This window comes from Anopheles ziemanni, chromosome 2 (genome assembly GCF_943734765.1).
Source record: "Anopheles ziemanni chromosome 2, idAnoZiCoDA_A2_x.2, whole genome shotgun sequence".
NCBI lineage: Eukaryota > Metazoa > Arthropoda > Insecta > Diptera > Culicidae > Anopheles > Anopheles ziemanni.
Window position 1 is genome coordinate 51,865,487 of NC_080705.1, and position 144,179 is coordinate 52,009,665.

Here is a 144,179-nt window from a genome sequence, read left to right on the forward strand (position 1 = left end):
TTGTGGTTGAAACTATTGTTGTTGCTTTCGTTCCGTTCCGAGTTATTTGATTTGGGAAAACCTTTGCCAACAGCCTAGTCAACCCGTGCCTTAGATGACTCAATCATTCAGGATCGCTGTAGCGTGCAGTCTTGGGGCATAAAGAAAAAGTTTAGTTTACACATGTTTCCGGCACTGGCCCACAGGAACTGCTCTTGTCCGGCAGGCCAAGCTTTACTATAGTTGAGGCGTCTAACATTACACGTCCACTTAAACCCACTGTATTCATTGAGCTTGCAATGTTTAACATATGTTAAATGTTTTATAGTTGTCGATATCGACACCCTGGTCCTCAATCGGCTGCTTTTATATGGAAACATCGAAATACAGTGTATGCTTTGCTTAACTACCATGGAACATCGTTAAAGCAAGAGCTTCCGAATAAAAAAGTGTTCTCCTATGAAGCATGATTCTATAGCCTACTTTATTTTTGTGGAAACGTTAAGTTTTCTAGAAACTTAGAGTTTTAATTTCTATTATTTTTGTAACTTTTTGATCAAACATGTTGTCTAAATTTTTTTATTACCAACAGAACTCAACCTAAACAACTAATTTTATACTACTTTTAATTTCTTCTTTTTTCTATTTCTTCTTCTTCTTCTTTTTCTTCTTCTTGACGTAACGATCTTGTTGGTCACGCCTACCTCGTTAAGGGTTTACGAGACTTTTTACCCTATTTTTTCATTTTTATTTTTTGAAACAATAAATCTTCTAGGATGCAGTAGTAGCGTGAGGAAACACCACACCACAGGTGTGGTATTGAATCTCGTGTCTGGCATCCTCCGGTAATACAACGGTTGATCTATAATATACCGTCTTTCGGTCACAGTAACTCTCTTCAGAGGGAGGACTTGTCCCACTAGAGTGATGTTGTGCCACATAAAGAAAAAACAATCTTCAGAACTTATAATATTCAGACTTCACCGACTTTTGTTATTGATCATGTGTTTGATCCGGCGTCTAGAACATTTCCCAAAATTTAACTAAAATCAAATATTGTCACAGTATTTAACATTGAGTTAATAGGTTTATGAATAATATAAATTTAAAAACTGTACAGTCACCAAGAACCAAAATTATGTTTATTATAACAACTTTAAATCATCTGTTATCTAATTTCAATTAAATCAGTAAAAAATATCTTCAATACTTCAATAATATGTCCAATCTCGTAATATAATTTAAACCCAATGCGCATATATCTTCTATATCGTTTTTTATGCGTAATATTGCTCTATTCCATCAACATGGCCGTCGTATAAAAAATTTGACTTCCATCCAAAATATTGGTAAACGCAATATTTAACAATTGAGAGACATAAATGTTTGAGCCATACTCTGTCCAATCTATCGGCCACAATAATGCCCAAATAATAACAATTAAACAAAACTCTCCCTTTGAAATTAATAAACTCTTTATTAACTGTGCTGACCTCAGAGAGCAATTGATTACTTCTCAACTTGCTCAACGCCTATTATGGAATCACCGTGCTCGATGGAGTTTAAAAAAAGTTCATGTTCAAGCTCTTTCTACGCTCGATGTCGGCTTATCATAATCTGCCACCACTAATCCTTATTAAGGTGATGTTGATTGGATATCACATTTCCATTTCCCGACTCTACTGCGTCGTTGCCCTGGTAAAATAAGCTAACCCAGGGTTACTCCATGTGGTTTACTGTGCGAGTTAATTTTGTTTGACAGTTTTTCCAATTGTGTATTGTATGGTTTGATTCGTCTCTTACCACGTGCTATGTTGAAGAAATACATTTCAATCCTGTTGTTCAGGTTTCTTGTCTTTTCACACCAAAGCACAGCCCATGCCCATGTCGCTAGAAGAAAATTCCCAACCCCTGGGCTTAACCGTTGCATTGGTTGGACACGAGAGGATGCTTGTTATAACCGGATGGTCATGATGCTAACTGTTCGATAAAATCTTTCCCGCAAAAACCAAGAAACCTCGAGTCTCACACACTTCAGCAATTGCCCAAAGGATTATGTCCTCCCCCCACCCCCTCCCCCTCCCCCTCCCCCGTGCATCTCACCGATACTCGTTTTTACTCCGCACCCTAAACCCCTTGTAGGGCGTTGGAAACGAGAAAATGATGCAATAAAACAAACATTCCGACATGGTTGTAGTGCACTCGGCCGGCAATATTGTAACGTTCTGCCTTTTCCACTTTCTTTGTTGCCTTCATATGTGTATTCAGGTTGTTTGAAAATAGATTGTCCGCACCTAATCCATCCATCCGGGCACGAGGTAAATCGGGCAAGTGTGTTTCTAGTCGCATCTGATTGTTAGGCGCTTCGGCGGATCGGTTTACAGCTATCAGCCAGCAATCCTTTGCATGGTGAAGGATCACGGATGAAATTGATGCGAACCGTCAGCCCATTACGAATGTATGTCCATCCCATTACGGGCCGCCAGTGTCGGCGCGATAGCACCGGATAGAACCCCTTCGGTCCCATGGTAGCCCCCGGGGCCCGGATTATTGGATTCGATTCTCTTTTCCGAGAATAGCCGAGAGGGAAGTTTGTAAACATTTGCAAGCTCGTCGGGAAGGGCTGTCTTGGACAAATGGATCTTGGATTCACCTACCGAAAACCACCATCCCACAACCGGCCTTCTGTACCCCCGCCGCTCTATGCACTGGTTCAACACATCGAGTTCGTTCGACGCGCTCTTTGATCTCACGCCGTTTCCAACATGTCAGCTCACTCTGTTCAAACAAATTGGCTTTTCCTCGACGCGAGCCTCACGGCTACTGCTGTGGGTATTGTGATTTTTATCCACGGCAACCTTTTTCCCTCGCTCCCTGTCAAATTGTGTATCACACAGTCGACGTGAGTCAAAACATCATGCTCCAAAACGGTGTTTTTTCTTTTGACTTGTTACACCCTATGCATGGGATTGTCCCGTTTGATCTGAAGTACATCCGCTTCCCTTCCCCCCAGAATGGCCCGGAGCGAGAAACACGAATCAGGGGGCAGGTGCGTGTCGACCTGCCACGTTACAACTACTCCATTTCCGATCGGCCTCTTCTAAATCTCGATAGGCAACAGGAAAAGTTTGGCCATTAGTTCGCGAGTGCGCCCGGAGTTTGACTACTTCCCGCCATCCACCTACCACCAACTAGCATCGTATCGGAATTTCGTGAGTTTCGATGCCTCAATAAACGAACCTTTGATCTGATTCAGGGGTTGGACCGTGTCCTGCGGGCATCTCGCCCTATCGGTTGGAGTAGTGGAGCAAAGTTTGACAATGAGTTTTTCCTCGCTCAGGTTTTGTTGTGTTCGCGAAAGCTGGTGTGTTATTGCTCCCCTGCGCACACTTATCTTCCGCTTCTACCGTGTCTAGATTGACCTTCGGTTGCACGTGTTCATCATCATCATTATCATCACCATCGGGGGAAATTGATTCGTGATCCATTAACGATCGTAAGTGAAAACACCATTCCACTTAAAGAAGCCTGGGACAACATTTTCGAACCAAGTGATGTCTTAAGTTCTCTTCAGGATCTCCTAGGTTTAGGTTAGTAGAACAAAAATTATCAGACATATATCGTTTATAAAAAGTGTGTGGTTTGAAAACAGCAATATTGTTAAACTACCCAGAGTCCAAAATATTCTAATACACTTTTTTTGTCGAGCCATAACCATATTTTCAAAATTTTCTAATATTTCATGAAGAGATGGAAAATGTTTCCGCTGTATGTTGTCGTCTGTGGTGGAAGCATTTGCCTTTAGCAGTCCAGACTATTCCAAAAGACAGATTGACGTCTCATGGGTCCAAGGGTATTTTGTATATCATTAGGATAACTCCATGGCTCAAAAAACCCTGCCCTTGCGATGGTTTAGCTGGAGAGTATATTAAAAATGGCCAAAATTATCTCTTTTTTCCAAAATCGATAAGTTCAACGCTCTACATTACACTGTTTTCAGGGCCAATTCGTCGGCATCAAGCTGCTCTTTGTTGGTAGTATGCAGTCAATTGCACGCGCAAGGTTTTTGTTTGGTTTCGTTAGGAAGCACTTTGGGTTTGTTAAGTTTAACTTTGCCATTATCGGTAGCAACATTGGCGCGACAACAACGCGACATTTTCTCGTCGCGTCAATGTTGCTACCGATAATGGCAAAGTTAAACTTAACAAACCCAAACTGGTTCCTAACGATGCCAAACAAAAACCTTGCGCGTGCAATTGACTGCCTACTACCAACAAAGAGCAGCTTGATGTCGACGAATTGGCCCTGAAAACAGTGTATAAAGGCTTTTTTTGCATCATTTTTAAAAGGCAAACATAGAAAAACTGTAGGTGAAGAATGAAAATATGTTTAAGTGACGAGTGAAGTTAATATGTTTTGAGTGACCAAATATGCTAACAAATATAAACGAGCAAAACGAGCTCATCTCATTTAAATAATTTTAAATTTAAATGTCAAGATTTACTAATACTAAATTAAATTAAAATAATGGTTCGATTGGCTCTGCAAATTCATCCAACAAGCCCAAAACCAATGTAAAATGCAACTTTTTCAAATTAAAATGTGTTCATTTCTTCGATTGGCTTTTCGTGGGTCAGTTTGCCAAGCCAATCGTGAATAACGTTGTCTTCTGCTTCATGATCTTATTGATTCACAGCAGACCGTACCTGACCATTTATTTTTTCTCCCCCACTTTGCAGCGGTTTACACGCTGTTGATAATTTATTCAAAGCAGCTAGCAAAAGCCACCTTTCTTTAGAATGGTCGCAATGATGGCTGTCTCGTAAAAGTAAAGTGTCGCGAACTGGGATAAAAAAAAGCGCAAAGCTTGAAATTTGTTTTAGAATTTATCTCCACAGTTTTGCGTATCGATCCTTAGATCGCGTGGAGCGTTGTGTAGTCTCCGGTCGCGTCGTTATTTTTTACTTAATGTTTCCCGATCCGCTTAACTTCCCACGTTCTTTTCAGGGGTCGGCTAGAAGGTAGACAAAAACAAATAAAAGCAATTCTACTAATAAAAACGTATCGGACAATACGCTGCTCAAACAGCATCAGTATATACCATTTTCTTCCCGCGGTTTATTATGAATTTTGTTTCCAGAAAACCACGTTCAACGTGCTTATGGCTTACACATTTTTGAGGCTGATTAAAGTCTCTTTAATGGTGGTCTATCCGAAAGCCGCTCCATGCCCTGAAGACAATTCAGGTTTGACGCCAAGACATGCGAGCGAACGAGTGCCATCACTGGAGCACGTTGCATAAAGAAGTGATAAGCGAAATTCTTACGAAAGGAAACATTTCTCCCAGTGAACCATCAAACACAAGCGAAATGATGAACCATTACACGAAAGGGGGAACGGTCTCCCCCTTTTTGCGGAGTTATATTTTGCTTGGAACGCTGGTCCACGTCTAGGGTTTTATATTTTTATTTTTGTCATTCATATTTTGCTCCGCGTTACAAACTGACAACGTTCCTACTCTCATAGGAATCCCTATCCAGAACGGCGTAGATCTTCCCGTAATGTAGCACCGTTTTATGTAACAACATCCGCGCTTGGTGTGCTGGTGGAGATGTTTCAAGGATTACTGTAAAGAGTGGCACAAATCATCCTCATTGCGGAAACAATGAGGAAAAAGGGATGACGTAGGGCATGTCTCCGTCGGCATCGAAATCAACGCGAGATATCGCCTCGTTGATGGTACAGGAAAGCTGCCAAGTTACTTTGAAACGCCACGCCACAGGCACCACTCATTCTCGTAAATTCAGGTAAAATACACTATTCTCAACTAAAGCACACCGCATGCAAAGAAGGTCCTCGACTTTCGAGTGTTCAGTCGTTACTGACTCGGCGGAGGGAACACAAACGTAACACAACTTCGGATAAAAGGAACTTTCCCCAACGAGAAGAGAACACCCCAACTTGAAAGGATCTTCCGATGCGGATGCGCATGCTCACCACCCGCTCGCGGGGAGTTTGTTTTTGTTGACGTGTTGTTGAGGCGCAAAGAAGGACTTTCCAAGCCACACTAACCTCAATGTTGCACACTGTGTTTTTTTTTTTTTTTTGGTATCCACGGGCTCCTATGAATGGGGTCGTGAATAAGGTGCAGGAATAGGCGGCATTGTGCCGCCTGTGGCACTCATTGTATGTTTTTCATGCTTTGCGAATTCATGGTTCACCCGCCACCCATCATCGCATCCAGCGGATTAATCTATTCATCACTACTAGGGAAAAAAGGGTTTTAAAAAATGTGTCAATGCTCTAAACGGAAGTGTGTCAAACAATGCACACTCCTGCTCGAGAATGTTAGGTACCGTAATAACTGCTTCGTGTTACAAACGAACCGCCCCACTGTGTATGCGTGTTTTGTGTGGATAATTCTCCTTGGATGGTTGTAAGAGCATATCATTACTTCCCAGTGCGCGAAAGCGTATAAAAAATCAACGCTTCAATAACCTGCATGGTATCATGGTGGGCTGTCGAATTTGGCGGACATTGTTAGCTATGTTAGATCCCTCTTTTAGGAATGAGTAAATTTGTTAGTGCTAGCAGTCACGCAAGTCTCAAAAGTAATGAACACCATTGAATATACCCGGGTCTCTAATCAGGTGCGATTTTTCCACGAATAATTAAGAAAGGCCGTCCTCAAACAGCTTCTTTAATTTGCGTGTTTTGTTCGCTCTTCTCTAATCCTTGTTAGCCTTACGGGTTTTTAACGGGCCGTAAGAAGACTTATTACTTTCAAATTATTTTAGTTAAATCCATTTCTAAATTGCTTACTTGCATAAGTGCATCAAAATAAATGATTCTAATATCCCCATAACATTACCTGTTTATTAAATTCATTTGATGATTTCATAAAATTGTACTGAATCCCCGAGACTTAACATAACACTTTTCTGACTCCGCAATATACAAATCTACGAGATGTACAGAGACAAAATAAAGTTAGCTTGGATTTATTAGCCCAATAAACTAACACACATTAAAGTGTACAACAATATTTTTAATCACAAAAAAATGTAAAACCGATGTTTTTCAACTGCTCCGCAGAAAACCGTTTAGTGCAGGAATTTAATTTGTTTCAGAAAGTTGGAACATCTAGGAATTGATCTGTTATGTTTAAAATATTGCTCTACTATTGCTTTTCAAAGTTGCAAAACATACATGGGTACGTGATTTTAGATAGTAGGGTTAAAAATACAGTTTGGAAGGGTGAAAATTCATTATGAGCCGTTGTTCAAGTGTGACTTGAAACTGCACACAATTCGTAATGAAAAGAACCATATTTACTAAGATTTCTGCTTTGAAAAATGAAATGACAAAACATGGCGTTGAATGTTAAACCATTTAAGTGGATAAAAATGAATTTAAATTGCATTAGTTTGAATCTCGTTTAAATTAATTGAAATAAATGTATGTTAAATTAACATTTCATTGAGATATGTACTATCTCCCCTCGTTTACTCAAATGTTTTTTTTTTATGTGGTACGACATCCCCTAGTGGGACAAGGCCTCTCTCCGAAGAGAGTTTGTGTGACCGAAAGACGGTATATTATAGATCGGTGGTCAGCCGTTCGTAAAACCGGAGGGTGCCAGACTCGAGATTCGATCCCACACCTGTGGTGTGCTGTTTCGCCATGGGCACCCCCCAAATGTTTTTAACAACACGAAAGAGTGTCATATCCATACATTTAGTTAAGAAACACTAAAGAAAACTCTCTAGTGTAGATAGCGGCATTCATTCAAATGTGATACCGCCATTGTAACTAAATTTTACTTCTAGGGCTTCAGTTTTCGTCTCTTATTTAAGAATATTTCTCTAATTTCAAAGTCTCTAGGTGAAAAGCATTGTATAAACAAAATAAGTCATACATTCTAACAAACGGCTGACCACCAAACTGTTCTTTCGCTCACAACAACTCTCTTCGTAGAGAGACGTAGTCCCACTAGGGGATCTTGGGCCACTAAAAAACATGTGTTGGTTTAACATATAAACCACTGTAAATTTTTAAACCAAAAATGTGTTTTATACCAAATGTTCAATTCATATGTTCAATCTTCGTAGCAAACAAATGTTTTTAAGTACAGTTAAATGGATTCTCTTCCATCATAAGTTCGTTACGGAGCAAATTAAGCAACAAAAACTGTTGATTAGATTGTGCGTATTATAATTGTTTTTGTTTCAAATTTTATTCGTATAAAATATATCTTACTTTCACATAATACTTGTTTCCAGTTTTCTACAAACACATTTCTGATAGCTTATACTACAAGTTCATAAATAAATATAGCTATTCGGTAATGGTCTAGTTTTTAAGGTTACACGAAACGTTCTGCGAAAAATCGCATCGCTCCTTGATCGCGTCCCAGAATAGTCCGGGTGCGCACAACTTCTGCACCGCCATACCCGATTGACAGATGAAGTACTCCTCGCAGCTCTCCACGCCGGGCAGATACACGATCTGGTTGGGGTTGTCTTGCTCCGGGCAGCGGGATGAGCTGCAGTTGACCCGCGAGCTCGGATTGCAGACTCTCTGCCGGCCGTCGAACGCGTAACCCTCGATGCACTGGCCAATGGACGAGTATCCCTCGGAGCAAACGATAAACTGATTGCAGTTCTGCGGATGTGCCGACACCTGCACGCCGGTCTGCTGCTGGCAGATGTGGCAGTTCACCCGCTCCGGATAGTCGCACATCTGCGTCAGCTCGTTGAAGTAGAAGTCACCCGGGCAAAGGTTGAGGATGCTCGCACCCTCGTTGCAGTAGTAGTACCCTGCGCAATTGCTCTTATCGCGTACGAAATAGCCATTCCGGACGCCCTGGCACGGTTGGTTGGCCGATGCAGCTCCAATGAACGTTCCGCAGATTAATACCGACAGCCCAATAAGACAAGCAATGGTGTTGGAATGCATCCTGACAGCGATAATTGCTCTTTTTTTACGTTATAGCGCGACACCAAGTGATTTGCGGCTTGCACGACTTCGATTGCTTCGAGTGGCTCGACTGGTTTGTTCAATCCTTCGCTGTGCGCCTTCCTTTTATCCCGAGACCGTCCATTGAGTGGTTGTGTGGTGCTATTTTCGTTCTGCGCCATCATCATCATCATCACCATCCCCAATCGGCGATTGAAGGAAGCCTAATCCACCGCATGTGGCAACCTATTCGCAATTAAAGCCTAATCTTATCGAACACAACTCGGTGGGTGTTTACTCATGCGAGCGGAAAAGAGGAAATGACTTACCGTTTCCGTGATACAGTGCCAGATTTCACAAACAGCTCCTATCACATATTTAGGCATATGACAATAGTAATAAATTGACCATCCAGGCGCCTCATGATTCATCGTGTGATTTAACATGTCAACTAATGTAGGCCAACTTAAGGAATTATTGCAGGATTTGAACATAATCCTACAATTTAAGAAACCCAGTTACGATACCCAGCAACGATAACAATCAAAAACCTTAAAAACCTGTTAGCGACAAACTAAAAGCAATTGTTCTTTCGCATATTGTGAAATGACGAACACCCTCTTCAGAGATATATAACTGGAAAATATATTTTTACATTTTTATTTTACTTGGAATACATAGAACGAAATCAATTAGCTAATTTAACCATGTAGTTGCTGAAAATTGCAATGTGTGCTGTGTTAGTCACAATAAATTGTCAAGTGCCATTTGCGTACGATCTTTTTGCAACGATAGAGAATAGAAAACAGTAACAGAAACATGAGCATGAAGTCTTGCCTGGCACTGTAGTACTTTTTTATTTTTTTTTTTAAACTTTTCGTCGTATATAAAATTATTCAAATCAAATAGAAATCTCCAAAAATTACATATTACTACAATCATTTTTTTAACACGTTGATTGCCATAATTACCATTTTTGATAGGCAGCTGTTCTAAAAAGTTTTTGTCCCATAAGTAAATGAAAATGCCACATAAAAATTATAGCAATTCTTCTAAGGGAAGCTAAGTCTTTGCTTAGCCTCAGAAATCTTTCGGTTATAAACATTGTATAAACGAATTTAATAAAAAAGAGTGTACTAAAAAAGTGTGCTAAAAACGCATGGCGGTCAACGTGTCAACGTTAACTACGCTGGCTGTACATTTAACAACTTTAGACAATTAATTTAATACTAATACACATAGTGACATAGCAAAAATCATATTTTGTCTCGAATCCGTTAGCAGAAAATATGTTCGTGTCCAAATAAGTCAATAGATTTATGTTTGTTAAGTTACAAACATCAGTAATATCGAACAGAACTAAACATTTATGAAAAGGTATTAATGAAAATCGTTACGCTACATTTTGAAAATGGACTTTAAAAACATCCATGTACATATCAGATGTTTACCAGGTCCAAAGGCGTGTGGGAAAATTCAATTGTGTGGATGCAATATTTTTTCAGTTCGAACACCTTACAACTGTAAGCACGTATAAAATCAAACATACAGTGATAGTGCTTTTAAGAAAAAGGAGTATTATGCTATTTTTTTCGAATTCCTAAAAACCAACGAAGAAACAATTGAAGTTAGTACAGTTCTTTGAAGATATTTTGTAAGTGATGGTACTGAAAACTACATCGGCCAAAATGCCGGAGAAATGTACCAAAAAAGTTCAATTTTTTCCTTCATCTAAAAGTTTTTCCAATACAGCAGCCTGACTTCTTTTCAATATTTTTTATTATTCCTATAGATTTACAGACTTTAATTTATGACATACTACATCTTAAAGATAATGTCAATGACACACTTGTTGCCGGATCGTACGGCTCTGCGCTAAATATCCTAACTGGTTTGGCACGCGCCAAATGAGATTTAATCAGCCTTTGCTCAGTTCAGGGCAGGGCACAGCTCACACGTTCCGCCAGGTCACACCGTTCGTTCGTCGAGTCCCAGTGTAGTCCAGGTGCGCAGAAATGCTGCACGGCCGTTCCGGCGCGACAGATAAAGTACTCATCGCACCGGTCCACACTCGGCAGAAACACGACCACGGTCGGGTTATCTTCCGTTGGGCAGAGTTTCTGCACGTTCTCCTCGCAGTTGACACGCGCCTCCGGGTTGCAGGTCTTCATCCTGCGATCGAACGCGTAACCGTCGGTGCACTGGCCGACGTACGACACTCCCTCGGAGCAGGTGATGAACTGGTTGCAGTTCTGCGGATGCGGCAGAAGCTGTACTCCCGTCTGCTCCTGGCAGATGTGGCACGTCACTTTGTTCGGATGATCACAAAGTTGCTGCAGCTCGTTGTAGTAGAACTCGCCCGGGCAGTTGTTGTACGAGCCCATCCCATTGCGGCAATAGTAGTAACCCTGGCAATCGCGCACATCGCGAACGAAGTATCCGTCCGGAACCCCGGCGCAAACACCTGCCTGTCCGATGGCATCGCTAGAAGCTCCAAGGGCCAGGAAGGAGGCAACAGCCGCGACTATCAGCAGTTTGGTTGAACTCATATTTAATTCAATTAGCTTAGTTCGGTCGGATTTGAAGGATTGCAACAATAAACTTATTTGAGCTTCCTGGTGATACTGGTTAACAAAACAAAATGTGGTCCTTTATATTTGGACTTAATCTATCTTCGTGGTGATATCACGAAGTCCTTATCTCACTGTTACTGTTTACTGCCAAAGTATGGCCTCGTAATGCTTCCTACCGACGTCTGAATGAGTCTGCCTACGATTTACTACCATTGCTAATCACCTTATCAATCTCCCTACTGTGGTCTACTCCCATCGTCAGTGGTGTGAGCCAAAGGCATGATTTATAAAAAGCATCTCATCGTGATTAGTTGTAAATTTACACGGCGATGAAGACTTAATCGTTTTATTTTTAAGTCAATTGAAACAGAACTCCAATGCATAAACAATTGCTGTGTCCCACCACCTGGAACACGGACCATCAGTCTGCATAAGCTGTCTGCTCTATTTGTTGCGGAACATACCTGCAATCCAAATTACTAGTACTATGGGTATGATCAAAAATATATGGGTAAATCAAAACTTTGGGTATGTGTGCACGTACCTTGCTGTTTTGAGTTTCATAGGACAACTTGTGTACTCCGGGTTCATGAATTTCAGATTTCTATACCGACCTGCTGGTGCTGACCGTACGACCGTACGTTAAGCAAACTTTTCCCACTTTCCACTCCCAAACACGGTCGGTCAAGTAACTTTTTCCTGCTCCTGGTAGATAAGGCGACGATTACAATGCTGTGCTAGCCCGGATGACATGTTTCTAGGCAGTCTGTCCACACGTACCACCAGACGCGTGCTCGACGTACGCGATCCTGTCGCCGGGGGTGCAAAGAATAGGGTTGAGAGTAATTTTAATAATTGAATAATCCTAGCTAAACTTTCTTCAAGCCCTGGCCCTGTCACCGTCAGCTACTGGTGAGTACACACATTGCACATCGGCATTACACGTTGCGAAACGGCGGCCAGCTGGAACGTTAATTGTTTCTGAAGAAGCGCTACTGGTTCGGGACCCAAGTAACATTTTAAGTTTTATCATGGTTCTAACGATGTTGTTCATGCTCATCATTAAGTCTCATCTTAAGAGTAAAATATCTTAAAGGCTGTGATAAAACCTTCATAAACCCGTTTTAAGTGTAAGAGGGCCCACTCTACAGAACGTTGTCAAAACCATCCCTTAAAACCTTTTCTAGACCAAAAATCACTTATTGGTTTTAAGAGAAGGTTTTAAGAAGGACTTAACAGCGTATTTACAGGCTCTTCAAGTCTACTAAGATTTTAGACTTAATGAGCAGTTTTATAGCTATCCTCAAAAGGTTTTAAGGATGTCAAAATTATTAAAACTATTTTGCCTGCTGAGAAACCTCTATAAAACCAATTGGACTTGGTACACCCATGTTAAAACATTGATAAAACTTGTAGAAGTCTAATAGGTCTTGGAAATGTTACTTGGGGAGTTAGTGCCAGCTCAGGAACGTTTCACCAGACTCGTATATCATTGTGCTTCACGGTTTAACAACGTTCAGTGTTGGACGTTAGTGAAACCCTTTCGTATGAAACCCTGGCGGATGAGTGAGATGATTGTGAGATGTGTATGTTAAAATTATTCTGAATCACTTATCGAACTGACCTTCGCGACCTAATGAGTCGTTTTTCCATGCCTTATCTTGTATTAAAATCAAAACCAAAGCATACAAAGTTGACTTTTCTATCCAACATTTATTTTAAAGCTTAGCATCTGGTAATTTACGTTTTATTGCTTAGTATACAGCACACATATTTAAAAGCTTGTTTAGTAAAATGAAACATTACACAATTAAAGCTTTTTTAAGAACCTGCATGATAATCTACCCAAAGTCTGCCAAATTCACAAACTTAATAGGACAATTTTTTTCCTGTAATTTTGAATTAGTTTATCACTGTCTTCTTGGCGTAACGACCTCTTGGTCATGCCTGCCCGTTAAGGGCTTATGAGACTTGTTTCCCTGTTGTACGTGGATAGTCAGTCCTCTCGTACAGGAGAGGGTCCGGTCTCGGCTGGGATTCGAACCCACGCCGTCCAGGTGGTGAGCCCCGGCGCTCATGGGCCGATTTTCTAACCGGCGCTACCGCTCGGCTGTCGCGGACCCCCATACAGTATATCACTGTAGCAACGTTAGAAATGTTGAAAAGAAAACATAAGATTTGTTTTAATTTTTAAACTCGATTTCTGGTGGAAGAAACAAAATTCAAATATTTACCTTACTAAGAGAAATACGGTTAACCAGATGAAATAGAAAATGTTAATAAATATCGTATTTTTCCTTGTATAACGACCCCCCGTGTATAACGACCAAACAAAAAAAAATTCAATGTTTATGAAACAAATTGAAAGTTGTTTTTTATTTTCATCAGTTGTATCAATGTCATACGTGTTTTAACCTCCACTCTATGATCGATTCGAAAAGTTACTACCCGTCTATAAGGACCCCCTAATCGGACTTTGATCATTTTTGAACTAAAAGGGGGTCGTTATACACGAAAAAATACGTTAATTTCCAACTCACATTATTTCAGCATCTTCAAAATGATAGTTTTTAAAATTATGTACTCCATATGTTGTGTAGTTTTATGTTCGTTCGAAAAATACGGTAATTTCCCACGCACATTATTTCAACATCTTCAAAACGATAGTTTTTAAATTTACGTACTCCATATGTTGTGTAGTTTTATGTTCGTGTAACGCTTATTGTTTTTTATAAGGAGTTGTTCTTAAGTTGTGAAATTAATACTTTCCTAGAATAGCTCAAGCTATAACAAATGTTGAAGTAAAATATCGCAATCAAACATAAATTCATGAAGTACCTCAATATGTTACTTAAGTAATACGTTAATTAACGTATACTGATCGCAATTAGATTGTTAATCCTTGCATTCTGGTTGAGGAAACAAAAATAAAAACATCCTCACCAGGGCTTATGTGGGGCAGAATGAACTGCTCTAAAAATACAATAAAAAATAAAAACACACAAAAAAGTGCAAAGCACACACATCAAGTTTTTCAAATTTATTCAGTACGGCAAAGTCCCCATACAACTCACAAATTATGAATTTAAGATATTTCATATTGGAAAATATACATCATCAAAATTGGAATTAAAAGTTCATTTAACTGAATTTCTTGACATAGTTTACTTTTTTATAGCTTCACAGATTCTCAAAAAGTATAAAATTGCAATAAATAGCTCTTATTAAAAAAATCGTCCAGCCTCACTATCTGAGCCAGCTGGCCCCACAATTAAAAACAAAACTTGAAAAAGAGTGCTTTTAAAAATCGTCGTTTTGATATCAATCTAAGAGTTTTAATGTCGTTTCATTATTTTTAGGTAGCAGAAGAAAGGGTAGAGATTCGATCTGTGAAAATCAAATTATTTTCCTTAAATAATGATAATGATAAGTCCCACTATTTACCCCTACATAGGTCTGAGGGATAATAGACTGCGAGAAATTTATATTTTCCGCTTGAGGTGGATATTAGTTCCTCCCCTTACCTTACAACCTTTAAATCATCTTTACTTTTATATTTGTCTGTTTTAAAACCGTATCACCGTGTTGAGGAGACAATAATGCTTTGTATTGTATACTTTTTTTTCGAATGGACTATAAGTGGAAGCGGGTCTCGAACCCAGGTTTACCAAGAAAGAAGCTGTAGTCTTCCCGAGAATCCAGAATAAGGAAATAAGTTAAAAATTAAAAGAAACTATCTGTAACGAAACGGATTGTCCAGCCGAGCGCGAAGGTAAACTCGACTGAGTGCGTCCTCGTTCTGACGCGAGAATCTTCACCGGATTTGGAGGTCCTTCGATTTCGGTATCAACGTGTTCGGCCCGTGTTGTGACGTGCCAACAACGGTGCAAACAACGTGTGATACTTCGATCTGGAGTTACGGTAAACCGGGAACCCGGTCCGCAGCGTGACTTGCCGCTAACGGAGAGGTGTTCCAACGAGTTATCCTTAACTCTTTTCGGACAAGGAGTGTTGGGAATGCTTGTCAGCGTGACCGGTCCGAGCCGTGACTTGCCGACAACGGAGAGGACCACGCAGAAGCGGGAAACTTATTGAATCTTCTAAAGTTCCGTCCGAGCCGTGACTTGCCGACGTCGGAGAGAAGCCTTCAGAATTTTCTCTAAGTTTTTTAGGAAGGTTCTTACGAGAAGCCGGTCTGCAGCGTGACGTGCCGCTGAACAGAGCAGAATCTAGCGTAAGATTGGAAGGGTTTCGGGGTATTTCGGATTTAGAACTTGAGCAAGAATTTCGGTACTTTACTCGTAGGTGTCCTGGTGAAAATAACTAGTTTATTCAAATTTTCGAGCGCTTATAAACTATTTCGGTTACATTTGATCAATAAGTGTAAACAAGATAGAAGATCTCGCTCTAATTCCAGATTGCCCCCTGCGCATCGTGAGAAAGTTACGCGGTATTCTGTTCCTGTCACGCGTCCTTTTTTCCTAAACGTCTCACTTTCTCCTAATGAGAAAACGAGGGGTCGCAGCGTCGATCGATATCGACCCACTTGACGCTTCGTCGCTCGATCACGTTGATCGCGCTAAGATTTTAACCCTTCATCGCGTGGGGCGTCTGGTTATCGTCACGCTGGCGTGGCTATGCTGGGGTTCGTAAGTTTATCAATCGTGTGAAACATTTTGGTTAATACCCTGGAGGCAGAAAATGTCACGCGACGCGTAAAAATGTTGTAAACCCCGCGCATTTAGCGCGCATTTGCCGCGCATTGTGACAGTGAAATGCGCGGGTCTGAGATACCCTCGTGGGCAATTTGCGCATGCGCATGGGTCAGTAATGGCGGCCCCCGAGTACCCTGTATAGTGATGGTCATCATAAAAACATAAGTCCGCCAGTTCCGTAATATTTATATCATTATATATTTATTTAGGATTATCATACGTTAACGACACTGCTTAAGACTATTTTTAATGATAAATTTCACTGAATATCACTACCCTACACACCACACTTGCACACTAGGGAATATCAATGTCGAAAAGATCTTCTGATGCACATCCGAGCAGCGGGATCGGGATCCAAAACAAACTTCCGACGGAAGATGCCCTAGAAATGAAAATAGAGAGGAATTAAATTATTATTGATGTTGATACGCAATAATTGATGAAATACTTATCTTGTTTTGTTTTCCATCGATGAATTCTGCGAGATCGGATCGGACGCCGCCAGCAGCAGTACCTCTCCATGCGGAAGAGTAGCGATGTAAACAACACTACAACTTCCATTTTTGGGCTGAATATGAGCCGTAAACGAAACACATGCACAATTTCTTCAGTCTTATTTGTAAAGTTCACTAAATAACACTGAAAACATCATTATTTTACGCACTTTTTTATCACTGCGCTCGACGCGCACCAAGCGGTCCCGGCGGCTGCCATCACTGAACGCTCCCCTGACAGCTTGACTGTGAGCGTGGGTTTGAGACTATGGTGGCCAAAAATAAGTGTGATCGTTGAACAAAAATAGCGTCTGACGAATGTGTATCTGTCCTAATTTTTTTTAAATTAGGTAATGTATTTTTGTACGCGGTTGAGGTTTCACCTATTCAACAATTGCATAAAAAATCGGTGAAAAAAATAATTTATCCACCCACAATAAACTTTGTCCATGGGACAACCAAATCCCATAATAGTGTAGGCTGTTTGGCTTTGCATTGTAAATCTGGTCGGAGTGTGAATTTGATTTTCATTGTTATTTTCAAATATATGGACGTAAATCATATTTAAATGATGGAATCAAACGCATAATCTCTTTTCTGTGTTTATTTCCGTTGTAAAATGTGCTGAAATTATTTCAAGTGCATTATGGACATGTTTTTTAACTTTTTTAATCTGTTTAGTCTTACAAATACGTTTAGAATTTGACAAATTGATTGATCATTGATCAAATCGACGTTATTTATTTAAGTTTTGCAAAAATGAAAACGGTTTGAAAAATTGACTAAGTCCCAAAAGAGCGAGTACGAAAATCCGGGGTCGAAGGTGGGAGTAGGATGGCCTGCTGAGTGTATCAACGGTGTTGCACATCGTTTGAAAAGTATGGGCCAATGAGGGGTGGAAACGGGTGGAGACGGGAGAGACGTAGACGTGACACGGAATTTTGAGTTACCGCTGCCAGCAGGGTAATTGACCTTTTTTGGTCTCTCGAGCGCATGCATGCTCGTTCTCTTGCGACATCATGCATTGTCGCTTATTCCTAAAAGATCTCACGTGGCTTCAATGCTCACGATTGTATTCCTACTTGCTATGCACGCATAGTTTTCCATCTGGAAAACATCAAATATTTCGGGTTTTCCTAAATTGCGTCATTCTCGCTCCTTCTTTCTTTGTCCCATCCTTCTTGTTCTAACTTTTCTCGTCTTGTGATGGAAGAATTTTGTCCCATAAAATTTCCCATTTTCTCTACTTTCTTATACTTTGTTTTTCTACTCGCGGTCAGGGGTAAAATTTTTCTATCCGTTGGTATCACGAACAAAACATATCGTCCGTCAGTAACACTATCACTATTGGAACTAGAAATTATTACTAACTAAATGGTGAGAAACGTCTTTTTTGTAGAAAACATATCATTTCGCATAATAAAATATGTTTTTACATGTGTACAGCATTCGTGAGTGACGAAAATCGCCAGAACTACAGATCAATATTCCTCTGTAACCAAACTGAGCCACCACGCTTAAAATAATAATGGGTATAATCTAAATGTCTCACAACATTCAACATGATCACTCCATGATACAGCCGCTACCGGCCAGCTCTGTCGTACGCTCCTCGAACTTTGTCTTGTAAGCCCGATCGTTGGCTTCTGTGCCAATACGTTCAGCTTTCGCTCCGATTCGCTCGTCTTGTTCGTTGCTGAACAAGGTGACTAAACCAAGCTAAACAACTCGCGAAGGTTTATAGAGCATCACAGTCAAGGTGTATAGTTTTGGTGTCAAAAAAATAAAAAAATAATGGCCGTCGTAATGGCAGTAGAATTGATTGAAGTAATAATTTTTATACGCATCATTAATCACTTGAAAAAATCTTTAACAAATACACAATTTGGTCAATTCTACTGCCAATACGACGGTCTTTGATTTTTTATTTGTTTGATACCAAAACTATACACCTTGACTTCGATGCTCTTTAAACCTTCGCCAGTTGTTTAGCTTGGTTTAGTCACCTTGTTCAGCAATGAACAAGACGAGCGAATCGGAGCGAAAGCTGAACGTATTGGCACAGAAGCCAACGATCGGGCTTACAAGACAAAGTTCGAGGAGCGTACGACAGAGCTGGCCGGTAGCGGCTGTAAAGCTGGAAGTGCAAGCAAAAAATCAAACGCGGTTAGTAAAATAACAAAATAAATGCTACTCTTCTCGGATGTGGGTAAAATCGAATAAACCAGCTAGTTTTATTTATTTTTCATGACAGGCAAGAAAAGATTACCGTGAAGAAGCGTGTTATTTGATTATGTTTGATTAAAAAACATTCTAATTTTTCATAGTTGAATCCCTAAACATCTTTGTTATGTACGAAAAATGAGAAAAAAACATTTCAAACTTATCAATTTCTTGTAAAATAAGGTTTTCGTAGGATCTTTTGGTTTTGATTTTGTTGACTATAGTGGGGCAAGATAGCCCGAACGATGCAGAAGGATGCGACGATACATGGGGCAAGACGATCTAAAACAAACAGGAGAAGTACCAAGGTTGCTTGTTGAAAGGCTAGTCTATGCAGCGGTTGAAGTAAACAGTCCGATATTGAACCCGTATAACCCACATTGGTTTGAATTGTGCGGCTCAATTCAGCTAAAAACATATTGGTCCATCTTACCCCTCCGGGGCACCTTGCCCCACTTTCTCCTATACACATGATATGACGGATTGGGGTTCGGATTCGGAGATCCGGATCTCAGTCAGGATTTGAATCGAAAGATGTCAATCCAAGATGATTAAATACTGAATTGATGACTTTTAACCCGTTCACGACCAAGGGACATATTGTTCCCATCTCCAAAACTCGTTACTGTTTGTTCAAAACGATACTTTTGAAACGAAACATCAAAGAAAACATTATGTCAAAGGCGGCAAATGTCTTTCTGAACGAATAAACAAAACAGAAATAGAACTAGGCCAGTGAGGATATTTTGGCCCATGTACACTTTTGCACCGAAAATAAAATTGTTTCACGTACTCAAAAAATTCAAGTAATGTTTGCATAATTCCTAAAATCACTCAAAGCTTAAGAAAAACATTATTTCAGAATTGTTTACGCAGTGGTTGCTTATATCTCAAGGTGGGCGAACTATCTGCTTACAGCATGATTTGTTGAAAAAGCGACAGCTTCGTAGTTTTTACGATTTTCTCGAAAAATATTTATGCAATCGCCCCCAAATTTAGTATATAACTAGAATAGATCGATATTAACACTATAAAAAAGTTAAGGCGCATCATTATTTGAAATCAGTGTAATAATTGATCTCCTTTCTAGTGTGCGAAAATTACATACATGGGCCAAAATGCCTTCACTGAACCTAGTGTGTCTTTAGCTTGGTACAGACAAAATCGCGACACGAACAAAATCTACATTACATAACCTGCACCGCAGAAGTTTGACATTTCGATTCCGACTTTTTCTTTACTGTTCCAGTCGTAAGCTACCGTAATCGCTCTTCAAATTAAGTAAGTAGCATCTCATTATTCCTATTTCTGGATAAATATAGCAATACATATTCATTCCTTTACCTGTTTCAGAATGGCTGGTGGAGGTGATGAAAGCAAATTGACCGGACTTTCCCGTTATTTCAACGGCGAAACCATGCGAGGCCGCGCTAATGTACGTCCATAACAACATCTCGCTCGTCATCTGTTTCGCCTAACTAATCAGTATTATTTCTTCATTCTCTCAGGTAGCCAAAGCTACCTACGCATCCATCGGTCTTCTGATTCTGTATTTCTCACTCAAACCCAGCAAGAAGTAGACGCACATACCAGTCTGAGAAGATGGAAGTCTACTTTTCTTAAGATGTGTGAGCGTTGCTTAAGCATGGCAGTGAAAATGAAAATACATTATGCAACAGTTGAGTAAAATCTAGCACCTCAAGTTTAGTGTCCTATTTCACTGAAAGGAAAGGAATCGACAATCCATAAAACCCTAGAAACACTCAAGAAAAGCCATGAAGTCTTCCAATTACACACCTTTATTCCGCCCAGAACATTGCATCGCAATTGGACTAGGACATTCTTATTCTAAGATCGCTTAAAGTGTAAGGTTGTGGAGATCTAGTTTACGAATGATGTCTTTTGCCTTGTTCAATGTATGTCCTTGCGTGCTGGAGTCCGCCATTTGATGCAAATCCGCCAAATACTGATCAATATTTTCTGTCGTTGCTCCTGGACACTCGCTACCTAAAGGTAATGCCTGCAAGGAGTTGGCTAAAGTAGTTCTCAATTTCAAAAGATACTTTTCTAAGACCGCATTCCGCTCGTCTAGATTTTTCGTCTCACTCTCCAACTTGAGTACTCCATTTTCCATGTTTTCTACGTGCTTTTCTAGAACTGAATTTTGCTGCTCGTAGTCTATATTTGACTTTCGCAGTGTACGTAATTCTGAGTCGACCACTTTGTTATGGTCCAGGAAATCCTCTGTGAAGATGGGAATATCATAATCTCCTCGTCGAATTACCTTTTGCTCTACCTTCCCATTCAGATAGGGTACCGTAGGAGTGGGTGTCTTTGGAGCCAAGTTAGGCTTACTAGCCGCTGTGTCATTCGGTTTAGCATGCGCTTTAGCTTCATTGCTTAATTTATATTCAGAAATTTCCTTGTTGTATCGCTCCTTATCCGCTTCGGCCGCTTCCAAGTAGGGCTTTTTCTTCTCCTCCGAAAGCTTCGACCACTCTTCCGCCAGTATTTTTGTAACTTCGATTGGCGTCAAGTTTGGGTTCTTCTGCCGCACCGACTCTCTGATCTCGTTCATGTAGCGGACGTAGCCTACAATATCAAAGATCATTTTAGCGAAGGTAGATAAATATCACAAATGATACCAGTCAACACTTACCAGTCAAAGGATGTTTTGGCGCATTCACATCTTTAGGCATTTTCTGCCGCTTTCGTTTCTTGGTTACCTTTTTAATGGGTGATTGTTTAGGTTTTGCTCCACTTCCGCTAGCCACTGTCCCGCTGCTATTTTCTGGCACTTCCTCATTCTTCTTATCTTCTGAAGCAAGTGCTACGTCGGTGTTGGATTCGGCCACCACGGATTGTTCCTTCTCCGGCTTTTCCAAATTTTCTTTATCCATTGCTGATCGACCGTACTCTCGTTAATAGAATTATTTAAGTTTTTGATTTACTGCTTGCCGCTAGTTATCCAGAAGTTAAATGTTTGACGCTTGTCGCATTTGTTTACAGTGTGAAGTTGTATTTGTCAGTGGTGTTCATAGTTACGAATGTAGCAGGTTAACTAAGTGATATACATTTTCCTTAACCTTCAGGTCTACGACCAAAAATACCTACGTTAACATACGACCGCCTACCCGGGTAGGCCATACGTTTTGTATGGGGGTTTGCATTTTGCTGTGCTTCAAAGCTAATATCTTTTGTTCTAGATGCCGTAGTGAGTTGAAATTTTCAGTAATGATACTTAAGAATGTTTTCTAACACATCCCATTCAAATAATAATATTAAAAATTCGATAAGTAAGTAATTTTTTCATTCAAATATATTTTATCCCATGGATCTACAATCGCCAACTCTGTAAACCATACATTTTCAATAAGTTATTGTGTTTGTTTATACTTCTTAAGTTTCTGGTGAAGTAACTTCTTGGTGCCTTCAACATTTTTGACTATAAATTGAAATTTCAAAGATGTAGAAATATTTTTCTATTAAATTTTACCTTTTGGAAATGTTCATGTTCCTCAGTAAATACAGTGGCATATCTGGAGGAAATTCTTCATTATACTTTGTTACAACTAATATTTAAGCCTTAACATTTTAAAACTTAGCTCATATACATAAATTCGATCGTTTTGTTTCAAACGATAACAGTTTCTTTTGTATTTAATTCAAGCCGTTGCATCATGATTTTCTTGCAATTAAAAAATAATTATTTTGTGTAGAAAATTATGAAAGTTCACCTAGAATGCTTTCGTTGCCGCTGTGTGGTCCAAAATGTAGCATAATTTGCATATTTGTACATCGTCTTCGAGTTTATCTCATTACTAATTGTTCGAGGAGTTCGAGGAGTAAAACAGTCTTTCAAAGTGTGTCTTAGATAAATTTGGATTGTTTTCAATATAAATATAAAAAGAAAAACCAGAGAGGCACCTCCTTTCACCTACTGGTGGTTGGTCTTGGTACAGAAAAATATAAACTCTCGTACAAAACGTATGACTTACCCGGGTAGGCGGTTGTAGATTTAAGGGGTATAAATAGAAAAATGGTGTAAAAAAATACTTAGAATAAAAATAAAAGGTCGGTTTTCGGCAGAATGATAGAGAACATGTTGCTTGAGGCATTCCAGGAATTTCGAGTCGATATAGCTGTTCAATTCGAAGTAATTGCAAAATAAAAGGGCAAAACTTACCCAGGTAGGCGGTTGTAGATCTGAAGGTTAAATTTAACAATTTGACCCAAAGATAAACTTAAAAAATAAATCTGCAAAAGGCCAATCTCAAGAAATATTATTTATAATTTGTAATAGTCTTAATCTACATCCACTGAATGAGACTTGCGAAATGCGAAATGCGAAAAATCCTGACGTGTTCCAGATTGGTTCACCCCTGACACTGGTGTATGCAACCTACTGCACTATGGCGCCTTGGCACAACCATATGTTTTGGCAACTGTCATTTTAATAATCTGCAAACCCGCAGGTTGCATCACAAGATTTCCTATTCGATCGGCAATGAAATAAACACACTTCTTTTATTCGCCTTATCGTTCACCGTCTCGTTTGTGGTTGTATATCAGTATCGTGAAGACGACCGGTGTAAAATAGTACACCTCCACATGCTTGTTGCGGTATAATTACGTTTAATTCGTTCAATTGCTCATTCATGCCTGACCGCAAGTGTTCAAATGGTTCGTCCCGACAGTGGCAGCCAGTAGCAGTGCAAAAGCAAAATTAAAGTGTAAAACCGAAAGCCACTGAGAGACTGCCGCCTCAAACGCACATCCATCAAGAATCGCCAACGCGAAAATTACAGCATGGCAATGAAACTATTCCCGAACAGTTCACCGGCGCTGCGGAATTTCAATAAATATCTTCGGAAGAATGTGAAAGACCAGTCCGCCAGTATACTTCGCCTCTGGGCAACACAGTGTGAATTCCTGTTTGCACAGCAACTACGGCGAAGCCAGCAGATATTTGCTCACTACGCTAAAATTTGGGAGGAACGGGCGCTCCGTGAATTGCTGAGGCGAGTCCGTGGTCAGGTAAGCCTTCGGGGATACGTTTACATAACAGATCAGACGTCTCAGTTTGGTCCTTCGCCCCGAAAGCAGATAACAGGGTATCGTTAGCCCCATCGCAATCGACGAATTGCGTGTTCATTTTGTTCGCAAAAGATTGTGGTTGATCTTGTTTATTTTTAGAGAGCGATAAAAAAAGCCTTTGCAGACACCCGAGGCATCCCCCACACACATGTTGGTGCTGATTCCCTTCTCTCTCGTCTTTTCGTTGCAACTTTGTTCCCGCAGGTGCAGCGACACGCCAAGGGATTCATTGTTTCATCGGCCGCACTGCTTTCATTCGATTGGGAGCGTGAAAGGATCGAGCTGGATTCGGTGCAGGAACATTTGGACGATTTTCAGTTTCTCGAGCGTCTGCAGACGGAAACGATATTCTGCAAGCAATGTGCAAAGCGGAGGCTTTTCGATAGCAGAGTGGATGGAATAAGCTATTGCAGCTGTCCGAGAAACGTAACGGAAATGCTGTCCGTCGAGCAGAATGCCTACACTGCCTGGGAGCCGTACATTGAGCAGGAACGCATGATAACCTGGCGCCAGGAAATAAAGCCCGGACTTTATGCTTACAAAGGTTCGAAACGCTCAACGGAAAAATTACCGGTTTGCGGTGGGTTGAATGGATCTAATCTGTAACTTTATCAATGGTTTTACTCTTAGTGTATGTCGAGTATCCCGACGTGACGGCCGAAGATTTTCTCCACGTTCAGATCGATGTAGAATATCGAAAAAAGTGGGACAATACGGCAGTCAACCTGGAAGTCATCGATGAGGATTCTGTCAAGGGATCAAACAGCCACGTTATCTACTGGGAAGCTTTATGGCCGGTAAGGAGATATTTCAAAATGAGTCTCTCACTGCTATATAAACAAAAAACATGTGTCTTCAATTTTAGAAGTTATTTGCCAACCGCGACTACGTCTACAATAGACGCTTCTTCGTTGATCGCAACCGTCGAGTTATAATGATCGTCAACAAGAGCGTGGAACATCCAAAGTGTCCTACGAAAGCGCATACCCAGCGTGTGCACGAGTACTGGAGCTACATGGTTATCAAACCTACTACCAGCTTCAACAAACCTGGCGTTTCCTTCGTTCTGACGTACTTTGACAATCCTGGCCTATCGATACCGAAGTACATTACCACCTGGGTGGCCAAGAAGCAAATGCCCGACTTCTTGCAGCAACTACACCAGGCGACGGTGAATTATGCGAAAGCTAAAAAGCAGAACGAAACTCGCATTATTCAGTTTTGGGACAAACACAAGGATCCTGGGTTTGAGTATCCGCCCGACACGCTACTCGGATATAGTGCCGAGGATTTCACGGAGGCACAAAAGCAAGAGGAAGAATCTAGTCTACAGCAAGGTAGTTTACAAAGCTTTGTATACTTTCTTCCATTCATCCATCATTCCCTTCTCCACATGTTTGTATGTTTTTGTTAATAGTATTGTCTGCATCAAATGTGTTCTAGTTCCCCCTTGTTAATCGTACAGTTATTCCGGGATAGCATAGGAACGTTCTTCAAGCTCTTTCGTACTTTTTAAACGTAATTCTATCTTCATGCTTGATCAAGGCTTTAACAAAGAATTGATACCGAGAAGTATATAGAACAAATTTGTTCATTATTTAGGATCAAATAATGGGCTATATCGATGAAGTTCAAAATAATTGATACTATTTAATCAAGAAAGTAACATAAACGCAAAATTATACACTTCCTTTTTTTCTACTTTTTCCTTAATCATCATGTAGCCTACCACGGGCTTATTAGATTTTTACCCCCTTTACCTTTTATTAGAAACCCACGCCATCGAGGGAATACCTCGGTGATCCTCGAGAGATTTTCTAACTGACGACCAACACTTTGATTTACTAATAATATATCAATAATAATAGATTAATTGATAGAAGAAAGGCACTAACTGTTAAAAAAATCAATTTTTTGTGGCTATAGCATTGAGCAGTTATTTCCTGAATATTTATAAAACAAAATTGCTAGCATCAAGCAATACTAGTAATTAATTAAATAAGTTTCCGTCACTATCCAGGTTTAACTGCAGATTGCCATGATACGTATATTTAGTACATTCTAATTTTCTCTCTCCTCATTTCACTCATGATCATTACATGCTCACTGTCTTGGACTTTCGTGCATCATTGGTGCTGGACACTCTTGTAATTGTGCACACGGCATCGGATTTTGCTGTACGTATGTTCCATTTTGATTCGTTATATGCAAATGGCTATTAATTACTAATCTTCACTTCAGTGGTGGAAAAGAAACTGAAGTTTTGGCGCTATGTGCTGTTTAAAATCAAGTAAAACTTAAAATTAGGTCTCGGGTCAGGTCGAATCATGTGAAAAGGTGGTGTAAAATTAATTATAAATGAAAAATCTACTTTCTAGTTTAATCATTGCAAAACAAAGAAGATTTTAATTTTATAGTTTAAATTTATTTTTCTCGAACGTGGTCAGCCCATGACCAATCAGCAGTTGTAGCGTCGCTACTACTATTTTTTTAAAATCTTGCTTGCTTTTTCTACCCAGAAAAAAATATAATCTTTCAAAATTGATGCGGAAGAAATCCAAAAGGTCTCTGTTAAAAAAGATATGATACATTATTTCACGACGATATGTAAAACATGTGTTTCTAACAATTGGAATTCAAAGAATCAGTTAATCTATAGTGTTTTTTCAATATGCCTTGTACATTTAAAAATCACGACAAGCTTATTATGTTTTAGTATTTAATATGTTTTTTATATGAATGCTGCCTTCTATACAGCTACAAAAGGAACTTTTTTAACTTTTTTAATCATATATCTTAATATTAGTATCAAAAATAAATTACTAATCTATTCCCTAAACACTTATTCACAGCCAACAATAATCCTTCGGTTGGATCAACGAATGCAGCTCTCGAAGCAGGAGGAGCAAAGTCCAAATTAAGTCAGCAACTGTTTATCGATACGAAAAGCAAACCAAGCGAGACAACAACGGAACCAAACGACTGTACACCGGAAGAATGTACGCCGAAAAAGAAATCATCTTGGTTGAGCTACCTGTATTCCTACATCTATTTCGTCTGAATTGCGCAATCAAACTCATCGGTATCTTTTGCACTCTATTAGAGTAGGAAGTTAAGTTTAGGCAGCAAAAGTAAAAACCCAAGACACGTCCACATTTTGGTTTGACGGAAGTTTATATAAAACAAACCACCAATCCATCTATCAAACAAGTTTTTCTGCAAACTGTAACTATTCAGCGCACGATTAAACTCGATGAGAAAAGCTACTTGCATAAAAATACTGGAGAAGTTATTTAATTAGGCAAGGGACCCTTGTATGTCCCGTAGAATCGTAAAGTACCTTAGTAGTAAAGTTTTCATACGGTTAAATAAGAGCAGCGTGTCGGTAGCGGCGCCTTGAAGGAGAAAACGAAAGCAATGCAATATTATTTTTATTATAGTTGTTATTTTTACTTCCTTTTAATATCAGTAGACGAATTAAGTTTCGCGTTACGATACTGTTAAATGTGTCTACTATTAACCCGTACTATTGTTAGCGTGGAATACAAATGTGTTTTTTTTTCTTATTTACGTTTGCTTTACTAATATAAATTGTAAATACCGATTATTAAGCTTATCCATGTTACAACTTTCCTAGATGCCGAATGATCACGATCTTTTCCTCCAGATAGTTACAAAAGTTCAATTTGTAAAACAATACATTGAAACATTAAAATTAAAAATTCAATTAAAATTCTAATTGTTTTTTCTTCCGATCGCCTCTTCCCAATAGGATATCTAGCTTATCATGAGTTCACGTCGGAACAATTATCGGAGGTAACAATTTATATCCATTTGTTTGTTCTTAGGTAACTGAATTATTGTTATGGTGATATCTAACATCAAAACAATACCGAAGTGGTTAACCTAAACAAAGAATGAAAGTTAGAACAATCAATCAATGCCATATTTTCCTAGCACGGAAATGGTGTTTGGCTTTTTTCTCCGTGGAAGTACCATAGGAGTAGAATGTGTATTGTTTAAAAGAAAACTAATTCAGTAACACATTAAATTGGGAATTCCCAGACCGAGGACGAGAGCCCACACTGTTGATTCCAATTTGTTGTTGCATTCTAGTATGCTCTATCATAGAAAAGGTTTCCTTACAAAAAATTGAAAATAAAAAAAAGTATTCAAATTGTTATGGATTTTAACCTGGATGATCCATCTCCCAAAAACATGTGCTTATTCTTGGTCTCGAACACAGATTAATCACGAGTGCACACGAATAGAATAGAATAATGGCTTGTGGAAAGTTTACATTGCGATAGCTTATCAGAGGTTAGTGAGCTAGATTGTCGCCATGCGTCAGACAATCATCTGTGCCGTTGTTTGATAGGCCCATCTTATCAGGATACACCAGGTACGGTAGCTAGGCAACAACAGTGACCGCTACCAAAAACACCCGAAACGACCCGCGCGTTGTGCCGAAACCTGGGCAACAGGTAGAGCATAGGCGGTAGAGGTAACAGTCTCTGGCTGGCTGCCTATTGCTCATCAGTATCCGGGATGCTTAGTGCAATTTAAGCCGTTCCGCCAAAATCAATCAACTTATCGGACGGAGCGATAATGTGCGGCAACCCCTTTTTGCAAGAAGCGCGATCCATCACCTATTGCTGAGAACTGATAATGACGGTGGCGCACGAGATTTCAGGGGGCCCGTACTCGCACATTTCAATGTGTGTCGGCAGACTTCTGCAGATGTCTATATATATATATATATATGGAGTGGGAGCGGCCGGTGCCCGACGATTAGTAGCAATCGAGAAGTGAAGCCGTTCGGTTGTATTGTGACTGGAAGCGCTACGCATTCAACCAGAGGCCGATTTGTGACGTACAGTGATCAATTCTTGCAGGAACGTATCTGAAAACACTGAACATCATGTTCCGCCAGGTGGTTCGATCTGAAATGCTCATGAAGCAGTTGGATAAAGTGTTGATGCCACTGTTCTCCACGCAAAGCGCTGCCACTTTCCATCAAAGTGTTCCCTTGCGATCGAATGATCAGCAACTGCTCGTGCGCCGCAGCAATGAATTTGGTAAGTGTTGCCGTTTATTAAAGATCACCTTGTGCCAGTGTTGGTTTTGTGTGTGTGTGTTGTATGAGAAAAATAAAACTTGTTCGATAAACCGGTTTGATTAGACATTAAAAAAAATGATGAAGAACGAGAGAAACATTTCTCCAAACTAACCACCAACTGCTTTAAAAAAAATTAAATATTAAACCGGTGGTAACGCGGGTTTCTTAAATGTGTGTATACTGGGGCAATTGTTTTGACTTTGTTGATGACTGGATGATGTGACAAGTCCTTTTTTAATTTTATGCTGGAGTTTTCATATTTTTATCTACGCCAGCAGCACTTTTTTTTGCTATAGTTGATGCTCTATTTAACCAATTGGTATAACTCACGAAAGAAGCCATGGAATGGGTTAAAGGAAATGGTAGAACGAATTTCAAACGATCAAAAAAAGTTCTTATAAAGATATCCACAAGAAATTCTCATCAAGTAGGTTATTTTTTTTTTAATGTGAAACATGTAAATGTATAATACTGAAATTTTAAAAGAAAACTACTCGATGGCCGACAGGATTTGATACGATAATGATCAAGTACGTTATTTTCTTAAATGAAAAAAATATATATATAAATGTATAATACTGAACTTTAAAAAGAAAACTACTCGATGGCTGACTACTCGTATCAAATATTTCATGTGTAGTGAATTCTTGGTCAAGTAAGAAAATTGATAGGTACTCGTCATTGTGTGAAGTATTTATTTATTTACTATTTTATCAATTGTGTGAAGTAATTAAGTTAACAAATAGGAAATAAGCTAAACTTTCTAGACTTTCTTTTTAAATACTTAAAAATAATCAGAATAATAATAATGTTAGAAACGGGCAAGTTGGCACTGTTACGAGTGTTTTCTAAACTTGAACTCAATTTCTTTGTTTTCCCTAAATAGCATTCGCAGTGCGCAACAATATTTTCCCCTTTCGTAAACAGCCTTGATTAATCTTGCAAGGTTGAGCCGTTATCAACGCAGGACCCCTGCGAATCCATATTCGAATAGCTCTTATCAGTGTTTAAAAAGGCGCTTCAACGATGGTCAATAGACGGGCAGCATACCAGTTCCACTTTATTTTTGCGGCGACTCAATTATACCATCCAGTCCAGACTGCACGCGACATTTTGGTACCGCGGGGTAGAAACAATACGCAAGCAGCAATTTGCTATCACCAAAAATCAGTCTGGCCGTTGACCGCGGCACATGTCGTACGTCGGTGAGGAATTCAGCCCAAACTGCTCCTATCAATCTCGCACTCGAAATCTTTTGCGTAGGAAAGTTCCCAATTCTTTACTGACCCTTTGGTGGACCTTTCCGAACTGGAATGTATGTATATTGGGGTCTACAGACGGAGATATGGTTCTAATCCGTTTGACGTCTTTAGTTATATGATGACGATGTAAAGCACAGATCAGAAAACTTTTCCAGAGGAGTCTAGATTACAGGCTCCGTTTTATTTTAGGTGTTATAAAACAAATGCGTAAATCGATCCTTGAATTTGTTTGACATTAATACCACGTAATATTTTATTACAGTTTATGATGATATTGGAAATGTTCAAATATTTTACCGGCTTCCTGCTCTAAAAGGCGTCATGCGTTCGTTGTCAAATGAATAGTGTTACATATTCTTGCTAACTACTTCTTAGTTTACACCTCGCACCACCTTAGTGTAATGTAAAATGTTATTATTGAATCCAATTCATTACTTCGATTAATATGTACAGGCGTACAGGGACAAATTCTAGAAAACCTTTCCAATCAGATCTAAGAGTTCTTAAAGTCAACGAAGATGAGAAGAAATTAATTTGTTTATCGTATTATTACAATGATCAATAACTGATCTTAATTGTCTGGCCCGAATGGATATCTGCGGGCTGCTCTTATCGGTAGTTGGCAAAAAGTTGTCTGTCTCCACCGGCGGTTTATTTATAACCGTAGTAGATCGACAGATTCACTGAAACCAAGCGACAATAGGAGACAATAGTGCAATATGTACCGCTTTGAGAAAATTGTTGCGAGAAAAAATATGAAATAATTCTGTTATTCAAAATTTTTTGTTTATATTTTGCAGGCATTTTTATCATCTTTTTTTTTCTTAGAGTAACGAACATCTTGGCCATGCCTGCCCATTAATGGGATTGTTTTTATGGTGGAAAGGGGAACTGTACACATTTTAAGTGGTTCTCTTAACACCCTGTCGTCCGGAGTCTCCACAGTAGAGACATAAAAACGTACTCATTGATAAGCAAATCACCATGTTGGAGAGATGACAGCTCTCGCGCTTTTATTGCAAAGTTTACATTTTAATAATTGATGAATAATAATTTTAATACTTTAATAACCCCTTCCCAGTCCTGCCAAGTCGAGAAAATGGCTCAAAAAATTGCCACACTAGTTTTTTACATGTTTGTATAGTTTTTGATCTAGAACCGAAGGAAAAATTATGTTTTCCCAAAAAATTTGGAATATTTTTGATTAAATGATGGTCAGTTGGCGTATATATTATTTGTGATTGTTCCATTTCCCATACGCTTGGGAAAGAAAGAGAGCATGAACAAACAGCACGCGAATTTACAGAACAAAAGATGCGGCATGAGAACGATGATAAATTTGGGAATCCCCCGGGCGATACAATGTTAAAATTGGTTTTTGTCAAGATACGTGTTGCCTTACCTTCCCCTGCTTTCTGTCTGTCTGCCTGTACACACAGCTTCCCAAGGTAGTGCAACGTCAGTGGCCAGAAAAAAAGTGATGCGCAAATTATTCCGCGCATTGTCATTTTGTTCTGTGCTAGACTCAATTGAGAGGCTGTGGTCAACAAATACATTTGCGCATTTTAACGTAACCATAGCGTTTACGCACATTGCCTAAATGCCACTAGCTTAGTACTAGTCGCATGGCAGGCAACAATCTTGTACACTAACTGATTTGCCCTAGGAAGTGCATCGTGTGAAGAAGCGCAGTCTCGTGCTACTAATCATTCGTATCGCGAACTTCGTGCTAAGTAAACGACTTTTAACTTGGTAAAATAATTCCATTTTTAAGAATAGTTGTCACAAACATCCTATTTTTAGTATCATCAATTGAAAATCAGGCAGTTTTGAATAAGTATGAGTGGAAATGAAGTGCTTTAAATATAGAATTACAAAAAAATACAGGTACAAATTGCGGCTAGCTGCAGACATTGAAGTGCCTACGGTTTTGTTTTCTGAGGAGCTTGTTTGTGTGATTATCGCAATTTTACTGAGAAGAATATCGATAGCAGACCGGTTTCAAGTGGAACTTGAAAAGCTTTAGCTACTAGATATTTTTATCAGCCTCAAAAGTATAAAATTCTCTGATGTGAAGAGAGCTAAGAGTAGATGTTTACCAGCAAAATGTAATCTCCCATATTATTTTATAAAAAATACCATTTTATGCACATGTCAAATCTAACGATCAAATCGCGAACGAACGAACGACGTCATCTATTACATGTATTTTCTACTGAATATACTAGTCTAGTAGTGCAACGCGTTTAATGTATTGTGTTGTATTGGATTTGCGTATCGCATTGCAGTATTATAGACTCTTTAAACATGTTTTCAATTTCACAGCTGTTTCTTTGTACTGATCCTTTATTTCCCAATTTATATTAAAGATATAAATTTAACTTTTTTGAGTAATTGTTTTAAATTTCGAAATGTTGTTACATAAATTAATAACGTTTGCATTAAAAGAATAGACAAATTTTCTTCGGCAATACGAAAAAAGTTAACCAAGCAATTGCATGGGGTAAATTTTATTGTAAAGTTACTACACTTTAGTACTTTCAAAAAATATTCCGACGGTCAGTAAGGCGGTCTTACGGTACTTGGCCGAAACTTTAGCCACTCATGACCAAATGCTACTTCGTTTGGGCTTTAAAATGTTGGAATAGGACCTGCCTTTGAGAGTTTTGAATGTTTTTTTTTCTTATTGGTTGTAGTCGAGAGGCATGAGAAGAGTAAGCAGTGCTGAGTATATTAATTACTAGCTTGACGCCCCGGCGTTGCGCGGTGAAGAAGGAATTGAGAAAAGAATTATGGTTTTAACTAATACTTGAAAGATATGTTTGAATTTAATAGTTACAATAACGACATATTTCAAATTTTTGATATTTCATCAATTTCCCCGCGATGTATAAACCTTAGTGTAACTATGGTAGATACACCTTGACATTTGTTTACATGCTTGTTTTGTTTGGGTTAGTAAAACTGAGTTTAAATTGTAAAATTTAGATGATTTTATCAAAAAATAGTGATCAAACAAACCTTCAACAACATCTGCAGTACTTAAACTTAATGTGTGAAAAGTTTCAGAAGCGACGGTTCTATATTGGTCGAGTTTTAGGTGTACATAGAAATCCATACATAAAAAAAAGCTAAAATATGTAGTAGATATTTGACCGGTTCAACTGCTCCTATGATCATTGGGCATGATTTACTGTGGCCAGGTATGTCCAAACCACTGGAACGTACTCTTTATGATTTTTTCTGATAAAGTTGCTAAATTCTGGAAGGCAGGGCAAACTGTATACTTCTCCATACGTCTGAAAACTTGACAGAGAGAACAGTGACTTTGTGCTGATATAGCGTTCTATGAGAGTTTGGTTTAGTACCCAAAAACATTTGAAATATATTGTAATATGCTTCAAAAGCTGTACAAAAGCTGAACATAAGGTATTAGGTTTTTTTACCATTCGTCGCCGTCTAGCTTCAGATAAGCTGCGACATCCATGATGGTCACGTTGTCGCAATTGTCCGAAAACATGTTCGACAGGTGCTTCGTGCCGTTTTGTTGGAGGAATTGAGCTCGATCGACATGTCTGTATAACATAACTGTATCTTTTCGAAGTATAACTTAGCTATAAGGCCAGTTGAAGCGTTTAAGCCATTTTTCCTTCTACTACGTCGTTACGACCTCTGTTGTAATTTGGAGTCCCGCAGCACGCCCCTTGGCCGGACCAAGGCTTCCAAATGGTTTTTAACCTTTCTCCATAGGTGACCAAATAGTCAAGAATTCAAAACAGCTGAGTTCGGCGGACAGGACAATTCACAACATCAAACAAGATCGTTCCACGATAAAGCTAGAAGTTCCAACATATAATCAAATTTAGTTGGTTCAATGTTTTGGCCACTGGGAATTCAATTTCAACTTTTTAATTCATAAAGGAAATGCTACTCTTTATTTTGCTATCAACAGAAAGTTGTTAGCGTTTTCCGTTTTTTGGATTAAAAGTCGTTAAAATTTGTCTAGTTTTTAACACAAACGTTAATGTATTTCTATCTGTTTAAGTTTTTTTTTGAAAAAACCGTTTGTAAGAACATTTTGTAGAAAATTAGAGATTTGAGTAGATGTTAAATCATTTAATGAAAGTGGAATCTGCAACTCGTTTATTGCAAACAAAAATAACTCCACCTAAATAAACTACGATGATACTGACAATGATCATTAAAATTTTGCAATAATAGGCAGCCTCATAATGTTAACCAAAATATACGATTATATACAGATTATATGTGTACTGGAAAAAGAAACTGCAACATAAAGTCACACTTTGTGCATTACTTTTAAACGTGACTTACACTGAAATGTTGCAATATTGTCCTGGTACAATTTTAGAATGTGAAACTAAAAGAAATTAAAAATATTCATTACTAATTAACATGTTCCGATTTGGGCTATTTTTCATTTTTGCAGCGAAAATGAACGATTTGCCACAGAACGGGTTCGGACATGCAGCTCCACAGGTTAAAGCGGAACCCCAATCGCAGGCCGTGTTCGATCGTGAGGACAAATTTGGAGCACACAACTACCACCCACTTCCGGTGGCGCTGGCACGAGGCGAAGGAGTTTACGTGTGGGACGTCGAAGGCAAGCGGTACTACGATTTTCTCAGTGCTTACTCGGCCGTTAACCAGGGCCACTGCCATCCGAAAATTGTCAAGGCATTGGTCGACCAGGCGCAGGTGTTGACACTTACCTCCAGGTACGTTTTGGATGGTGGTGTTTGGTTTAATATTTTTAAATAAACGCTAAGCTGTTTATTCTTGCCTCTGCTAGGGCTTTCTACTCCAATGTTCTTGGTGAGTACGAGGAGTACATTACCGGTCTGTTCGGGTACGATAAAGTTCTTCCGATGAACACGGGTGTCGAGGGTGGCGAAACGGCCTGTAAGCTGGCTCGCAAATGGGGCTACAAGGTGAAGAAGATCCAGGAAAACAAGGCAAAGATCATCTTCGCCGAGGGCAACTTCTGGGGCCGCACGCTGGCTGCCGTCTCGTCGTCGAACGATCCGTCCAGCTACGGTGGCTTCGGCCCGTTCATGCCCGGATTCGAACTTGTCCCATACAACGACACGGTCGCACTGGAGAAAGCGCTGCAGGATCCGAATGTGTGTGCGTTCATGGTGGAACCGATCCAGGGTGAGGCCGGTGTGGTCGTTCCGGACGAGGGTTACCTGAGCGCGGTGCGTGACCTCTGCACCAAGTACAACGTGCTTTTCATCGCGGACGAAGTGCAGACGGGGCTGGCCCGCAGCGGGCGCATGCTCGCCGTTGACCACGAGAACGCTCGACCGGATATTCTGATCCTCGGCAAGGCCCTCTCGGGTGGTGTGTATCCCGTCTCGGCCGTACTGGCAAACGATCCGGTAATGCTGTGCATTCAACCCGGCGAGCATGGCTCTACGTACGGAGGAAATCCGTTGGGCTGCAAGGTGGCCATGGCGGCACTACAGGTTCTCGTAGATGAAAAACTGGCCGAGAACGCGGAGAAAATGGGTCAGCTGCTGAGAAGTTCTCTACGCGAGTTGCCAAAGGACGTCGTGTCGATCGTACGCGGCAAAGGACTGCTCAATGCCATCGTTATCAATCCGAACTTTGACGCCTGGGATGTTTGCGTTCGGTTGAAGGAGAATGGGCTCATTGCGAAACCGACTCACGGAGATATCATACGCTTCGCACCACCCTTAACGATCAATGAGGAGCAGCTCAAGGAATGCCTGCATATCATCAAGTCGACTGTCATGTCCTTCGTGAAGCATTAATAACCGGATCGGGTACGAAGAAGAGTCCTGAAGTATTTCTCATAATGACCCAAAAATGATCGATTTCTGTAATAGGTTTTAAGTTGTAATTGTACAAAATTGGAATAAACTTGGAAGTACTTTTTGACATACATTAGTTTATTTAGCTAGCTAAAGAAATGAATCCAATGGAACACATGACTGAACATTAATTCAAATATCAATAGCGTGAAACTAGTTATGATGAAGCTATTCTACTAGCCAACCTAACATTTACTTTTTTATCGAGAGAGCACGAAGAAATAAATAAATAAAAAGATGAGAAATTTAACCCTCGTGTAAAACACTTTTAATGCTTTTTTATACAAATGTTTGATTATGTTTTACAACGTCTACTTGAAAGGGTCTATTCGCCCCAAGCGAAAGAGTTTAAAAAAGCAAATACCACATTACCAGAAAAAAGTTACACAATTAACTTCATGATTGAAAATTAATGTTTGTAGGAGGGGTGTTTTTGTGTGAATTTCTATTAATATCTGAATATATTTTTAAGCATCAATTAAGATATTCGATATCTGACGAAGTAGATTCAGGCATTCACCGGGATTTTAAACGGGCGTATGTAACAAGTGCCGTTTTTTGTCAATTTCACAAAAATGCCACGGTAAAAGACCTTATTTTTATCATTTAGAAGAAGACAAATGTGAGCAATTAAAATCAGGTAAATAATAACTCTTAATATAACTATTTAAGAAAGCTTAATGAAAAAAAATTAAATATTTTGTGTAATGCCACTTTTTATGTCACTTTTCTATTATGAAAATTGATACTCGATTCAAAAGGGTTTTGTATTATTTTTAAAACATTAAATCATCGTTTAATGCAGGGGTCTTCAAACTTTCTTTAACGCAGGCCGCATTGGGTGGTATAATCGTAGCGTTGGGCCACATGTTCCCAAGGGGAAGAGGGTCTCGCGGGCCTTGTACTCTTTACAGGTAGTGAAGGCAATCTTGAGGGCGATATCATTACCATGCTACAAAATGCACTTTAAAATAAAAACATTTCACGGTGTTACTTTCTACTAGAAAACGTTGTCGAGAATCTTAAAAAACCGTTCGAACGATCTCAACAAATAACAATACTGAAATCAGTTCCGTTTATTGTTCTGTTTCTTTTTCTCGGTTTTTGTTATCGCTTCATAGAATATATTTAGCGTATAAACAATATTTATCCCGCCGTTCCAGTGATTCAACTTGTTTTTGGTCCTCCAAGATGATTCATTTCACGATCCACAACGCTTATTAGAAATAAGCTCTTACCAACTAGAAAACCAGCTGAAGATTACTCAGCATGCGATTTGTCATTTTCATACTGTTTTCAGCTGTCGAGTGGACGAAACATTATTTTCGCTATTTAAAAAAAATAAATAACAGTAATCGAAAGCTGAAAGCCAGTGACTGAAAAAATATGTAAAACTGATTTGAATTGTAGCAAAGATTATTTTAGGATTACAACTTTACGCACGCTTGGCTTTACAAGATGTTGGTAGTTCCAACCTCTAAAAAACAATCGGGTAGTTCCAACCTCTAAAAGAAAATCGAAAATAGATTAAAAAAAAATATTTATCTTACCCGACTTATCTGTAAATTCTCTAGAAATGACGATATCTCTATGCGTTTTGACAAGAGCTGAGGGAATGCTGAGAATGCCAGATTATACCCAAAACCATCTACGTGGACTTATGTCAGGGGTAGACATACAATTCACAAAGAAGGGCTAGATTATGAAAATGTCTGAAGTCTCAGATAAGTTAGCTGAAACGAAGAATATTTTTAATATAAAGTGGTATATAATCATTATTTAACCATTATTTATATCATTTATGTTTTAGTTTAATCAAAGTTATGTGTGATTTAATAAGAGCTGCGGTAAGTTTAATTAATATTACGTAGTAACGTAATAATATTTGGAAATATTTCCGTTCTTTTTATTACTTTCAATTTAGTATTTAAACTTCATAACTTCCTGCTTATTTTTCCCGGACGTTGCCGGCCCCTGCTTTACATAAACATTTGGTTTCCGGAAATTCATCACCTTACACACAATACACGAAGTTTTCCGAACATTCCGATTAGTCGTCAGCCATTGGGAGCCTTTCTTGTGTTGAGTGTAAACAGATACATATAGGGCTTATCATGTTCGAAAGCATGCTACAATCACATTTCCTCAATCATAGCGCCGTAGTCCGAGATAACAAATTGAGTGATCACGACCGTTGACCGTTATGGGTGTAAGTGGTACGAATAATAGGCGTATTCAAGAAAGAGAATGACCACCAAGCAACCAATATCTAAACATTTCCCTGCTCAACTACGCAATGCATCGTTGCATTAATTTTAATAGTAAAAGGTGCCATTTCGTTTTGAAGTGGTCGTAATGGTGATCGCGGTTAGCTGATGAAATGGGGTGGCATTCCAATACAAGCCAATGCCTTGATTTGATCATGATTTACAGATGCAAGTCGTATGTCATCGATCCCCTTCACAATAATTAACAGTTTAACCCAATTTAAACGTTCATTCACCTCCTTGATTGAAAAGTACCTAAATCATTTTGGCTCACAGTGATGCACCACTGAGAAGAATGAGCTGCACTCGAAATGTTTGAGTCTGGAACTGAGAAATACTTTATGATAGTTAGTATTATTGCTCAAAATTTACAGCTTGTCAATGCTAAATCGAAACACTTTTCCTTAAATGAAAACTTAAATAAATTTCAATGGATATCCCTGTACGTCTTTCAGTACTGCGTTAATTGCCAGTAAAAGGGATGGACTGAAACTCAGGATACGTTTCATCAGCGTTGGTCGGTATTTCGGATGCGGGCCACACGTGGCGCAGCGCACCACAGAAGAAAACAGAAAAGCAAAGGGAGAAATACTTGAATTCAGTGGGTAAATAAAAACTAAAAATCATATTACGAGCCAGCCTGGGTACAAGGACGGGTACTTCACTGCTACATTTTTGGTTCAGTTCTGTTTATTCAACAGAAAATCTTGCCTGGATAAGGAACATCCATACGGTACCCGAGCCGAGTATAACTGAAATACATTTCAAATATATCCTTCATTATCTGCTGCTTCATTTACCGCATAGGAAGCAATATGATAGCTATTTTGATAGAAAAACCCAATGAAAAATGTTACAACTACACGACCGATGTGTACGCTGGAAGCTGCGTACAGCCTCAAGAAACTGTCTCTACCTGTGGCTGCTCGCTGATGAACGGCATTCTCCTACGTCATTAACATGATGGAAGTCCGCTATCGTCACTTCATGCGATCTTTGCGCCCTGAGGGGCATCGCTATCACGCATCTTTATTTCTTCCCTTCTTTTCAAGTGTGCCAGCTAGTGTGAAGCTGCACAAGACGATCGGACAAACGAGAGATCACAACTCTCTCACAGGGCAGCCCGTCTTGGCAAAGGGAAGAGGGAAAAACGAAGCGATTAAAGTCTCCGTCTCACTGTTCCTTCATACAGAGCATTGTATGAATTGATAAGTTGCGTTAAACATTCATCGTAAGCGTTGTGCATTTCGAGAGATTCCTTTTATTCACTGTGCAATGTTTGTGAATGGTTGAAATTTGAAATGTTAAAGAAAGGACAATTAAATACATAAACTAGCAAGTGCATCTAGCTTTACCAAAGTGCAATGTCAATAGATAAGATAAAGTTTAAGAAATTTAGGAAAGATGGGATTCGGGCGCTCCCGAATTAGAAAAACTCTTTTAAATCCCCATTTACCACGTTGTAAAATAATCTATTGAAAAGAGGACAGCGAGCTCTGTTCTACTTCCCCGGCAAACTTATCCGTTCATCCCAACATCTGTGGGCAGAAAACACATACCAAAAGTACGCTCTAGCGTCGGCGAGTCAGTCGTCTCGTGAACCGCGATCGAAACGGTTCATCTGGTGTTACCCTCTTCTGATCCTCGCGATCGCCCGTCCCGTTCCACGGTGTGTATGGTGTTTGCAAATCGTTGTACGGGTGAAAAAGCGTGATTTTACAGTCATCGAGATGAACTTTGCATTGCTTTTTGTACTGACGGCAGCGCTGGTGGTGAATGGTAAGTCTACGGCGAGTGTGCGTTGTGTGCTATGAAGCGTTGTTCCGGAAGTTCTGTGATGTGACTACCTCCTGTTGGCCAACGTTCACCCGCAGGTCTGCCTAGCGCACAGAATCCCGTACCGATCGCCAGTCCCGATGACCTGGATGACATGGAGTACGAGCAGGACAACGATGGGGACTCGCATGTCCCGCCGATTGTCGTAAAGCGTCTGAACGAGGCTGGGGAACCGATCCCATTGGTGCAGATTCCGGACAAAGCGGGCGAATTCCAGGTAATGTCGCGTATGGACGTACAGGAGTACAGGAAGAACGCCACAAACTTCGAGGCCACCAAGTATGTGCGGTTCTTCCTCTACCGGGCAAACATGACCGGAGTGCGGTACGAGTTCAGCTTGGACGGAGTGGATACACTCGTCAGTGTTGGCTTCCGGCTGGACCTGCCGACGGCCATCCTCGTGCACGGTTGGCTCGGAAGCTCGGAGTCGGAAGTGATCGGCCCGCTAGCGAAGGCACTGCTCGAGCAGGACAACAAGAATGTGATTGCGGTCGACTGGGAGAAGGGGGCCAGCACGCTGCTCTACCCGGTCGCCCGGTACCGCGTGCCCAAGGTGGCGGACGTCGTGGCCGCACTGATCGACAATCTCGTGTCCGGGTACGGGCTGGACATTAACCGGGTAGGAATCATCGGCCACAGTCTCGGGGCGCACATTGCCGGCATCACTGCCCAACGGGTCCGCAGCGGAAAGATCGCCTACATCGTTGGGCTCGATCCGGCGTCCCCGCTGTTCCGGGTGAAGAAGCCGGACGAGCGGCTGTCGCCCGATGACGCGAAGTACGTGGAGATCATTCACACAAATGGGAAGGCTCTCGGGTTCTACGCGAACATCGGGCAGGCCGACTTCTACCCAAACGGCGGCGTAACTCAGCCGGGATGCGGGATCAGCTTCACCTGCAGTCATGCACGGGCGGTGGACTTCTTCAAGGAGTCGCTGAAGAATCGCAATTACTATGCGGGCCGCTGCGACGATCTAACGAACCTCGGACCTAACTGTTCCACCAGCCGAACAGCCATCGGGGGCCTTGTCTGGCGTTCTTCGAAGCCATCCGGCGTGTACTACATGTCGACGGCCTCGATTGCTCCGTTCCTACGAAGTGGCGCCCTCATGACACGCGATTCTTCTCTATGGCTGATGGTTTTCGTGCCACTCGTCGCTCTTATTCGATGGTGAAGTTAAATTTTTCCAACGGCAACCAAAGACTCGCTACGTGTTACGATTAGACAACGTTTTCCTTTTTTATACCTCGAAAATGTGACATCTACTTTTAGACTTATACACAAAAAGACTCGCAATGCATTTCAATATATCGATCAAAATTTGTAATGTTATCCTCTCTTTTCTATCATGTTCTATATTCAACACATTAAATAAATAAAAAACGTCTTGAAAATTGAGTTGAAAATATATCTTTGACCACTTTGGATTACCGAGAAAACGTATGCCGCATACCTGATTCCATTTGCACGAATTGCGCTCATAACGGACCTGGTGGTTGATCTTGTAGACCTGTGGACGAAAGGTTAAAAAAAAAACGATAAAAGACACCATCAAGTGATAATAATCAACTTAGCAATTATATAATATGATCGTTCTGATAAAAATCATGATAACAGGAACCGTTTGCAACCTCACTGCATAGGAACAGCGATATGTATTTACAAAGTGCATCGTAACTGCATCAGCGTAGTACCTGCCGATTACGCAATAAAAGCGAGGCGATCGTGTACAACATACCCAGCGGTCACAATAAAGTGAGCGTTTGATGAAAAAACTTACACATTTGGGATGGAAACTAACCAACACTCGAAGTCACCCCACACATTTATTTTTAGCGCATAGAAATTGTCATCGCCATAGAGAAATGTGTCCGGCAACCAGTGTTCACCTGCTAGATTCATAATTGCGGGATCACGACCACCAGAATGCTTCTTATCGCATGTGTTTCGCAAAACTTACTACTTCCCACGATATGGTCACGTGATTGTTTTATATGATAGAAAAAGATGAAAATACCCTTTCGTGAAAAGAGCATAGCATTAGGAAACAACATTGAGACTCATTGTCGATTTTATCAGTCTTATCTAGCGAATCCAAATTAAATAGAAATAGAACTTTAACAATAATAAATATATTCGTCGACTTAAATATTTTCGGAACCTTATTTGGGAGTTAGGGCCAACTTTTAGAGAAATATGTTAGATATTCGAAACGGTTCAATATACTAGCGGATACGCAAATGGTAGAATACAATTTATGAAAATGATAGCAGTACAAACGTAAACACAATGAATACAACAATTTCATGTCATTCATTTTTTTTTGTATTTTTTGTATGCTGCATGATATATAACAAAAATTGTTTTTTTCTTATGATTTTCAAATTTTACATAATATATGCATGTATATGTATATATAATAATATTTATATAATATCAATTACACCAAAAATATGCACAATTCTGTTTTTTTTTTGTGTTTTTGTTTCAGTTTTGCTGGATTGCTGTGTCTTAGAACTAAACTGTAGTAGTAGCATCAATCGCTCGCACTTCGTTTACATATCAGACTTTACACGCTTAGCGTATGTTTCCATCCATCCGTTTTTCGATATTAGTGTTTGTTTCTTTTTTCTTAATTCAGCCCCATTCTAACACCCTTTTGCGTACTCCTATCAACTATTTGTCTCAGCTTCTCGTTCTCCGCCAACGGCCACCTGTTACTTGCTTGTTTGCTCTGTTACTACTGGACTTACTGCTACCTCTAGCGTAGATTGTATATTTTCAGTATTTGTTTTAATTTCCACTTTTTTTTTGTTGTCAGTTTCTCCCCATTCGTTTCATTCACAAATCGTTTGCGTTTAAGTTTCACTTATTTTCTACTCACTTCTGCTCGTGTAATGTTTTCTTTCATTCTGTCTCTTAGTCTACACGGATTTACACTTTAAAGAAAAGTTCTATTTGATTTTAATTGAAAACTTATGTTTAGAAGTGGGTTTGTGTGCGCACACAGCGTGTGTGTTGGTGTGTCTGAGTCAATGCCTTCGCCTTTTTTAAATCGAACGTTGCAATTAAAATCGATGCTAGTATGACTGCTTGTTGCTCCGACATTTTCGTGTTTTCCTCGCCATGCTTCCGCCCTGGCAATAGGTTTGGTGAGAAAATCATTGGTTTTGATGCGGTGAGTGGTGGTTCGAGGGAGGAAGAAACGGGACGAGAAGCAGTGAGAAGGAAGAAGGTTTGGAAAACGGTGCAAATCCGATGCACTACCACGTTCCACAAGGCATTCCATGCTATTTGGGGGAAAGAAGCATGTTCCCAAGAAGTGTTCACTCTTGCTATTAACCCTCATCCGTCGAAAATATTCTATCAACTTCCACACATTGCGAACTGATGAGTCGATGATCTATACGATCAATTCTATTGCTTTTTGCTCGATCGCTTGATCCATTTTGAAAGTCACATGGTAGTGGCACATAGAATGGAAAAACGCGATTCCCACATTCAGGCTTCCGCACACATAATGGTTGCAAATCGTTTCGGATCACGGTGCTCACTAACCAAAGAGGATCTATTACAGAATGTTTCCTTCCTGATGGATCTCATTCCCACGAGCACTTTTTGAAAACTTGAAAATTTAATTGAGAATTCAAACATCCATGTTTTAGAGCTTTTACCATATTTTGTGAGGAGTAATAATATAAAATTTATAAGCCGTTAGTATTATTCATAGATAGCTCCTCTATGAAAACAAAATATTGTAGTTTTGATTTTTGGTAAAAACTACATTAAACTTGCAGACAATATAGGGTAGTGTAATGAAATCCTGTGTAGCGAAACAATTTTGAGCAAAAAATCACTCTTCCAGATTTTGCTAAGATTTGTTCCATTGCATCCATTCGTTTATCTGTTTCACAGTTTCCATTTTATTATTAAACCAAATGTGCCACTTTGTTGCTTTCGAAGTACCAATTCGAAAATAATTGTGGTAAATTTATACGCAATGAATTGCATGTTTCAGTTTATTTGCATTCAGTCTGATAACCAAATGCGTTGCAACGCACCCGCAGTCAAAGATAATTATCTATAAGTGATGATATAGATAAGAATTCAAGCTTGTAGAACAACGACCAGTGTTGCTCAACATACGTCCTCTTATAGGGCGTAAAGCCGCCGAAGTTAGCTATTTGAAAGTAATTCCCCCGCTACCTTTACTGTAGCTCATTGCGCCGATCAATATTCTAACAACATTCTCAGCTTAATTTGTTAGGAAGGGCCAAATGAAGCTCTTCAAAAATAACAAATAAGTCAGTCTTATTTTGATCTCTACATCTAGTTTTTTACATTATCCCTACAGTGCAGTAATTACACGCGGCTCCAAAGGTGAAATTATTCACCATTCTACATGCATAAAGTCAGAACTATAAGAATCGTAAGCATAACTCGCTCGGCTCAAATCAGTGACAGACACCGCACAATGAATAAAATGGTAACAAAGCTCATAGGATACACGGTGGATACAAAGGTTTTCTGGTTTCTATTTTAAGATTTTTCCGCAATGTATTCCCACGTTTTTAAATCCCACCGCCTCCTACACTTTGTTTTGCATTTTCGAACTTTTTGTAAATAAACATGCGGACTCACTATCCATCTCATCTACCTCTTTTGACGAATCGTACCGAGTTGCAACCATTTTGCGTTACACGGAAAAGCGTGGTCCATGAGTATTTGTATCCTCTTTTGCCCGGACGTGCCCTGGGCCATCGTTTCTCCGATGCTGTGCACACTTTGCAAATGTACATCATTGTTGCTCATAGCGTATGATCCCCTTTTTGTTCTGCACACATCACATGTCCTGCTTCTACGCCTACTACTTAAATAATAATCGGTGTGCCATAGTTCATTGCTCAAGAGTGGTCATCAAGGAGTTCATGTTCGATCATTCCTTACTCCTCTGCCGCAGTTTCCTACAGTATCGATAGAGCAGACAAATGCATGCTTGTTTTCTTGTATGGTGTATGTCTTTTAAGATGCATTTGGAGTTTGGTCAACACACTAGAAACTTTCGACGAAACGTGTTTTCATCTTCCCATTTTTGCTGTTTTCGCAAGCTGTACTCCCATCGGTTCTATTTATTTTGATATATTGCTACAGCTTGCAATATTGCTGGCGCTGTTCCATGATAACGTTCTTTGCATTTCTGCTTGCACCAGCTAGAGAATATTAACATTTTACATTTTTACATGATCTCGTGGGAAAAATAAACCTCGTTAACAAATATATATCTATATATGTGTATAGTAATATTGATTTTTTTAAATAAATATGTGATTTTTTTACCCTCTCTCTTCTGCTCCACTTGCTTGCTGTTTTGCAGCCACTCATGGGCGCCGTATGTTGTATATTTTGTTTCTTTGCGTTTGACAAATAGTTTTCTTCTGCGTGACACAAATGTATGAAGGAAATAGATTGCCTGCACACGATCGAATGTCTAAATAGTTGCCTCGTTCACTAGCAACAGTCGCAGACCTTTCGTGGAGAGTAAAATTTGATATTTTTATGGCTCTGAAATGTTTTCGTTCCTTCTTTAATGTAGTATGCTTGATTTTTTTCTGATTTGATTTAGTGTATTTTAGTACTGTACGTGTTTATTTTATTTCTTCTACTAGCTTTAGCTGTAAAGTGGCATATATTTTTGAAAGCGCAAGGATTGAGAGATGTATTGCGTGCTTATTGTAGTTAATTTTCCTTTTTATACTTTCAGAAGAAACATTGCTCAAGGTAATACAGAACAGGGGAATGCAATCACCATACGTGTTTTATGCGTACAACGTAGCATCCCGCAGCATTCCTTGCTTTTGATTTACACTGTGCCGTTATCGTTTTCTATTGAACGGACCACCCGGAATTAACTGAAAAGTTCTTCATTACAAAACCTAAAAAACGACCAAAAAGCGTATTAGAAACACCCTTCTCCAAAACACAATCAAATGATGACGTAAATCTCAAACAACACGTTTTTGTTCCAACCCACATGAGAAGTGTTCCTTGGTGTTTTCATGCATAGTTTTCATTCTTTACACATGATCTCTCAATATGTAAATTGATCAAATCGATGTGCAACCTTGTCTACCTTATACTAAAAGTTTGCTAACTTTTCGTTTTGCTGACTATGTAGTGTCATGTTTGACGATTGTTCCACTTCCTCGGATATTACCTAATAGTTTATTGTTCTTCATAATTCAAAATTTACTCAGTTTAAAATTTGCCGCAAAAGTACACTTATGTTGTTTTTTTCTTGCCTTCAGATTATTTCCATTCACAGTTTGCGCAGTATTAACTGTGTATTTGCTTACCAAAAGCAATGCTTGTCACAAACGGTTTTTTGAACCTACTACTATATGGAAAACAATAACAGCACTCCACACCTTATCCTGCTGAATTGCGCATGTTTAATTGTTTTCGTTTTTCTTGTTAATTTAGGGACCATCATAAACCTTAACCTGTTACAAAAACAAAGCAGAAAAAAAAATTTGGTAACCAAATAATGCTAGTTAACCCTATCACACTAACAGAAAACAATTATTTTGAGGCAAGCAGCAGCGAATATTAACAACACTACGCTGGTTTTAATTTAATTACTAATTACAGCAAATGGAATAATAATTTTAACGAAAACGAAACATAAATAATTCCTTCCTGATTGGAACGCACTCTATGGAGGAGCGAAAATCATCAGAGAACCAGCTCGTATGAAATCTAAGACTTTTCCTCGTTAATTTTTTTTCCAACTCAGAATTTTGGTAACTAAAGCCAATTTTTTGGTCCCCTTGATGGCTACAACAAAAGATGATAACAACTCTGATTTAGTGTCACTTTCATCTGCTTTGTGTCAGTTTCAGCGGAACCTAGGCAAAACATTAATTTCCCAACATAGAGCAGCGTATCCTCTGGTGTTGATTCTAGTTTTTTTTTAATCATTAGCGTGGGTCGTTGATGGAGTGGAGAGTTTCCATCGCATGATTGGTGGATAAGATTAGCTATTATTTACAAGTTATATATACGTTAAAGTTTGAAGCAAAGCGGGTTGTTTTTTTAAGCACATCAGTTAAATTAAGATAACTTCTGACCTTGCACGCAAAATTTTACACGAATTACTATTTCGTAATTTTAAAATATACATTTGTTTCTGGAAGAAACACGTTTCATTTTGTATGTGTAATCATGTTTTTTTCATTCGTTCATTTGTTTGTTTGTAGGTGCATTCAAGGCATAAGTGTACACCGTGTAACATGTCTTTTTGATCAATAGGTGACCGCGATTCGATTTATTAAATGAAACTGTTGAAATGTGTAAAATTGAGCTTCTTCACAAAAGTATACCTTATGATCGGCTGTTTGCATTCAACTATTTTTTTCATTTCTTTGTCAGTAGTTTTATTACCAACGCCTAGTATTCACGATTGACAAATGTTTCATTAGTCAACTTAGAATAGTTACAAATAAAAAAAAAACCCTATTATGTATCGTGAGCTCTCAGATTCGCTTAAAAAAATGTGACCATTTTTGTATGTAATAAGTTATGTAAAAAAGCTAAACATGGACACTACCATGGATGGAAAATTGTCTGTGGCACATAATACCAAGTACAATACGCTCAAATGAAAATTGGCTGACAATGGGAACATATCTACAAATTTTAATAAATTCCACACACTTATTACTGGCAGAATGTAAAAAAGCTCAACTGGCACTTATGGGAGGATGGAGTATGTAAGAGAAGTAAAAAAGAATTCAATTGTAACTAATAAAAATGAAACAACAGATAAAAAATACAAACGATTTCACTGATCCTAAGCAAACTCAATTTTTGTAGCCTTAATATCTGCTCAACGTTCTTAATAAAAACGAAGCTGGTCCATTCGTTTATAATTTTCACTTTTCGTCGACTTCAAGGTGCTTGTTCGAACTTTTCTTCATTCTTATGTCCTTGTCTAATCAAAAGCAGGGAAATGAACAAAAATATCCTTGCCTCGTAATATAAGATTTTCGCATCAAAAATATTCATGTTTGTAAAGAACTTTGTCGATGAACTTTATGATCTTTCTTTTCATTGTAGATGCTGCAACATGTTTATGTTCACCGTACTAATACATTTACTATGACCAAACTATTATTTTCTACGGATTGTTTAAATCTTAGCGCCTTCAAATATTAGTGTCTTTTTATAATTGTTTCTGCTCATCATACTAAACTCTTTACTGTAGTCTAATATCGCTATCATTATTTACATAAGTATTTGAGAGATGCAACTCAGCCAAAAATAAAACCTTTTATTATTCCCAATGACGCGATATTGATTTGATGATTAGCATGTGACACACACACACATCGTACTCCGCATAAACTATTATTTCTTTTAAAAAATATTCAACAAAGTTTTAATTTCGAAAGTCTAAAAAACAAAGCAAGTAATCTTGTGCAATTTTGAAGTTACATTGTTTTGTATGCAGGTTGAGATTCTGCAGGATAAAACAGAAAAAAACCGTAGAAATAAGTCCCTTAAACTGTGCAAATGCATTGACTAGTCAGACACAAAGCAACTATGTCGTTTGAAAGCAACTAGAATGCTTATTTATCTTCGGCATTTTCATCGCATTTTTATATTATTTGGTGACTTCATTATCATCAACGGTATTCTTTTTAGTATTATTTAATCCTGTCGTATGAAGAAACAAAAGGTCGCGAATAATCAACGTAAGCAAAATAAAGAACTAATTTACAAGATTTTTTTTTTAATTTTAAATATTTTACCAAACATAGTGCTAACCTTGGACCAAACCATTGCAGTTAACGAATTTATATTTGTTTTCCCTTATGTATACTGATTTCTTAACGAGGCTTATTCTACCAATTTATATTGTGACATCAGTCTGTGTTTTTCGTTTAATAAGACTTGGTGCTAATTTCATGCACGTGATGGATGCTTTACATGTTGGAAGGTATGTTGGGACTTTTCTTGTTTTTCATTTTAATTTATTTTGGACAGAAATTTTATTATCGCTTGAACCGTGTCACATCTTTTCAAACGGGCGGATAGCAGGGAAGGACTGTACATGACAAAATTATGTTTACTCTCTTCACTCAAAATGGAAAACCGTCTCCTTTTGTATCTGACTTCCTGCAGACTCCTTTAAGGCTAATTGCTGTAAGTCATACTTTGTTTTTTATTCTTGTAGAATTATTTTTCTTCTTTTCTTTTTGTTCATAAAATGATGAAATTTAGTAAAATGGCTACCCTTGTTTTGATACTTAAGACATGTCATACTATTCTTTATGCCTTGATTCGGACGCGTTCGGTTTGGTATTACAGTTTTCTATGAATTATAAATTTTCCATATTTTCTAGACTCCTGGGAAGCCGTAGCAATAAAATTTGAATTACAAGCGCAATAAAAAGGAGGGTACAAGAATCCAGGGTTTTTCGAACATGAGTGTTTTACTTTTTGTTTTTTTTATTCCTTAATACATCACGCAACACTGATTTTGTATCAAATATAAGATATACATCCTTTACCAATTTAAGGAAATTATTAAAATCAATCTTCCGATGTCACCAGACTAAATTCGTAATGTTATCGTGATGCATTTGTGTTTGTTTTGGAGGGTTCACAAAAGAGGGTTTCGTTTTCATTTATTGAAACTTGTCTTTTTTTACCAATCATCCGTTGTTCTCCCGTTTTTGTGGTCCAAATAATAACAAGTTTACAAACAAGATTAATTCTGACATTCCCATCATCAATCTCTTATTACTTGCTACTTTTTCCAGCACTATTCAGCCATCATAATGTCGTGAGGGCGTGCTCTTATTTGCTTAAAAAGTTAAAAGCGAAAGAAAGAAACGCAACAAACAAACAAACAAACAAACAAACGATAAAAAACGGTCATATGCAGCACAGAAAGCAAAATAAAAACAATGTTAATCTGTGGGAAAACATCTTGTTCTATATGTTTCTCTGGTTTGATGACTATTTCATTGCACTGTGTAGGGGTGGAGACAGAAAAAGCTTTTTTCAGATGCTATTTGAAAGACTTTGAAATACGTTCCTAAACTGGCACCATCGAGCATATGTAAACAAGTAATCGCATATCGTTACAAGACGATGACAAAAATTACGCGTTTCGGTTGGAGGTAACATAACGTACGGTTTGTTCATGATTATTACAAGACTGCACTTGTTTAAATTTAAATGTTTGTCTTCTGTTTTGCTACCTTTGTAGTATGAACTACAGCCATGGCACATGCTGCCATTTCCCGTTTATAATTTTATCTTAGTAGGCTGGTACTAGGTGCCATCGAGAAAAACAACCATCTCAGTTTATGCAGCAGAGTCGGCATAGATCGCTTCTTTGTCCATAAAACTCAGGATGCGGCATATTGTCGTAAATTTGCATCAAACAAGCAGAAACAAAGTACTTTAACAACTTTTTCCAATGCTGATATATACATTTCAGGGGCTTACGTTGTTTGCGTTGGCTGTTTTTTTCTCCTGTTTGGAGTGGCACTAATATTTCTTTCCTTTCCAATTTCTTCTTATTACCCAATGTGTATCTAATGTACACAGAAAATAAGAAGGAAAAAGAGATGGATGGCGCACGTGCATGTGCTGGGTACAATTTGGCTACTCATCTTTCCAGAGATAATATCTTAACTATTAATACTACACCTATTACTGCTGCTGTTGCTACTGCTACTACTTCAACAATTATCAATGCTACTAATGCAAGTAATCTTAGCTTATCCTTCTCGGATTAGCGTACCACGCGCATTGCAACTCAAGTCCTCATCGATTTGTCTTCGATTGCACACCGTCGTTCTTGGTTAGAAAAAACGTTTTCCAGTGCGTGCGATTATTTATCTTCACGTTTTATTTTGACTGTTGATAGCTTCGTTTATTATTTACTAAAATTCTTAAACACTAAACAATCGATAACCAATTAACTAACGAAACAAACAAAGAAAATGAAAACTACTTAACTAAATACCCATCCCAATCCGTTAGCAAAGATTATTATTTTTTGTCATTGTAATAATGTTTTTAATTCAAAACTCTGTTCACATCGTAATAAAACACATAACGTGTCTTTTTGCTTCCCATATTTGTAATCTTGGCGCGCAAACGTTTCAGTTTGCCTCATGAGTAACACACTCAGAGACAATTTATTCAATTTAACGCACGACAACCATATAAATTAGGTTTGTTTTTGTGTTACGCATTAACGGCAATATGTTGGAACTGGAGAAGATAGAAAACTATATTCGTCTTCATCGTCAGTAAGTGCCCTCTTGTATTGTTTATCATTTATCGTAACGCATCGAATCTTTCACGTCGCACACATCGTCATTAACTAGTGTAACAGTTGTCAAATTAGCCAAATCAGACTGAAATTCGATTTCGGATGGCCAGTCTGTCAAATTTGGCTTTTCCGGCGACCTCGGTTGCTGATATTGACTGCAGACAGATTGATTAGATAGAAATGCCAAGAAATAAATCACAAAACGACAACCAACAAGTAGGATCTCAATGTCTTTTAATAACGACATAAATACACTGCGTTTGGCATTTTGGGCAATCAAAGTGCTTTTTATTACTTTGAGCAAATACCTGCGTACGAAACGTTAAGTTCGTAAAAAATAAATTAAATATTGTTCTTAAAATGGTAATATGCAAGATATTGCGGGTCCATATTTCAAACCAAATCCCAACAAATCCGGTGATTGTCAGTGTCAACCCCACCGATAACCTGAAGCTGGCCAATGCTCTGGATGGCTGGCTTCCCAACAGCAATTGCTTATCATCTCAATGATTTTCAAGGACACGAAAGATAAAGGAAACATTATTTGAACAACAGCTTCACCGAGTTTAGCTAGTTAAATCTGGTAGACTTTTCTGGTTAAAGAACGTGCGCTAGGAGATTTTTACTCTATTTAAATGTCCACCTTCCTGCTTTCAAATATCGCGACTGAGTGATAAATGCAGTATTAACTGACTCAAAAACCAACTTCTTGTGATCTAACGTACTTGTTTTCAGAATAGTCGCGGATTTTTCTTTTGGGTTGTGAACTCCTAGACTACATGTTGGTATTTTTGGAGTGTTTCAAAAACATCCATGTGATATTTAATTGTCGCTCAACAGTTCGGTTTAAAATTAATCGGTTATCAGCGAATACGAGCACCTCCGGAAGAAGATAGGATGCGATTGGGAGATTGACCAAGCTGGAGATTAATAAATAATGTCTTTTTAACACACAAAATGCGAACGCTTCAACAATTGTCAGTAATTCTCCTGCGGCCTGCACAAACCATTGGTTATGGAGGTATCGTAGTCGCGAACCAGCAGTTTGATGTGAGACAGTTTTTTGTGTAGATAGTTAAACCTAAAAACAGCAAAGAAGATAATAATCAGACATGCTATTGAATTCTAATGTTGTGTGCAATGAAATGTACCGTTCTTTATCCTGCTGAAACTTGACGTTTTTAATACTTTTGTCGTATTCTTTTAATATTTTCATTTGGATTTCCTGTTCAAACAAAAAAATAGGAAGCAACGTAACATTCATTAGTGCCGCGATTTTTTATTTCAGTTTTTAAATAAAATAAATACCTTGTATCGTTGTGTGTCCTTCGGTTCGTGCAACAGGTCTTCCTCATACTGCGCAAATTTCCTTGAAGCATTCTCCAAAACCTCATGCAGTCGACGGTATTCCTTATATTCGTTGTCAAATTCAGTCTTGTACCTACGCCGTTGCTCAACTGATGTTATTCTTGTGAACTGCTTACTGTATGGTCGGCAAAGAAGGCGGGAAAACGGAAAAATACATTTAAAATCACCGCAAAAAATACTTTTAATATGATAAATAGCTTTCTGTGAAACAAAACATGCTAAAACTACTAACTAGAGAAGCTGTTTGAATATAAATCTATACTCTACATGTACATGGCGGTCACTTAAACCACCTAGTTAGAAGCTTAAATTTATTATTAATGCTTGGAAATAAGCCACGACAAACCAAAGTTGACTACTCGAAACGCCAAAATTAGTGCAGTACGATAAAAAGAGCTGAATAAATGCGTAAACTTTATATGTTTAGTACATTTCACTCCCACTGCAATATGCTTGGTAGTATTGGTTACTAATGCAAGTTAGCCAGAAGTGTCGAGATATACGGATTTGCGAAAGCGTCGTCACATTTCTTCGAACTTAAAAAAAAAATAAACAAGCATGCGCGCGTTAAGGATAAGATTAGAAATTATACCAAAAATTTATGCAACAAAAAAATCACGACACAAAACACGAAACACGCACTAAACAGAGCTAGTCTCAGACATTACGGGGACAGTTCAACATGACACGACGATGCAAGTAATTAAAAGACGACAAGCCTCTCTTACACAAAATCATCTTCTCCCCCGCCGTTTATCTGCTGCGCACCGTCCAGATGGTAGCCCGTATCGAATGGTTCCCGTTCAGGTTCCGTTTCACACACCGATGGCACTATCCGTTTGGCAACATCGTTCGGTACGAGTGAGTAGCTCAAACTGACACCGTCTTCGGAATCCTGGGCATTTGGCGTTAGGTTAGGTCTATAGACAGTAGTGCATTTTAAAAGAGGGAAACAATAAAAAAAGAGAAACAAAACATACAACATATCAATCCAACCGCTAAACAACGCCTCGGATGTGGATGATTAGCTCGACATTCCGAGATATAAAAATACGCCACCTCGACGGGGCCATATTGTAACATATGCTTAACAAAATGATGAATTTACGAATCCTTGAAATAGCTGATGTTGCTGCACCTGGGGCAAAATTCACAAGATTCAATAAATTAAGCCGTTGCATCCCAAACATTAGAGAACTTCCTAATACAGTGTGTCTAAGCTATTAACTTTGCGAGGAGTTAAGACGAACATAAAAAAAATCCAAAATGTAAAGCAACAAATAGCAAGCTCCATATACCGGCGACGTTTTGCCTGTTCCAACCAAAACCCGATGAAGGCAATAACTCAAATAACAACCTTTGAAAAGTTATACATCCACTTAGGCTCCGTATGTGAGTAAAATTATTCCCATGATGTTTCGATATTAAAAAGAGACACCAAAATAAATAACCAAGAAAGAGCTAATTTAGCCAAAAGTATAATAAATAAAATAGGCACAAAATTTCATCGATAGCCTCAGCGCCACGGAAAGTAAAGGGTACATATATTCCTTTTACACCGCGCGTGCGACCTATAATTACCCGTAATAGTGAGACGAACGGATGGAATGATGAAGATGATGTTGGTGGTGGTGTTGGTGGTTGTGGTGGAGGTTCGGTTCTTCATGTTCCCTCGAACGCGGATTCATATTGCTACTGTCTCTGGAGTCAGTTATGCCGCGTCTACTACTTTTCCGGGCACGGCAAAAACATCAAATGATTTAGAGTAAAATTTTATGGTGTGGTTTTTCACGATTTTCCGATCATCCCGATGTTTAATTCCACCGTGTTGATTAAACCACGAGAAAGATACACGTAAAGATGGACAGACGATAGCAGAGCAGTGGTATGGCGTTGACGAAATCCCGCGCGATTCACATATTTTTTTACAACAATAATAAGCAGAAGAAAGAAGAGAACATTGCAAATGTTGAATATAGAATATAGAATAGGCAACTGATATCGATTTCTCCTCGAAATAAAATAAAAATGCTTATTAAAACCCGGTATGTTAGCTATCACAATACATTTCCGGCAATGTTTGGCAATGCCTTCTTAAAATAAAAATACCACAAATGATGTTCATCATCTTCGCTACCACTCTACGGTCGTAGAATAAACAAATAACATAACGATTACTGCTACGAACGGTTTCGAGCAGGAGTTGCGTTGGTTCCGATTTAACGCTCCTTACCTTATATGATCCGAAAAGTTATCCTTCTTGTAATGACTAATTCGCGGCTTTTTGGCAGTCGGCGCAGAGCCAACTTCTTCACTGCCGGCGACTATAGAGCGTTTATTGCCCGATTGTGGACTGTTACCGTTGTGTGTACTGGACGGACTTTGCCCGGAAGTGGACGAACCACCGTCGGAGCTCAGCGGAGGAGTCAGATTCTGTGGTCGTCTCCTGATGAAAGAAGGAAAAATGCACAAAACGAATGATGGTCAGTTCCCAATGGCCAAAACATGTATGCATGGCCAGATTATTTATACCGCTTGACAGCTTGCCGGTCGTGCTCTGAATAAAACGGCCAGTCGTCCTGCACCTCGTTCCAAATATTCCGATGGAGTATGAGTACCCCATCCCGGGTACTGGAGATGGATTTCAGTATCTGCTGAGTGCACTTCATTTCCTCCTTTCTTACACCATCTGAAACCAACACAAAACTATTATTATGATATCCGTTGATTGAGGGATGCGCTCGTCTTTCAACCATGTTGGCAGTACGCAACCTACCTTGCTGCAATTTAACAAGCAGTTCTGGTCGTTTGTATGGCTTAAGCGCAAGCATATGGATTAACCGTTCTCTGAATGAGCAGAAAATAAAAAAATAAAAATGTTAATATGTATACCAAATACCTGCACACACGTGCCTGCTTGCTCTGCTGCATCCAACAATACTCACTTTATATTGCATTTCATGTAATCGGAATTGCCAGTTTTCCTCCCATTCACTACCCTGTTCTGGACACTAGTGTTTTCCGATTGCTTCAAAGCCGCTTGCTGCTGCTGGTGCTGCTGGTGCGGTGGGTCATGGACCGTATGCTGGTATCCCGGCTTTGGTTGCACCGGGGGCAACGGATTTTGTGATGGCGCCAAGTGTTGGTGGTTATTTTGTTGGTGCGGATGTTGCTGCTGCTGCTGCTGCTGCTGCTGCTGCTGCTGCTGCTGCTGCTGCAATGGCTGTTGCTGCTGCTGCTGTTGCTGCTGCGACGGTATAGACGACTGATGCAGGCCGTTAGTTTTACTTACTTTTGGTGATGTCGCTACGTAACTATTTAGATTATTATTAGACGATAGCTGATTCGCTGATGCGGAGGATGTCTTATTCACAGTATTGTTGTTATATATAGAATCACGTTTGTTTACGACTGCTGGATTACTGCTAGGAATGTTGCGGATGGTTGGATTTTTTAACTTCACCTTACGCCCGATATCTGTTTGATTGGGTTTGATTTCTCTTGTGCTGCAAAGAAGAAAAAACACAGTAGAATAATTAATTAGGAATACGATCGTAACACCAATCATCAGTATAGCAAGCCCTTTTTCTCTGTGACTCACGGAAGTCCCTATGAATCACTAGTTTCATTTAATATTTTTCGTAGAATGGTACAACTGTTATACAACCACAACAATGCAACAACACCATGTACGACACTGAGAGCTATGAAACGTAATCTAGTTAACCTCGATTGAAGAAATTCATCCGGTTGCTGCTACAAACCACCGCCTGTTGCTTGGCGCTAATAAACCTACCCCATAACATTGACCCACTTTGCAGAAACGCTAACTTATTTTTATTTTTGCAGCTTTCCCATCGCCAAATCTTGTACTCAGCCGTGCCGCCAGCACCTGAAGGCCGACCAGTTCTCGAGTTAGGTTTCGCATTATACAAAACGCGCATTTGCCAAGAGAATTCATCAGCGTTCCTTGTGACCTTGCATCAGAATGGAACCCAACCAGCACAACCTGCGAGCCCATTGCGTGCGAACTTTGACGCAAACTTTTGCTTCCGCTTACGATTGAGTAAGAACAGAAGGGCGCTTCGGAGAGCGTACATAGTTTTTTAAAAGTTGATCGCATGGAACAAGTTAAACAGTAACTTGGTAACTTTAATCCAGTTGGTAGAAACTTAAAAAAAACTGGAGCAAAAATTTAAGTTTATGTTTCCCTACATTATATATTGTAGAATCATATAGAATTATGATGATGATGAATAGAAAAAAGATCATTGGTCTCAATGTTCAATAAAATAAATTAATAAGCTTATCCATGTTGGCAAAACCCAGAAAATTGCAACGCATAGGTAAATTTATGATAAATTTAACACAATTCGTTTATAAAAGCAATAGCAATCACAATTTTTCCATTTAAGTTTAAAAAATTTAAGTTTATGTTTCCCTACATTATATATTGTAGAATCATATAGAATTATGATGATGATGAATAGAAAAAAGATTATTGGTCTCAATGTTCAATAAAATAAATTAATAAGCTTATCCATGTTGGCAAAACCCAGAAAATTGCAACGCATAGGTAAATTTATGATAAATTTAACACAATTCGTTTATAAAAGCAATAGCAATCACAATTTTTCCATTTTGCAAAAATATAAATTCCAACATAGAATAAGAAAGCAAATAAGTAATTTCCTTGTATCATTTCGCATAAACGCAACATTAAATGATTGTGACATGTATGTATACATTAATTTAGAGTATTTTCGTTATGATCTTACCACTTATTCTTTTGATTTTCCTCGGCAGCCGCCAACCTATGCCTAGTTGTTTCGTAGACATCATCGTTGGCGTGTATTCGCATCTTATGTGGAATATGGCCCATATTCTGCAGCTGACCCTGGGTCTGCTGGATGCATTCGATCGAGCCAGTATCGATGTCGGTGATAGAGAAGTTGAATTTCTGTACATTGTTGCCACCGGAAGGAAACGACAAAAAACCTTGCCCATTCTGAAGAAACTGTATCGACGGGTTGTGCGAAGTGCCCAATTTTGCCTGTGGAAGAAAGAAAAACACCTTGTTACAATCACAAACAGATGACAGTAAAACTCAAATTCTATGCAAATCTTATATTACTTCCGCATTTAAAAAAATATGTATAACAATTTCTGTTAAATATACATTTTTTATTACATTGGTTATGTGAGTAGCGGTTTGCTACTGATATGGGATGAATACCGCCATTGTTTTCAAATATCGACTGACAAAGTAGTGTCCAGCATGAAAATCTCAAACTACACCAAACAAACATCTCATGCGATAACGTAATCCATATCCGGCTCCACAGCACAACGTTGAAAAGCAAGAAGACGCGATACTTTTCGGATAGAAAGCAAATGAAAGTGATTTGTTTTCCCTGTTTCCTTTCGTCACTTTCGAGAGCTAACATCTCCAACAAACAACATTTAGCAAAGGCATCACGTCGCAGCCCGGTAGTGCATACGCACACTTAGAAAAAGCTGCAAACGACTTTTAAGACGAAGTTCCTACGTGTCGTACAAAAGCCAACCCATATGGCACAGGTTGATTCGCAATGACTATTTGAAAACATGATCAATCATCACTTGCTATACGCAAAGGGGAAATCAATCGCTATCGAAAAATGATCATAAATACCATTATCGGAAAAATAGCCCCAAAAGCTAGTAGTATTGAGTGCTAGTCATATACAACGTTGCAGACACACTGGTCATTGTTGTTGACATTAAGACCCAAAAGTTGTTTAGAATGTATGGAAAAGTTTGTCTATATACATGTTTGTTTCAAACCCAAGAATTTTGAATTCTTTAATCAATATACAAAATAAATATCCAAAAATAAATATACAAAAAAAATGCAATTTGTATACTTCTAGTGTTATTATTGTACAGATAATCTGACCTAAACCGAGTAATACACGAATATACGGTCGTTTGGATGAACGTTAAACGGAGCTAAATGAAATCCGCTTTTTTTTTTATATCCGCTTATAGTTTAGTTAGATTTAAAAAAAAAACAAAATCGTGATTTACGTTCAGAAGCATAGAGGCCTTCGAGAATGATTAAATAACTTTGATTCAAAGTGATTTAACTTGTCTAATGATATTATGATTCAGTGCTTTGTTAGCATACAAATTAGATCCGGTTAAACAACCATAAACTGAGCAGTCTAACATTATCGGATACACAACCTCAAATATTCAAATTAAGAAAAAGAAAATGCCATTTTTGCGGAGCAGAAACGAAATTAATCAAACCAGACTGTCATTGAATGCGGGGTTTGAAGGTTAGTGCGCGTGCGCTGTGTATCCCACACTATGTAGCCGCTTTGCAGTTTCAATATTATCATTTTTTACACCACGGTCCGTTTTTTTTGTGGCACAACGGCACAACCACAAGGGCTACGGTAGCACCATCAAGGCGATGCTCTTTGCGATCATCAGCGGACGGTAACGTCGTCGTTTTGCCACATTTCGTTTGCCACACATACCGACTCTTAGCTGCCCTGCAACACACCAAGGCAACATTCTTTTTAAAACATATACTCATGCTTGTATGTTTATAAAACATTATTTTACAAATAAACATTTTCTGCCCACTCTGCATGGATGTACACGCAAATTGGAAATTTGTTTACCAAAATAAAGTTTCGAATAAAAGGGCACTGACTACTATTATCTGTTTCGACATCTGCTGGATGCACCTATTTGTAAATAAATGCTGCGCTCGCTCGCCAACAGCCAAGTGTGCATATGTTCATCTTATATTTCATTTCAATGTCGCTGAAAAATTGACGCTAAGGTACACTCACAGATAACAGCAAATGTACTTCAATCCTTTTGCTTGACCTTTTTCCCTGTCGTATATCTTATCAACAAACAATGGCAACACCACCGGAAGCCGGGAACATACACTTTGTCCCGCTTTTTTAACCACGAGCGCTGTCATTGAACGCCCATAAGATTAACACGATTTTGCACGAACCAACCCCTAATTTAATAATAGAAGATACGTAATTTAAAAAAAAAAACAAAAAATCAAACAAACAGTCTAAAATATGTAAATGTAATATTATATAAATGATTACTATTGAACCTTCGAACCGTAGTTCGTTATTTAGTTATTTAAAATCAATCATGAAGCATATACCACACGGGCAACGTGAAGGTGAATACGAATTGATGACAATCAACATACATAACTGTATGTATAGGAGCTTCTCTTTAAATAATGTTTTTAAATTTATCACATATTTTATAGACTAAATCTTCTTGAACTCTTTTAATTTTTAATGTTTCATATTGAGATTCTATTTTTCTCAAAACTAGCCATAGCCGTTCTATGCTGTTTGTTGTTTATACAATATGCAATAAATACTGCTATTTTCTGTTCAAACATCACAAGAATTCACATAATCTAAAAAAATGGAAACGGACTAGAAAATTGATTCAAAACCCCATGTTTCCCATCGGGTACTCTACTCCATCCGATAGACCACCTCTAACATAAAGGAAACATCTGTCGATGTATTGTACCTATGCTTTGAATTGTCTTTCCTTTTTTTTGTTATTCGCATCCTTTTCATTCCACTTTACCTTCGCCGTAGTTATGTCGCACTTTCATATATTTATTTTTATTTTTTTATTTGTGACCTTAAGAAATCACACGAACCTTTCAGAGAAGTATCATTCTCGTAACCCATGCTTGTACACCTGGCTGGCGAATATCGCCCTTTCAGCTCTGGAGTTTTCTTCTTTTTTTTGCATCCGCCAACTGCAGCACATTTTTTGCCCCACAAGTGCCATATTCTATATTTTACACTCCGGTAACAATCTGTCTCTTTAATGCGCCTCCGACGCAAGTGCATTGCCATTTAACGAGTGGAGTTAAGTTGTAGCATCACTTGCTGGTTGAGTTAATATGGTTGATGCATAAACCGGAAGATCATTAGTTCTATTAAATTCAAATTTATTTATTTTTTTATACGTGCAAATATTGATTCTATGAGTTTATCGATCAATCAAAGACATTTTACAACAATACGGAACGGGTAGCAGCTCAAATCCACCTATATAAAAACACGTTTAGAAATCACCTTCCATTAACATATGGGACGAAACCGAAAGCTCGACGATAATTGATTCATTTTTCGCACGTGTTACGGCGTGGCAGTTTGGAGCATTCCGGATGGTTTATATGGTTCCCGATTTCCTTATTTTGACTGCTTATTTTTTACTTTCAAAGTTTAAATGGTTGATATTATTATTATTATTATAAAAGTTTTAATGCATTCCGATGTCTGCCTTTTTAATGTTTCTAAAATATCCCTCTGAGTATCGCGATAACGCGAGTATCATCATAATTTTAACAAAAACTAATTTTAGTAATTAATTAGCAATTAGCAAAATTGTTGATGAAAATTTTTCATTTTTGGTTTTTTATAAATCCTTACTTTGCGTTAAAGATATAAAAAAATAATGCAATACAAAAATACACCTACAGATTCCTGTCGCTTTGTGTGAACCATTAGTACAGTTAAATAATATTTACACTGGACTGTAGGTAGCTTCTGGGATTCCCAGTGTCCCCACAAAAACTCATATCAAGCATTTCCGAATGACGTGTAATCAAAGGATAAGGATTAACGCCGACTGCACATTTTACGGGACGTGCGAGCATGGAGCGCATTATGACGCACGCCGAGACCATGTTCAGGATGACAGCGACTTGTTGCTCTCTCCCGAGCTGCGGACTATCTCATTACTTGCCCTTCTCTCACTGCTGTGCCTCTGTCTCGGTAAACATAATCCCTTCCAGTTTCTCTCGGTGGCAGAAACGATAATCGAAAAATGGAAGGCAAAGTGGAAACGAAAACGACTTGTTGAAGAGTGCGCACAGGCCTCGGGAGCCGTGACAGCCATAAGAAACACGTGCATCGCCATGTGCGTTCGTGCGTGCGTGCGTGCGTGCGTGCAAGCAAATGACTCTGGTGCACCACTTGAAACAACCAAACCTTTCTCTCCCTCTCTCACTCGCTGGCCCTTATTTACACAGAGATGGGACGGAACCGGTGACCGTAGATCCGATTGCACTTTATGGGTTTTAGAATGGGCCTGACCAACTCCACACAGCAGCGCCAAGAACGGTAGCTATGCGCTGGCACTTGAGGCTGGCAACTTTATTGCTGCGTTGAAAAGTACAAATGACATCTGGAATCCTTTGACATACTGGTGGTGGCGCATGCTTTGAAGTACTGTTTTCATTCAGTAATTAATCGTTTCACAGCGAGAAAAATAAAATTACATAACCATACAATGAAATGAGTATTGTAACATGAAGCAAATGGGGATGGAAATGTTACGACAATTAGACTGCCTGAACAGGGTGGTAACAGCTCTTCCTTAAGGTATGGACAATTTAAAACACCTGATTTTGGGTAGCCAGATTCACACAATGATTTCAGGGTTTAAATACAATAACTTCCTTACGTCACCGTACGGTGGCGGAAACGAGACACAATGGCTCATCTCTCTCAAATCGATCTCTTTATCTCTCTTTTTTCCCCCTCTACCTCCCTCTCCCTACTAGCAATTGGAACAGTTGTTATAGCATTACAAACGATTCACCCACACACTCTCCTTTTGCCGACCCGCGCCAACCAAATTTCTCCCTTCTTTCCTAGATTCATCACCCAAAAACCCGTTCGATCGAAACCGATAATACGCGAGCCTTTGCGTCTCGACGAACAACACACCATCATCGCCCGCCCAGCCAATGTGTTATGCTTTATGCTGCTGCTGCTGTTGCTACCGTTGATGTGGTTGATGTATTACGCAAACGTTGCTGGCGCTATTGTTGCGATGCAAACAACCCGGCCAACAGTGGCTGGCGTACAGCAGGCACCCACCAAACCTCCCAGAGGCCGGTCATGTTCGTGATCGTTGTTACGGCTCTATGGAGACCCCATTTTCCCCCCTGTCTGCCCGCCTGTGCGGCCCTTCTAGAGCAAGAGGAAAATATAGAAGCAGCAAAAGATATGCTACGAGATGAAAACAAAAAGCGAGTGAAAGATGGAGAGAGCAGCTTAGCGGTCTAAAGCGTAAAGTATTTCGTTGAATCCAAACTGGCCTCTAATTGCAATATTTCCAACGGAAGAGAGTTTATGTTGGAGATCACTATTTTCACCTGAAAAGGTCATCGTTGAACAAGTACATCTTCCACTTACAGAAAACATAAATAAAAATGAAAATACATCGTTTACCACGCACCGGATTGCAGGACATTTTACGAAACGACGTAAATGGTCATGTTTAGTGTTGTGCGAATCAGATTCAGATTCACGAATCTTCATGAATCTTTGAAAAAAATCAATGAATATGAATCTCCATGTTAGAGATCTCCAAGATTAAGGTGTAAATCTGATTAAGATTCATGAATCAGAAAATCCTGAAGACACACCAAGTGAGGAAAACTCAAAACTGGGTTGAGGGCCCCTTTTTTTGTCGCATAATCCATGGTAGTAAATCGTGGAGAATCGTGAATCGTGGAGAATCGTAAATCGTGGAGAATCGTGAATCGTGGAGAATCGTGAATCGTAGAGGTTTTTGAATCGTGGAGATTTTTTCATTCAAGATTCGGTTCGTGAACCGAATCACTCATTGCAGAAGATTCATATGAATTAATCTCATCGAAAGATTCATTAAGCACAACACTAGTTATGTTCATTTTATGATTAGTTTATTACAATCGCCTTTTCAAACAAGTCAGTTTGTTAGGTTTTTTTTAAATTTATATTTTAAATGTTATTTTTCGGTAACCTTGACCTATCAAATATTCATAACCATACAGTCGTTGCCAATATAGTTGCCTCTACCCCATTCATGATTGAAATGGCGCATCAATTTATGTCGCTAATGCATCTCTAACTTATCAGCGTTTGTCTCGTCTTCATTTGGTTTTGTTTCCTGATTTCATTTCAATGTTGTCCCTATCAAAAAAATTGGTTATTCAGAATGAATGTAAATATGCAGATTATTGGTTGTACTAAGTATTATAGAATAACATTACGTTGACATATAATGCATCAATTTTAGCACAGGGTGGGCCAACGAAACTTTGATGATTTGAAAAGTCGTGTGATAGTAATTTTTTCAAACTGAACAAAATTGTAGTTAATGTCATTTTTGAAATTTTACTGTACTCTTATATACCGTGACTTGAGTTGGTTTTCTTCTCTTTTCAGTGTCGGAAGTTTGTCTTTTGATAGATTTGAAATAACCCCGTAAAAAGCGCTTTCCAAGCTTCATCCTTGGTGTAAATGTAGGCTGACGGCGAATGTCCGCTTCCCGTGTGACAAGCGCTTGAAGATATGAGGTTTGTATAATAACAAAATTTTGAAAACCCATCTTTCTAATTAGTGTATTTCCTGTATATTAGTGTTCTAATAAGTGTATCTCATTGAGACTGCGTTTCGCAAATTGACGGCTATTTCAAATCATCCAGTTTCCCTGCCATACCCTGTATGTAAAATATACATTACTTTAATTGATTCATTTTTTGTGTTTGCTTTGCTGCTCTAAAGAAACAACTTTTGTAAACAAGCTCGGTACATACCCTAGTTGCTGCAGTGCTATATTTACGGTGGTTTGCGATAATTTTAACAACAATCTTTACACTAACATTAGACACATTTTAGGTCGGTGTGTAATCAGAAAAACAACCCAAGACGGTTTCAAAGTTTCAATGGACCGTCGCGCGTTTTGAACGCGTGTTGAGTGGAAGTGATCGAGCCACGCAAATCGAAAGCAAATAAACACGCTCCCACCTATCTCTCTCATAGCATAGTAGTGCTTGTATTCCCTATGCTTCCAAAAACCCGTCAAACTGGACCCTGTGGTGTGCGCGGTCACTTTCGAGTTTGAAGCCCCCTCAGTACACAGCTGATAACTCACACCGTCGAAGTTTCGTTCGCCGCAACCACCACCACCATCGAAGGGATGACGATGGGCATCCCGACCGATAGACGGGACGGGACGGGAAGGAACAGGATAGAACAGCACAGGCAAACACGTACGGCGACGGAAAGTCAACCGAATGAACGGACTACTTATTCGATAACCAAAAAAACAACACCTCCCGTCCTGTCGGTTCACCACCTGTGGACCTCCTCCAGCCCTCCTCCAACGCCTTTCTTCTAGGTATGGCTCCCAACGTCCTTCACGCACGCACACACAAACACACACACACACACACACACACACACACACACACACACACACACACACACACACACCAACCAACGGCAACATGGAATATTACTGCGTCGCCCGTTTACTTGTGCCAGCCTCCAAGGTACTGCGTCGTACCGGCCAGTGTGTGTTTGCGAATAGGTTTATGAAAGCCGAACAACTATAGAGCAACACAAACCGGCCCGCGGCGAACCGGGTCTCGTCTGTTGTGTGCTTGCGCCATGGAAAAGACACCAGACGGAGCGAAGGAAAGAACCTGTTTGTAGGCTTTCATTTCAGATGTCACAAAATGAACGTTCCCTGTGCCCCGCACGAAAAGAAGTTTCTTCATTTCCCAACGATCGTACTCTACTCTATCGGGCGGCCGGCAACAAATGGTTAGGAGCTCGGAAAGGAATATCTCGAAAAATGCGCGTCCCGATTTACAAAATACAAATCAAATGAAAAGAAAAGAATCAAACTACAAAGATAACACAGAGCAATATACAATTGAGGATAAGATTCAGTTGTAATGGAATTAGCAACTACCTTAGCTGTCACCTAAATTAAATACCACTACCCAAGAACGACACTAAAATAAAGTTCAAACTAATTGAGACGTTCAAGTAAAAACGTCGTTAAAAATTTGAACTACAAATTTTAAATCGCACAATATTGCCAACAGTTGACCGCCTTCAGAGGGAAGTCAACGAGAGGGTGAAAAGCATGTTCTGAAGAAACGAGGACGACGGATTGTTACATCGAAGATCGTTTCCGATACGATTTTATCCTGCGTCGCCTCATTGCACATCGTTAAACGAAAACAATGCCTTTTTCTCGCCACGGTTCCCTGAAGTCAACTTAAAAAAAAAAGTCAAATACCGGTGGGGGGGGGGGGGAGGGGGGGGGGGGTGGGGAGCGTTCACTTAATTTGGAATCGTTCCTAGTCAAAAAAAAAGAATCACAAACGTGTAAAAGCACAATGAGTAACGAAGGGTGAGTATAGACTATAACATGTACGACACGAAAATCTGGATTTCGCGAAGATTGAAACGAAAAATGTATAAGACCTTATAAATTCTTCTAAGTTAAAAAAAACAATTATCCGAAACAGTGATAACGAAACCAATAATAAGGATCCATTTTTTGTTATCAAGCAATTTTCTTAAAAATTGTGATTATTCTTAAGGAAAGGGGTTTTCAAAATGAAATCATTGGAAAAAAGTACATCGTACATTATTCCTCCTCGTCGATTCGGAATGCAGTCCATTGTGAAATATTTGCAAACCAGATCGATACGCACTATATGATTTGACTTCAGTTTATGCTCCTCCCTACGTATCATAGCATACCCTAAATTGATAATTTCAATTTAACGTTAATGCCGCATATCCGTCATCCCCGCATCCGCTAGGCCGTAATGTAAACCACCGATCAAAATTAAATTTTATCACTTAACCAAACACTGAAAAGTATCGGTGTGTAATGGAAATAATATGATAAATAACGTGATAGAGCTCTTAAACTAAATTAACATTTAAACGTTGTCAAATACGTTGAGAAGACTAGCATATTGAAAATTATTCCTTCATACATGACAACTTCTGTTTAAGTTACACACTATTATTTAGGAGGACAATGTTACTATCCTTATATTACCATCTGACACGAACGCTTCAAAAGCAATTCAATTTTTGTGACCCCCTGCATCTGCTCCGAAATTTGTCAATATTAATTAAATAATAATAAGAACATATTTTTAAGAATAAAATTCGAAATTCTATGCAATGAGCATCATATGCAACTAAATCAGCATAAAAATAAACAATAATTTGACTCCTGATTTGTCTGCAAGCATAGAAAACATTACATGCCGTACACCAATTATTTACAGCGTTCTATCCTCACAGACACACAAACTGCAGCCACGACACGATTTACCCCTAAAATTCCATCGTCCGCCGGTTTAATGAACTCCAACCCAGCGGTGAGGCTAACGTTACTACCAGGAAAGAAAGCAAGGAAACATGCTGCACCATCAGGACACGAGTCGTTGCCCCGACGAAGACGTCGGGACTGAAAATCCACGCAGACAAAGACGCGTATACCCGCGCGGCCGTACCCTCGCCCGGAAAAGCACGTTCCGAGTCAGGAGCGTGCCCATGAGAGCGTTAGGGTGCTGAGGAATCCCTTTTAAATCTCCTTGAACATGTCTCCGGCTGGCGCGGGATGTGATTTAACAACGATAGAAAGAAACCATCATCAGAACGCGGTAGACGCTGCCTCTCCATCCACTAAAAGTGAAACATCATTACCCGTGCGACGGTAGGGGACTGCTGTTTGGGAAATGAATGTCTCCGCCTATTGGCAAGGCACATTACACATTTTCCGAAACTAATGAAAACACTCGTCTGCCGCGAGAAGATGGACAACAATAATCGGGGAACTTGCCGAAAAAGCCAACGTTTTCGGGAGCTGTCTGGCGTGGAATGCATCTACCTTACCGAAGAGTGTTATTCTCTCCGCACAGTTTGCCATTTCTAGAACACGAGCTCCGGAGTGTTGGTTACTTATGTTGACGGATAGAGCTAAATGCCACGACAGAATTTGCTTGCTGGTTGTACAGCAGCCTCATGATGAATTTCACATGATGAGTTTCTTTTGTCATTTTTATCATATAATAGCACCTCCTTCGTACAGCACCAGAAAAAATGGAAATTTATTTATGTACGCATTGAAGAGTTTGAAGAATAGTATATTAATCTCTAATATAAAAGGAGGGAAAACAGAACATCATTTTAAGAATTCAAATGATTTTGAAGCTTAGATATAATAGAGCAGCAAACTATTTCCATCGTCCGTTTTTGATCTTATGCACCGCTGCTAAATTGAACAGCCACCAAACAACAAGCAAACCTCCCACAAAATAACGGAACCTCTTAATTTGTTGATGAAAGCGTGATGTTACAAATTAACAAATCTCCATCGATCGCATTGTAGTAAAGTAAGCAACCGATCGAGTATGCTTTATCAACGGTTTGTCGTGGGTTTAAGAACTACTTCTGCCAATTTTCTTGTTTATTTAGATACACCCTGCCATTATATGCGCAACACTGTAGGACACTGTAATCATACGTATGTTTGTATGGTAAAAAAAACGTAACAGCAGCCAACCGAAAAGAAGGAAGCATTTCGGTAGAGAAAATTATACAACTTTGTGTACATTTTGTGAACCTCAATTTCTGATATACTGACAGAATATGTGAACAGATATGTTTCCATAGGTTCATATCATGCTACATGAGTTTTCGCACCATCAACGAATTGAATCTTACCCAGAAGAGAAATATTAAGTACACACAACAAAATACGCCGCTCGGACCCATCCACTCACTGCCAGTGCCAGTGGATTTCTTTGGTGTGCGTTGGTCAGCCAAACGAAACAAGGTAACTGCCTAACGGTGTCAAATATTTAGGCCACCGGCAATCGAGGGAACGCAAAGCACATACGTCATCGGCCACCACCATCAACCATCCCCGCCTCGAAAGTATCCTCATCTGAGCATTCTCAATTGACGCCGGATGAAATGTGTAGATTGCAGTACGCGAAACTGCATCAAACGAGCAAATAAAATGTCAAAGTGTCCCGCTGGTAAATGATAAAATCAAATCAAATCGGTCCTTCCAGTGGTGATCTATTCGATGAGTTGTAAAGATTGATTTGTAAAATATTCAAATATTTCCTCCGGTGCATTCGGGATAGAAAATTAGATCTTTTTACTTATTTACCTGAGGTAAATTGCGATGGCTTTATGACAACATGTTCCGGCCAGTTCCATAGACGATGGAAAAGAGTGCGGACGAGTAGGATTGTCACATCGAAAGGGCTCCTCACGACCGACAGTTGACACACTTACAAAGAATTAGATGGAGCCTAGTGTGTAACTTTCTAGATTCCTTGTCAAAGACTATTATACAATCCAAATGCAATTTCCTTCGCAGCAAAGTACTCACCACCAAGGAATGCTTTCTACATCAACCAACATTCAAAAGACAAAAAGTTTATTGGAAACGGTTTCAAAAAATAGCCGACACTCTTCCATGACCGCTACGTACTAATCCAATCGAACTGTCCACTACACGCTGGACTGGTGGGCAGTCCCGGCAGTGCTTTCCTGCCGTTGGTTGGTTACGCAACTAAGGCGCCCGTCTATAAATGCATACTATCGCCCCAAGGGCACTTGGCAACACCACCGCATCCATCGCATCCTACACCGAGGGCGAAAGAAAAAAAACAAACCCGGAACCTGTCAGTGGCAAAGCCAAAGTTTTCAATCGGTCGATCCACGAATCGGTTTCTCTGTTCACATTATGCGCCTCCGCGAGGGGTACTTTCATTTTCCTCGCCAACCATCAAACAGCAGCTTCGGTGGTGAATGTCAGATCTCCATTCGAATACTACTACCATGAGCAAAACCACACGCTAACCCTTCGCGGGTTTCATTTTATTTCCCGTAAAATAAAACATCCAACCTGGATTGAAGTACGTTCACCATGAAGGGTATAAACATTTCTACAAATTATATTCAACAGTAAGCTGATCGGTTAGATGAAAATATGTGCCAAACCCCTTTTGAAGTTGATATTTCGATGTAAAGCTCATGTGCGGCATTAATTTTGCATTCTTTTCGAATAAAACTAAACAAATTAAAAGACATTAAGGTTTCGTCATGACTACCGCTTAGGGTAAAAGCAGCCCCAGGGTAGAGGCCACGATCACCAAAGGGTTTAATTGCAGGGTAGAAACTAGTACAAGCACAGGTGGGTCTGGAAGGGCGGTGTGGAGGAAGGAGGCTGTTTGATGTTGTCACACTCCCTGCCACACAACACAAACTGCCAGATTAATGCCAGAAACCCAAGGAGCGAGGTAAAAAACCCAACTCACTATGGCATAATAGAGAACCTGAGACACGCGCAGTAAAAAAAACGATCGAAGAAGCATAAGATAGAGTCGAAAATGTCAAAATACCAAAACTTGTTCGATCGGCAATCACAATGGGGGTGTAATGCTGAGACGGTTCTTCGATCATGATCTTCGTCCCTCTCTCTCTCTCTCCCTTTCACGTGTAAAATCAGCAAGGTTTGGTACTTGTGTGTTAGTAATCGGCTTGATCAAATGCACGACGACGAGTAAGTGCAGTTTGAATTCCAATTTGCTTTATTGCCCATAGTTTGGAGTAACTTTAGTTACGACAGTATCAAGCTGATATTTTGTTTTGTAGAAGAGAGTTTTCGAATCCAACAATCGCATAATCATCAGCTGCTGAGCTAAAAATATAACAATATCGCCCATAAATACGTTTTATTGGTGCACTGCAAACTCCGTTCCTCTTACCCTTACCACTCAACACAATTCGAAAATCGGGAGAAGCAGAGATTGTTCCTTTCCGATAACGTATACTATCCTATGCCCACGCGGTAAGTCCAACCACGTGTACCGTACTTTTTGTTGCTGCAGCAACGGGCAACAACGCGCAACATCGCCCACTCAAAGCAAGGAAAAATCTATTACGCACAGTGGGATTTCCGGCACGTGGGGCTTCCTTCACTTCCACAAGCAAGCCTTTCCACCCCACGAGAGCCCGATATGAGTGTATGCTGCAATCTGGCACACGCTGGCCTAGCATCGCGGCCTTGTGGTAGTGGTGCACGATCCCAAACTGATGCCCCGACTACTAGCGTGCGCTGCTGCTGCTGCATCGGAAGGTGAAGGGGATGATTTCCCTGCAAAACAAGGGTAGAAGACCCTGCAACTAACCTGCGTGCGCTGAAACTCCTCTATGGCTCGCAGCGCCGAATCGGTGAGCTTGACGAAGATCAACTCCTTGTTCTCATCGTTCAGGCTGCCCTGCTGTGACAATCCGTAGTTTCCAGCGCACAAAGCAGCCATCTTGCTGACGCCGTTCGCCCCGTTCGCCGTTCGAGGGTGCCTTTTTGCCACAACTGCTGTTGGCCGGTCGTCTCACGTCTGATAACCAGATTCTGCACAACCCGAGATGATTGGGTTGGATGAAGAGTGAGCGTGGAGGGGGGATCGCAACGTGGTAACACGAGGATTTGGGCAGCTAGTACTCGTGTGTGGCGGGGGGAGGGGGGTACCAGTGAAGGACTAACACACCTTCTTCCTGTTGTATTGCACCTAGAGGTGATCGGGTGTGGTGTCGTTGTGTGTTCGGTACAGGCACCTCAATGCTGAAGCAGGTAGCTATGTTTTTGTGCTTTTTGCTGCTGCTGCTGCTGCTGCTCCTGCCGTTGTTGGCGCAGCAAGCTGTACACCATTTATGTCAACCTGCCGCCGACTACTCCTTCTGCTCCTCCACCTAGACTGTACGCACCACCTTGAGCACAGCAAGGCACCGCAAGGTAAGGTAAGGCAAGCAAGGCAAGGCAGGCCAGTTAGTCGTCAACAACACACCACTAATCGCGATCACCACAGAATAATGACAGCTCACACTACCAACTAGCACAACACAAACGCACAGGTCGCAGTGCTCCTGGTGCTCTGGTATGCGGTTCGAACGACTTGTTATTGTGGTGCTATTACTGGTTCGGATCCCCGTTTCCACTCGCTGGCAGTCGAGATGACAAACGTTGGTGGCGACGTCTCTCTACGGCTACGTGACCACGGGGCTCTTGCCTTGCCCGCACACACTCACAGTAGGCGGAGGACACCACACAGCAACAAAGTGCAGCATACGGCAAGCTCTCTCCGTTGTTGCGTCGTGCCGTTGTGTTGCCAGCCAGGCCCGTTACTTCGCTGGTCACTTCTTTTCACTTTCTGCCCCTACTTAAGCACAGCGGGGAGTGGGACACACAACTGCTGCTGCTCTGGTATCTGGCTCCTGAATGCACCCCCGCCGACCCACCACTTCTGCGGTCAACTGCGGCCAGTGTTCTTCGGTGGCCGCTGTTGTGGACGACGACTAGACGCTATTGTGCGATGGTTAACCGTGTGTTTATCTCGATATGTAATCACGTCGAAGAACGGCACACTCCATTCGTTTTCGTTCGGTGTGTTTTGATACCACGATCCCAGTGATGTATTTTTACTTCCTCCGCGCATAAACACACTCACCCACACACACAAACACACAGATGCACACAGCACACCGCAGCTTCCGTTCGACGACAAAGCAACCACCGCCGCCCGCGAAGGTAAGCGCAGTCGAGCAACCGATTTTTGCCACGTTAAATTTTCAATGAAATATTTCCTCTTTTTTCTATATCTTGCCACACCACTCGACTAGCACCCTCTCACACCCCTAAGACCAGATGTTCGCACTCGCTCGCGCTCTCAGGGTCGTCCCCACGGTGGAGAGCAACAACGGCACGCGCAAAAAAAAAACCACACACGTACGTAACACGCACACACAACTCCACGGCACCACGCGTGCACGAATACACGCACGAAAGCGCGTGCGCGCACTTACTTGCGCTGCCTCTTCCTCCTCCGTCGACACTTCTTCCGACGGACCACTCCTCGTGGCCGCCCGTTCCTTCGAGTCTTCACAGGGCGCCGTCGCGCGGACTCCTTCCTCCTCCTTCTTCGCTCCTTTCAGCACTCACACAACAACACAACACAATCCCGACTGCGGATCACCATAAACACACGGAGCTAGTGCTACCGTGTCACGCACGACGACGGTGTAAATGCCCGCAATCTCTGTCCTAACACACAGCAACCACCGATGGACCGGGTTGTTTTTCGCTCGCGTTTGAACCTTGCAAAATAGACGGCACTCTATTGGGTGACACAGTATATTCTTTCCTCCCGGTGTCGTCCGGCCGTGATTGTGCCAAAATACTGGAAGTGTTTCGGACAGCACCAAGCACCAATGCAGCGCACAATCAAATTCGTTTTGATAAAACAGCCTTCTTGATGGCGCTTGCTCTGAGTATACCGAAGGTTGCTTTACGTCGCTGTACCTGATGTCAAGCAAGTACTTGTTGGGCAAAAGAGCTGTTTTCACACTCGGGAGGACTTTCGACACTTTCTCCGGTCGGTTGTGTTCGTCGTCGTGGGCTTGTGTAACTACGTGTGCCTTCTCTTGCGAAACAGCTGTGTGACTCGTCGTCGTTGCGGTGTTCTATCGTTTCCGATGTTTGAGAATTTTAAAAAGTGGAAGCGTTTCTCTTTTACAACCTTTCTAGCAGTTGACACACAATGGATGGTAAATGATTGTTTTTCGCACCCAAACGCGCCGGGGCAGGAAGGAAGCAGAATTCTGGTCTGAAGCACTCCTGCGTAATGCGGAACAACCCCAGTTGGCTAAGCGAAAAAAGAAAAAGAAAGCAACAACAGAACGTCAATACTATTTAAAATTATATCACTAGTAGTTTAATTCGTATAAACTGAATCTTTATAATCCAAACTTTATTGCAGTCGAAACTTTTATCTATTTTCGCCGTTGCTGTTCTACCTAAATTCCTTCTACTAACACACTGCAGTAAAGCCACTCATACACAATGCATGCAATAACTTGTCTGCACAAATATGCATTCGGTCCAGTGCAATTTGGTGACAGTCATGTAACGAAATGCATAAGAAAATGTGTCATATTGTGGTATTGTGCTTGGCGTATATCGATAGCACAATTTTGTTCGTACGCTAGCGCGCATACACCTTTTACAACTGACACACGTGCAGTGCACACCTTTGTTGTATTGAACAATAGTGGGGATTGACATGCTTAGAAATCCTATTTACACTTCCAAGCCATTAGTGATTGGAGCATAATATTTGTACCATCATTAAAAAAAAACATTTGGCAGAAATGGATCTGAATCTCTTGTTTAACTATGTTTACAGATTCTTTGATAGGATTCCGTATCTTGCCCTGCTATGCGCGTGCCATCTTCATAACATGCTGAATTTTCTTCCGTTAGAATTACAAAAAAAAGTTCACCCACTACCTTTCTCTTATATTCTAACTTCTCACCTTATACGAACGATCAATAAATAGTAAGAAAGTTGAATCTAATAAACGCCAAGAAGTAAAACGGAAAAAAAACGTTAGTTCAGTTCAACAGCAGTACAATATGGAACACATTGTATGATATGTTCAAATCTGGACAAGCTTAAATTACTTAACTAATAGTTTTTCATGTAAACCAATCTAACAAATAAGGTCACTTCGACGAGACATCTTGATGTCTTCTTAAAGTAGAACACATCCTTTCCTTTATTTGGTCAGGTACTTCGAAAAGTAAGTCCCCGTTTTTTTGTTGGCGGACGAAAAACGACCATTGAAGGAATGATGAAACGTACGTTCCGTCGCACCAGAGACCACACATACACATAGGTGAGGCGCATGGGTTTTTCTACACTCGCATTGTTACACGCATGGACCATACGGAGGCACTGCGTTTCTTATTCTTTTATGGCTTTGATTTCGATAAGTTTCCAGTGAAAATCGGAGCCTTCCTCCGATCTTTAGCCCCGACGATGATAAGAAAAGTATCGCGTGTACATCCCCAGGCATGTGTAAAGCGGCACTACCAGTGGTGTGCAGGTACACGTACAAACGCCCGATTATATCGAGTCTAGAGTTGTGTAAATCGGATTCAGATTCATGAATCTGAATGAATCTCTGCCTTATAAGGGATTCATGAATCTTTCGCCGCGAGATTCATGAATCCCAAAGACACACCAAATGATGTGAAGTCACCAACCAAAAGTCGGTTGAGGGACCACCTTTTTTTTTTTTTTTTTTGGTCTCATTGTCCACGCCTATGACAGAATCGGGGAGATTCATGACAGAACCATGAAAGATTCATGAAGATTCATTAAGGTTTCGAAAAATTCATTAAGCTTTGAATATTCGAATCCGCAAAGATTCATGAATCCATCTGAATGAATCTTAGGTAAAAGATTCATATGAATGAATCTCGCCAAAACATTCATTAAGCACAACACTAATCGAGTCCCAGCCGACTTTTCTTCGGTGTGTACGAGATTTTATCTTTATACTGTGATGATTGCACTTTGACCGCAGGGTGGTAGGCAAGAATAGAATCGCATCGAAGGTGCACTGAAAAGAGTGAAAAATACCCTACAGGTCGTCACCGTTGTTCGGTTGGCGATTTCGGTGTTGTCTCCGCCGACACACAACCACACGCTGCGGGCACCGAGTGTTACACCGACGTGAACACGCACATTTGCGCATTGGTAAAAAAAACTGAAGAGAAAAAAAACAGCGAGCCAAACTCTGACTAGACAGTCGACTGCTAAAGAGCTGCCAGGAACGATGATGACGAGGAAGACCGTCAGGAGGGAGCATGGACACACACGCACACGAGGATCAACAGAAGGACAGCAAAAAAAAAAAAGAACCGTACCGAAACATTGTCAGACGGAGCAAGCCGTCGACTGCTGCATGCATTACCTTCGATTACGATAAGGAAATCATTTTTTTCATTTTCATTCAATATTTGATTAGGAACTCTTCCTCTTTGGTGTCTGTACTGAAAAGCTCTTTCTGTTCTGTGGCAGTCGAAAATCCTGCTTACGTCCCAACGTGAACAATTTGCTCTCGCACTCTCGCCCTTTATAGCCCTAGGATTGCTTCGTTTCTATCTACTCTTCTCTGTCGCGCTTACATCACACACCGAGACTCGTACCGTTGTTGGATCATTCCGAATAATTTGCAAAGGCCACAGGCAACCAACCAACCAAACTACCAAAGACGTGCAGGCTCAATGACAAGAATTGATAAGTAAAAGCGTTAATCTGAAAAGTTGGTACCAAGGACCCGCAGCAACCGTGCATCGCTATGGTACTGAAAAACATTCAAAACCCTGTAACAGCCTGTTGCAATGTGGATTCATTTTGCATGCCCTTGTTTCACATTACGCCAGCGGGCTGTTGCCAGGTAACCAACGATACCGGAGTACATGGCGCAGAATGTAAAGTTTTAACGTGAACGGAATGTGTGGACCTTGTATAATGGACTCACAATGGATTCAGAGGCAGGTAGTACTAATTTAACAACCCTTCCTGATGACGTTCTGTGTAGTAGGATTTTCACACTCGCTCCACTGCTTTCGCACTCGAATCTACTACTCTCGATACACAATGAGGCCACAAGGAACACACGCGCGCACGCACACCTTGCCCACGCTCGGTCGGTATATCTGCCTTGTACGATTCCCTCCCCCCTCCTGCTGTTCCCACTGATGACCACAGCTACGACCACGACCGACCACCACGGCGAAGCAGCAACAATTCGCAGTACAGGAGAGAGAGCGAGCGTCACGCAAATCCTTCCACTGTCTTGCACCGCACTCCACTCACTGAAGTCAACGTTCCGTTTTGATTGCTTTGTACCCGGCTGTTCGGGGGTTCGCTCAGACAAACACACTGCTCTGACACTTCGTAGAATGTCAAAACCGCACACACCGGTTTGACAGAAGGTCTAGCGAAGGAATTCACGTACGTCGTCAACGGTCGTTACAGAAATTTCGTGCCTCTGTGTGATTATGCCCCGTAGTGCTATTGATTGCACCACGCATATGATTCGCAATGCCAAAATGAGCCCTTTTCTAACGCCAATTCTTTCTATGCGTAGTGTGGAAGAAACAATCACTTCAATGATTGTAATTCCGATAAGCCACTTTTGTAGGACTCAGACCGATTTTTTTAAACGTGCTTTTTCTAAAATAATTTCCAACCACCCACTAATTGCGCATGTATTAAATGACTACGAATAGCCGTATCAACTAACCACTAACACTATGACGTTTTTGGCACCTTCAACCTTCACCCAGAAATGGCCCCATAAATGGGGCTAAGTCCCAGATTGTAACACGACCGAGCATTTGTTAAATAAACACTGGTTTGAAGAAATTGAAGTGGATATTAAAAATGCTACCCAGTTGTGTGTGGAACTAAAAATAAAGTGTTCCAACCTGATAAGCTCACCCATGCAATCTCAGCAACACACGAATATATCTACACACCTACACATGCACACCAATCTATGACAGTTGGTGCCATTATCCTGCGAAAATATTTTTTGTCCTCGTCCGCTGCCCTTCTGATTTGAAGGTGTTTAACACAACTCTCCAATCCTTAATCTATTGATTAACACTCTCAAATAACGAAAAATACCTTATTTGCCTACGATTCGTAGGACTTTTGTTACATTAGTCGCAAGGTGATTTTTCACTTTTACTTTTGATTTTTGGCGAACGCGGAATTGACTACTTGCCACAGGCGTCGAGCCGCTACTGCAGTAGTAGTTAACCGTGACAAAGCGTGCTTCATGAAAATAAGTTCAGTAGTGTTGGTTTATTGAGTGAAAGCAGTATCGGTGGTGCGTGTTCAGCAGCCTTCCGTTGCTTTGCGTTGAAGGTGTGCAGATCGAGAACTATAGTTTAAAGTTTAAACGAAACCGCAAGTACCATTTAAACTTACATACATCATCGTATGAACATAATTTAAAATCTTTCCTTGCAGAATTGTGGATGCAGTTAACATTTAACGGTGAATTAGCATCATGGCACATTCGACAAAAAATTCCAAGATTTCACCACGAATCAGCTGACGGTTCCTTTCCGATGCCAAACATGCCTAGACAAGCTTTCGAACCAAACCATGTGCAAACTGGAGGTAATACTTCATGCAGGTAAACTGACGGCAGATCGTTTGACAATCCAACGTGTATTTTCAGAAATCAAGACATCCAGAATTGCGTTTTTCTTTATTATTCACATTTTATGAAATGTAGAAAACTGAAAAGTTGTTACATACTCACATACATGATTTAACTTTTTGTTGAAATTGGAGTTTTATTTTAATCTATTAAAAAGCTCATTGTTTATTGGTCTGACGTTTACTTTTGAAAACAACCAAACGAATATGGCGGAGCAAAAATTCTTGGAGTTAATTCTTTTGCTTTGCGGTAAAGGTGTTTTGGTGGAGGCGCCTGTAGGTAATCCCGTGCGGACTTAATTTGGCTATTTTAGCAATGCCTTATTCAACTTATTTATATATTTTATTTATAAAAGTCTGGACAAAATGTGGGCATGACATATCGTGTAGTTGGGAGGCTACAATAATTGATGCGGATCACATACCCATGGTTAAAATTATGTTCTTTCATGTCATCGATTGCAACGTTTTCGGTCATTGATTGATTCTTATATATTCCCCCCACGAGGTTGTTCTGGTAACTAGTTTTAAACAGTGCACATTTTCATATTTTATTTGATGCAAATGCATTGACGATGGTGCTATCTACTACAAATGAAGATGTGACAGAGTAAATCAAACCGTAAAGTAGATTGGAATATTTTTCGTCAGTCGCTTCTATATTGCAAGCACGACTTTGGTTCTATGTTTCATTGCACTTCAATTTTCACGACTAGGTAACTGGAACACGCCATTTCACCCACGAAATGGGAAAAAATATTTACCAGACGCTTCGTGTTCGAGTTGGTGTGCAGTAGCTGCTCGGCAAAGGAATATATTACGTTTTAGCTTTTTTCAGTCGTTGCCTTGCTTGAGCTTTTGTATATCGATTTCGCTGGGGCCGTTGGTCCCCGGGTTGAAATCCTTCTTCTTCTTCTTTGGGCTTTTGAAAATCTTTTAGTAAAAAGTGTATAGTGTCAGATTTGGGTTTTACTCAAACCATAATTATATGTTTTAAAATATAAATGAAACTTACCTTCCAGCAGATCGATTGGTGGGTCAAGTAAACCCTTTCGTTGCAATTTTTTGTAGTATCGAATAAGCTTTGCAACACCGAAACCTATCCCGCCGATCACAAGTACGACGAATGCCATCAAGGATGTATACTAGAACCGTAAATCAGCTCGATGTATTCTATGATTATTACTGTTTTCAATATGAACACTTACTTTGATAGTTGGCTTTTCTGTCAACAGCATGTCGGCCAGTACGATGCACAATCCAACCAAGCACCCGATACCGGTCCCGATCAAAGGTGACCGTTTCTCGTCCCGCCGGTCCGCATTGCTTAGAGCAGCAGCTTTTCGGGCTGCCTGTATAATTCCCATGTCTTGTGGTTGCAGTTGCAAAGCCTTTCCGTACGACAGTAACGCCGTGTCGTACTGTCCTACACCCATGCTCACTTCGGCCTTTCTGAAATATGCTTTAGCCCACGAAGGATTCAGAGCTATCGCTTTGTCGGCGTCCACGTTGGCGTAGTAGTACTGTTGCATCTTACAGAATGCCAGCGAACGGTTGCTGTACAGTATAGCATCCGAGGGACTCAGCTTGATAGCATGGGTGTAGTGAAGGATGGCCTCGGTATAATTGCCAGCCTTGACGCACTTGTTACCTTCCTCCTTAAGCTCATCGGCGGTAAGATTAAGGTTGCTTTTACCACCGTCCTTCTCGGGGGCTGCCGCCTTCCCGTTGGCTGCAGTTGATTGCGTCTATTAGGCAATTTAAAGGGTTTTCAACAGTTTATAAAACTATTGACAAAATCAAACACAAACAACGATTAACACCTACCATTCTATCGGCCAAATGTTCGTCCTATGCTTTTGATATGCTAATGCACTATTTCATACGAGGCTATTGAATTAAACGCTATCTAAAGAGTAAAACGATGAAAGTCATTTACTATCACGATTCGGGAAAGTCATCTGATTTGCTTTGATACTACGGTACTGTTTTTTCCCTACACCAAACTCAATTGAGCAACGATTGACAGAATAGCTTCTTTGTTGATACAGTATTTTTCATCCAAATTCAGTTGTGTGAAGTAAAATTTTAATGTTGACTTTTTCATTCATTCGATCAGAATTGAACAGTCCTTTGCGATACTAGTAGTATCTCAAAGTTTTTTTTTATTAATATCGTTCGCATTAATGTTCTTTCGAAAGGGAACATTACGATAATCTTTTTGTTTACATTAATTTTGATCATTAGCTTCGAACTATTTGATCAACACTCACTAGGCACTAGATTCCAAATGACTTCTCGTAAAATTGATGTCATTCAATGAAGTAATTCCCGTTAATTTTTGTAATCTCATTGCATTCGATTTTTTTTTATAAATATTTTACAAAAAAAAGAAAAAGGAATAACTCTATGATTCAACTTAGCAAGATTGCAGTGGATTTAAAAAAAAATAATTCATAGTAGGCATACAAATAATCAATCTTATATTTTACAGAGATACAGGTGAACGTCGATTATCCGGGGGTGTCGGGACCGGGAGGACCTCCCGGTCCCGACACCCCCGGATAAACGAACATATACGTAAAATACGTTAATACCTGGTTTAAGACTCGGCTAGTTCACTTTTAACCAGTTCCAGTTAGTTGATTAATCATAAAAAATGTTTGAATTATTTTTCTATGGTAATTTTTATTGCTATTTTGATCCGACAAATTTTATTTGACACATTATTGCTAAAACATTTTGTGAACAAACCTGATATTCATGGAAATATTTCAACCCGGTTGTGCAGTTGTCAGTTGCACGACACCCGGATAATCCGCCCCCCGATTAATCCGGCCCCGGATAATCGACGTCCAACTGTACTTACATTGCGTTTTTTACCGTTGAACAAAGTTTTCTTTCAATTATTTATTCTAGAAACACACGTATGTTAAATGTATATTCATCATGCTCCTTATTTATCGAAATATCGATACAATGAGGGTCAATTGCGGGAGAATGCTTAAAAAGTCCTGCGATCTGGCAACTTAAACCTATTAGAAAAAAAGAAAAGATTTTGTGCAAAAACCGCTCTTTAATACCTTAATATTGCCAATACAAAATCGAGAGGCATCTGCTGTTTCTACAAAACGAAACCAAGTTTCGGGCTGTTCTTAAAAGAACATTTTCTTGTGGATTTCGATTATTTATGCAGAAATGAAACCATAAATACCTGAAGGAGGAAAGCATCAAAAGCAAAAGTGATATTAATTTCAGTTAAAAAATAATATAGCAACTCCATATAGGTTAGATACAAGTTCCTATTAACTAAAATACATTTTCGAATGTTTCGATTTTCTGAATGTGTTTTTCCTTACATAAGTGTCTGGCAACGGTACCCCAGATTAACATCCATTACGGTTTCACGGCGATTTCGATCAGTGCGGAATTCTTTCCGGTTCGCTCGATGAAGATGCACCCGTGCTTAGTAACTCAATGTAAACGCAAAACGTGGAAGCTGGGAAAGGTGCACATATATTTATGCTCCTCTTTATAATATGCAACGAATCACTTTTTATGACGCAATCATCATCTATCGTCTCATTCACCGTATATTACGCGTGTTGGAGCGTGCAGTGTTTCACATTTCCACTCCGAGGCGGAGTTAACATGCATGTGGGGTAAAATTATAAGATAAACAACCAAACGTTTGGGGAACTCCTAACGTTGCCTCAACATTGATACGGATGGATGTCCTGTACGATCATTCAATCATCACTCAGCTCAACGTCATCTAAGTTTACATCCTGTAAAGATATTGTTTATTCGAAAAGCGTTAGTTCTATTTCATATAGGTTATTTTTCGAAACGGTTTATTATCTTTCATATTAAGGAATACTAAGTTAATATTTAAATTAATAGACTTCTCCAACAACCAAAAATCGTTAATTGTAGCAAGACGAAAAAGGCACAATATTTTGGTAAAACAAGGGCTGAACTTTGTTCATAACATCGTGATAAGCCAGATTAAGAACAATTTAAAACTCATAGAAACATTAGATGAAAATTTCATTAAAACAATTTTTTTTACTTGTGAAAAAGACTATGTTATTCTAAAGATTTAAGCATTACTTACCGATGTATCGATATTATCATCCAAATTCAGTGCTTCGATTTCCGATTCGAAATCATCCAGCGAGCTTTTCCGTTTCACTTGTGGTGCCGACGGTGCATCGGTACCAGTACTGGTAGCCGTTCCTGCGGGATTCGGTAACATTTGTGGAACGTTCGGCGGAATCTGTTTGAAACTGCTTCCGGCATTGCTGTTCGCGATACTGTTGGATGGTGGCTGATCTGACTGATTGGCAGCCGTCGTTGTTGCCTTTGGAAAAATCAAATGGTTTGAATTATTTCTATTTAAAAATGAGGGTGACAGAGTGTTGGCACTTACCTTTGCGAAATCGCCGTTGGTCAATGACACTGTGGATTTACTTGCGCTGGGATTATAGTCGAATCGACCCTCATTTTCGGCCTCTTTCATCTCCGCAACGGGTGTGCGATCGATGTTCAGTGGTACCTGTTGCAAAAAAAAGGATTCAGTATTTCTCTGCAAAATCCACCTCCTGACTGTTGTCGAGATCTCCCGACTACATACTTTGGTAGCAACGTTCGCTGGCAATAGCGTGCTTCTTTCCGGTAGCAAAAACTGTTGTGTTTTCACCGAATCGTAAAATCCGGGAAATAGATTTTCGTACTGCTGTGGATCGGCTAAGCTTTGACCAGCCTTTTCATTAATTTTCGCCAACTCCGTGCGCCAAATCTCGAGCACATGTGAAATTTTGCTTGGCAAGTACGTTCTGTAAAGAGCAAAACAAAGGCATGATTAGGAAAATTGATCTGTGCTATGGACAACAATCCGTTTGTCAACTCACCTAGCAAAGAATGCAGCCTCCGGTATCCGATTGGTTTGGATGAGAATTTCCAAACACTTCTCCAGATCACCCAGCAGAAACATGGACAGGAATGAGATGTTGAATTTACCCTGTGTGACACCGTTTTCGCCGAGATTTCGAAGCATATCCGAATCGCCTTCAGGGGTGGGAAAAAGAAAATAAAAGTACATTGATGATAGGATTTTTCTCCTTCTCTTCGCATCCAATACTGTAGACTTGTGGCCAGTGATCTGTTTCCCATTAGGCAAACGCAATCGACAGCGGGGAGGGCACAACAATTTCCTCCCCTATTACATTTTATGTCCTGTATATCATTAGCTATCTCGGTCGCAGTACCAGAATTATTTGGTCACTATGGCGTGCAATATGGGTGTGTGCAAATAATAATTTACTGATTCGATTTAGTAGTGGAATGTATAATACAGCGGGTTGATTTATAGGCAACACTTTTACGCTTCTTAGCCTTCGAAGAGACAAATACAATTATTTTGAGAGCACCCATACGTCAATCCGATTTGCAATGATAATACTGCGTGCAAAAACTCCTTTCTGGCCCAGGGGTGGGCTAAACTCACTACTTACCGGTGCTTGTAGCCAGCAGCAGTAAACCACCGTAGTCGTTCGCATTCGTTAGACATTCCTTCACGAGCTCGAACTTGTTCTTGCTCGTCGCGATACCGGCAAGCTGGCTCCACTTTTGCGGGCTGTCCGATTCTCGCGCCAGCGTTAGTGCCGTATCGAGATCGCCGATCTTCAGGGCCAGCTCGAACCGGTGCTCGGGATCGATCGAAACCTGTAGTGCCTGCTGACGGAAACCTTGCATTTCGAGGAAGTGTGCCACCCGGGTTCTGTGCTCTTTCGGGATGGTGGGCAACACCCGGTCCGCCGTTTCAAAGTCGCGCCTCATTACGGCCGTCTGGTATTCCAGCACTGACAGCAGCAGTGCGAAGCTTGTCACGTTCAGTTCCTTATCGCCAAGGTAAAGCCTGGGGAGTAGAATCGAACCAATTATTACGCTATCCCAATCGAACGCTTTTCTTTGCATATTTACATTACCTGTTATCTTTCGGCACGTAGCCCAGCAAATACATTGTCCGGTCCAAATGAGAAACCGTCACAATTTCACCGCCGACGTAATAGTTGATCCGGTTCACGGAGTTCGTGTAGATGAAGCAATCGCCAACCCACAGGCCGGTGCGTACCAATTCATTTACTTCTCCCAAAACCTGATATATAGAAAGGAAAATGCCGAATTACACTTTAACGAATCAGCGACTCTTTTTTAAACAAATTTCCAAACACACTTACGTCAAACGCTTCCTCGATACCGTCCTCGTTCAACTGTTGTTTGGTGGCCAAAGCGTTCTGTATCATGGCAATGTCGACCTTCAGGATGAAGTACGAATCTTCGGTGGCCAGGCAAACCAGCGAGCCGGCTTCGTTCCAGAACACGTGTCTAAATTGTGTGAAAGATTTATCACAATTCGTTAAAAATACGAATACAAAGGATAGGAAAAAAAAATCTCACAAACCTGGGCTGTACTTCGATGCGTCTGATCAGTTCCAGGTTCTCCCAATCGTAGAACGTTAAGCCGGAAGAAGTTTTCACACCAAGCAACTGTCCACCGAAGATACCTGAAGAAAATGGTTACAAAAGATGGAAAACAATTATTTTATTGCGATTAAAGAACGATTCGAAAGGTATGTGTTTACGAAGAATAGATCGTAGCTTATGTCGTGGCACAAATAACTTTACGCTTACGCGCAACAATATTATTACATTAAGTTTTACAAACGTATGTACCTTCTACGGAATGTGGAATACAGTTTTATGTAGCAATTAGTACGGACAAAAGCGTTGGCAGCAATAAGAAAAGGAAAGGAAGGAAGAGAAAGAAACACTTTAGACAAAGCACACGTGTTCGTTACACATTTAAAACCACATAATTTTGGTTCGATTGTTTACTAAGTTAGTTACTCTAGCGCTGAACAGAGTGACCAAGTTGCAAGTAACCTACCTTCGGCACCATAGTCCGGGGTGAAGCTTTTGCGCTCCTTAAAGTTGCGGAACAGTTTCACTGTGCCGCTCGATTCCCGGACTGCATACTCGCTGTTTTCTGAGGCCCACACAAACTCCTGGGCGGACCCAAACGCCTTGTTGCGTAGGGCCATCGATGTGTAGATGATGTACTCTCCATCGCCACACACCACCACGAATCTGCGGAAGGAGGAGGGGGTACATAGTAATGTCGAGGGTCAGCAAAAGGAGGCATGACGAAGGGCACGTTTTCTATACTCTACCTTCCGTTCGGGTTGTGGGCGATTGTCTGTGGGTAAATTTCACACGCACCCATGTCTTTTACGGCCACCGGCAAGCGCTCCCCGTCTTTGATGTCCGTGCCTTAGAAGAAAATTGGGATGAAACAAAATCAATGCAGGTTCATCCGTAATCGATATGCCCCCTTTAGGTTGCCAATAGTCTGTCCAGTTCCGCAGTTGCTAAAGTGCAATTCATTTGGTGTGTTGAATAATTCATTTCGATGAGCATCATCGGAATTCTGAACAGTTGCCTTTTTACGGGCAAAAATACACATTGCTCTGTATTTTGTAATTGCATCTGTCACATATCCTTAATTCTTTGGGCGAGGTCATTGGTTAGAATCATAAACATAAACTAGTAAGTATATCAATGAAAGATAGAGAAGAATTAGAAGACTTCTTACGGAGAAGATGCGTAACGAAATGCATCAAATGTTCTGACTAATTCTATGTCTGGATATTTACTTAGTGGTGACCCAAGCAGATGTAGGGGAAAGTGTGGCATAAGTTCCCGGTGGGATAAATGCACTGGTACTTTTTTATAGCTGAATCTTGCAAATAAAACAAAATGAAACAATAGTGGATATGAGAAGAAACTGGATAAAACAGAGAAAACTGGATAAAACTTGTAATGCCTGATATCATGTAAGATTTCTCCGTTATACCACCGGCTTATGTGGAGCAGAATGTACTGCTGTAAATATTAGGAAACACATTTAGCGTAATTCACTGGCTCGTCGAGCAAATCAAGGGTTTACCTCTGAAAATGATTCTTTTTTTTAAGACATCTTTCAAAAAAGTCCGTTAGCGTTAACAAAACTCTCGCAGAAAACATGGAGAAGCGATTACATGAGCTAGACAAACAAACGGGAAAATGTTTGACGAGAATTTGCAAACCTTAGCCAACAGATGATTTTCTTCGATCTCTATAAAGCTCCAATACTTTTGCTACCACTAGGGGGAGGAACTAACTGTACTTCCAGCATAACTTGGTCATGCTTTAGTGTACGACCCATATGGACATATTCGGATCTAGTCTCAAAGTACCGACCAAAGACGGTATGATTAAGAAGTTGTTTTAATAAGCATTTTGTGCATGAAGTTGTTTTAGGATGGTGTTGCTTTTGTTTGAATGTTTAACTATTTCTTTGGTTCCGATAATTTCTGAGAAACATTTAATCCTATTATAACGTGCACCACCTGGACTGCGTGGGTTCGAATCCCAACCGAGATCGGACCCTCCCCTGTCGTAAGCCCTTAACGGGCAGGCATGACCAACAGGTCGTTATGCCAAGAAGTAGAAGAAGAAGAACGTGCACTGATAATATGACACAAATGTTCGAAAATATGATATGTTATGTCATTATAATAATTGCATGTCGCCGACGAAAGTAAACACTTAACCTGAACTAAGTTACATCACATTAATCACTCACTAATGAGCCGTAAGATGAAAATCGGCATACAATACTAAAAAATGCACATGCCTATCGTATTCTACAAACTTGTCCTAGCCGTACAGATTTCTATGTTTGACAATGTTTATGATGTACAGAAAAGGGCGGAAAAATACCATTGCTTCATGCCATTTGACCTCTCATTCCTTGAAATTCCCTCTTCCCACTCCGATGCATTGGAAGCAACGGCACACAGCCATACGTTTTATTGAAAAGAGTACAGTCGTCTGGATAGGTTTAATCATTCTAATGCCTTTGGGGTAGGAGGTATGGGGAAAGACGAAACGTTTGCGATTGTGCATAATTGTTACTTCCGCCTTTGCAAAGAGGATCCACAAGTGAATGAAGAGCAGAGGGAACAAGAGCCGCCTTGTCTATCTCTTCGGCACCCTTAATCTTGTGCACCGTGCAAATGCGAGGCATAAACACTCAGTGAGGCAAACAATGTCATTTGAGGTGGATTAGGTAGGGGGGGGGGGGGGGGGGGGGGGGGAGGGGGGGGAGGGGGGGGGGCGTCAACTGCATTTTAGGGCTGAGGTTATGATTGCGCTTAGCGCGATGAGCAGCAGGCAAGATAGCAAGTGTTGTGGGACACATTTGGAAAATCAGAATACACCAACGATTCACCTACCTTCAGGGAGCGCTTTTAGGTTGACCTGCTGCATCTCGGAGTGGCGAGCCCATACAATTTTTCCACCGTTCACATCCATCGACATGGCTGGTTCTTCGCGGCCCACCTTGATAATGATGGATCCTTCGTCGTAGCTACACGGGAAGGGTGGGAATACACGGGAAAATAGGGCGAAATACAAAACGATTAGCGTACAGTTGTGAAAGGACGCCGGAAAAAAACAGGCGCCATCGGAAGGAACAGCCTACCCAAGGGCCACGTTGTTTGTGCCACGCATGCAGGCGATGGTCCAGACGCGCTCGAAACCATAGTTTAGCGACGTTTCCAGGCGATAGGTGCCCGAATGCCAGATGCGTATGGTACCGTCCTCCGAGCCGGTTAGCAGGATGGGTAGCTCCGGATGGAAGTAGACGGCCGAAACGTTCTGTGCGTGTCCTTCGAGCGTCTGGACGCACGTTTTGTTCTGGTAGTCCCAGATCTTGACCAGCCGATCGTCGGCACCGGAAATGAGGTACGGCTTGTCGCCACCGTGATAGTAGTCCACACAGTTGACGCCCTTCTCGTGGCCCTCGAGCGTGAAGTTCGGGACGTTAGAGCCCAACTGCCACACCTTGACCGTTCGGTCGAGGGACGCACTGGCGAATGTGTTGTTGTCCTTCGGGTTGAACACGACCTGCATGACGTAGTGCGTGTGTCCCTCGAACACCCGCTGTACCGACCACATCTTTTCCCAGTTCCACAGCTTCACCAGCATATCGTCTGCAAGGAGAAGGAAAATGGAACACAACCGATTGAAGAACATGGCAAGCCATTCCATTAAAATGCCCTTCATGCAAACTAGCTAGCAGCGGATTCGATCGAACACGCCGAAAATTTATACACTTAAAACTTACCACTGCAGGTTAAGATAAGTGGTTGTGTTGGGTGCACCGCAATGCAGCGGACGTAATCGGTGTGAGCCTCGAACGAGTGCACCTTCTCCAGGGTGTTGTAGTTAAAGACGCGCACCTGCATGTCGTCGGATCCCGTCAGGATCCAGTTCTTTCGGGCCACGAAGCGGGCGCAGCGAACGGGCAGATCGCACACCTCGAAGTCCTTTACCAGCTGCTGGTTCTCGTAGTTCATCACGTGCACATGGCCGTTGTAAAGCGCGCACAGCATCCATGGTTCCGTCGGGTGCAGGTCCACCGATTTCACACGGTCCGACCGCGACGTGAGCCGTCTTTTGATGTCCAACCGTAGAGGCTGTGACGAAAAGTTATAAAATAAATAACATAAAATCATATTCGACACCAAATAATATAAAAATAGTTCGACATTAAACATTTAAACTAAGTTACAATGCGTTAAGCGACATTTTTAGCCTAAATGATTTGCCGGCGGCAAATTGGGCTGCGCATTCTTCAAACTGAGAAAAACTTATTTCATTTGCACTACACATAAGCTTGCAGATGTAAATCAGCTGCTGGTATTTCATGTTACCGATGGCACAATTAATTGAACTTATTTAACAAATAAACAAATTATAACTCAGGCGGATACTTCACACAATAGCATGCTCCGGATAATTAGTGTTTTGATTTTCCAAATATTGTCCTCCACTATGTTAATGATGCAATCACATGGTAATGTTTCTGAACTTAACAGTTAATGCCATGAGATACATTTTTTGATCGTTTTTAAACGCGATTATCATATGATTGCAACGTTAGGTACCCAATGTTTTCATTTGGATTTATTTTGCTTCGTTGGCACAGTACTGTTGGTGTTGATATTGTTATTTAGCTTTTTTTCCATGCACACATTAAAGAACCACACGATTGCTTGTTTGCATTATTTTCCTGAGCTGGAAATATAAATCGTGCAGTGTGCCAGCTATTTCCACATCACTTATCACAACCGTCAACAACCACGATTTGCTGGTTCAAGATGTTCCACGGTGGAAAGCGATGACGATGAAGGGTAGTGTCATTTTTCTGTGTGTGGGCTATATGAACTCGCAAGAACTATCGAGAGGTTTTCCTTCGGAAAGCTTTTTAAGCTAGATGCCGAAAGTACTGCCACGAAGAAATTAGGTCTTCACTAACTATCCAACATACAGTAAACCGTATATTACATGTTTGCCCATAAATTGCATCCGAGTATCGACAAACTATCTCCAGTGCTTCACCGGGTTATGACGTATTCTTGAAACCCTTTGTGATGCAGGCTGTTTACCGTATAGCGGAACAAAATTAGCTTAGCCTCAACGCACAACGATTACTAACCATTTTCCGGCGATTGTACTAAGTTCACGAGCAGTTAAACACCAAAATTTAATAAAAATTCAGCACCGACATGAAAACACTTGCGACTTCGGACGACGTGGCTCTATGAACTGAGCTCTTGCTTGTGGAGCTGAACTAGTGTTGGCAGTTCGGGATTCGGATGATCAAAAACTCGTTCCCTTGACAGATTCTTTCGGATTGAATCCGATTTGAAGAATTTGAATCTGAAGCCTGTAGATATTTCGTACAATCGGTTTTAAACGTTTTTGTCTTTCGGATGAGGAAAGCAAGTAATTACCAAATGATAAAAATAATCGAAAAGTTGGATGTGTACGCATCATGTGATAGATGAGGATTCGGATTTGGTGATGCGACTCACAGACCGGATTTGTTTGAAAGATTTTCCCACCACTACCCTAAATTTGACAGCTCGACATTCCCCGTTTGCAAAGCGTGTTTATACTACGGTGTTATAAGTTTGCCTGAGAGTTCAGATAAAAGCTTGTCTGTTGATAACTATTTAGCTTTGAACCGATTTTTATAATTAACCCCTTAAAATAAAAGTTTTTTTCCTTTGTACAGGTTGGTTATTTCTACTATTTCTCATTTTTTCGATAGAATATTCTGAATTTTGAGAGAGTGAAAAGAGAGGGATAGGAACCATTTTTTTCCGATCCGTATGTTCATATACACTTTGCTGAAGCTTTTCTGGTTTAAATTGTTTTCCATTTATAAACGGTCAGTCAATCTGTTTTACTTGAGTCGAACTGGTAATACTCGTTCTAAACCAATGCCGAGCCAGGTATGTTGACATCATGCAAGTATGTATGCACACATTTTTGCAAATTACCTAAAACCATCAACAACCTACCATACATTCATACCTGTGTCATTTCAAAGTTTTTTATTTGCTCGCAAGCGAGATTAAAAAAATTACTTTGTGTTATGCGGGCACGTACAAAAATCGAAGGAAAGCAACAGCAGTGTAAGAAGATGCTGATGCTGTCTAAAGTTCATATCGATTGCCTCGCTGGGTGGTACCGACACCGACGGGTTATACGCTTTTCACTGACATCGAAATTCCCTTTCGTCCAGAGACCTCTAGCTAATAACAAGCCATTACAGGAATGATATTCGATATCCTGCCCGAAGTCCCTCTCGGCCCTTGACTGATGCTGAGATGTTCGTTTACCGGAGGTCCACCGGGACGTGGGAATGCAAATTGAGTAGAAAAAGACGGAGACGATGTTCCCATTTTAATCTTATGGAGTCAGGGTGAGTCTCGTTGGAGGCTGTGTGTCACCGTCGCCGTCGCTGAAGGATAGCTTGTTGACAACCGACAACTACCATTAAGGTAATTTAAAGACTATTTTATTCTTTAATTTTTACCTTTTTTTACTTCATTGCTATTGAGCACACGAAGTATCATTATGTTATTAATTTTTTGCAAACTTCGCCTCTACACATGTTGATGGTCTCCGAAACAGTAATGATTTCTCTTTTTTCTGCTAGAATTGACGCTTTTGAATGCAGTGCGTATTTCGTACACGACACGTGCAATTCGAATTTCGAAGGCAATATCTTCCGCAAATCTCAAATGAATGAAAAAAACCCAAACACCGAACGGACTGTGGAGGCTGCAGTTCTTATGATTCAGGGGAAACGCTCTTTAGCTGATAGCCACCCGTTGATCCACCTGGCACAAAAATGACACGCTGACAGGCAACGTTACCGAAGCCTTTCGCAGACATGTTTTAGCGTTTTCGGTTACTTCTCGGCCTCTGGAGAGAAGGACTGCTGCAACTGCAGTTGTTCTTTGTATTTCCTACTCATGCTGGGGCAGCTTGACCACATGAGGATATAACAGACAGAAAAAAAACCTGTGTAGAAAGCACTGCAACGGTAAAGGCTTCGCGAGAGACGAATGACCGAATAGGTCAAAGCCTCTAAAATTAAATAAAAAAAAAAAAGGTAAAGGCTTCGTTGTTCATAATTCGTTCGAAACCGATAATTTGGCAATAAAACACTGCAGGTGATACCAGTTGATGTGGACGATGTGATTAACTAATTAATATTACGTTCTCTAGAAAAATAATTCCTGTGGCGTCGATTGTTAATGGTGTATAGAAAAATCCACAATAAAAGCAATGGAGAAAGATAGTTGCTAATCATACAACCAATAAATTGAATAATAAATATATATTAAATAATTCAAGGCCACGACACGATTTATTTTTATTTCACAGTATTTAGAATGTTTAACTATTGATTGAATCTTGAACTAAGTGTAGCAAATGCAACTAAACAACAAAGAAAAAAAAACATTTAAAACCCCTGGTATGAATGGAGAATCGAAATTGAAAAAAATGAATATCCAATAATTTATCAACGCTTTGGATAGACACCATTTGAATCCGCAAACGAGGAAAGTGTAATTGGAAAATACACTCATTTTCCCCTTGGTTTTTAGGTACCGTAAATGGCTCAATTGTCTTCCAAATTTTCTTTTTTTTCTTAGTCAGTGGCAGCACTGGAAAGTTTCCGGCCATCGTCCATAATTTAGTGTCACTTTAAAGAAATTTATCGCCATTTTATCGCTAAAGTATCGACCAACGGTGCGCTGTTGCTCGCACTACCGGCAGTTGCATTCGTCCGCCGAAAGTGCGAAAGGCGAAAGACGAAATCTAAGGACCACTGGCAAGAAGGAATCGTAAAAGGTGTGAGAGTGGTTAAGTTAGAACGAAAAAATAAAGAACAAATATGGACGCCTTTCTACCGGAATTTTCGTTGGAACTTTTCCAATTAAGCAGCTTGTTAGAAGCCGCTACAAAGCGACCGGTTCCGGTGTGTCGGGTGCGCGAAAAATTACACCGGAAAAGCGTGCGCGTTAAAGGTGAAGCGCACTTCGGTGACTGCAAGCGACACAATGCCGCGTTTTCCGTTCCTCGGCGAGGGTCCGAGGGTATCCGGTTCTTCCTTTTTCCGCGCAACACTGCACGACACTGCACACACAAGTAGCACTTTCCTCTTCAGGAGATGCTTGGGGCCATTTTTTTCGGTTGGTTCGGGTGCAAAGATTTGCAAACATTTCTGCTACAACACACCCAAACTGAACCCTGGCAGTATAGCCGCCCGTTTTGAGTGCTCTCATTTCTTCGGCAAAATGGCGAAAGACCGGAGAGGTACACAATGGCATTGTTAAATTTGCAAACTGCTTGCCTGATTTGACGGAGCGCCGAAGGTTTTGCTCATGCAACGCGCGAATGCCAACGGGCAACAGTGTTGCTACAGCATAATCGATTTTGCATTGTTCGACAAGGGTCCACAATAGTGTTGGTAGCCCTTTTCGCTACCGGCAAAAATAACCAACGGCAAATGCAGCAGCTTCCTGCCGCAGCAGACCCTTTCGCAACAATGGAGCGTTCTGCGAAACAACAGCGCCCTGCCCTCTGGGCATCAACAAGCTGTCACATTGTTGACAGGTGCAACGGGAGCGACGGTTTCTTCCATTGATAGTGGCTTGGCGCATGGTGTCTTCTCGGTGAAGGTGGCTACGTTTAATAAGAGCCCGAAACAGCAATAAGATTGTTTAATAATGTAATTTGGCCCGGGAAAATGGGAAATGCTCAGAAACAGTTATAGGCTTCTGACGAAGCGAGGCAAGCACTTTACCAACAATGGCGCGAGAGGTGCTTGAGGCTATTTCATGTGCTCGGGATTGACCGGATCACAGAAAGTGTTACGTTTTGTGCCAAAACAACACATCTTTCGGGTTTCAAGATATTTCCTTAAAACAATATTGCGAAATGAATGTGCTATCATAGGATGGTATTGGTTTTCAAAAAGGAAAATCCAGATCAGACTGCTTAAGAATATGATAGTGTAGAATATTTGTTGCAGACATTTGCTTGCTAACTAACGTAATCGGGAAGTTGTAATAAGTGTTGTAATTCCGTATCCAGGTTTAACTGATGGCTTTTTTACGCCCTCCTTCAACCTCAATTTAGGCTTACCACGCCTAGGCTCCCCTGTAGGACTGGGTCGTTTGATTTCAATCGAACATGGGCAGCCCAAAGCCTAGTGACTCAGTAAGTCAGTAAGGTCGTCCTACTCCTCTTAGAGCTCCTCGTCATATCGGCTTCTTCTTGTCCGTGGCTAAAACTCCTTATGACCATCTTCTAAAACAGTGTCAAGAAGGTTCCATCAGAGTCGAACAAATATTAGTATTAGTATGTGAATCATATAGATCTTTAAATGTCCAGATTAGGAGATGCTACTACCAATAATATAAGAAGCTTAAAGTAGAGGGTTTCCAAAGCTTGCGCACCTGATTCATGGATGACCTTTTTTTGCACCGGTTTGTGTCCTTTATTGATAATTTTTATGGTTAATTAATAAAACTTTATTTACACTTTTGGAAATATTAAACTTTATATTTGTTTTAACACAACATCATAAACATTCAAGGATTTGAAATATTTTCAAATTATTTTAAACATAGGAACGAGATACTTTTGAATTGCCAATTTGGCAATCCTAGACATGATAAACTCGACTTGATTAAATTATTTTAATTTTTTTAATGATGCGGAACAGTACACTGTAAAGTAATCAAGATAATGTTCTTGTTATATTCACAACGTCATCCATACAAGCACAATTTGTTTTTGTTAATTTTAGCATGCTAATGTCATTACAATTATTCAATGGAAGTTACAGTGTCCTATTCCTTCCTTTGTGGAATTTAACTGATGACTGATAGTATATTTAGTAAACGATATTTATGCGAAGCGAAGCATCATGCGACATTTTATTACATGTTATATAAAACAAGATTTAAAAAACTCAAACCTAGCAATTCTGGCAAAATAATTACGATAAATTGGTAATTTTCCAATAGAAACTAAAAAGCATGATAACCACATAAAACGTGTTGGTGTCTCGAACACCCTCTAGTATAGTGAGTTGATGGTTGGATTATGCAATGGTTCTGAGTTGAACACATAAGGATCCCACAATAGTGCATATCCGTATTTTATTAGAACGTTGAACGAATCGATCCGCATCGCCGGCGACCAGGTATTCGACGTGGAATGGCATCCCGTTGCCCTAGAAATCTATTCGTTGGCCAGCGGGCCATTCGACGAAAGTACCACCATTTACACGAACGGAGAATGCACAGCACGAGTTTGTCGTCACGCAGGGTGTAGAATCCGGTCGGGTATGTGTTGGGAGGAAAATCTTCGACGTAGCGACCGTCACTTTAAGCTGCCACGGTATGTACCTCAACGAGCAACGTCGGATTCCATGCGCCATTTTGTGTGTGCGTGTGGTTTTTATTCTTATCTATCTGATGAACCGTTACTCTACCCGAATCGGAGTGGATTCCATCTGGGAAACTCCAACAGATTTTTAAAAGACCAACGGATCGGTATGACATCGATGTTGTACACGCTGGATATAGATAGGACTCTGCGACCGAAGACGCGAACGGTTTGCAATGTCCATTCCTTTCACTACCTCAATCTAATTAGGAGCTGTGTGAAACAGAAGAGTCGAAAAGCTCATAAAACCCTGCATGTGGACACCATGGAAACTCAGTTTCACGAGAAATCATAATATTTGGAGCTACAATGTAGGGGCTTTCAATGGCGAGATGGGACAGAAAAGTTTGTAAAAAAAATCCAAAAACTCATTTAATGACGTCAAAAACATCTTCATTCAAAGCTACGCACCAAAGTCTCGCGAACCTTTACTACGTCACCCATCAGTCTCAGGATCAACATCGCTTCGGGGGAAGATGCTAAATCTCTAGAAAGCGATATTCCTAATATATTCCCCAGCTCCTTCCGAACTCAATCTTCCGCTGGGCTTCCTTGGATTCCTGACGAAGGTGTTGATCGTCGGCACGTGACCCCTCGGGTGCCACGTGGTTTTGCTCGTTGTAACCGCCGCTTTTGGATGACTTTTGCGCCCCGAGGGTACATGCCCATGCACATGTTGCGACTTGTGGTGGTTCAAAACGGAACCGCACAGTTTTGGGCACCGGAAGGGCAAATGAGCCACCTTCATTACAAAAGAACAAACTTTTCCAACAAACGCTCGATTGTCCGTCATCGCCAGGGATTCGAAACTATTTCAAACGAAAGGGGCGACCATGCGTTTGCGTTTGTGGCTGGCAACATTTGATCTAGCGAAGATAAACGAACAAATCGTGTGTGCGGCACGCTGCTGCCAGTTTGCTGGTGAATGGTATTTTTTTTGCTTGCCACTTTGGGCGTTTGAAGTTTTCCACCTTCCGGCAAAAGTGGTTCATGTTGGGGTAATGTGAATAAAATTGCCCATTGTCAGCATGCGTTGGTTAAAAACACGCTACAAGCTATAAACCACCTCTTTATTGTATGGCAACAAAAAGGTTACTGTTTCGAAGTGATTCCGTTTAGTAAAGAGCATGATAAGGTTTCTCACATTTGGATGAACAAGGGTAATTTTGACTCATTTGTTTTAAATCGTAGAAGAAAGAATAAGCATCAAAAGACAAATTAGTTTTTACCACCTTCCTTTGAATATTTAATTTTGACGAAATCTGGAAAGAGTAATGACGAATGTTAGTTGCGAAGGTTCGGAATGAATTGAAACCCATTATCTGTAAACTAATTATTATGTGTTTGACATTTGTTCCGGTTGCCAATAGTTTTGGTTGGGTTTTCGATAATCTTTAAATTGATTTCTTCCACATCCAGCCATAACTACATTCCACCCCGCTTTTTCGCCGGAAAAACTCCATTTCCTTATCAGTCCGGCAAGATCATACGATCGTACTTCACCTGTCACGGCTGTTCGGGTGCCCGAAACCAAATGGCCATCAGAACAAACCAGACCCATCCGAATATGCTACTGATAAATCGTATTAGCGTAAATTGATACCACTCCGCCCCTCTCCCGGGCGACTGGTCCCTGTTTTCCGGAACTGCACCACTTCGCGTTCGTTGTTGTTTTCCCCCTGTACTGTCCTGTCAATTGACGGTACAATCGAGATTAGATCGATGCACACATTTATTAGATTGAGCCGTGTATCTTTGGTTTGTGTCCCTTCGGTTCTTGGCGGAAAGGCGGCCTTATCTCCACGGGGACCGAGGTTTTCTCCCTTCTGTTCATTTTCCCCGTATTGTAGGTTGTTTTTTTTTCTCTCCCATTATCTACTTTTTACGCCAGCTCGTTGGGCGGTCTGGTTTTCCTTTTAGCTGCTGTCCATCGCGCAATGTTGGCGTAGTCCTGCTGATGTATCCAGGGAGATTCTCGGACGTCGCGCGGACCGATTTGTACCGCAATGAACAAATCTATCCAGCTCATCTGTAATCAAATTCGAATGGGCAGAGCTTTGTTGGTGATGCGATATGCGTACGAGAACGAGGGCAGGGGGACTTGCCGGCGCGAACCGATGGAGTGTCATTTGAGAAGATTATCACACTGCGAAGTAGAAGGCGTTCTGCGGGAACCCCTCAAACCCGGAACCAGCGGTCGGGTTTTGCAGGTGAAACAAAACAGAAACTTTGGCATACGGTGTCGACTTCTTCGAAGTAATCTCCTTCCCACGATGAGTCCACGCGAAGTTTGAGCACGGTTTAACCCCTCGATTTGCGACCGGAAACCACAGTCTCTGCCCAACAAAAAACACCTACCACCACCAGGAACGGGAAAATCACCTGTGGAAATAGCTATTTTCAATTTGTCGCCGATAAACAAAAGAAACCCGAAAGGTACCGCTCACGCTACCGTGCAGGTTTTTCCTACACCACAAAACCGTTTGCTACGAGAAACCTCAATCGTGCACCGAAAGTGGAAGTGGAAATCTGCCCCTTCGGAGGTGTAGACGGCAGTAAGTGCCGTCGCTATAGCGCAACCTGTTCCCTTTTTCCGGCAACCATTTCCCCAGGCAAAATGGTACGTGCCAAACCCACCACACTGCGGGGTTGCTCGAGTCCCGGAGGGCGGGGAAAAATGTGTAGCACTCTAATGCGAGAGGACGATCTTAATCGTATCCTCAGTGTGGTGGCAACCGGCTCAGCAGCCGTCGTGTAATGCGATAACTTAGCACAATAAAAACAAATGATTTAATTTGGGTGTTTGGGTGTTCCGTTTCAGTGTGGGTGGACAGGACTCGCAAACGGTAGTACGAATGTACGATTGTAATGGAGGATAAGTTAATGAAAGGACGATTGAAAATAATTTCAGAAACATTCGTAATTGGTAGGTAATGATCACCACCGAATAGTAGGGTTTGTGAATTAAATCTGTAGGCGATATGAAACAATGAAGCAATGTTTGTCACGTCTTTCCAGTTTTTATTTTATTACCTCTTAAATGTAATAAATAAATCACATACTATCAATACCCATACATTAAACCTCGTTTCAGACTTACCTATTATGAAAATCATGCATAAATTAAAAAAAAGTCGTGGTTTAAGTTTTGGATGCCTAACAAATTGTTGAATTGCGTTAAATATTAGTGTGCTATCAAAAATTGTTTTATTCACTGGGCGTAAGGAGCCAGGTTTCAATGGCAAAAAAAAAATTAAGAATGTTTATACGATATTTTGGTACGATATGTAAAATAATTCATTCGAGTTTTACTCATTCATTCATTCATCATTTCATCATCACGATGGAATCATTTGGCCATTTTACCATGTTCTATCATAAAAATACGCTTTGAACGACTAGCATTCATCCATAAGCAACTTGAGATTGACGAGTAATATAATTAAGAGCCGTAAAAATGTATAATTGAAAAGTTATAAATTGTAACACTAGAATCCAAAGAGCGATCATTTTGATCACCGCTATAATATGTCAAAGTATAATATAATGTGTAAAAATGTCAAAGTTAAGCTAAATAGATTTCGTACAAGATTCCAAAGCAATCTGTGCTAGGGTTAAAGAGAGATTTTCTTATGTTTAAGCATAAGTTTCAAATCTTATTGGCACATAAATGAACGTTACTATAAAAAAACAGCAAAATTTAAATATGGCATTACTTTGTGTGATTATAAGCACATGGTTTGCATTTGATCTTAAATAAATTTATTAGAGATTTAAATAAATTCAATGTACATAAAAAACAAAACAAAAATGTTTAACTTTTACCAAGTTTAGAAGAAGTTTCCGAAATTAATGGTGTTCACTTGTGTAATAAATATCCCTCAGTAACAAGTGTGAACAGGGATACGGTGCGTTATTTATACCTACCGTTTCACACAACTCCCTCGTCTATATCTGTTGCACCTTTCTCAAAATCACAAGTAGCAACAGTTCCCATTGCTCACATTAATCCTAGAGACATGCCAACAGTGCAGTGCAAAACCATGGCAGAACTGCTACGAATAACAAATAGCAACGCGATACACGCACTCTTCTACATTACCGTGGCAGAAAAATGGTGACGATTGGAATCTGTCTCTGCCGTCCTTCTACCATGCCGAGGGCCAGTAGGATTACGAATTGGGAAAGTAGGACTACCAACAGTGTGCGTCCTCGGGGATGACGGGGGTAAAGTTCAAAGTTGCCACGTGCTCTTCGATTCATCGCGTATTCTCTTCGATTGCTTCTTTTGATTTACAGGAAATGAATCTCTCAACTTCCACGCGACACGCTCCGCACCCGATTTTTGTGGCGAGGGAGGATCATCACGTGCGCATGGATTATGTCCCCTATAGGAAGCCGATTATGAATGGCGGCTATGATGTAATTATTGCACCCGAAGGTGGGGATGAGATTTATGTTCTTTGTCGCTTGGATCGCTTTATTTGTATCCTTTCATCCTCTTGTTTTGAACGAAAAGTACTCACAAGGGTGTGCATCGATTTTATTTAGAAAATTGTGCAATGACATCTTTTTGAGGAATAAGAAAATGTTGCATCACAACGTACCATATTGGCCAGGTCCATCTCTTCCAGTCGACGCATCCGTTCCTCACGCTGAAGGGCCGCTTCCTTCGCTTGATGACGTCGTTGTTTGTTTCGCAAATGTCCCATGGTGAGGAGTTGTAGTGTTGTATTTTTTCGTCGTCCTGCTGGCTCACGCAAATGATGTCCCACCGGATGTTTAACCACTGAAGGTCAACCTCTACAGAACAGAGAAACACAGAGAAGCGAAACAGTTAGGAAGGACTTTAAGGAAATCGATACGAATGTTCTTCAAACATGTTGCGTGTCCTTAGGCCATCTATGAGGGAAATGTAAAAAGAAGGAAATATCTTGACCTGGTTGAAAGGGCATTGCATTTTAGCAAGCATTTGTCATCTGAAGTCAACCCACTGTGCGAAGCGATTGAGAGAAGTAAAGGAAAATGAAATGTAAATTACGCCGGTACTCAAATAGTCAGAGCAATAATTCACCAAATGTCATAATAGTTTTACGTTGAACCAAACCACGGAGCCCAAAATATGCGCGAAGGGTTCCAGATTCATGCCGTTTCAGTGGAATCTTCCAAGAATGTGTAGAATTCACAAATGGGGTTCGCATTGTTGTGGCCGTATTATTAGCGGTAAAAAGAATCACATATCTCTCATTCTTAAACAATCCTTCTCTCTCTCTCTCTCTCTCTCTCACACACACACACACATACACCCTTTCAATCTGGTGATGGTTCGCGATCTCGACGAGGGAAACGCTTAAAGCTGGTACAGAATTCGTGCAAAACGTTCGAAATCCAACAGCTTCGCTTCAACCGAGAAGCAGGCTGGACCGACAGCGCAGGACCAACAACCGTTACGCATCATGTCCACCGAAATCGATATCAAACCTGGGCCCGTCGACAAGGGCTTGCTGTCTATCGCGTTGCTGTCGGGATCTGGCAAACGCCGAGAACGCCTGACGGGGCACCCTTCTGGTGAAGCAAGACGGTCGGACACAAGGACGGGATCTCGGGTTTGAGGGAAGCATACAGCGTTTGCCCTGGACTCGGTCCCGCCAGCGGCCTGGCCTGATGGAAAGATCTATAGGCAATGTCGATGTGGCCCTGGCACCGTATGCAAATTCAATTAGTGACGCTCCTGGAGGCAAGGTGCAGAGTGAAGGGTGAATGGGCTGCGGGGCGCCTGGTTTTTGGAAGTGGGCGGTTTTTGCTAAATAAACAGTTGGATGCAGCAATTCATTTTTAATTTACTCCCACTTCGTCTGGCTAATGTCAGATACTTAACACACTTGAGCCCGATTGGAACTGAATGATGTCGTGCATGGGAACAGTTGAATTGATCAGACATCTCATAGTTGTATTAGAGTAGTGAAACTCAGTCGTAGAGAGACGGTATGATTTCCGGGCGTTATTAATAACACGTTTAAAACCATAATTATTTTACAGTTGTTGATTTTGTTGATAGCTTGCATACTTTCTTCTACAGATCTATGCAAAATCAGAAATTTTGAATCCCATAATTCACTCCAGAAATATGCTTTTTTTTTACAAAATTTACAATAAGCAGTACAAAAAGTTTTATTTTTGGCATCTTTGTTTGTCTTTATTACAAATAAGGGCTCACGGGTTAAGATTCGACATCATCGTTATTGTTTTTTCATATCTAAATTTTATTGCTGGCCAAAGCATTGTATTCACTAAAATCATCGTAATTTTGCTTGTGCTGAAACATTAACTACGTGTATTCTTTAATTTATAACCTTTAAAAGTGTGATATATTCAAAACAGTTTTACCTAATCGACTATTCGAAAGTATTTAATTCATTACTCGCGTGCCTGTAACTACGCGAAGAAGATCAAATCAAATGAGGAAGTGTTACATATTGGCCACGACGGCATATTTTTAATTTATGCAAATGAATGATGTTTCCAAATTGTTGCTACACGCTTCCCATTGCCTTCCCTTTTCGAGTGCCGGGATCGTGCAATGATTGCGTGTAGTATAAACAGCAACCAATGTCTTTATTAAATTGCACCAGAACACCCTTCGGACGACCGGCGGAATAAAATGTGTTTATTAATGTACACCAAAACACGCACCCTGGAGTACTTAGTTCCGAACATAGCTCCGCAAAGGGAAAGATGTTCGAGTGCAGGGGACTGATTTCCCACATCCACTCACACATACAGCGGACTGAGCGGGTCCTGTGGAAAATGCTGTTTCAATACGAACAAGGGGTGGAAAGTTCGATGGCAATGGTTACATCTTGTTGACTTTTCCTCCCCTAGAGGAGATATGCCAGCACCACGTTACAATTTTTGTAGCAAATTTGTGTTTATGTTCTTGCAAGCAATACTTGTAATACGCCGTTAAGTGCACTTGATCTAGAGTAGCATGGAGTGGTAGATAAGGCATTATTTGTTAAATTTGCATAAACATTTCACCTCACTTATAACGCTTTCATGAGTGTAGGGATTGTTAATGAAGAAAAACAAATATTTCGAGAACGTAATGTCTATTCGGGTATTACGAACGGCTGACCACCGATCTATAACATACCGTTATACTTTAGAATGTTGTCTGAAATTGTTAGTGTGCTAATATAAATCTAATTTCCTATGTTTTGAAAACTTTCTCCATAATTATGATGGATAAATGATGACGTTTGGTTCCAGCAAAGTTATGTGACGCATATTTTAACGAAAAGTACAATAAATAATAAATCGAATCATCCGAGTGTTTCGAACAATGCCCAAGAGTCGTCTGCATCGATAATAACAAATATCAAGTGTCGAAACTAACTTACACACCACTTTAGCTAACAAACATACGATGAAATCTAACCGTACGACTTTGCGTTTGGCCGACAAATTTCTGACTTTTTCCACTCTATTGTTTATCGCGTTCTTTTTACCGTGATGTTTTATTCAGATGATACCACAAACGCAGTAGATGATTCCACAAACGTGACAGATGACAAGCCAAGTGAGGCATGTATACCACAATCGTGGCAGATGATATCACAATTGTGGGAGCTGATAGCACAAGCCGGTACGATGGTGTCAGTGAAGTACAAAATAGCACATTTGTACCAAAGTACATTGGTATAAATTAACTTAATGATAACATGCAACTTTAAAGTTCTTCTCATAAGTTTTATCAAGCATCTTGGACAACATTTTACCAAAAGATGGGCGTGCTTTAACGGGTGCCATACAAATTAGAATAAGGATAGTAGATGTATTAAAAAAAATCCTTTATAACCCGTAATGTGCTTTTGCTAACAATGTTTACTTAATTTCCCAAAAGACCCCAGAATAATTATCTAATGAGCGATGCACAAAGGATGATTTACAATGCAACAAGCGTGGAAAAAAGCCAATGCTTACCATCCAAGCTCCGTTGAAATGATCCATCGTAAGGTGGGTGTCAGCGCGACATCGCTGGTGCAAAAAACAATAGTCCATTATAGGACGACGTGGCAGTTTTGCGCCGATTGACACCGACATTGAATGGAAAGTTTTACAATGCACTTTTCCCCGGTGCGATGCAGTGCCAATTCTTTTATATGGCATTGTTTTCAACCCCGAGTTTTGGGGAACCCTCGGATAGCGGAACCCGCCAGCAATAGGACCGGATCGAAAAATGAGTCCGATTCATTTGTGTTTCGTGCGGTGAAGGTTTATCGGTTTGATTTTTCCATCGCCCGACGCTACGTTACGATATTTCCCAAAGGATTCTTCTACCGGTAAGGTCTCAACGTAGGGTTTTCGGCAGCGATTCGCTTTGACTGTCTTTTATGCAGTGCAATGCCAAATTGTTGTTCTGGCACATCCAAACCATCGAATGCGGAAAACACAGGCAACACAATGCGACCGAAAAGAGGGGAGAAGGAAACGCCATGGAGCAACACCGGATATACCCGTTTAAACTCCCAGACTGAGTTGATGTCGCTTTTTTCCGATGATTTTAACGACCGCAACTCGAATGCATCCGTTCGCAAAACAATCGAGAATATCTGTTATGTTTGTTGAAGAAAAAAACTTAAACGATGTACCTTCGTTTTCGTGCACAATGCGTCACTGTAAAAAGAGCGATGCTAATACTATTATCAAACCCCGTATCAAAAGGCTTAACTGCAATCAACTGATGTTCGATGTATTCACTCATTTGTTCCTTCTTTTCAGAACGGTTTGCCCTTATTTTTGGATTGTTCTGTAATAGCTTTGCTCTTTCAAACATATACAATTGGTTTAATCGATTTCACATAATTGAAGCGATTTTGACATAAATGTATGCATTTTGAAGATTTTTCTCATTCGCCGTTTTTTAAATACACAACTGGTAAAGATGTACAGGATTATTTTCGACTCGTTCGCTGTGTTTGAACGTTTGATGCGACCAAATAAAGAATAATACAAATTTTTGGATTAGGCTTCAACATTAAAAAAAAAAGTGCTAGAAGACACTACACGGAATCATAAAGGTTTAAAATGCGCAATAAGCCACCGTTGTTAATTTTTGTTTGTTTTTATTTTCTGTTTTTGCTCTTTTCTGATTTTGTAAAGAAAGAAGGTACTTGCGAATAATAAAACGGACGTTTTGTTAATAGTTCTTTGTAGCATTGTAAGCAAATTGTAACCCATAATGACTACAGACAATCAACTTTTAACATATTATGTAAAGCTTACCATAATCAATGTAAGCTGCAAAAATAGAGATATTCATCGGCTTGGATTTGGATTAAATTTCTGTGACTTAGATCAATAATAAGATTGCATAAATTTTACGGTTACGTATCTATAACGTTGAGTATTTACTAATTGAAAGGGGATAAATGAAGTTCTGGACCATCGATGCGAAATCACAGAATATTCCTTGCACATACATATTGTTACGTATCATTGAGCTTAGCCGGGAAACCTCATATGAAAACCGGCAACAACTAAATAAAAGATTTTTCAAGTGTAATCCCGCACAAATAGGACGCGCTGGATTGTAGTGCAATCGCAAGGATCGCTTGTTATCAGCGAAACCCACCTTCGTGAATACTTTTGCATGCTGCACCAAACACAGCCCTCCATCCAGCCGTTGTCGGTCGCGGACAAAACCAATCGGAATCGCACAAACAAATACAACGAAACGGGCCGCTCCATCGAAAAGGGTCCGAGTGGCAGTTGAGCGGCTTTCGGTCGACTGCGAAAGAGCATAAAAGAGCTCCGAAGGATTGCGAAGAAAGATCGGTCCTTCGCGGTCCCAGCAGGGTGTGGGAGGGAGGCGGGAGGTTGGGGGAAAAAATAGCATCAACTAAGGGAAGCCATTGCTAGGAGTGGGATCATTTTTTACTTCCCCAGACACAGTCTGAAGCTCGCAGTGCTACAAGCCGCACATAAAAGGCGCAGGTCCTCGTTGGCTCGTTATGGGGAAATATTAAAAAATGGCTTCCATACGCTTGTAGCGAGTATAAATAAAAGTGTGCACGGCCCCGGGAGCGCCGGAGTGGAGGGCCATAGAACTCCCGGAGCCAGAGATGAGCATGAAAGATGACCCAACCGGCAAACAGCGTACCGGGCATGCCGGCAATAGTTTGGAGTCCTCGGGCAGGAAACGCGGAAGCATGGAGGGAGGGGCAGGTGCAAGGCGGGATATCAGGATGTGTGTTTAGTTTTTACAGCTCCGGACCAACTACTGCCAGCCGACTACGGTTGGGTGCCGCTGGATAAAGGAACCGGGAATGATGAACCCGGTCCCGTTCGCTCGACCATTTGCAGCTGACCGCGTGCGGAGAGGGGAGAGGGGGCCTCGCGTTGGGATAAAAGGTCGGCACAGATGGTCCCGTTTGCTCGGGTCGATGGCAAGTAGTCCCGGGCAACGGAACCTTTCGCCCAGAAGGATACGAATGCTGTGCCGCTGCCATTTTTTCCGACCGACACGCCATAGCGTGAAGGTGAAAGACTGCATGCGTGACAGAAAAAGAGTCCGGAAACAGTAGTTTCTGATAAAAGCTGCTCGTTGGGTTGCTTTTGTTACTTGTTAATTTGAAATGTAGCTAGTTTTCAGTGGTTTAACTACCCTACAATGATAGTATGCACATCAGCAACTCTTCATGTTTTTCAAGTTTAGCTTGGTATGGCACTTTTGTTATTTAACTTTATCTCATGTACTTGGAAAAGAGTTTTATAGTTTAATTCGTTTGGGATTATTTTGATTAGTTTTCAAATTATTTGTTTTTGACTCGACGATTGACACCAAAAATGACTGATTACCATATACAGTTGACCGCAACATTGAGCGTACACCTAAAGCAGAATTGGTTTTTTTTATCATAACTCAAAACTTCATCATTGATGTAATGCAAATGTCTTTCACATGTACTTTTGTATCAAATTTAAGTGACAAATTAAACGTACAAATTGCTTTACAGTAACTCGATTAAAAGATTGTATACGAAACTCGAAATTTGTCAACACTCTTTTTTGCATCCCAAAATTGGGCAGACAAGTTTGTATTTGCTAAATATTACTTGACTTCCGGAAATTAGACCTTTTGGTCCATTATAGCAAAATGGCACTCAACCGAACACTTCAACAGCGACCAAACCAAAGTAAAGATATAAAAGAGAACTTTAAACCGCGAGGGTGCATACGACAAGGCAAGATTCTGGCGGAAGCGGACAGAACCGATGAAACCGAGAACCAGCGAACAACGTTGAACCAAAATCTGTGCCTTGGCCAGAATACAGCACCGTCCAATGGCCAGTTTTTACCAGTAAATCATACTGTCAGGTCTTGAAAGTCCGAATGTCTGAGACGATGATGTTGTCTCACAAAGTATCACCTCGTGTGCGTCTCAAAGTTGCACTAGTACAGCTACTGTGTATAAATGTTTCCCAAATCTGTCCTTGATTCTAACCAACAACGTTTGGGAAAAGAAGTGTTCGGGAAGTGTTTATCTTATTTACCGTAGACTACAATTATAAACAACGAGCTGAGCATAGCATGCCACAATATATTAGGAAGCTAAACAACGAACTTGTTTACATATGCGAAGGATCCATTGTGGATAAACGGACTAACAACACGCAGTTGAACAATTGGAAGTGGAAAGTTTACTTTTACAACCTACTTTCTTATTATAGCTGCTCAATGCTTTTATACGAGTGCAGAGTCAAGTATTTTTGGCGCAGATCCAATATTAGTCAACGTTGGCCGCAATCGTATGAGTGAATCAAGCAACCATCTTCAAGTGCTCGAAAATTAGGAAATTATAATCCATCAGAAATTTGGCGTAACGAACGCAGCCAACAATAATAAAAATATTACCACTTAAGGAACGTAAAAAACCATCTTACGAAAGGACGGAATAATTCAGGATTTAACGAAAATGTCATCATCACTTATAGTTGCTAGTATAGAATTGCATTGGATACAGTGAGTGCCGCATTTGAGATAAGTACTTGGCGCTTATATTGCCATAGTGTAAAGTACCCTGGGTATAGATATATAAGTGCTTAAACATGTTTATAACCTCATCGTAATTTTTTTATTTTGGTTCATTTCAAAAGTTAAACGCCGCATGTTGTAATTATGGTAGTGAATTATGAAATGCGTGTTTTTTCACAAATCTGCTCTTTTTTTGTTTCAAATAAGTTGAACTGAAACAATAACATGCATGCTTGCATGAAAAATTGCTGTAAGCGCATATGACAAAGTCTTTAGACGCGTAAAAGGTCCAAAGAACGCGACTTCGGGGTTTCCAGCTTGTTTACTAGTACACTTCGAATTTTAATGTACGAGAAATAGGCAAAACACGTTGGCTTTTCTCCAGGTAGCTAGGAACTGTTTCTAACAATGAAGAATATCATCTTCTGATCGCTTGGAGTTTACGCACCGTTCTAAACTACCTTTCCCCAGCATTTACTTGGCTGGCCAGAATTACCCAAGAATTCCCTATGGAATTTAAGGTCAATACTTCATTCTGGCCGATTCAAAAGAGTTATACTTCGCTTGGGAAACCATTGTTTATGTTTATGTTTTATTTAGCGGCAGTATCTTGTTGAAAACCAAATTCTTCTTCCATTTCATTCTCAATCAATGGGTCATTTGAAAGTACCAAAAATCAGAAAAATGGTCTACGTTTACAGGAGTGGCTAACACTGAGCTTAGAAATACAAACAATGAAAGTACTAACCGTCCCTCGCTAAATATGTTAAGCTCAAAAAATTGTTCCGGAATTGCATTTAGATTGGAGATTTGTTTCTTTTCTAATTGAATCAAAGAATTAACTATTTGAGCAGTACAGAGTACTTTGAAGTAAACGTATTTCGAATTACAATGTTCAATGGCCAGAACCATTTAGCAAACAGATCTTAGTTTTGCGATTGGTTAATTGGAGCGTTTTACTCAATATGTGTTTTCAATGCAGTTTTTCAAGCATGTGCCAACCTATATTATGAGCTGTAAAATAATACCCACCCATGCACTATTCACTTCATTCACTGATTTACATGTGCATGGACCATCGCCAGCTTCTGTTGATGTGAATGTGAAATTATTTGAATCATCAGCGAGTCTTTTATTAATTAATGATATTGTTTCGATCTACTGCCAATAAAATGCGCAACTCGCATCGGTACACCACAATAGGACGCGTTGGGAATGGTGTGCCGTACGCATTTACATCGAAATGGAAGGAGGGAATTGTTGATCACGATGGTAATCAGCACCGTACAGACAGGTTGGTTCACAATGGAGATGGAACCATTCTTCCAAGCACCGCTGAAAGCCTTTTTGGTGATGGCACATTTAATGATCGAGCTGCTGGCTGCCGGCTACAAATCATGGCGATAGGCGCGTAAAATCCGGCGCACGATATTAAATCGTAATAGCTGTCAGATGTGTTTATGTCGTTAAAAAATTTTAATGTCAACATTATTATGTTGAAGCAGTCATAATTTGTGTCCTCGCCCGGCCCGCACACACCATTCTCGTTGGCCGTTTAATGATATTGGTTTGCGCTGAAACCAATCTCTTCCTTGCACCCACAACCACCCCTTCTCCTCCACCAAGGCGAACCCCTTTTCCGGTGCCCGCTCGGAATGGGATGGAAAACAACAATATGCATTACTCGTTGCAGCGGCGGTGCAGTGCCACATCCAGGGTGCATCCAAATGGCACGATAAATATTTTCTCACAACACGCCCGCCATCCTGGGAGGCCCTTCGCGGCCGATGTGCCAGCGGTAGCGAATTTGAATAATATATTTAAATGGCATAAGTATTTTCGTTATTTGTTTACAACTCGATTTATTAATATAATACCATGTAATTCATTTCGCTTCTGATCGCAATCACAAATATGCAAGTGCTCGCCGGGTGGGGAGATCGGGTGGGACTGTTCCGTATCAATCAGATTGATCCGGGGAGTAGGTCGGGGCAGAGAATGGTGGAATTTCAATTTAATCCGATCCGATTGCTTCTGTTTCCTCTGTCGCATATCAATCGTCCAGCCTTGCTGGAAAATGGCATCGGCACTTACACCGGAGGGGTGCGGGGGTTGACGGTTGTTGTTAAAGTGGCACTGCCATGCAAATATTACAGTCATTCAATAAAGGTGATGTTCAACTTTTATTGTAAAATGTTATTGAATTACTCTCAAACAAAAAGTGGTTATGAGAGTTTTCCTGGAGGGCTACATTTTACGCAATCTTATTACTCCACTCATTTGAAAGGACATGGTTATACTCTCTTTAACTTGGCAAACTATTGATCAGAGTTAATTATGAGATGCGTTTAACAACAGCACTATACAAAACATAAAATAAAGCTACTTATCCTTCAAATCAGATGATGTTGCAGTTTTTCCTTCTTATTTAACAAATGAATTATTATTTGTATTAGAGCATAAGAATCATCCAGAATATCAGACATTCGAATGCAAACATAACTTAATATTTCAGATTTTTGGCATGAATTTGATTATATTTGACTATTTCAAAGCTATTTTGTTAAGCATGTCATAATCGGAAGGATATTATTGTTTGATATAGGCGCAAGTATATTGCTTGCATATATCATTTTTAGCATAATGATTACAAAATAAACACAAAATGTTCGCACCAACAAATTAGATAAAAAAAACTATTATTTTGTAACTAAACGAAAAGTATTAAAATCATGTCAATAACTTAAAAATAATATGTGAATTTGCAATCATAGAAATTGCAGGTATTTAAAATGAGTAAGGTAATGCAAGTACGCTTTTCTCCTTTTTAATTACAATCATGCACGGGCTTTTGCTTCATCGTATTATAGATAACAGAATCTGTATCTAAGATACAGAACGAAAACAGAAAGAACAATAATATAATTTTTGTAATTGTACCAAAACCCAAAAATTGACAAATATCGTTTTCTATTAAAGATTCACACCGTCTGATAGTCTCGACTACATAGATTATGTTCCTTAAAACCAGAATAAAAATAATAATTAAAAAAAATGTGACTTTTTGCGCTATGGTGTTAGTGATTCTTCGCTCATTATGATTTATTAAACTCTTTTAAATTTTCTTGACTTCAAGGGTAATCATTTACATGCTTCTTATTTTTTAAATCAACTTACATAAAAATATGTACGAAAATTTAATTTATGCTTTACAATCAAAACATACAATAAAAGCATTTTTTTCGGACACTGCATAAATATCCATGCAATACCCATGCAATCCCCTTACTTTATAAAACATTTGTTACTTTGGAGATATAATGAAAAAGAATGCAATTTACAACGTTCCGAAGTCTCCAACAGTTAAAGTATAAGCTCCGCGTAAAGTATAAGCTCCTCAAAAAGTGCTTCGGTTGATCGAGCTCATATAACATTCACCCACGAGGCTGTTCTGCTTTCGGAGGACGCCGTCGTACTTTTGAGCGCTTTGGCAGCGTTCCCCAGGACGACGGCTCATCCGGGTTCGCACCGTTTCGTGCACGATTTGGTAGCGTTACGATAGCAATCCATCCGTCGAATCTCCGTGGCCTGCAGAAGGCACTGTTTGTCATCGCGTAGACAACTGCGACAACATCAATCATAAAATTTAATGGGATAACATAAACAGGAAACGATACAACACAACGGGCTGACGGTCCCACTTGGAGTGAGGAAGGAGTTGTTCCAACGCTTGGCAAAAGATTGCCCTTTGGACGGGGCTTTCTTCTTTCCTTGTTGTCGGATTTCTGGTTTGCAGAAATGTCCAGACACGGCTCAGGTTCACCGACGGATCATCATTCCCTGCCAACAGCGCAACCTCATCATCGCGCCGTCATCATCAACATCAACATCAGCAGCATCATCGCCATCGCGTTCGTATGGAAAACTTTGAACATCCATAACGAGATTGTACGCATTTAACGATCCTCCACGGTGTATGGCGTCGTGGAAATCAGGGGCGGCGGGACCTTTTGCGCTCGCTGGAAAAGGAGTCCTCGTCGATCCCTGGACCGCGCCATTACCGGGGACCCGGTGGAACAGGTTGCCGTCGTCGCCAGTGGTACGGTCCTTAAGGAGCAATTTGAGCGAACAGTATAAAACGAAATGCCTTTGATTTTCCGGGTCGCCTTTGATCTCTTTGGTTATATTTCCATCACGCCATGCCACACAAAGCCATGACCTCCTCCAGCGGGCGGCGGGCTCAGGAAAAGGACCCTCGCTCCGGAACGATGTACAGCACAAAATTTACGCTCCAAGTGAAAACGAAACGTTTTAAAACAAATTAAAAATATCAATATACTTCCAGCCAGTGCCGGGTTGCGCTTGGTGGTGCAGAGATTGCGTGGAGAGGATTAGGCAGGGTTTGGTCGCTTGGATCTCTGGTTTTTCTTCCTATTCACCCAAAGTGGATACGCTTTCCAATGTTACTTAGGTAATGTAGTTTCAGTTTTGTTCGTGCAACGCTTGATGTAACGCTTTCTTTTCAGCTTTGCTAGATATGTTTCTACATTTGTTTTACTGTTGTGCTTTTAATGTAAATTAGTTGTTGCTGCGGTGCTCTCCTTTTGTTTGTTTGTTTGGTTTTGTTCTATTAAAAAGGTAACAATTCAATCATTTTGAACCAGATAGATTTCGCGAACGCAACACTAATGTAGAAACATAAGATTATAGACGACGTTTTTTTTATTTGAATAACATAAGCTTGAATGAAGCTATTTTTCTTATTTTATTTTTTATACTACTTCAGGATGCTTGATTGTTGCTCAAAACCAACCGTTTTACAACTGCCAAGGAAGAAATATATATTTCTTTTCACCTCAAAATTGACCGTTCGAACAAGATTTTCATTTGCATCAACGATTTTCTTCCAAAAGTAGTAACGAAGTTCATTGAGCTATGCCTTATTTGAAGTAAGGAGGTAATGAGACTTTTCCAGGAGTAATTTCCAGGAGAATCAAATGGTATACACCAGGGCTCGGCATACACTCCCTAAACAGGGCCAAATGATTAAAAAGAAACCGAAAGCGCGGGCCGGATACCTTAAACGATGATTTAATGTTTTCAACGTAGTACCCTTTTGAATGGTATAAACTTTTAAAAAAGTAAAGTTACATAAAAAAGAGCTAAAAGATACAATATTTGTAATTTTATCGCTAAACTTTTTAACACATTTTGACTCTTATTTTCATTAAATTTTGATTTTATTTTTCAACATATACCAGAAACACCTCGTTCAACCATTTTAATATTTACTTTTGGGAAGAAAACAAACCTGACATCGTGAAAAAATTGAGTTGTGTTTTTGGTATGAAGTACTAAATTTTTCTTACGGGCCGGATGAAATCAGTTGGCGGGCCGGACGGATGAAAATATTCATATAAGATATCCAATCTGGAACATCGACATGGCAATATGTATTACAATACACATAGTATAATGCTTATTGTAATTCATTAGTTTAGCCGATGCAAGAGTAGGCTTATTATTATTATGGCTGTCTTTGCAGCAGAAACTCCACTAAACTATTAATATCAACTTTCTTCAAATGGTTTCCTTATTATATATAAGGGTCCGCGACAGCCGAGCGGTAGCGCCGGTTAGAAAATCGGCCCATGAGCGCCGGGGCTCACCACCTCGACGGCGTGGGTTCGAATCCCAACCGAGACCGGACCCTCCCCTGTACGAGAGGACTGACTATTTTATTAGAAATGTTTATTAATCTGTGGAATAAATGCAATAACATTTACTCTTCTTAACGACATGCTGTTGTTCATTCTTTTTGTTCACTCCTAACATTCTTTGGTTTATTTGTATTTTGTTTGTTGAGAGCACATTCACAGTCACGCTTAAACGTTGCTTTTCCCATGATGGCAAGCGAGATGCAAAATTCCAAAATACCAACAGCATCGGGCAAGAATGAGGGCACACAAACTGATTCCCGGCTTGCGGTATTATCCTGGCTTTTGTTCGTTCTTGCGATAAACGAAACAATTTCACTACGTCGATCCGCGGTCCGTCATCACAAGCAAATATCGGCAATGGGATCAACAAACAAACGAGTAAAAACCAAAACACACACACATAAATTCAATCGGGCGGGAAACGCGAATGCGCTCGTATCGAGAGTGCAAACACACAGGAAAATATAATGCAAGACCATCTTTGGACTCGTGAAGAGGATATACGGACGGGGATTTTGTTTTGTTTGATATTTTTTATAATCCTTCATCAGATGATGCGCCTACCAAACGATACTGATACCAGCATCAACTTCTTCCTGCCCACCGCAATTTGGTTCACACCCCCGTGATCACCGAGTTTACACAACATACAACAAAAAGAAAACCAACGACCAGTTGTACAACGACGCACAGCAAAGCCGCGGATTAATTCGCGTACGCGAAAATGCCAACACAATGGCGACACAATAGAACGATCGAACAAAATGAGCACGATCGGAGCCGGTATCGGTATAAGGATCGGGCAAAAAAGCAACCCTGTCTCTTGGCAAACTTTTTCCGCACAAATCGCGAAACAATTCCGCGAACGGAACAATAGCGTGAAAAATGTTCCGCAAAGCGTTCCCGCATATGTGTGTGTGTGTGTGTGTGTATCTTATTCATCTGATTGGTTTCGATCGGTTTTCCGTTCTGCTTTCCCTCACGTTGGCGAACAGTCGACAGAAATAGAAAGAACAGATTCCGGTCACTACGCCGAACAACAACGCCAACCATATCCTGGCGAACGATAACGACGCAGCATAAGTTGGAATCGAAAATTGAATCGAAAAAATAAAAACAACCCATCAGCATGCAATCACAGAGGAAGCTCGAGCTCCAGCGAGGCGGGCACAATACACCATATTGGTGGATAAATACTTTATTTGTATGTATTTCGGTGGCAACAAAATAATTGTTTATTATCGTATGCTACGAAGGCATAAGCTAACAAGTACGAACATACAAGCTCGATGCACTGCGTTCGATGCAAAACCGGTACGCAATGGGGATAAACGGAGGTACTTTTGCTGTTTCATCGTAAGCGGATTCAAAAAGCTATTTTACTTCAGTTCTTCTCTGCTTTTTTTCATTGCCTCGAAACATCCGTATGAAAGCAAAGAAAATAAATAAATACATATTTTGTATAACTTACTTTTGAGATTTATATTTTTTTTAATTTTTGAAAATTCATTAAATAGTTAAAGTCGACCGAGAAAAAAGTCAAACTGACCAAAGAAGGAAACTACATCTTAAATTTTCAAAAAATACAAACATACTGGAAAAGGTTGCAACTTGGGTTCTAGAAAGAAAGATATAGCGACAATTAATTAAATAAAGTTACAAGAAGTATAAATGCTTTGTTTATTAAGCGTGTTTTATTTATGGATTCTGAAGCAGTTGATATAAAAATGTAAGGTTTTTGTGAAGAAAAAATGTGTTCTAATTATAATTTGCAGTACGTAAAACACACAGTTTCAAACAGTAATATAAAACTAAATCATGCATGTTTGAAAGAGTTTGAAAACAAATAATAATATTGTTTGAATCAAGCATTTACTTTCGAATTTTATTCTTGTTTGAAAAAGATAGAAAATTCGTTCGAAGGATGGTTTCATCAAGGTATGTAAAATAACAATTCTGATATAACTGGTGGAATGATTTTATGTATTTATCTTAAGAGAGAGAAAATGAAAACATACGAGATGGTAGTATGGTACTGATTTTAACATGTGTCTTACCTTCGGTTCCTAAGGTGGTACACACGTTTCCAATGACTGTAAACATTAATATACAAACAAGAAATAGCAACAGAAAACACCCAGCGCTGTAACCGTTTGTAGGCTTCCATCGTTAGGACGTTGCTTTCCCTAACGACGCCCGGTAGTTGTCAGTATCGAATCTTGCACCTGATCTAGCGCCGGAGCAAGAGTGTATGGTACCATTCTCGACGAGGAGGCGCTAGCGTTCTAAAACGTAGGTCAGTGTAAAGTCCGGCCAATGTTTGCGTAGGGTTTGTACTGTCCAGTTTACCTGGGAAATGGCTTGTCGGATCAACGTTACCGGCTGCCAGTCTTCGATGGACGTTAGCATGTTGTTTGGGCCTTAGCGGTAGGAAGCTTCGTTCGAGCATTGGACCGAGCATCAGCAATGTTTGAAATTTGTTTGACGTTTGTTTTCATAAAAATATGCACTCAATTATCGGATGTTTAGAAGTTAAGTTTTCAATGCATACCTACGTTTCTTTAGATTTTAAGGATTAAAAAGGGTCAATGAAAATACAACCCATTCAAGAAATGTGAGGAAAACGTAGCTTGAACATTTCCAGGAACCACTCCATAGGTCAAAAGCGCATTTACGAAATCATCTCTTCATGGCATCTGAGCGGGGTTCCTTTCGGACGGGAATGGTAGCGATACTTAGTTTGTTGCTGCCAATCTCTGTCTCTGGAACCGCCAGGACGCGGAAGAGATGGCCCACGGCAGGACTAAGCGTCGCGTGTAAGAAGCGACTCTTCAAGCTTGACGGGCTCAGGATGGGATAGCTCCCAGCTCGCTATCTGGCCGCTCTAGTGGAGAGCACACATTCGTACCGCGACGCCGACAGAGATGGAGCTCGTGCTCGTGTACGTACAGACGCGACTTTGGAGAGACTAAACGAGAGTAACATGGCACAAGCAGGAGAGCATGAAATGTGGAACTGCTGTTTTGGGGTATTGTTGTTGTTCGCTGTTTGTTTGCTGTGTATGTAAATGGGTTTGGTTTCGCTTGTTTGACCACGCCTTCGGATGGGCCGTTGGAGCACCCCAGGACGACGGCGATGTGACAGGTGCACTAGCAGTGGAGCCGGTACATGCCGGGCAACGAGGGGCTCTGGCGAACTGTGTCTTTTTCCTTTCGAGAAGGTTTTCGCGCTGCCGGTGTAACACGGTGCACCAAGAGCTTTCCCTTGGAGCCGGAAAAGCCCAGAACAAATGGACAAGCAAAGATACACGCGATGACATGATGCTCCCCACAGTCGCTGTTTACCTGGGATCTTGTTAGCAGGACACGAGGGTACCAGTTTACTTTTTAGTGTTATGCTGCTTGAGTGCGAGACTACATTGGATGGTTTGGAGGAGTATATACAGCAACTCATAGAAGATTCCATACCCGGCGAGTCTGGTTCTAGTACCAACATTTTAAAAGTATATCCTAAAACACTATCCAAAGCCATCTTGGCATATCCATAGACCACTCATAATGAATTGCAAAAATAATCAAACTAAATGTTAGCGCAGGTGATGGTTACTGGCTTCAGTGAGCTGAAGATTACTTCACGATAACTTGAAACAGGACGATCATTTTCTATCTTAAAATTAAGTACAATTAAACTAAGAGTTAAATTAAACAATGAAAGGGCCAACATTTTGCGAGACAATGACAATGTAACTGTAACTGAGACAATGACAATGAAAACAAGACAATGTAACTGAAGAAAATGAAAATAGAGAGTTCCATTTGGAATATCGCGAAAATGGCTAATTTTTTTTTTTCAAAAACACAAAAAGACTTTTCTTCCTATACAAAATTACATCTCAAAATGTCTTTTGAGCGGTCATTTTGATAGTCATTTTCTAATTTGCTTTAATTAGCTTTTTCTAATTTGTGAAAGGCTAATGTAAAGTGAGTGTTGACTATATTTTGATCATTTGGTGTTTCGTGTGGGCTCATCCCGAATAATTAAACAAAGCACAGAACAGAAACAAACTTGGGAAAAGTCATAAATTCGAAAATTTGAGGTGCTGTCGTTTTTCATTGAAAAAGTAGTAATAAACTATTTTGTAAATATGTTATTACACATTTGCTTTATAGCATACACTTTCTTATAGATTAACCGCTTCTTGAAGTAGTAAAATAAGTTGAAAGGATTACAACCCGATCTTTTTCCGTTTACATCGAGCTGACGGAATGATGGAAAGATGTATCAAAGTACTAAAATCGAAATATGATTGTCAAGTGTCAGATCAGAAAAAAATTCAAAATGACAAAGTTGTAGCGTTTCGAAAAATAACGGTCAAATTGACCGCTCTTGCCTCAATTAAGATTCCAAAGTTATGTATTCATGTGTTAAAAAATTGAATTGGTCATTAATTTTCATAAAGAGTTAAAAATGTTGTACTGTACCAGGCTCTTCAATTTATCAGATTTGTTCGCCATGGAAAACGCCACTTTTCCAATAAAACTAGTTCCATCCGAACCGTGCTTTCCTCATGGAAGATTGCCAGAGAAAAGGCGCCAAACCCTGAAAATTGGCAACGCATGAAGATGACGCCTGGTGGCGACCTCGTTGGTGGTTTCCATCAAGATATCGTCGCCAAGGATATGAGTCCACGACCGTCGTGCCTGGAAAACAAACCCGGCTCCAGCTGCCATCTTGTAGACTGCGAGACAAACATCTGCCCTCACCGACCCCTCTGCCTCCACCAGAGCAGCTTGGCGGTTCATGAATAATTCCGGCTACTTGTGCCCTCATCAACTTCTCCAACGGATCCCGAGACTCTACCGGGTGGATACATACTAAACCCGAAAAACCTATCCACCACCGCGGGCGTCGGAGATTGACAAATCGGATCTTTTTACCGCCCGCGCGTTGCCAACAGATGATACGACGGTCTTTTTTCGTTTCGGCACTACCCTCACTGTTTTGCTACACAGGAGTAAATTCTTATCTATCATCGCCAACCTAGGCTGACTGATTGACTGACTGCTACTGAACTAGATACGTTCATTCATCGCGTTGCAAATCTCCAAATCCTCTCCCGAGTTTCTGCCGGGCTCGATCGTCAACAAGGAGGGTTGAAGCTAAGCACGAATAAATATGAAATTTTGAGCCAGATTGTCGAGGATGGAAACATAGATTATCTGGTAACGAAAACTGTCACCAATGGAGAGTGTGATGATCAATTCTCTTGAAGGGAGATTTTTTGTCTCAATTTTAACACTCAGTGTTAGTCACGTTTCGTTACATGCTTATAATACTTACACAAAGTGAACCTCTCAATGTTGTACAAAAGTTTGTTTACTCAAGCTGTCAAAGCATTTTATTTTTATAAAACCCTAATCCAATTTTAAATTTATCCAATTTTGACTTTTTTGTAAGAAATACTTATTAATAATTCAATCGAAAACAAATGTATGTATTTAATTGTGCATTACGCGCAATGCCATTAATATTGCCACGAAAATACACATTTTTATATGTATGGGATCAATTTTTGCCTCAAAATATCCCTTTTTCTAGTGGTCATTATGTTTTCCAGCTAAAAAAAAATAATGGTGGATTTTGAGGACTGGTTGTAATAGCTTTGAGTCCAGATCGATTTGTGGTTGGTAAATTATTTCGTTTAGTCCATAAGGTGAAAATATACTTTTTTAAAACCATGGGATAGGACAACGTCATTTTTTTCCTGTTGAACGGGAGAAAATAGTTGAATTGTGGTTTCTATCCTCATAACAATACACCGAAAATGATTCAAATGAGTTTTAATTTATTGAAAACAGTGGCGATGTTTATAACTAACTTAATAGAATATTTGTAACTAACTGAATATGAGAAGATTGATTCCTTAGAGAGTCTTCATTCGCATCGGATGTATTGCGTAAATTGGTATCAATAATACTAACAAAAGCGAGTATCAAACGGTCTTTTTATTATTTTTCTAATTCAATTGTTTTTCTCTTCAACGTAGACTAAACCAACAATTTTCACCTTGTCGCAAAGCGAAAGCGATGATTTGCTTATTCATTGTTTTTCTTCATTGATAATGCACAATGTGTTTTCAATACGTAACAACAGAACGCTTTAAAATGATCGCTAAAAGATTCCCAACCTAAAACTTTCCCTTGCCAACGACAAGTCCGAGATTGATTTGTTTACCAATTGAAGTGTCTATAGCAAGACATAAAACCTGTGTCAAAACGGTCCTTTCTTCATTTGCGTTCGATTATTGGCCATCACCGATATCAGTGTGGGTTTTTCAACCAAACCAACCCAAACGGGACAGACCGAGCGCCGTTGGTTGTCAGGTTGATCGAAAACGACATTTTTCCCCTTAATTACCTCCTCTCCGGCCGGGTTGCTTTCTCACTAGATATAATCTGACAGCAATACGCAGAAACATGGAGTAGAGCGGAAAGAAAGGAAAATGTGCGAGAAAGGAACAAACTTGAAAGCTGTCGAAAACCCCTCCCGAAGGATTTTGATGACATGATTTGTGGAGAATGGGAAGAAGTCTCCGCAGCTCCAGACAGACGGAAAACGCTGCAAATATCATATTGCAAAAGAAATGTTAGAATGTTCTATTCAGATTGGGAGATTTTCTTTCCAAGAAAAGATGCCGTAGAGCGTGAGATACAAAGACAATTAGTATGCAGTATGAGGCTGAAATTTGAAATTCAGTCTGAAATCTTGTGGCTGTGGAATGCAGTGAAATGAAAAGTCTACAGCAATATTAGGGTGATTTTGTAAATTGTGACAATACATTTACCTTGAATTTATATTTCTTGGCCATTTTTACATTATTATTTTTATTATTAAATTTAAAAATATTTTTGAAAACCGTCAAAACCGTTTGTGTTTTGTGCTACAGAAGTATTCAAACACATTTTGTAGTGTAAAATAGATCCTTAAAATCAGAAGGACAAAAATAAAAAAGATGAACGTTAAAATGAAGCAAATAATACATGTTACGGACACCATGAAAATCATCGTTGCGTTACTAAGCAGTTTGCCGAAAAGGCTGGAGTGAGCGCCAGGAAACTTTACTTTACACATTTTCCACGTAAAAAAATCTTTTACGAATTTTGTCATCTCCATGGTGCAACTTTTAGGAAGTGCTTTGTCCCATCCTTTCTTTTTCTTTATGAGCCAACTAAATCTTGCTCTGAAGGCATCACTCATGATGAAAAACTGATCGGGAAGCGTAGCGTATAGACACATAAGATTTTCATCACCCACTCCAGCTCGTTTCGGAGGCTCGAAGGAGATTTTATGATGTGCGGTTTTTTTTTCTAAAAGAAAGTGAGCACCCCATAGAACCCCTGGTCTCTTAGACATTATTTTTTAACATTTCAACATTGAGCATTAAAATAAACGAAAGTTTAATGATAAATAACACCGACATATAATTTTTGTTAGCTTATTTTATTTTGATTTTTATAAAAAAAACAATAAGTACTCTTTAAAAGGAACTTTGGATGGGTGACAAAATCTTTACCCATTCCCGCATCTCCCGTATTTATGTGCATTTCCCACGCTCTTACAGCCGAAGGAGAACGAAGTTTGACTCCATAATTGATGATCTAAATCAGCATGTTTGTCATTTATGTAAATTTATGCATCTGCAATGTAACGGCCTTATCGGTTCGCCCTTGGGGAACGGTGTTTGCAAACCGGGCCTGGCTGGAACTGAGGAAACCCGAGTAATCACCACAGCGAGTGGTGAATTAATGCATATTAATCTTGTTGCTTCTGACAGGTTCATGCATGTCCGGTGCAATTTTGTACGTTCTATTGGTCACGCACGAGCTGCAGTGTGAATTTAATATCGCGCCTCGCCTCCTAATCCGCGAGTCAAGCCTTTCTAGTGGCGGGCTGTAAATTCATCCAACAATAGTCTTGGATATTCGATGATAACACAGTTTTATTGCACAATGCCATGTTTTAAAAACGCAACCTTCAAGCAAACCTTTTAGACGTACTCTTTTCATGATGTTATGTTATTTAATAGTATTAAAACAAACAGTGTGAGATATTTTTTAAATACTCCTGTGGTAAAGCAACGAACATCGATATGTTTCCGGTGCATTTGTCAAAGCTAGACGATAAATGGCACACATGCATCCCGACCTATTTAAGACACGATTGTATCGTCTTCGCTTTTCACGAGAACTCATTGTCTTTTCCTCGTCCCGATTGTGTTAATAGTAGTCGAAAGAATGTCGGCCAGGAAACGGAAACGGTTCGTCTCGTCAAAGTCGAGATGAAAAATGGGGGTAAAAACACCAGTTATCGGACAGACGAAGCATACGGCCCGGGACAGTGTGAAGGGTGTGAGGGTGCCCGGAAGGAGAGTCATTTGGTCGAGAAGGGTTCGCAAGGACGCGTTTCCGTCAAGCGGTGCCACGGCCACGCGGAAGAATGCGGTCACGTGTCGGGACAATCGTTATTGAATTTACAAATTTTCTTTATTGCCTGCGAAGCGGAAATTTTTCGATCATCCTTCGGCGTACGGTGGTTTGAGCGAAATATTTCGCTGCCTTTCACCCTCGGTGAGTCGACGCTCCGTATGCGTATGCGTACTTCTTATGCTCGCGTGATAACTATAAGTACAAGGGGATGAATGGCAGTGATGAAAACGAAAAAGAATAAATCTGATGGCAATGATGATGATGATGATGTTGATAGCATCTTAATGTATAATAAATGAATCATTATTGCATTCGGCATCAGATTGATCGTGCTAAGTGAAAATGTTCTTAAACCCTACTTCTGCATCGGCTCCATAGTATTCCAATGTACTGTGAAGGAGTTGATATGTTTGAACAATTTTTTGCAAAAGTAAGTTTTAATAAAATATGAGGAATTCGTTAGAACCCTGTCGGTGTTAAAGTGTCAACTTTTTTTTTTCAGTGTTTTAATTAAGAACAACAGAACATAAGATAAGTGAAAAACGAGTTGTTATGCTAAATAATAATACTACACAATTATTAACACACAGCTGTTTCCAAGAAGACGTTCAGATTTTTGCGAGTTTAAATAAAAATTAAGATACGTTTTAGTAAATTTAAAGTAATTCCATATTTACATATATACATACATTATAGCCAATTCTTGAGGGAAAAAGGCTCAATTCAAGAAGAATATAACAAGTTTTACACTTATTTTAGATTTTTTTAGATATGTTTTCAAAGGGACAAAATATGTCCATTTTATTTGTTGATGCTTGTCAATACTAAATCATGGCAGAGTCCGAAAACTCACATAAGTTTTCATAGTAATCATCAAATTTGATTGTATTGTTCCGTAGTGTTTTTGAGAAGAATATCAAATGCATTTTGTGTTGTGCATTTTTCAGCTTACGTTGTTTGATTTGCATAAATATTCGTGCAATTATTTTTTAAACCATCTATTCTGCTCATGGATTGTTGTGTTTGTGTATTGTTATAATCTAAAACTAAAAGTTTGTTTCTGTTTGTTTCGTAACTAACTTTTGTTTACATGACAAGAAGTTACATTATTATTTTCTCTCGATGTTAATAGACGTTTGACGTAAAATCATAATATTAATAATAAGAGACTTTGAATAGATCATATTATAAATTTTTGTTTGAAAAATGTAAATGCACCGAGGTGATCAAGATATTTCTAAGAAGTTGTTTTCCAATTCAATTTGTTCTACAATCTTTTAACAAATCTTTTAAAAATTCCGACCAACTCTTCATAACCGCCATTTTTTATTATTATGAGCTACAGCACAAAATTCCCCTCCGATATTTTTCCCTCGATTGCCTACCCTCCAACCCTCCATTCCTTTGTCTAACCTTTGTCTAATACTTCCAGCCAACCGTGACCGTTCTTATCAATTTCGGGTGTTCGTCATATGCGCGGGATGGCATGAAAATCTCTCCCCGCCCTTCATACACGGCGCTTGGTGACCGAAAAGGCGGAAATCTACTTCCCCCAAGATACACGGCCTCGACCAATGGATGCCTGTGGCCCCGACTTCCCGCCCGGCCTGCCCCGACAGCTTTTCCCCGCTTTCGGTGCTATCTTTGTGCACCAGTTTTTCTTTCCTCCCGGTAGGTTTTCTCGGGCACAAACGCGGTCCATGTGAGCCACCGCTCACCCAGCGTTTCCAGAGCTCCCCCGTTGCCGCCTCCCAAACCCCAAACTGCAAGGAACAGAGTGGGACAGGGCGACCGCGAAAGCGAATGCGTCGTCGCCGAGATTTGACTGCGGATTCAGTCATGCGTATAAATGTCAGTTGGAAAAACGGCACTCTTCACTGGTTACGCTTCATTTCCCCTTCGGATTTTCTATCAGCGCCCCGCCAACGGTGGTCGGTCACCGTAATGGGGGAGGGAAGACGGGGAACGGAAAAGGGGAAACACCTACCCGAGAAATGGCGCCCACGTACAAACCGCGGTGGAAAACGGTGGCAAAACAATCTTCAACGGTTGCTGATCGTGAAAAGCCCAAATGAACGAAAGAAAGAAGCGAGGAGAAGTGAAAAGAAACCCTCCCGAACATTAAAACGCCAGCGCACCGCGAAAACACGGAAAAATAACGCCATTGAAAGGTAAACAATGGTCCGAAACGCGAACGGAAAGAAAGGATCGGGAAGTTGGGGTCGGGCAAGGAGCGAAATTCCGCAGAACAAAGCCATACTCAACGAGGTCACATGTGCGAGGGGCAAAGTGTCGGTTTTACACGGCGCTTGGCAAATAAAGTGTTGGCGTGCAAATCGCGAAAACGTGGCCATCTTCACGCCAGCTAGCAACGGGTTGGTTTCCTCAGCCATGCACTGGAACGAACTCGGAGGATGACGAAGTATGGTACATTATGCATCGAACAAGTCATATTCACATCCAACGAAGAAAAAAATGAGTTCTGGAAAAATTATGAAGCATACAACTTAACAAACGAAAAGAGCTTGCATGATAAACGTAGTCCAAAAATATCATTGTTATAATCGTATGCTCACCGAAATGAGAATTCTTATGCTCCAGAAAAGTAGGAATAGATGTAACGTAAAACAGTACCTAATCATTTGTCAGTATGATAATGTAATATGAAAAAGGAAATGTAAATGCAATTATGAAATTGTTTTCTTGTATGAACTGTGAAGATTATGAAACTAACCCATTTTTTCTTAAATTCTCATAGAATTTTTTTTAATTTCATTGTAGTAGCTCCTCAGCTCAAATATGAAAATACGTCGTTAAAAGTTTTCATTTCATTAAGGTAGCTTTCATACCTAATTTGCGGTTTAGTTATTTTTTTAAAGTAATACAGAATGTTAGGATTTATTCATATCATGTAAAAAAAAAAAACTATCAAACATATTAAAAACTGTCCTGAACAACTAGAGCAAGAACGGGGGACTTCAAATAAATAAGTTCCCTTACCTTTATTATAATGTTAAAGGCGCGTTACTTTAGTTGAACGTCAAGTTTAAGTACGAGTCTTTTCCGAGAAATTCGTTAAAATCTGTGAAGCTGGCAAACAGCAACCACTGCTTAAAAAATCTGATGTAATGTTTTTCGTAGATTCGGAGTAATGTTGAGAACTACTTATGAATTATCAAAACGTTACTTGAGTGTTTATAACTCGAAAAATAATTGTTTTCTCGATCAAAAATAAAATCGGTCAAAATAGATGCAAGCTAAACTGGCTTGGACGGGCACGAAATTTGCATATGCATTCTGACATTGACAGGTGATTGCCAGAGACTAGCTTAGTTTAATGTGATAAAAGTAAATGGACAACAGAAAAGAAGCTATTTTCAGTGTGGCAAAACTTGGTACGCGTTCAAAATAGAAGCAGATAGGACCAAAATAGCAACAAAAAATAGTGTTTGAGAATTGATGTTTTTCCAGTGAAAACTTCACATAAACTAAAAATTGTGAATGTTATTGCATGGTTAGGTAGTTACTCTATATTATCATACAAAGTTTATTGTAATTTGTTCGATACAAACGATTTTGTTTAAGTTGGCCGTTTACTAATGATGTCAAAAATGCTATTTCTACTCTAGGTTTCAACAATGTCTCAGAAATATCAAAATGATTTGGCATTGTTTATGCGATCATTAAAAATAGAATAGAAACGCATTTTTTCGCCTTGTTTTACTCCTCGCCAACCTTCATGAGTATTTAATTTAAACAGCGAAGTTTTTATTTTCTCCCGAACTACTTTTTATTACTTTTGTTCAATTTTTGGTATGCTATTTGTGTAAATTTCCACAAGTAACTGATGATCTTTTGTAAAAGATGTAGTTTGCCAATTTTGAAGAGAAAGATATCCTATATCGAAAACAGAAAAGATTGAAGAAATAATCAAAATCCAAAAGCGAAATAACAGCTACGAATAGATCAGCTTTTCGAATTGTAAGAATCAGCTAAATGAGTGTAACGTAGAATGTAATGCAGCAAATTTGGCTACGCTGGAACATATCTTGATGCATTACTTAAAGTATGTACCACCGAGGCGGAAAGAAGATGGCCCTAACATGACCCGACGGGATTTCCATGCCGGGCATGGAAACATTGGTGTTCGATGTATGTTCCCAACGACATTTTCCCGGGGCCCTTCCTAGCGATCGGTCTCACTTGCGCCCACTTCCTTGACAATGGCTGCCCCAAATGGAGTTTCCCGAGCAAGAGAGAAAGACAAACAAACAAGTGTTTGGTGAAGTCGAAAAAGCAGCAGCGGCATCTTCCCGCAGTCAGCAGTTTTCCGCCTTACAGCGCACGGCGAGCGAGATGAAGCTAGCCGATGGTGCAAAGGTGTGCGCTGCTGCGTATGTGATTTAAAATTATTTTCCGGATGGGCGGTTCCAGTTCAAAACAGCACACATCAGCGAGCACATAACGAAGCGGCCTGGCAGCAAGGCTCGCGCCAGTGTTGGTTTGTGTATACCACAAACGACTCCAAGGACCTTCCCCACCGGTCAAAGGACGAGGCATCCTAACACGCACGCACACACCGAGAAAACGATGCTGAGCTGCGATAAAATTGAATGAATGGCAAGCTCTTTTTTGTCGGTTTTGTTCTGCCCATCATCGTCATCCTGCACGACGACCAACACCAACACCGACAGCTGGAGCTGGATGCTGGGGATTCCTGACCTGCCTGTCCATCTCCCATGGGGCACGTCCGTTCGGGCCGCTGTGTGCGTGTGCGGCCTGCTGGTGCCAATGCGCAGAAACCGCAATCATCACGAAGGCAAAAGTGCAGTGGGAGTGTGTACGACTGACTCCCCAAACGAGGAACGGAGAAAGGCTATCGGACACCAACACACCGATGTGGGTCCGGGCTCCAAAGCCGACGAGGGACGAGGAGCCCAGGAAGGGCCCGGTTGTTTGCGGACATGATGAGTTTCCGCTTCGTGCTCGCCAAAGTGAAAGCGCAACAATTTCTTTTTGTATGAGTAACTCCGGGCTTACTCACATAGAAAATCAGGAGATATATGTTGCGCGCTCCGCCGCCAACGGGATTGCTTGTTTATGTATGGATGGCTGGTTCCATGTGGTGGCCCCGAAAGCGACCCGAACCCGAACACGCCGAGCCGACGACGACGATGACGGCGGGTCCTTGGAATAGATTCCCCAGGTGGTTTTCTCTTTCTCTCTCTTTGTTTGATCTCTTTCGTGGATGCCTTCTCTCCCTCTCTCTTTCTTTCTCGCTCTGACCCGCCCTTGCTCCTTTAGTAGGCTCCCCCAACCCCTCCCATTCCTTCGAACACCTAGCAGATCATGCTGGCTTGGGGATTTTCGGGGTCTGTCTCGTCCGGAGGCTGTCAGGGTATGTTTATGTAACGTTTATTCCGCAGCCGTAGTCCCGGACGCACTCGATCCGAAAATCCGACACAGTTGCGCGACAGAGTGAAAAACGAACCCACCTTTTTCTGAACTCCCCTCTACACATCCACCCCCCCGCAGGATATGGACCGGTTTTGGTGCGGTCACGGTGTCTCGCTCTGTCCACGGGACAGATTTCGTTTGCGCACGGATGGGCGGGCTGGAAAATATTTTCCACGCCACTTTTCCACCACCTCATGGCGAGGCACGTTTCGCAGCCGACGGTCGGGAGGAAGTGTGGGAAGTTTGGGGCTCGAAACCGCAGCAGATCCGGACGCCGGTAGCGTTCGTTCGTGTTTGAGTCGTTTCGAAAGTGAAGACGGCTGTCCCGCCCTCTGCCGGAACCGGACCGGACGAGGGCTCCAAACGAGGGGGGGCATATAGCGCGAGCCACAAATACAAACAATAATTTTCCAGCGCTTGGATGAGGACGACTTCCCACTCTTGTTGCTCTGTGTGTTCTTCTCGCTGTCAGCGGAAATCTGTTTTCCAGATTCTACTTTTTTCCTACTCCACGGCAGACGGGATCGCTTCTCCATTACGGTGACAGTATTTTGCCGAAGAAAACTTTTCTCCCCGGTGAGTGTCCTGGAAAGATGGACGTGCCGAGAATGGGATGATTCTTGGAACGCGAGCCCGAAAGTTCGGTGATTGACATTGATGTTGTTTTTATTGTCTCGATTCGGTTTTATGGCTTCAATAAATGATGACAATTGCGAGGTAGCTGATGCTGATGTCATAACGTGCAACTTTGAAGTAGGAGCATTATATTTCGCATATGAAAATCCGGGAAGTTTTAATAACATGCTCACCGACAATGCCTGGTACAATTTTCATTTGTCTATTTTCTGATCCTCATAAACTATACACTTCTGCGTATTTGGGGAAGAGAAAGGAATTAGAAGTTTCTTTTTTTCTGACCTGAATCATTTAGCTATCCATGTATTACATATTACACTAAACTACTCTCTTGACCAGGACCGTAGTATATAACAGAATAAGACAGAAAACAGTTCATAAAGTCTAAATCTTAAACCATCGATATTTTCTGATTGCGCGATAGTTTTATGTTGTTTTGGATCAATATAAAAAAAAACGTGTATTCCATTAGCTAACACGCTTATACTTTTTAAGGCCAAAGTCGAAAACAAATCTTAAGACGAAATTTTTAGTCTGCGGTTGATAGATGTTTGTACTATATTTAAATAAAATGGGTATCAAAAGCACAAAACTTTTAACTAATAAAATGGTATCTGACGAATGTTTGTTATCATATTAACACATTAAATCCCGCGTACAGTTATTATTGTTATCATGTTAACACATTACCTGCTACAAACAGGTTTTCAGTACAATCACTTTTGATAAAATTTGGTTATAAAACAAATGCTAAGACTTGTTTTTATCCAATTAAAAATAGACTCTGCTTCCCTAAGCATATATTTTTACAACTTCTACACTCTATTACTATATTAGTACGATATGTGTCTAATTACGTGTCACCCACTATGTGGGTCATTGGCAGTCAAAGTGTGAAAGCATTTCAAACATCTTATGTTTGATTCAATTGACATTTGCAAAATGGAGAAACAGAACGCTCTTCCCGAAATGTGTAGAAACTCGGATTGACGGTGAAAGTTAATGGACTAGTACGTACTATTTCAGGTAGCAACACAATATTGCAACCCGCAACACTGCCCACGCTAAGCAATGACCTGACCGTGACCCAAAACTTCCGTATAATTATTTCAAATTATTTCCATCACATTACAAACAAACCGTTCGGGGATCGCCGGGAATCGGTCTGTGTCGGGAAAATCAATTTATACGATTCCGAAAGGCTCGTACTGGGCCGCAGCCTTTGCTTCTCTTTCGACCTCTCTACCTCGCTTTCTCTCTCTTTCGTTCTCCCTTGGCTGTCCACTTACGCTATGGTCCTGTTATAGTTTTTCCGTACAATTATTTGGTGCCTGCAATTTCAGCATACTTCCAATTGTTTGCGAAAGTGCCGAACAGAAAGCGAGGAAATATTGAATTGAAAATCGTTTCAACGTTTGAAGTGGGAAAATATCTGAACAAAACGTTTAAAAACATAGAGCAGAATGAAAATTCCCAGGGCAATTGGGCTTCCGTAGCAACTTGTTCGGAACTTGAGCATGTGCTGAGGCTCCCTCAACGTCACGACCACGACAAAACGGGTTTTATTCGAGACTGTTCCTTAGCTTGAAGGAAGGAAAACCCTTTGGGTGCTGCCAATCGTTCCCAACCGAGGCGAGGCTCGGACTCACACGATGGCAGAAGTTTCAACTCCAGTAGATTCACATGGTTGTCTCAACCGTGCAATAATAGGACGCTTGGCCGAAAAAAGTCCCCTCTTCCCCGCCCCACATTTCTTCGCCCCCGTCCTTTCTTCACGCGGAAAATTTTCACGCGCTCGCGCACGACTTCCAACCAGCATTCCGGTGGTTTTGCTGGGACCGTCTGGGGACGGTGATTTTCTTCCGGTTCGTTGAGGCGTAACCCGATGCGCGTCGGACGGAAAAAAGGGAGTCAGACTGGAAAATTTGCCTGCGCGCGCACCATCCACCATCATCATCATCATCATCATCATCATCATCGTCTTCGTCATCGCTACCGTCATCGTTATCAGGATCAGGAAGCTCTAAGTGTGTTTCTGTGAGGCGCGCCGTGGCTTTTCTCGTTTTGCTCGTCCTCGGACCGATAAGAACGAAAATGAAAAAAAAATCGAAAGAGGACGGGTGCAGATTTTTGAAACCTGCCCCAGAAAAGGATTGCCCTTCCCGTTCACGTTGATCGATGGCGATGTGGTCTGCTTCGCGGGGGAGAAAAAGAGATGGAAAGCGGAGAGTTTTCCGGCAGTGTAACCCGGGTCGGTGATTAGTAGACTGTACCAAATCTATTCCATTTACGGTCTAGATGGCATCGGGTATCGAGTGCCCTGCTGGATTCGGATTCGGCTATACGACACCCTCGCTCGTGTATGTGTGGGTGCTGCCTCGGGGCAAAAGGGCAAAGACAATGAAATTTGGCGCTGGAGAAAGGGAAATGGTCGTGAATGATCGTTGGCGAACGGCTCAGCGACTCCACGTGAGTCCAATCTTCCGCACCAGGGAGATTTAGACATAAATTTTCATACCCCAGCGGCCCCAGATGATTTCGGATCGATTGCCGGTCGCCCCCGACGGCAAACTGGCGGATTTGCAACTCGGCCATCCCTGTCGCAGCTATTCGTCGAAGAAAAAACCCGAAACGATATTTAGAATAGCAGCGGGAATGATTGTCAACGCAGATTTTACAGGTTAACCAGTTTGGGGAATAAAACAAAATAGAATGCAAAATTATTTTTGTTTGTGTTTTAAAAGTCCTATTTTCCATGCAGCCAATTTGTTTGTCTCCAACTCGGAATGTTACGACTCCTGGTTCACGTTCGTTTTGACACAAACCCGACGGCTTTTCTCATTCACTTCAGCTTTGGCATGAGCTATTCCTGGTTTCCATCGTGTTACAATTTTACATTGGATTGTCGGCGTTTCTTCCGACGGGATTATTCGAACGGTAGGTTTATGCGCGAATCAAAATAGTTCTTTTTTTATATTCCAGGTGATCAACAAGGAAATAAATTAAAAAGAAGCTTAAGATTTTACAATGCCTGTCTAGAAAGTTTAGAGTAAGTTAGTTTTATTATTATTTTTTAATCATAGTAATAGTTAATTTCGGTATCCCACATGTTGCATTTAATACTTGTTCCTGTAAATCATTGATAAATTGTGTACTTGATACACCAAAATAAAGAGGAAAGGTTGAACAATCCTTATTTTTTAAATTATAAATTATTATGTTCTATATGTGTAATTGTAGCAAAGTACAGAACAAGCTATAAGATCATCCAGTGAAAACTAAATTTTGTATGCCGAACCCTGGCCCATCGTTAGAAAAATAAATCGGAAACATTATTTCCAGGGTCAACCATATGATGATAAAACAGTAGATATTTGTTGGAATTATTATATCCCGTTATGATAAAGGTGTCGTTTGTGCTAAAGGTGTCAAAATCTTCGAACAGAATAAAAACACTCCCCAATCAATGATAAAACTCAACATTATTGCTAAGGGTGTAATATTTGCGAATGTTTTATTTACGTTGTTTTCAGCGTTCTTCAGCGTTTCTATACATACATGTTTAGACTTTTTGGTTGTCTAACAAACAATGAAAAATATAATGGCCTTTGCTTCACGATAATGGAGATGAAAATATTTGGCTGCATAATGAAACAGAGTCAAGTTGTATGTTTGCAAAAGTATTCAACACATGAATGCTAGAACTGATGCTATTTGGTAGATTACTTTAACACGTTGACTGCCAAGCGTTTTTAGTACTCTTTTTTAGTACAATCTTTTTTAATAAAATGTGTTTATTACATGACGTAGCTTCCCAAAGAACTTGCTTTTGATATTACTATAGGTTTCATGTTGCATTTCCATCTATTTATGGGAACACTTTTTGGAACTAATTGCTGCTGTCACCCACTTTTGGGTGACGTGGCGGTGAACGTTTTAAATAAAATGTACAATGATAGACAATATGATTGAAAATTGTTAGGAGGAAAAAAGAATACTTTGAGAACAGTTTAAGATATATTAAAAACTTGTTTTTAAAATTATCAATTTTTTACCAGAGATCTTCAAGATACCAATTTCATTTGACTTCCAGCATTTTAAGCAAGTTGTAATTCAATTTGATTATGATTTTATTAATAAACCACACTTAACACATCTTTCAAAGATTCTTTTAAAATATATACATTTGTTTCATAAACTATAACATGGGAGAAATTCAGAAAATGGGCTGAAACTACAATCTACCATTTAGCTCAAACGTGAGCCGCTAAAACCATCTCTTTGTCGTTGATTTTCCTTTACTGCCCTTTCTGGTCCGAGATAAGCTGAATGGTTAAGCCGGGCACAAAAATATCAACATCTTACCAACGGCCAGAACACCATACACACACACACAGACACACACAAGCCAACGGCGAACCATCGGCCGGTCCGGTCCCGTGTCCGGCGTTGCCAACCTTCGTCACTCGGACCGGGCATACGGCGCTTGGAGCTGGAGTCCATTTCTATTCCAGGCATAGACCCGAACCGTCCATGGCAGGTCCGTTTGTGAAACGGGTCCGGTTTATCGTCTCCCAACCTGCTGGTCCCATATCCCCCGTTTCACCCACGCTCCAGGATGAAGAAGAAAATGATACACACCGAGCGGGAAAACATAAAACCTACACAATTGTTCAAGCGAAGAGGACGGGCGGCTGATATGCGCCATAGAATTTTGTGTTGATATTTTATACGCATGACTAATTTTAATCAAAAAATATCCCATTTTGTCCGCTGGCTGGAAAATTTTAACAAATAACAAAGAAGCACCGGTAGAACAGAGGAAGAAAAGTTACGATAAAAATGATGCTGCCATGTACGTTTCGTGCAAGGGGCCACTGCTGAGACCACCTTTCGCTTACCGTTTGCTGATTGGATGTGAATTTTCGTACCAACCGACTGGCTGTGTACCATTGTGTTGCTCCACAGTGCACAGTGGGATAACGGGAGAACAAATCGTAACAATTATTTGAATGATAACGGTAGCAACCTTAGGCGGTAATCTAATCCATGTCTAAGGAAAGGCTGAAGTATGAATGTCATCGGTTGAGATAATACAATGCTTATAAAGTCAAACTGGGAAACCGTGTTTGTTCGTTTGTTCTTTATATATTTATAATCGAGTTCGTACAAATGGGTGTTAAACACTGTGTGAAAACGATACTAAAAACATACAGTTCTGTTTATGAAAGCTATGTTTATAACATAAATCAAATCTAAGTAAATGCAAATAATTAATTCTAAAAGCCTGATTCCAAGAATCTGCGAACTGTCTAGATCCCATCTTTTAAAAAAATGTTCAACTCCTGTACTCGGGTTGGTTTTTTTCATTCTCATTGGGAATTCTTCGACATTTCAACATTTATATTCTACAGCGTCACCAGAATATTAAGTACAATTCTACATTCATATTAAGTATACGGAGCAGGTGGATTCGCAATGTCCAACAAGAAAATTACTTTGTTCAAACCCAATTCCGATGAAACAAAACACCACAACAAAAAAACATAATGAAAATTACCTAAAATAAAAAATATCCGACAGCTTCTTCTGCTTTATTCCACTGTGTGGCGACTGACGGGAAGTTCGAAGCAAAATTGAAGTTTTCCAATTCTCTTAATATCGAAGCGCATTGGATGTGAAAGCAGAGTGCTTTCGGAGAGTACCAAAAAGGATAATAAAGACTTCAACATAGATCAGACACAATGAAACTAAACTTATACATACGAATGTTTTTTCTATGTTTTTCATGAATGAAGCGTTGGTTTTAGCTAGTTTACAAAAGCTAACATATGAAAGATGCTCAGCATATGTTGTTGCGAACATGAAACGTTTCATTTAACCCTAATTCGTGAAATCTTGTATTTTTTAAAATTTTGCATTTGCTATATTGCTCTGTTTTTGTTTTTAGATGTTGTTATTTGTTGTTTAGGTATTATTGTGCAACAACAAGTAAAATGTGTATTTCATCAAATCATTCTTGGGACTTTGCTAATTTCGGGTATACATCTCACATTTGAAAAATATATCAATTCTCTGGAGAGACATTTTCGCACCAACCATCGAGAAGCTAAAGACCCTAGTTTTAATTGAATTCGCTCGAGAGGGGGTTCGTCGGGGATCTCCAGAGATCTATTACCTGACCGGTAGCGTGATCCATTGCCTCGGCCTCCAGACTCCGTACAGTTGTAACGGTAATTGATTGTAATGGCCATCGATTAATCCGTTTCGTCGAGTCTACCACCGATGCTCAATCTCGACAACTACGGACGCCGTAATTGGGCGGCCGTAAATTATCTTGCAAAACCCATAATTTATATCGAACACGGCACTCGACTCTTTTCCCATATTCCTCCCACATGACCGTCGGAAGGTTAGAAGGATGTAAATAATTGCAAACAATTAAAATTGCCTGTTCTGGTTTTGGGTGAATCTTTACCAATTCACAAGAACCGATCTCGTCAACAGTCCGAGTGAAATACAGTATGCTCTTGCTAATGGATGTTAGCCCGGCTTACGGGCGTCGTTCAGCTAAAATTTTAAATAAAATGAATAAATCGGATCCATCACCGTACAGCAATGTTCAGCGGAAAGTGGAAATGTACGAGTCCACAGCACTCAACACCGATATGACAAGCTTGCAATGGCCACGGTTTTCGCTGTTGAATATTCATCCCACTAAGTGAAAGCTTTTACAATTTTAAAATGGCGCTGTACATAAAACGAAACAAAAAGAAACTCGCACGAAAAGTGTGCTACATGCTTCGCAATGCGCTTGCTATCTTGTAGCGACAAGCGAGTTCCACTTTCCATTAAGGTAATGAGTGTTATGATTTCGGCAAAAGCATCCAATTTCGGTGTTGAAGCAAAAAGGACACAGACAGAATAAAATATTCTTCAGCCTTCTATTGGAGCATTTCAAGAGAAGTTTGTAGTCTATCCGTTAAATAATTTTATGATCCTTTATGTTGTTCAACATTATTATAGGCTTTTACTTTTTATCTACTACATATTCATTGATATGCATAAGGCGTTATCTATAAAAAATTTGCGTTTTAAAGAATATTAAATCATATTTTAATTTTTACATTACGCTTAAAGCTGAAAACCCATGTCATAGTTCTAACCTAAAGTCAACCTGCATTATGTGTGGAAGAGTTAGAAGTATGGTAGACCATCTCTTAAATCTGACCACATTGGTTGATTTTATTGTTTTTCAGTAACTGGTAGAGTTGTTATGGCTACAAAATAGCGATAATAATGATATAAAAAACAAAAAGCTTAAAACAGTCTAGAAAATGTCAAACGCCATCATGCTGATAAGTTTTGTAGGTAACTTGATTTTCCTATCTCAAAAAAAATATTAAATTTATGCACTCATATTCGTTAAACACAGAAAAAAGAGAGATTGTTTATTGCTAACCGGAGATTGGTGGTGTTTTTGCTAAGAGTATGTGGTAGTGAGTGGTTCTTATAATATTGTTTTTAATATTGTCTTTTGATGAAGAATAGCGCTCAGTTTATGAGCTTATGAATTCCAATATTTCAAATCAATCGACAAGAATATTTAAAAATGTGAAGAATAGTTAAATCAAGATCGTATTTTGTTTTGGAAAAACTATACATAATTACCACAGCATTACAGCTTTATACCTAGTTCTCATAAAAATACAGCGTTGTACTTAGCTTCTTTCACGTAGTGTTCTGAATTGTCTCCTTAACGGAGATAACTCTTGAAAAATGTGCCTTATTCCAGCAATAAGTATTAAAATCCACGACAGCCGCTTGGATATTGAGTTAAGAAGAGACATCGAAAGCAAAGAATGTAAAAGTCTCCCCCGCTGTCTCGTAATTAGCCACTTGCAACACATTCAAGTGCATCAGCGCATGTGTGAATCCTTTTCACGTGTACACTTGAAACTCACAGAAGCCTAATATTTTAATGAAGGAAAGAACAATAATCTCATGAATCTTTCGCCGCGAGATTCATGAATCCCAAAGACACACCAAATGGTGTAAAGTCACCAACCAAAAGTCGGTTGAGGGACCACCTTTTTTTTTTTTTTTTGGTCTCATTGTCCACGCCTATGACAGAATCGGGGAGATTCATGACAGAACCATGAAAGATTCATGAAGATTCATTAAGGTTTCAAAACATTCATTAAGCTTTGAAGATTCGAATCCGCAAAGATTCATGAATCCATCTGAATGAATCTTAGGTAAAAGATTCATATGAATGAATCTCGCCAAAAGATTCATTAAGCACAACACTACAATATTGGCCTTTTCGTAGGATCAAATTATCCCATTGGAGTACGGGCCCGTCACACAAAAGAGCAAGAGTTCCCAACACGTTCAACAATGCTGAAGATCTAGATTTTTACGGTTTGTAAATTTTATTACCATTGACAGCGTCATAAAAAGCACATTGCGCTTTTAAAGATGTATCTAGAAGCGTGCAGAATGTATCCTGGAAGAGGTTTTGAGTTGAGTAATTGGCCCTCGCAAATGAATGTAGGGTAATTATGCTCTCTGGTAATTAGATGTGTGGTATATTCAAGACAACACGCTGGCCGAGGGTGTCATTTTTTAATAATGTAGGTTGCAAGACATAAATGCATGGTTGCTCTTTTATTTGCAACTATATTGAGTAAGGATTTTGTTTTTCTTGCATGCATCTCAATAGAAACCATGTCCTCTTTCACTCTCTTTATTATATTCATAATTTTTAAAAGGGTTAAGTTTAAGTGTATTCAACTTTAACATTATGTAATGTACTAAAACAATGTAGCACTATCAATTAACAAAACTTCATGATGCTGTTACGCGAACAAAAGAACTCGGTTTGTAGGAGGATGAAATACTCGGCGATGCATTACACCTCCTCAGTGCCGCAGCCGTTCAACCCATCGACAGATCGAAGGTACTTCGGTTGTCAAGCAAGGAGCAAACCAAAAATAAGTCTACCACCATCGACATCGAGTTCGTTGCGAAAAGGTAAATTTGCCATGGCATTAGCAAATGCAGCTTTCAACAAGCATGAAGCAAAGGCGCCCGTGAGCCAAGGAGAAAATCAAAGAAGAAAATATCAAAGGCTTTTGCGGAGCGCCGGCCAGAAATGAACGCACAACGTCCAACATCAAAACCGCTCGCCTTTCAACGGTTGGTTCACCCTGGCACCTTTGAAATGGTGTGCACGTACCCACACACACATACACACACACACACACACACAGACACTGATACGCAATCCTTCTACCGAGGTCGAACGGAAACGAAGGCTTGAGTTGTTGCCGGACGATTCGAAAGTGTCCGCGTGGTATTATCGTGAACGTACGAGGATATCGATAAACACATTGGAACACACTGGAACCGAATTTCAGTGAAGCATGACATCGGTCTCTCTATCGCCTCGGACAACTGGGGGGAGGGGGGGGGGGGGGGAGGGGGTTTGGGCCGGATGACCAAGTAAGGGTGGTGCAGATGGGGCGTCCCTCGACGTTCGGTACGCGTATGAGCCGGTCTTGAATTTGTCCTTTGGTAACGTCATCGCGGTGGTGATGGTCGACGAATGTATTTACAACCGTATTACAAGAACTACGAAAGGGCATTGGAGTGACAGCCTTTCTAAGAGGCACAATTTTTGGAAATTACTGTAGGATCGTAGTCAAATTGCTGATAACACGATTCGAAATATAAGTTTGAACCTGCTTCAAAATAAAAGTCTGATTATAACAATATTTCATTCTGGTTTTTTCAGGGTCTGTTCTTCACGTTACCAGTTTCCGTACGAATATGTTTTACCTATTTGGCCGTGCATTGCTAGGAAAGAACTGAACTCTTTTATCTTTCAAGTTCTTCGGCAATTGAAGAACTTAAGGTACAGCTCTAACGATTTTAGTCTATGAGTCAAACGACAGTCTATCAGTTGAATTTGTCGTTATAAACTAAGTTTGCAGCCATCGTCCTCGTTTCAAACTAAATAACATATTCTATCTGATGATGATTCCTGGTAGAACAATTTATGTATGCAATTTAACCTTTGCAAACGTTGTTTACTAGTTGCTATCAAATACAATTATTGCGACTGTTGATATTTTATTCAGATAAGCATCCTTTGTTCATTCAAATTGCTTCAGAGGCAGTATCTTAATGTTGCTAAGAGAATTTAATATTGAATGCTACATCATGGACAAGCGAAAAATTAGTTCTATTGGTCGTGTCCTAGCTGATGGCGTGTAAGCAGTTCTCGCTCATTGAGATACTCAAATATTTGGAGTCATACAATGAAGTCATGATGATCTCAAGTATCTGGAAAAGGGCTTCAGAAGAATGTTTGTTAAGATTTCAGATGGCTAGGCTTGTCTAGCTTATGCAATATCAACTGTACCTTAAGGCCGGTCCACACGCTCCGTTTTGCAGAACGTTTTGAGTTTGCACAGTTTTAAGACGGAATGAAAACGTTGCAATTGTGAGCGTCCAGACGGTTCAGTCTTATCTGTGCTTTTACTCAGTTTTTGATGATATCGCAATGGAGGAGGTTCTCGTGTGGTCAACTTTTGCGTGTTGGTATGTTGAAAAAAAAAAAGACTGAAATACCTCAGAAGAACCGGCGGTACTTTTCCCATACTAGATTATTTCGTGAATTATACTTGAACCTAATGACTGGTGAGTCTACTTGAGAATGGACTTTTTCACAACTGTGTCCGTATTGGCAGTTGCATCAATTTCCTTGTATTTTTCCACTAATTTTTCGTAGGATTCAGTTGCATTAATTTCCTTGTATTTTTCCACTAATTTTTCGTAGTTTTATGTTCTTTGGTTTGTGTCATATTCGTTTCCTTGCACTTCGCCCTAGTGAAACACAACTGGGTCTACACGTTAAAATTTAACATTTAATTAAACACATTAAAATAATAAATAAGAGACCTTTTTAACACACGACAAAATAGGACGAGTGCAGTGATGATTTGGTGCGTGCTCTTTGGTGGTCACCGATGATCTGCTTCGCCGATCCGTGTCATCGCTCTCCCGAGACACGATCGCAATGGCTGCGCCCGAACAAGATCGCGATGGCTGCGCCCATGCGCTCGAAGCGCAGCACGTAGTCCTTTTTGACATCTCGATCCTCCAACTGTCGCCTAATTCGTAATTTTCAACTCAAATTTTGGTCAGATATCGCTGCAACTGTGCTCAAAACTGTGCAGTTTTCCTGTCTACACGCAACCTTTTACCTGCAACGTTTTGAACTGCGCAGGTAAAACGGAGCGTGTGGATCGGCCTTAAGAATTGCTAGTTTAAAGCAATTTAGATTGGTTGAAAATCGTAGCTTTAGGTTTTATGATGATCAAGCAAAATCGAGCTCTTCAGAATATACTGATCGTTGTATTGAAGCAGTTGTGAACAGAAGTTTCTATTATTTGTAAAAGTAGTATTTGTGATTTGTAATTGAAGAGTTCTTATATATCGGAATCGATTCAAATTTGATCATGAAATGCATTAATAATCGGTCGGAGAATATATTTAATCATAGAAACATAAATATTTATTAAGGTACACTTCATCATAACAAATAACATTTTCAAATTTGTAAAATGTTTCAAACAAACAACGGCTTAAAACAAATACTACTGTACTTTGAAGCTCAAAAAGATGCCCCATTTATATGTCCCGTTAAAACCATTGCAGCTGTAACCATTGCAGATCATTCATAGAAAACATACTCTCACATACAGCTTAAAATGTGTACACCAAAACAGTACACCACCTAAATTGTAATCAACTCGAAGATTTTTGAGAGTATTCTTTTCCACTCGTCTTTTTAAATTGGTGGACAAAATGGCCCAAACAGTGAGGCAGAACACCCGCCCGTTAATAATTATTCAATTAGCGCTTGATATCGAGATGAGATATTTTTTTAGTACTTTCAATTCCATTACAAGGCAGAACTAAAAAAAAATGCCGGTGCGTTTTACCCCATCGAAGCATCTTGCCCCACCTACTGTTGAACCTAGGGGCAAATATTCTTGTTTACCTTGTTTATGATTGTTGAACGATACAGTGAACTCAAATCCAACAAACTCTAGTTCTCCACATTCGTAACATTAGGTTCGTACGAAGTATTTATTCAACTGCGACACAGAATGTACCAACTTCGCTACATGTCACAAGAATTAAGACCACGTTCAGGTCGCACGTACGCAGTTCGCCCGCCTGGACTTGGCAGTGCGTCACTTACAAATCTTCGGTCGCCACCCCGGAAACGCCAGTGGATCCAACAACTTATCTACACAATGGGTTTTATGTTTTTCGATTTCCTTTCCGGTTTCCTGCCGGCTGGGCAGCGTCGCTGGGCGCCGCCGGCAGCACATCCGATGGACCGGACAGCCTTTCTTTGCCTGCCACCCACCATCCTGCAGAGAGGAGGAGCTTGGCAGCCGCAACCAACTGACCAAGCCGGTTCGGTGCTCCAGCGTTCGAGGGTAAAGCGAAAGATTTATCGATGGAAAAATAATTCAACCAACTAAATCCACTCTACCGGCCCGGGGTGCGTACCGGAAGAAAAGGGTAGTTTCGATGTCTCCGTAGACCACTCTCCGGGGCGTTAGTGTCTTGTGGTTCGTTGCGGTGAACACGTGTGAGTATCCTGTTTTGCTTTGGTTGACAAATGGAATAAATGGGATGCACTCTCAACTAGCTAACTATGATGTTATTTAGCTGACACAATTGGTTTTGATGATAACAGAATTACATAAATATGTTCCAACTACAGAGAAATATAGGACAGATTAAAGTTTTATGGTTACCTAAAACTGTGGTAAACGTTGATTTAACACGTTGACTGCCGAGTAATATAGGAGTAAACGATTACAAACTAGTTGTTACAAACATATATGCTTAGGGAAACTTAGTTTTTACCTTGGTTTCCCGTAAACGTTGATTTAAAAAATGTTATAACCAAATGTTGTCCAATATGATCAACGTCAAAAGCAGTCAACGTGTTGATGTAACACTGAGAGATTTTTCCAGTTTCGTAAGAAGATCAGAAGTTACGAAATATGTTTCATTCGCGTTAAAAGATAAAAAAAAACTTTGTATTTCAAAGTTACACAAACAGTGGGTTATAAAAATAAATGTGTGGATTATGATCGAAGAACCTTCATGGTTAAATTCTTTTCCACTTTTCTATCTGGGACTCATCAGGAATTTAATGATGCTAGATTTTATTCATCGTTAAAAAATGTTACCTTTTTTTTTGCTCTACGCAATCATCGATGCCTCCGTCTTAAAGCTGCCTTTGAACTACGCAATTTCCCCGCAATGGTCGGTCCTCTTAGCCCTGCCGAAACGGCCTCACTCCGAAATCTTTAATATGAATCATTCTCAGCCAACCGATTCGAAATAAAATAGGCATTCGCCAGCAGGAAACACAACCTTCCCAGCTCTTGGCCACCGTTTCGGCAAGCGCCACAAGACCCGGCACTTGACTCTATCGCGCATGCTTTTTCGTTCCGCCTCACGGCAAATGTGTTCTCTAGCGTTACCGAGGGTGCCCGGAATGGCACGAAACACCCCGAAATGCTGGCCGTTTTCCCCGGTGCGTTTCGCCGATTTTCCCGAGATGGGCGCCGGTTGTCGGTCTATCGGAACCGGTGCCACCGGTTCTACTGCCACGTCGATGATCACCAGCAATATACGCCTGGATGTGGAGGAAAATCGACAGGACAGGAGTTTTCACGACCGGGGACCACCCTTCGGAACCCCGTGGAACTGCTGGGTGTCCAAGAACCCTCGGTGAACGTGGGGGAGGATGACGGATAAAACCGTAAACGTGTTTCAATTTGAAGCGATTCGTTGAGCGGATTTAAAGTATCAAATTGAAAAACAAATATCTTTCGGTCGCCTTCGAGAACCACTACCGGATGAAGCGGGGAGATATAGAGAACTCATCAAATAAATGGCAAGAATGAATTCGAAATTTTGGAACACTTTCGCACAAGTACCGCGTATGAACGTTACATTGCACCGTAACGCCGAGTTCCCAAAATAGGGCGCGGTATGCCTTAACCCCTAATGATGAAATGGGATGAAAAGTCGCACCCGTTTGAGGTAAAGTGCAGTGATAAATGTAAATGCTTTGAATTCTTTCCACAATTGAGGGAGATCAAGTTAATTATTGAGTTGATGTCGGGCGTATTGTACGAAGGAGCTCTCAAGTAGGAAATACTTGTCTCCATAGCAAGGTGCTAGCGAAAACTAACGTGGGAAGAACTTTTATGATATTGATAATTACGTTTGTGAGCAGAGAGTTTTGATATTTTTCATTATAAATATTTCAAACCTGAATTAAATATTTGAAGGTGATTATTGACCAATAGCCCGTTAGCGGATCTACCTATGAGCGGATTGTGCGGCCGCGGGGGGTCTCCAGCTAAAGGGAACCCCGGAATGAAACGCTTATACCGATAAATAACGGATGATAATATTTATCACTTACTAGTCAAATAGAAATACTTATAAAATAAGACGATCAGCTTTTTTCTCGCAAGCCTACAGCATTTCCGGAGTCAAATGTTGCCCTTTAAAGTATACAAGACTCTTACATAACTGTGTATCTATCTAAGTAGACTGAAAACCCGATTGTTTCTCTGAGATACAGCCCGAAATGTGGGCGAGGAATCGTAAAATAAGTCAGGTTTATTTGCCGTTCTGTGGACTTTATGAGTACGTCGTCCCATAATTCCTGCTCTTGCTTCACATTTTTGAGTTGGCTGCTATTTTTCTTTGCATTCTGTTTGTAAATACAAAAAAAAACCTTGTTTTCTATATACCCAGAAACGTAACAATGTTTAGAAAGGAAAATAATGAAGAACGAAAAACACATGTTGATATAGACACAGTTCATTCCTCATTGCAGAAAAACTATTGAAAAAAAATGTAAGCTTTTCCTAATTCTAATGACATCGGTGAGCGCTTTTCTCTTTGATGAAAATAAAATTATCTAAGAAATGTATGCTAAATAATGTATCCATAATTCAATCTAAATGAAGACGGACAAATTTGCGAAATATGAATTTGCTAGGAAAAATACTAGAGGAAAATATGTACAAGCTAGTAAATTATGTGACTCTATAAAATACAATTTCGCATAAACCTTAGATTTTTGTATGCTACTGGTAAAACAATGTTGAATAAAATCCGTCGTACAGTTTACATATGTTGGTGTTAAAACATTAAGAGCAATGGAACGGTTTGGAAGGTCCAAAATATCCCACCGCTTAGGGCTCTGAAACTGTTTGATTAGCAACAGGTTTAAGCTTATACATTTACTCACTTATAAAAAAATCACAATATGAAAGATAAAATATTTCGTAAACATATTATAATACAACGATCGTTTCTATCTAATGATATGATTCGTTTCTCTTTATAATAATTTGGCACGGTTTATTATTGATAATACTTCCATCTGACCTTTGAGTTTTGAAATGTTTCGATATAATATTTCATGTATGAAGTAAATATCTAATTGTAATTATTGACCGATAGAAGAGCTATCAATAACTAAAATGTATATACTGATCCACTTCAACTACAGGTTTATAGTTTGTACATTTACCAACCGATAAGAAGTCAATAATAGATAGGTAATACAAAACTTTCTATCAACATGCTAAATTTTAAGGATCTCTTTTATGATTCTTTCTTTCAATTGATGGGAAATGTTGGTTTGTAAGGATTTGCTAGCGAGAACAACAAGCAAGCGGGCGCAGGAAAGAATGTCACCCAAACATTTGCACCTTAAACATTGATTTGACACACAAAACAATCGAAGCAAAACCGGAACCAAGCCGTGCGTGAACCGGAACACCACGTCGCTGACGTCCGAGACCTCAGCAGAGTGGTGGTGCATGCCACCTGCTGTGTATCCGCTGCTAGAGAGTCTCACAAGCAACAGCGTTTTGGGGAACCAGCTTCCGTCTAAGGGTTCCATCTTTAGAGCAGTCCCACCCTACTCGGTATTCTAGAGAACCAGCCAACCGAACGCCGGCCCATAGCGATTGGGAGCCTCACCAGAACCTTTTGGTACGAGAGTACACACACATATACACACACAAACACACATTGTACATTGTAGATTGTTCTATGGGCAGCTCGTCTGTTCCGCGCTGTCAAGAACAGCTGACAAAACTTCCGTTGCTCGGAGGCGTTTGGCAGGAATGCCAAGTCCCGAAGGAAGGACTCGGGCCTCGCATAGTACTACGTCCCAAAACCGGACTGCATGTGGTGCGCGCGCACACAGCTCTGCACGCGGGAAGATGTAAGGTTCTTGGTTGTCTAGGTAACTTCCGCTTGAGCTGCTACTCAGCCGGCAGCGTCGACCGAGCCTGCGATGTGTCCTCCAGCTCCAAACAAGCCAGAGAACGACTTTGAGAGATGTTCGAGGTGGGAAGTTCTGATTTTGGAGCTCAGTGAAGCGCAAAAACGGTGATCTTTTTTTCCATCAGGTGTGGTGACTAGCTTTCGTTGGTCGCGTAAGATGGACATTGTCCTCCGACTGCTCCACTGTTTCTACTGCACCCGAAAAACTGCATAGTAGCAGCTCGAAGAAGACTGGCTGTTCGCCACGTGCCGTTTTCGATTTTTTCGTCTCCGTCTTCGTCTCCCTCCAGAAGTTGGCGGTTTGCGCAGGTCCGTTCCGCATCGGTTGACTTAATGAATAATGCAATCAGTTCCCCTCCCCTCCGGTCCCTCCGAGCCCGAGGAACTCGTCGCCAGCGATGGATTGCGT

At 40.3% G+C, this 144,179-nt stretch overlaps 10 protein-coding genes across 12 annotated transcripts; 4 read left to right on the forward strand and 6 right to left on the reverse strand.

The window, feature by feature from the left end:
* Positions 1–8,331: 8,331 nt before the first annotated feature.
* On the reverse strand, positions 8,332–8,937 carry LOC131293826 (peritrophin-1-like). Its single transcript, XM_058321879.1, has one exon. It carries the CDS (start codon positions 8,935–8,937, stop codon positions 8,332–8,334), a length of 606 nt encoding a protein of 201 aa, XP_058177862.1.
* A 1,934-nt stretch (positions 8,938–10,871) lies between these two features.
* On the reverse strand, positions 10,872–11,486 carry LOC131293827 (peritrophin-44-like). Its single transcript, XM_058321881.1, has one exon. The coding sequence runs from the start codon at positions 11,484–11,486 to the stop codon at positions 10,872–10,874; it is 615 nt and encodes a 204-aa protein (XP_058177864.1).
* An 8,813-nt stretch (positions 11,487–20,299) lies between these two features.
* LOC131281633 (ATP synthase membrane subunit K, mitochondrial-like) lies at positions 20,300–20,672 on the forward strand. Its single transcript, XM_058310976.1, has 2 exons — positions 20,300–20,380; positions 20,454–20,672. The coding sequence occupies exons 1-2, from the start codon at positions 20,300–20,302 to the stop codon at positions 20,523–20,525; spliced, it is 153 nt and encodes a 50-aa protein (XP_058166959.1). The 3' UTR covers positions 20,526–20,672.
* Positions 20,673–20,726: 54 nt separating this feature from the next.
* Positions 20,727–21,919, reverse strand: LOC131294945 (high mobility group protein 20A). The gene is made up of 2 exons (XM_058323000.1): positions 21,605–21,919; positions 20,727–21,537 (listed from the first exon to the last, which is right to left on the reverse strand). The coding sequence occupies exons 1-2, from the start codon at positions 21,843–21,845 to the stop codon at positions 20,804–20,806; spliced, it is 975 nt and encodes a 324-aa protein (XP_058178983.1). The 5' UTR covers positions 21,846–21,919; the 3' UTR covers positions 20,727–20,803.
* A 1,518-nt stretch (positions 21,920–23,437) lies between these two features.
* LOC131286451 (stAR-related lipid transfer protein 7, mitochondrial) lies at positions 23,438–26,379 on the forward strand. Its single transcript, XM_058315403.1, has 5 exons — positions 23,438–23,982; positions 24,247–24,586; positions 24,673–24,839; positions 24,908–25,379; positions 26,284–26,379. The coding sequence occupies exons 1-5, from the start codon at positions 23,755–23,757 to the stop codon at positions 26,334–26,336; spliced, it is 1,260 nt and encodes a 419-aa protein (XP_058171386.1). The 5' UTR covers positions 23,438–23,754; the 3' UTR covers positions 26,337–26,379.
* A 2,474-nt stretch (positions 26,380–28,853) lies between these two features.
* Positions 28,854–36,349, forward strand: LOC131282983 (ornithine aminotransferase, mitochondrial). Of its 3 annotated transcripts, none has more exons than XM_058312541.1 (3): positions 28,854–29,126; positions 34,874–35,162; positions 35,237–36,349. In XM_058312541.1, exons 1-3 carry the CDS (start codon positions 28,964–28,966, stop codon positions 36,219–36,221), a joined length of 1,437 nt encoding a protein of 478 aa, XP_058168524.1. In that variant the 5' UTR covers positions 28,854–28,963; the 3' UTR covers positions 36,222–36,349. The 3 variants fall into 3 exon arrangements, with proteins under 3 accessions (XP_058168524.1, XP_058168523.1, XP_058168525.1); XM_058312540.1 differs by having other exon boundaries at positions 28,854–29,120; XM_058312542.1 differs by lacking the exon at positions 28,854–29,126 and adding an exon at positions 32,172–32,310.
* Positions 36,350–40,278: 3,929 nt separating this feature from the next.
* Positions 40,279–41,558, forward strand: LOC131293828 (phospholipase A1-like). The gene is made up of 2 exons (XM_058321882.1): positions 40,279–40,327; positions 40,423–41,558. Exons 1-2 carry the CDS (start codon positions 40,279–40,281, stop codon positions 41,556–41,558), a joined length of 1,185 nt encoding a protein of 394 aa, XP_058177865.1.
* Positions 41,559–51,992: 10,434 nt separating this feature from the next.
* LOC131282420 (RNA polymerase II elongation factor Ell-like) lies at positions 51,993–71,493 on the reverse strand. The gene is made up of 11 exons (XM_058311885.1): positions 71,188–71,493; positions 57,884–58,158; positions 56,051–56,611; positions 55,882–55,952; positions 55,638–55,794; positions 55,339–55,551; positions 54,687–54,830; positions 53,834–54,025; positions 53,046–53,220; positions 52,889–52,962; positions 51,993–52,818 (listed from the first exon to the last, which is right to left on the reverse strand). The coding sequence occupies exons 1-11, from the start codon at positions 71,317–71,319 to the stop codon at positions 52,716–52,718; spliced, it is 2,097 nt and encodes a 698-aa protein (XP_058167868.1). The 5' UTR covers positions 71,320–71,493; the 3' UTR covers positions 51,993–52,715.
* Positions 71,494–78,601: 7,108 nt separating this feature from the next.
* Positions 78,602–80,063, reverse strand: LOC131294875 (uncharacterized). The gene is made up of 4 exons (XM_058322927.1): positions 79,909–80,063; positions 79,290–79,829; positions 79,097–79,226; positions 78,602–79,014 (listed from the first exon to the last, which is right to left on the reverse strand). The coding sequence occupies exons 1-4, from the start codon at positions 79,909–79,911 to the stop codon at positions 78,899–78,901; spliced, it is 789 nt and encodes a 262-aa protein (XP_058178910.1). The 5' UTR covers positions 79,912–80,063; the 3' UTR covers positions 78,602–78,898.
* A 1,155-nt stretch (positions 80,064–81,218) lies between these two features.
* Positions 81,219–99,674, reverse strand: LOC131282555 (coatomer subunit beta'). Its single transcript, XM_058312052.1, has 15 exons — positions 99,621–99,674; positions 88,316–88,667; positions 87,671–88,181; positions 87,423–87,556; positions 85,317–85,416; positions 85,034–85,233; positions 84,548–84,650; positions 84,324–84,471; positions 84,072–84,241; positions 83,598–84,001; positions 82,995–83,151; positions 82,718–82,919; positions 82,514–82,639; positions 82,199–82,444; positions 81,219–81,869 (listed from the first exon to the last, which is right to left on the reverse strand). Exons 1-15 carry the CDS (start codon positions 99,654–99,656, stop codon positions 81,831–81,833), a joined length of 2,928 nt encoding a protein of 975 aa, XP_058168035.1. The 5' UTR covers positions 99,657–99,674; the 3' UTR covers positions 81,219–81,830.
* Positions 99,675–144,179: the final 44,505 nt, after the last annotated feature.

Coding starts and splice junctions, on each gene's coding strand:
- LOC131282420 (XM_058311885.1), bottom strand. CDS start 71,319: ATGGCTGCTTTGTGCGCTGGAAACTACGGATTGTCACAGCAGGGCAGC. Junction 55,552..55,637: donor GACCGGCAAGCTGTCAAGCG/GTATAAATAATC, acceptor TTCTTTCATCAG/GAGACGACCACAGAATCTGA. Junction 52,819..52,888: donor TTTCAGCAGGATAAAGAACG/GTACATTTCATT, acceptor TGCTGTTTTTAG/GTTTAACTATCTACACAAAA.
- LOC131293827 (XM_058321881.1), bottom strand. CDS start 11,486: ATGAGTTCAACCAAACTGCTGATAGTCGCGGCTGTTGCCTCCTTCCTG.
- LOC131282555 (XM_058312052.1), bottom strand. CDS start 99,656: ATGCGTCGACTGGAAGAGATGGACCTGGCCAATATG. Junction 84,242..84,323: donor GTATCGAGGAAGCGTTTGAC/GTAAGTGTGTTT, acceptor TCTATATATCAG/GTTTTGGGAGAAGTAAATGA. Junction 84,002..84,071: donor TACGTGCCGAAAGATAACAG/GTAATGTAAATA, acceptor TCTACTCCCCAG/GCTTTACCTTGGCGATAAGG.
- LOC131294875 (XM_058322927.1), bottom strand. Junction 79,227..79,289: donor CAGAAAAGCCAACTATCAAA/GTAAGTGTTCAT, acceptor TTACGGTTCTAG/TATACATCCTTGATGGCATT. Junction 79,015..79,096: donor ACCAATCGATCTGCTGGAAG/GTAAGTTTCATT, acceptor TTTTACTAAAAG/ATTTTCAAAAGCCCAAAGAA.
- LOC131281633 (XM_058310976.1), top strand. CDS start 20,300: ATGGCTGGTGGAGGTGATGAAAGCAAATTGACCGGACTTTCCCGTTAT. Junction 20,381..20,453: donor CCATGCGAGGCCGCGCTAAT/GTACGTCCATAA, acceptor TCATTCTCTCAG/GTAGCCAAAGCTACCTACGC.
- LOC131293826 (XM_058321879.1), bottom strand. CDS start 8,937: ATGCATTCCAACACCATTGCTTGTCTTATTGGGCTGTCGGTATTAATC.
- LOC131294945 (XM_058323000.1), bottom strand. CDS start 21,845: ATGGATAAAGAAAATTTGGAAAAGCCGGAGAAGGAACAATCCGTGGTG. Junction 21,538..21,604: donor GCCAAAACATCCTTTGACTG/GTAAGTGTTGAC, acceptor TTGATATTGTAG/GCTACGTCCGCTACATGAAC.
- LOC131282983 (XM_058312541.1), top strand. CDS start 28,964: ATGTTCCGCCAGGTGGTTCGATCTGAAATGCTCATGAAGCAGTTGGAT. Junction 29,127..34,873: donor CAGCAATGAATTTGGTAAGT/GTTGCCGTTTAT, acceptor TCATTTTTGCAG/CGAAAATGAACGATTTGCCA. Junction 35,163..35,236: donor GTGTTGACACTTACCTCCAG/GTACGTTTTGGA, acceptor TGCCTCTGCTAG/GGCTTTCTACTCCAATGTTC.
- LOC131293828 (XM_058321882.1), top strand. CDS start 40,279: ATGAACTTTGCATTGCTTTTTGTACTGACGGCAGCGCTGGTGGTGAAT. Junction 40,328..40,422: donor GGCAGCGCTGGTGGTGAATG/GTAAGTCTACGG, acceptor GTTCACCCGCAG/GTCTGCCTAGCGCACAGAAT.
- LOC131286451 (XM_058315403.1), top strand. CDS start 23,755: ATGGCAATGAAACTATTCCCGAACAGTTCACCGGCGCTGCGGAATTTC. Junction 24,587..24,672: donor CGGACTTTATGCTTACAAAG/GTTCGAAACGCT, acceptor TTTTACTCTTAG/TGTATGTCGAGTATCCCGAC. Junction 25,380..26,283: donor AGAATCTAGTCTACAGCAAG/GTAGTTTACAAA, acceptor TCTTCACTTCAG/TGGTGGAAAAGAAACTGAAG.